At 43.4% G+C, this 108,353-nt stretch overlaps 2 protein-coding genes and 1 long non-coding RNA gene across 6 annotated transcripts; 2 read left to right on the top strand and 1 right to left on the bottom strand.

Annotated features, from left to right (window-relative positions):
- Nucleotides 1-10,115: 10,115 nt before the first annotated feature.
- Nucleotides 10,116-15,555, bottom strand: LOC105260579 (translation initiation factor IF-2-like). The gene is made up of 4 exons (XM_019831595.2): nucleotides 15,511-15,555; nucleotides 13,236-13,314; nucleotides 11,947-12,703; nucleotides 10,116-11,271 (listed from the first exon to the last, which is right to left on the bottom strand). The coding sequence occupies exons 1-4, from the start codon at nucleotides 15,553-15,555 to the stop codon at nucleotides 11,040-11,042; spliced, it is 1,113 nt and encodes a 370-aa protein (XP_019687154.2). The 3' UTR covers nucleotides 10,116-11,039.
- On the top strand, nucleotides 11,482-86,384 carry ELOVL5 (ELOVL fatty acid elongase 5). 3 transcript variants are annotated; one of them, XM_019830732.3, is made up of 9 exons: nucleotides 11,482-11,648; nucleotides 27,691-27,807; nucleotides 59,058-59,123; nucleotides 62,166-62,353; nucleotides 76,982-77,059; nucleotides 77,799-77,970; nucleotides 79,737-79,861; nucleotides 83,247-83,381; nucleotides 84,502-86,384. In XM_019830732.3, exons 3-9 carry the CDS (start codon nucleotides 59,066-59,068, stop codon nucleotides 84,643-84,645), a joined length of 900 nt encoding a protein of 299 aa, XP_019686291.1. In that variant the 5' UTR covers nucleotides 11,482-11,648; nucleotides 27,691-27,807; nucleotides 59,058-59,065; the 3' UTR covers nucleotides 84,646-86,384. The 3 variants fall into 3 exon arrangements, with proteins under 3 accessions (XP_019686291.1, XP_003986292.1, XP_011280728.1); XM_003986243.6 differs by lacking the exon at nucleotides 27,691-27,807 and having other exon boundaries at nucleotides 11,487-11,648; XM_011282426.4 differs by lacking the exons at nucleotides 11,482-11,648; nucleotides 27,691-27,807; nucleotides 59,058-59,123 and adding an exon at nucleotides 59,600-59,720.
- A 920-nt stretch (nucleotides 86,385-87,304) lies between these two features.
- Nucleotides 87,305-104,810, top strand: LOC109499708. Of its 2 annotated transcripts, none has more exons than XR_006597836.1 (4): nucleotides 87,305-87,946; nucleotides 90,946-91,021; nucleotides 92,799-92,894; nucleotides 104,491-104,810. It is a non-coding gene; the product is annotated as an uncharacterized LOC109499708 (long non-coding RNA). The 2 variants fall into 2 exon arrangements; XR_002157148.3 differs by lacking the exon at nucleotides 104,491-104,810 and adding an exon at nucleotides 93,635-94,769.
- Nucleotides 104,811-108,353: the final 3,543 nt, after the last annotated feature.

Here is a 108,353-nt window from a genome sequence, read left to right as displayed (position 1 = left end):
AAATAAATATATGTTATAAATTGTTATAAGCCCTATGAGGAAAAAATGGTTCCATGACAGTACAGGCAGATATCAAAGAGATAATCACACAAATAACAATATATTACAAATTTTGATAAGTGCACTGGCCAAAAAGATCTGATGAGAGTTATAACAGTGGGCTTTATTTAGAAGGGGAACTTCTCAGAGGAAGCAACTTGAAGCTGAGATGGAAGAACAGATGAGCTAGGGAAAGGGGTATAGACAGGGGACAGGGTAGTGAGGTGACCAGGCAGAGGGGACAGCATGTGTAAAAGGCCAGGGTAAGAAAAAGTCTCATCTCTGAGAAACAAGGAGATGAAGAGTATGGTACAAGTACAGACAGTGGTGTCCCAGGAGGATGGGCAGATAAGCAGGACCCAGTTCATGCAGGGCTTCACATCATGGTAAGGATTTGGGATTTAGTACCAAGTGCAATGGGAACACTATTAAAGAGTGCTTAATGATATTGGGTTGGCTTTTTTTTTTTTTTTTTTTTTTTAAGGCCATTCTGGCTGCTTGGTGAAGAAAGTCCTGACTCTTCAACTTGGAGCCTAAAGGGGCCTCCTTTCCTTCTGCATTTTGACCTGCACTGCTTGGTAAAAACTCATCCATAATTCTTGCCTTGTATTTAGCTATTGTCACTTTATGTGCTGCCTTCCTTTACTGTTATTCATACACTGGACTCAATAATACGCTTAAGCCAACGGTGATCCTTTCCAGCAGGCAGGAAGAGCTTCTCACTCATCTTTGTGTACCCACAGCATGCAGCATGGAGCAGATATACTCAGCCAATCTTTTAAATCAGATTGAGTTAAAAGTCTGATCATAGTTTGCTACTTTCTCCCCACAAAAAGCATTCTGTGACCTAATTAACTCTGTCTTTGATCCAACTTTTCTGTACTCTGCTTGTCACAAAAACTGAAGTCCCTGAACAAGACCTGGGCAGCCTTCCAGCATCCCCACTGGCAATACTTAATTACAAAAAGGAGTTTTGTTTCAGGTCAAGCTAGGGTTGCAAAAAGCACCGGCCCACATGTGACCCCGGTATTTCAGAACTTCAAGGAACTCTCCTTCCAGAACCCTTCAAAGTTCATAGAAAACTATGCACTCAACAGAGTTCTCAAGAAACACAAACCCATCTCCAAGAGGTGTTTGCACTTGGCTAGATGCACCATCTTTAGCTAAGGACTCTCAAAGCGTTGGATTCCTTTCCACCTTACACTTATTGTGGATTGAAACTTCATAACCTGGGGGAAGGAAATGTGGACAGGGACCAAACTCTAATTTACAAACTTGTGATCTTGGCCGGATTAATCTCTGAGCCTGTTCTGACATCTGAAAAGAGTGATAATACCTATTCCTACAGACTGGTTAGCAGAATTAAAAAGAGAAGTGAAAATATCTAGCCAGCAGTTTGCGATCAAACTGCTTTCTGCGCCTTTAAGTGTTTCGGGGGTGGGGGTGGGGGGCAGTGAGGGAGTGACCTTTGCCGCCAATAGAAAAGCCACTAGGTTTCCTCTTTTCCTTCCCGGTGAATAAGACGTTATGGAAGATAAATCAGACGGCGGCGGAGGGAGCGCATTTATGAAATAATCCAAGAGAAATATTTTCAATATCTCAATTTATGAGGATACAACAATTAAATACAATTTTAACCTCGACAGAAGCAGCCTTTTGTTATACCTCTCTCACGGCAGAGGACACACGTTAACGAAGTCTATACAGCACAAGGCTAATTCACAGATTATTAAAAAATGACCAAAAGATGAGTAACGATTTAAAGCTTCTCTCTAGAGGCTTTTCCCAGCACCAGCCTTGGGCTGAGCTGCCCAGACACACATTTTTTTTTTTTTTTTTTTTTTTGCTGCCTCATCTCCCCCTTTTATCCCGCCCACGTAGTTGCACCCAGTCGCGCGTCTCAGGACTGAGAACGTAATACGCGCCCATCTGGAAGCTCTGGGCTGGATGTGAGGGGCGTGGGGACCCCTGGAGTCAAAGCCACTTTCCATTCTTCTCCCAACGCCCGGGCCACCCTCCGATCTCTCCGATCTCGGCAGTCCAGACCGCACAACTCTCCGCTCCTCCGCTCAGCGCCTCCCCCACCCTAAGTCCCCGGCCGGGTCAGTGCTGGGACGAGGCCGGTCAATGCCCGGGAATAACCCAGCCCGGGCGCGAGCTCGGGGCGGGGCAGGGGCGAGCGCGCGCCTGGCGAGGCCCCGCCCTATCGCCAGATGCGGCGCCGTTAGTGCGCGGTGATTGGCGGGTGCGGCCGCGGGATGAATGGGGTGACCGCGGTGGGGGAGCGGGGCGGGGACGCGGACAGCGCCGGGCGGGGGAGAGCGGTCGAGGGGCGCGCGCCGAAGGCGGCACCGCCCTTGTGCCGCGGGCGGCTAACGGTCCCCAAAGCGTGCGAGTGGAGGAGGGGACCCGCTGGGCGGGTTCTGGTCCCCGGGCTGGGCCTGCGAGTGGGGGCTCGGGAGCGATGGGGGCCCCAGAGGAGCTGCGGTTCTGATTAGGAGTGTGGGGGTGGGGAAAGGAGAAGCCGCGCCTGCTGCTCAGGCCACTGGCAAAGGGCGTCCCCGCCCCTGAGAATCCCTCCCGGGTGCTCGAAGCACCTTGTGCAAAAGAGGGCCTCGCTCACCGGAGTAAGAGCTATGATTGGAATCCATGTCTGGACATCCCTGTCTGGACACGCAGCTTTTTTCCATTCCTACACCGGTACCCTTTTTTGACTTCATATTTTACATTCGGTCACTCAACAAGTATCTATTGTGTGCATACTTTATGCTTGGCACACCCCAGTAGGCAAGGTAGACTTGTTTCGCACATCCTGAAGTTTAAAGGCTAATTAGTAAGGTAGTGATAAAAATAACCAGAACAATTACGGATTGTGCAAAGTGCTAAGAACTAAGTATTGACTAGTGGCCAAGAAAGCCGAAATGAAAAGAGGTGACTCCTTTCACCCGGGGTAATAGGAAAGACCTACCTGAAAAGGCGACTTCTAAGTCGAGCAGTTTTAAGGAGAGAGAGCGTAGCCTTCCCAAAGGCCTTGCTGCTTCACTCCCTTTTTCTCGTCTTCTGCAACATCTGAATTTTCATGGCACTTTTTCTGCACTTCTTAAGATGCATCACTTTTCACCAAGTATTGTGGTTTCGTTATCTCAATTCCTGGCACATACCAGGTCCCCAAAGAATATTCAGTAAATATATACTCAGCATCCACTGATTCCAGATATGCTGTGAGGTGAGGTGCCCAAAGTAATTTAAAAAGTGGACTGAGCATTCATAACTGCTTCCTGAATATTAATTTTGTATTTTTATACCTGTCCTGTACATCCACCGTGGCACCCTTTATCCTTGGCCTTTGGGATTTTTCTTGATTACTTAACCACAAATTTACCAGGCTTTCACACTTTCAGAGCTTAATTGGCTCATCCAATAAACTAATTAGGCCTATCTATTAGTGAATGAAAGTACAGTGGATCATTCTTCTTATAGAATGTGTTTGTTTTCCTGTTTGTGTTTTATTAGTAACCTGCAATGCCTTAACTCAAAGTAATAAATGAAAATTTAAAGCACTTGACTAGCCCCCTGCATTCAGAAGTGTTTACTGACGTTGGGCTGGGAATGTAGGTCCCTTCACCGTAAGCCCTCTTCTTTGGCGCAGTCAGTACCTTGATTTGTTTCCAAAGTGGCCTGCCTTGATCTCTACTTCCTTCTACTGCAATTTGGCAACCTATTGCCATATGTGTAAATGTTCTTCTGAGATAGGAGAAAAACCATATTGGGAAAGGCAAATTTCTTGTAACTAAAATATTGACATAGTTATCAAAATACTAGGCATTCCTTGACTGTTCTGACATGTAGATAAACTTTACTGCAATTATTCTGTCTCTGATTCTGTTTTAAAAAGTAAAACCATTGATTTTCTTTGCATCAGTTATCTATTGCTTTGTAACAAATTATCCCAAAACAGTGGCTTAAAACAACATTCTTTTCTCTCAAAGTTTCTGTAGGTGAAGAATTTGGGCATTGCTTACTTAGCTGGGTTTTATGTTTCAGGGTTTCTCACAGACTGCAGTCAAGATCTCCACTGGGCCTGTAGTCATCTTAAGGCTTTGATGAGGAGGCACTTCCAAGTTCACTCATGTGGTCATTGGCAGGATTCAGTTCCTTGTGTGCTGTCATACTGAGGACCTCTGTTCCTAGCCAGAAGCCATACTTAGTTTCTTGTCCTGTGAGCATCTCCAATGTGGCACCTTGCTTCACCAAAGTATGCAATCCAGGAGCGCCTGGGTGGCTCAGTCAGTCAAGTGTCTACCTTCGTCTCAGGTCACCATCTCATGGTTGGTGGGTTTGAGCCCAAGGTGGGGCTCTGTGCTGACAGATCAGAGCCTGGAGTTTGCTTCAGATTCTGTCTCTCCCTCTCTCTCTCTGCCCCTTTCCCGCTCATACTCACGTGTTCTCTCTCTCAAAAATAAGTAAACATTTTTTTTAAGTATGTAATCCAAAAAACTAGATAGAGAATGCCAGTAAGATAGCAGTCAATTCTTTTCTAACCTAATCTTGAAAGGCCATTCCATCATTTTTGCCATGTTCTTTCTGTCTGTTAGGAGCAAGTAAGTCACTAGGTCCAGTCCATGGGCATGAAGATCAGGTGCCAAAGATCTTTGGGAGCACTTTCAGAAGTTGCTAATCATATTATCAGAGCACATTAAACTGATGATAGAAACTTGGGGCTCCAAAAGTCTTTCCTGTGTAATGTGAAACAGCTTACCATGTCTCATTTGCTGTTTTTATTATCAAGAATGCAAATGGTCTTTTGAGAATCTAGTTTAGTAAACATTTATTTTTTTTTTCAACATTTATTTTTGGGACAGAGAGAGACAGAGCATGAACGGGCGAGGGGCAGAGAGAGAGGGAGACACAGAATCGGAAACAGGCTCCAGGCTCTGAGCCATCAGCCCAGAGCCCGACGCGGGGCTCGAACTCACGGACCGCAAGATCGTGACCTGGCCGAAGTCGGACGCTTAACCGACTGTGCCACCCAGGCGCCCCAAGTTTAGTAAACATTTATTGAATGCCTGCTAAATATCTGGCATAGCACAAAACTAGAGGAACAAAGATGACACATGACACATTTTCTCACCTTGAGCTGGGGAAGAGAAGTATAAGCAAATAATCGTAATGTTAATATTATAAGTCATCAAAAGAAAAAAAAGGCCTGCATAGAGTGCACTGATTATGGGGAGAATCGGAAAGAAACATTCTGTTCCAGGTCACATTCAAGGAAGTAGAAAGAATAGGAGAGGTGGAGAAATGAAAATGGTAAAAAATGAAAAGATTACATATACTTTAAGAACTATGTAGAAGTTGGGGCACCTGGGTGGCTCAGTTAGGTGAGGGTCTGGCTCTTGGTTTTGGTTCAGGCCATGATCTCATGGTTTCATGAGGTCGAGCCCTGCATCAGGCTCTGTGCTGACAGCTCAGAGCCTGCTTGGGATTCTCTCTCTCCCTCTCTCTCTGCCCCTCCCCCATTCACCCTGTCTCTGTCTCTCTCAAAATAAATAAATAAACTTTTAAAAAAAGTTTAAGACTATGTAGAAGTTAATCTTACTGATCAGCAAAATGCAGAAGTAATGACATACTATCGTACCTTTTATTTCTAGACCTTAAATAGCTTAAAATTGCCTCAATGTTATGCATAGAGGGTATCTGACAGCTTTTTCAGTTTTATGCCTGAGTTTTATTCTATTGAGACACATCTGATAGATGCATATAGGGTATCTGACAGCTTTTTAAGTTTTATGCCTAAGTTTTATTCTATTGAGATACATCTGATAGAGTGCAGTGTGTCATTTAATCACTCGGATTAGAAGACAATCCTGCATGCTATTTAGCTGAAAGAGAATTGACTTAGTGAACCTAACATTAGGACATTCACATAAATTTGAAAAACAAAAATGTGCTTCACAATCAGATGCCAAGCAATAGTTTGCAAAAATAACTGAAGTGCAACACACACTTGTAGAATTTCATAACTTCACACACTTGCCACATTCACTCTTGGCAAACCGTGAATTTAAGATTGCAAAAAGAAATTGTACTACCGGTTTTGTGACATGTAAGAGCATGTCTAATATTGCAGGTGCACACAAGCCAGGTCTTTTATAGCGCATATAACTAAAATATAACATGACCTAATTATGGAGAATTTGTATCATAAATGATAGAAAAAGGCAAAGCATATGACTAATTATTGGAGAACTTGTTTCATAAATGATAGAAAAGAGCAAAGCATATTCCATTCTATATCACCAGCGCCAAAATCATATAGTGCACTTTCAGAACACACTGCTTTACCAGAACACTCTGCTTTACTAGACATACTCCTTAACAACAGACACCATATGGCTATTCTTTGCCAGCTGCACATAGTTTTTGGCTAGAAGTTTGGTTATTGTCTGGTTTTGGCTACTCCCTAAAAATCTTTAGCTCTTTAATATGTTATAGAATTTTAAAAAATCAATTATGAAAGTTATCTGTTGATAGCCAGCAAAGTAAAAGACATATTGAGAATCTGTCCTGGTTTAAAATCTTTAACACAGTTAAGCCTTTGAAAAAGTTGAGAACTGAAACTTGAATTCAATCTTAATAATAAAAATAAATCTATAGTATGTCAGATAGTGATAAGTGCTTCAGGAGACAAATTAAGCAGAGTGAAAGAGTTCCAGAAAATGGGAGGCAGGGAGGGAGATGTTGCAAATTTAGAGAGTTTAAGGAGAATTCTCTAAAATGACATTTATAGAGATCAGAATGAAGCAAGAATATAAGCCTTGGAGATTTCTGGGTGACATTATTCTAGGCATGGCAGAAGAGTATGTGTAAAGGCCCTGAGGCAAGTCTAGTGCCAAGGAGGCTTTTGTGGGTGAAGACAAAGTAGCATTAGGTCAGAGAAATGGCCTGGTGCTAAGTCATGAAGGACCAGATAAGCCATTGTAAGGGTTTTGATTTGTACTCTTACTGAGAGGAAAGGTTGATTGATGGTAAGCAGACAAGTAACATGATTTGGCTTTGGTTTAAGAGGATCCCTCAGGCTGTCGGGTTGAAAATAGACTGTAGGAGGCAACACCACAAGTAGAGGTCCAGGCTATTGCAAAATTCTGGGCATCAGTGTATAGTGACTCAAACCAGTGGTTGTGGTAAACATGGTGAAAAGTAGTAAGATTCTGGACATATTTTTTTTTTTCAACGTTTATTTATTTTTGGGACAGAGAGAGACAGAGCATGAACGGGGGAGGGGCAGAGAGAGAGGGAGACACAGAATCGGAAACAGGCTCCAGGCTCTGAGCCATCAGCCCAGAGCCTGACGCGGGGCTCGAACTCACGGACCGCGAGATCGTGACCTGGCTGAAGTCGGACGCTTAACCGACTGCGCCACCCAGGCGCCCCGATTCTGGATATATTTTGAAAACCGAGTAGACAGAATTTTGCCGATGCGTGGACGTAGGATGTGAGAGAAAGAGAGGAGCTAAACAGAATGCTAAGGTGTTTGGCTTGAGAAAACAAATGAATGGAATTGTCATTTATAAAGGAGGGATAGACCATGGATTTGAGGAAAAAATCAAGGGTTCATTTTTTATTATTTTCAGTTTGAGATGCCTTTTAGACACCCAAGAGGAGAAGTCATTAATAGGCAGTTTTGTATGTAGGTCTAGAATTCAGGGAAAAATACATTTGGGACAAACACATTTGGGAGTCAGCAGAGTATAGATAAAATCCAAAGCCATGAAAGAGGTGATAATAACACCTAGGAAGTAAATGTATATAGAGAGGACTGAGGATGCAGACCCCTTTTGTTGTCCACTCACTCCCGGATAGAGTACTAAAGAGTATAAAAGGAAGGGGAGAAGAAAGCTAGAGAATCCAGAAATAGTTCAAACTGTTCATTGACTCAACAGATATTTATGGACATACACTGTTTGCCAGAGGTTCTACTAGCCATTGGGAAAACAATATGGTACACCAGACCTGGACAGTGCCTTCAAGTAGTTCACATCTGTCAAGATGAACATGCAAGGACAGGAATAGAGATAAACCCCAGTACAGTGAAGACGAGTAGCAGCAAAGTAACAATGGAAGTCTAGAAATTACTCCTTGTTCTGGGGAGGAAAGGAAACTGCCTTTAGTCTCTATCTGCTTCCCACAAAGACAAGCCAGGCCAATGGGAACCCAAGATAACAGAAAATACAAATTAGAAGATAAGAAAAAAAGTAAGATCATAAAGAATAGGGAGAAAGAAACAGTAGGAGCCATCAGAGACTTCATAGCGATGTCCTTAACATAAACTAGCTTATACTTGGCCTATATTTTAGTCAACTGTCAAACATCCACAGGCAAACATTACTCAAAAGTCAGATATTATGTTATACAAATACCCCCTAAGTGATATAGTATTTCATCCTTACATGAAACACGTCTCATTCATTAGAATTGCATTCTAATGAAACTTTCAATTGTATTTCTTAATTCAACTACAGATGCTATAGTAACGGAACGTATTTTCCAGGATGTTAAATACTTTCTTTCTCAAGAGCAATATTGAAGTGACTTTCCCAGATGCTTGGAAGTGTGTGGTTGCAGGAGGTTTCAAACTGTTGATGAAAACTAAGAGCAGAAACTCTGCTACCAGAATTTAAAAATAAAGAAAAGCAGGAGGAGGAAGATTAAAAGGAATAAAATAATTCAGTAATCACTTCTTGGGGAGCTATCATATGGACATTGTAAAGGAAAAGGCAAGAGCTACGGTTTTCTTGTTTGTTTTTTTACTGCACCCTATGTGGGCTTACTTTGGATATGTTGGTTATAAGGACTGGGATGGCTCCAGCAGTGTCTAGAACCTGGATGGCCAAGAATATGATTCTGACTCTAACTAAAACACCTTTCTTGAATGCTGGCATTGAATCCTAGGCATTCTTTTGATTTATTTTGAAAAAAAAAAAAAAAACCCACAGTTAAGTTGGGGATTCATTTCAGTTCTACTGCTTTCCTTGAAGCTTCATCCATGAATGTGATGGTGCTGCAATCTACAGTAATTTGTGCTGTGGTCATGGTAGTTTACACTGTAGGGTGTAAGATGAGGTGTGGTTGGGGGGGGGGTGGAAACTCTCCTTAAATCATATATGTATCCAGAACCCTAAGTCTCTGGCTGGAGGAAGAAAGAGAACATGACTTCACTCATTTAGGATTAAGAGGAATCAATAGTCGTGGGACATGACTATGGGGGGGGGGGGTTGGAATTCTAGAACAGAAAATGGAAGCACCAGGGGGATGATGGTGAGGATGAGAGGGAGTAAGAATTCACTCATTCACTCACTCAAAACATATTTATTAAGCTTATATACCAGGGACTGTATTAAGATCAGCAGATAAACAATGAGCAAAATTCAACATGTTTCCCCTTCTAATGGAATTTACAACCTAAAGCAGTGATCTTTAAAGTGGGGGTACAAGCATCCCATGGATTGAGCAAGATGGTAGTCAGAAAGCAACATGCATAAAATAGTATCACTTTATATTTACCTTTACCTTAAAATAAGAAAAAAGTTTAATATTTCATGTATGACTTGACAGTTACATGAGTCCATAATTTAAAAATAAACACAAATATTTTGGTAGTATAGGCTTAAAATACTTTATTGATAAGTGAGCACAATAAAAGCAACTGTAGTGTAAAACTTGAGATTTTTGGAATACTAAGTTAAATTTGAAACTTTTAAAACCTGGAAAGACAGGACTTGGATAGGGTAATAGAGAGCTGAACAAGTTCTGGCCTTGGGCTGATAGCAGAAGTGACAAACAGGGGTGCCGGCGTGGCTCAGTCAGTTGAGCATCAGACTTTGGTTCAGGTCATGATCTCATGGTTGGTGAGGGCGAGCCCCAAGACAGGCTCTGCTCTTTACTGACAGCTCAGAGCCTGCAGCCTACTTTGGATTCTGTGTCTCCCTCTCTCTCTGCCTCTTCCCCATCTAGTGCTCTCTTTTTCAAATAAATAAACATTTACTGACAGCTCAGAGCCTGGAGCCTGCTTCGGATTCTATGTCTCCATCTCTCTCTCTGCCCCTCCCCTGCTCATGCTCTGTCTCTCCTGTCAAAAATAAATAAACATTAAAAAAATAAATAAATAAATATTTAAAAACAAAAAGAAAAAGAGTGAAGAACAGAGGAAATTCCTTCACTAAACTCTTTGAGGCTTTTCACAGGTCCTTTATCAGAAATCTCTTAATCTGTGTATCTTGGTTTCCACTGTAGCATTTACCACTGCACAGTAGTTGTTTCCTGACTGTATCACTTTACAGGCACCAGGGGTCCTTTAAGTTTTTTATTCCTAAAACCTAGGGTTGTATCTAACAAACTGAAACCATTCAGTGTTTATGTAGTTGAATGACAATTGACTATCAAAAATCTCAATTATTTGTGTATGTTTAAATTACCTAATTTGTATACAGTTTGTACACCTGTATTCTTAGTGCAATGGCCCAGTGCCTGGAACAACACAGCTGGCACAGGATAAACATTACATTGTAATTATGTAAAAGAATAAATTTGCCTACATTAACTGGTTGACTATGTTGAGACAATGGGCTTGGATTAATAAGAGGGCACAAAGAGAGAGACATAATTTCTGGGGCTTGATATGGGGAAAGTGTGGGATATTAGGATGATGAAGGCCCAAAGTTATCCAATATCAATGAAAAACAGCAAGGATCTTCTATTCGTGCCTTGACCACAACGCACTGTCTTAAAAGTACTTACATTTGTCTAGCTGAAAAAGGCGTTGCTTACTTCATCTTTCCTCCTTTTAAACGCCTTTGGAATAATCTCTGGAGCAGACATAAAGTTGGCAGTGACCTCTAAGAAAAAGTATGAATCCTTAATAAAAATCACATTAAGTCTATCATAAGGGAGTGAAGCTGTAACATCAATTTTGAGTGCTTTTCGCTGTTGCCTTATCTTGTTCAACAGCAGACTTTCGCTCCAGTGGTCTCCCGTATGCATTTAACCCTTTCAGCTAAAACCGAGGAGAACTGATCCCTTTCCACAATTGTAAAGGAGATGGCTCCGAGAGTGGGCTTCTGCGGTCCAAAACGCGGCAACTCAACCTTGCCCTGCCTGGCTTGGAGAGATTCAGAGTTCAGGGCATCAGGAACTTCACGGCAGCTATTGCGCAGGCTCTGCGTTCCGCGCAGCCTTGTTAGGAAGAAAAGGGATAAAACTGCCAGGACACATGTAAACCCGAGGGCACCAACCCCGGCCTTGGCTCCCCACTGCAACGGGTTCTGGAATTTACAATCACGAAAGTTCTATTGTCTCGCTATTGGCTCCAGGGCCGCATGACATCATAGCGCTTGATTCATCCCTCGGGCCCCGATTGGCTGGCCGCGCCATTGTGACGTCACGGTCAGCCCACGTTCTGATTGTAGATACCCGGCGCCTTCCTCTTCCCATCGCCGCGGTTCCTCGCTACCGGTGCCTCCCTCCCACATCTTCCTTCGCTCCGCTGGTCGCGGGCGCTCCTGGCCGCCGCGCCGCCTCTCAAAGCTACCGCTGCCCTCTCGGACTACGAGGTAAGCCGTCAGCTCCTGGAAACTTCGCCTGGGGCCGCCGCTCGGCCATGACACCGGCGCGAGCGCGCGGCCGGGACGCGACGGCTGCGAACCGCCGTTAGGACCAGACCCAGTGCCGAGTTACAGCCCCCCGCGCGGCCCGCGCGCCGCCCGCGTGGCGGACAAGCCTGTCGGGCCCCAGCCCGGCTCCCCGGGCACGGACGGCGGGCGCGGGAGCTCCGGGCGGGCGCGAGGCGGCTCGCCGGCCGCCAGGGAGAAGCTGGGCGTCTCGGGAGTTCCCACCGCGCCGCAGTCTCACCTGTTCGGCGGAGGAAGCAGCAGGCGGGCGGGTTTGCACGCTGACAGGCGCCGCGGGGCCGCACGCTGTGCCCTGAGCGCGGGCGGCAGGGATGGGTCTGTAAGCTCGGGTCCGCCCGCCCTGTCGGGACGAACTCGCGGATGGGAGGTCCAGGGAAGCGCCGTCTGGGAGAGCGAGTGCTTTCTTCGGGCAGAACAAAACCTGAGTTCAGAGAGCCTCTGCGGGGTCGCGGGGCGGGTCGGCACCGAGAGCCGGGGCGCGCCCGCCCTCGCCCCACGCGGAGCTCTGGGAGGGCGGTGAGGGGACCCTCCGGCCTTTCCTTTTTTCCCTTCCTCTCCCCGCCTCTGCCTCCAGGAGGAAAGCCCGCTAGCTCGGGGCCACTCGGGTTTTATTAAAACCAGAGAACTGCAGCCCAGCGGTACTCCGGGAGGGATAAGGCCGACGGGGAAGCGGGGGGCGGGGACTCGAGGGCGACCTGGGCGGCCCTTTGGGGAATCCGGGCGCGGGAGCGGCGGACTGGGAGGGAGGCGCGCGGCGCGGGAGCGGCTCCGGGCCGGGGAAGCCTTAGGGTCGCGGCTGTTGGGGGTTGTAAGGAAAAGTGCCCTTGTACAGTCTCCACGCCAATAAGACCTGCCCCTCTCTGCCGCGTCTGCCCGCCTGCGTCCGGGTGGGGGAGGTCGTGCCTGGAGCAAGAGTTCTTTTAAACTGTCTCTTGCAACCGTTCCGTGCTCGTGCACTTTAAGGGTGTTGGTTTCCTCTTCTCACAACTGTAGTTAAGCTCATTTCCCGGCTTCTTGATTGCAGATTTGGAGAGCGTATTAGGCCAATTTTGGAGTGGGGGTAGGGGTCCTGTGTGAAAGAATTCAGTGCTTGACTTATTAGCTGGGCTGGGAAACCAGGATGTTCGGGCGAGGAGGTAATTGCGGCGAGCGAGCAGCCTTAATTCTTTAAGAACGGACCCTTGGCAGGAAGTGCTTTTTAGAGGTGTACGGAGGAGCTAAGGTTGCTTGTTAGGTTTTGTAACGTGTTCCCCTAACCACTTAGGTAGATAACCTGTTGGTTTGCACTTGTTTTGCTTGCATGTCTCAGCCAACAACATTTGGTGCAGAATCTGCAGATACCGACGTAGCGAGTTTTGCATTCGATGGCTGTGGACAAACACTTTAACTTTACATCTTCGGTTAGGACACAAGTGAATCACTTTTTTAGCTCAGATGCTGCCTGGGATTCTCCCAGAAAGCCCCGCACTTGAAAGAGAAATGTAACTCATGTCCCTTTTAGGTTCTTACCCCCAAAGTTGTAACTTCTCATTGCCAGGAGCTTTTCCTGTATTGTTCTCTCTTTTTGCATTTTCTTTTCCATTTCTAACTGAAGACAAAAAGGCAAATGTTATTGATGGCTACAGATGGCTAATTTTACAGAATATAGAATTTTGCTGAAAAGTGAAAGTGGAAAGCGTATTAAAACTCGTCAGATTTTTCAAGAAAAGTACCTCATAACTTCAAACGCTGACCTCATTCCCTTGACTCAGTTTCCTTGTGTATACGTGGGTGTTTTCTGATGCAGAATTTTTTTTTAATTTTTTTAACGTTTATTCATTTTTTGATAGAGACAGAGCGTGAGTGGGGGAGGGGTGGAGAGAGAGGGAGACACAGAATCTGAAGCAGGCTCCAGGCTCTGAACTGACAGCACAGGGCCAGACATGGGACTCAAACTCACCGACAGTGAGATCATGACCTGAGCTGAAGTCCGAAGCCCAACCGACTGAGCCACCCAGGTGCCCCTCTGATGCAGAATTTTTATGGATTTCAGGAGATGGATACAAATGAAAGCCCGTCTTGGGGTCCACCAAATAGTGGTTTAGTAAATGCTTCCTTATTCTTGGGGAAGAGGAACTGAGATGTATAGGATGTGGCCAAGAATAAAGCTCAAGAATTTTAAATAAATGGGAAAATATTCAAAACTTTAGATTTTTTACACTTATTCCTGTATGCCTATGAAGTCACTTTTGAAGATGAGCTAAGTTATTCCCTTGGATCAGCAGAGCCTCTTTTTTTTTTTTTTTTTTTTTTTTTTTATTCCCTGGTTAGAGACCTTAATTTTGGAGATTGCAAGGATCTTTTTTTCACTACCTTTTCTTTTACTCTCAGCATAGTTATTGATTGTCCTCTTCTAGAGGTGAGTCTCAGTCCTTGGGCGTCTTATTTCCAACATGAATTATACAAATCAAGGCAAAACTGTTAACTTCGTTTAGGATAACTTTGGTGCTCAAGTAGATAATAGAGTGTGAGCGACAGTTTTACTTTTTTATTTGGCCACATTCTTCCTCTCCCCTAAGAAATGTTGTTTTTTAATTCCTCATCTGAGCTACTAACTCTTCTGTTACTGATGGGATGATCTTTCCATTAGTTATCCATAAACATGTCTTTTTTGTGTGTGCATTCAGTTTCAGATATTGCTGATGTGAGCACCTTTCAATTAATAGTTGTTTGCCATATATAATTCTTATAACATCCTTATCCCCTGCCTCCTTTTTTTAATGAATTGAGACCTGGGGTCCCTGGGTTGCTCAGTCAGTTAAGAGCCCTACTTTTGATCTCAGCTCAGGTCATGGGTTCAAGCTCCGCATTGGACTCCGCGCAGGGTATGAAGCCTACTTTAAAAAAACAACAAAAAAAATTGAGACCTGAGTCCTAGAGATGTCAAGTGACTTTTCCAAATTCACAAAGCTCTGTCTCCAGTATCGTACTGCTCCTTCTTCTATCCTTGTACTGCCAGGATTTGTTCAGTCAGCTGTGTGCCATTTGTGAAATCCTGTTACTCTGTAACTTAAAAACCTAAGGTAGTCAACCCAAGATTAACAGTTTGTCATCTTTCCGATCTACCTGAAATCTGTTCCCATCCTTTTTTTCCTTAATGCACTTTTTACAAATCCATTGGCTTGTCAGTTAATTGAATGTGTAGTGTGTGTGTGTGTGTGTGTGTGTGTGTGTGTTGGGAGAGGTTTATATACGAAGTTTAATGACATTGTTCTGACTCCAAAGGTCTTCCTGCATTAGTTTACACTTTAATCCTTTCATACCCATACTGAATCTATACCTTGGACTGAAGAGGGTTCAGAAGCAGATTTCTGGGAGACTTGTGTAACTGTGTCTGGGTAAGCTTTCTGTGGCAGAGCTATCCACATGAGACATATCAGTGCCTACCACTGCAAGATTGGTTAGGATGCTTTCAGTACAGGAAACTGGAAACCCAACTCGGATGGGCTTAAATGACCACCTGAAAGGTCCTGAGGGCAAAACTTTCTATCAGTTTCTCTGTGGTCCTTTTAGGTGTCACGTCCACAGGCTGATTTTGCAAGATGACTGCCAGCAACAGTCTGGACCCCCGTTAACATATTCTCATATGGGACCTTCACTTCCCACCACCTTCCAAAGAGGGCCCTTGGCGTTGAGGTGATTAACTTTGGCCTGGTCACTTGAACTAGTAACTAGAACAATGGAAATCTGACAACCTGGGGGCCCCATCTCAGAACTGAAGAAGTCGGTTTAAATCCCACCTCACCTGTTTGGCCGCTGCCATACCTTCAGTAAGGGCCAGTGTGGACATGGCAGAAGTCAGCCACTATGGGGACTGTAAAGGCCTCCAAGGATGCCAGTTCTAAAGAGATGAATAGATTAAAGTAAGTAGAACTGAATCAACATTTGAATGTAGCCTTACATCTCATAGAGGAATCTTACTGATTTGGAGAGAGAAGACAGGCATTCTAGGAGAGGAGGAGTTTGGAGAACAATGTGGAATCATTGGGCAAAAAGCAAGTACCCCAGCCCAGCTGGCTGAAGTTGACAGTGCAGAAGTGGAACAAAAAGTTAGAAAGGCAAGTTGTTGATGATAATAGTAATGGCTATCTTTTATTGAGCTCTTATGTGTCAAACCCTGCAGTGGACACTTTATATGGATTTATCGCAATTACTACTTTTTATTTTATTAAAAAGAATTAATGTTTATTCATTTTTTTTATTTAAACAACTTTTTTTAATGTTTATTTTTGAGAGAGAGAGACAGAGACAGAGCGTGAGCAGGGGAGGGGCAGAGAGAGGGAGACACAGAATTCAAAGCAGGCTCCAGGCTCCAAGCTGTCAGCACAGAGCCTAATGCAGGGCTCCAACCCATGAACCATGAGATCATGACCTGAGCCAAAGTTGTACGTTTAACTGACTGAGCCACCCAGGCGCCCCTGTCTCAGTTACTATTAATTGGTACTTTGAGCATTCCCCATTTACAGGTAAAGAAATGGAGGCTCAGAGAAGTTTAGATACTTGGCCAAGGTCACAAAACATTCCAGCCCAGATCATCTTGATCCCCTAGCCTGCCCTCTCTCCTGAGGTAACAGTAACACTGAAGCTTTTGAACTGTTATGAATGCTGTACTCCAGGAATATGGCTCTTATCAGAATGTGTAAGATGGATTGGCCTGGACAGAGGCTAAGAATGTAAAGAGGGGTTGGGAAGCTGTTAGAGGTAGCCTAGGAGAACAATAAAGCCCCACCGGGAACTACAGCCATGAGCACAGACTGGAGAGCACTAATCAATTGTACAAGATTATTTCTAGGTTAAGATCTATGAGACCTGGAGACCAGTTGGATTTGAGGGCCAACAAGACAAAGAACACTTGTAAGACTGGGTGGTAGAAGAAACATGGTGTTACAAAGAGAGAAGGAGGAAGCTTTACAATCAGGTGTAATATCCAAACGGCCCAGACACGTATCTGGACAGGTTGCTTCTTCCCCCAGTCTTTGCAGCCACTTTTTTTTGTTGCCCGTCTACAAGTATGTGTTTCCATGTTTCATCCGTTTTCAGACAGTTTTTCGTATTTTAACATATCTTGGTAGAGATGCAGCTTATAATCAGTGGCATCGTAAAATCACTGCAGGTACTTCTCCACATTTTATCCGACTGCCTCCCAACTTTTAATCAAATGTCATTGGTGAGAGAAGGAAAATCCTGTATTGGTAAATCTTGTGCAGCCGATTGCTTGGCAGAGCCAGGAAGAAGAACCATGACTTCTGGGCTCCATCCATCAGCTGAGTTTCCTCAGTTTATATGACAGATATTAAAATCAGTGTTGCCTCATGATACAGGATTGTAGTAAAACATATGCATATTTCTTTATTACAACTGAAATAATTTGAGAAGATGGGAAGGCATAGTTTAAGTAGGGTGCCTCATCCTTGTATAGAACCTGGCTGCCATGATTCCTTGTCCTAATTTGCCACCAACCGTGAGCAGATCAACTCTGGGCATTGGTTTCTTTCTTTAAAAGATTAAACTGAGGTGCTTTCCAAGTCCCTTTCAGAACTAAAATTTTTTATTTTCACTTTTGCCAAGAGCAAACCCTTTGTTTCTGTTTGACTAGGAACAGAGAGGGAAAGTTGAAATCATTTAGGTCTTAGGCAACATCAGGATCCGTGATGGAAGTTAGTTGTTAACCATAACTACTGGACATGTTCTGGCCTAGCAAAGTGAATTATATTTAGGAAGATAACCTGACCTAATTTTGAGTTTGTGTAATAGAACCTCTCCTTCCCCTGACACACATCCCCGACCCCTATTTGAACTCATAAATGTTATCATTTCCAAACTGTTTGGTTCCCACTGGGTTCCTGCTGGCATATTTTCTCAATGGGAACTTTTTTTTTTTTTTTTGGTCTCATGTGTATTTCCTTTTAGAATTGTATGGTCCCTGGATATAAATTATTTGTACTTGCTGAATGTTCAGAAAGACTAAATTCCCACCCTTCCTTCTCCTTAGCCCCTGCCAGTTGTATTTGAAGTAAAGTGGTATGTAACCTTTCTTAAATTAGACTTTTGTACCTTTTGTTTGATGTCTTTGCTGACAGGGATTTAGGAAATCTTTTCTTTTTTAAAAAATATTTTTAGTCCTGGTACAGTCATGTTTTCTCTAGTTAGGAAAATAACCATTTTCTTGAAACGCCTGTGATTTCTAACTATAATCCTAATACTTGGTTAGAACCCTCCTGCTAGCACATTCTGGTTAAAGTTTCCATCTCTGTGAAGTTCTCCCTTTGCCCTTTCCTATCCCCATTGTCACAGTTTCACCCAGTCAGAACAAATCTTTATAAGCCCATACTAAAAAGACCTAATTAAAGCCACGCTGGAGAATTGGCCATTCAGGTCTCTACTGAATCTGTTAATGCTAAACCCCAGAGTATCTATTCTCCTCTTGTCTTGGAATAGCAAATACTACCACAGAGTAATCGTTAGGAATTTCTCTTTCCCCAAAGAACAGTTCTCATGATACCAAATTCAATAATATTCATTTACTTCTCTGGGAGTTTGGCAGTGTGGTGTGCATCCTTAGGGGATAGTGTTCAGGGTACCTCTGCTTCGGCCTTTGGCAGAAGAAATAAATTACTGATATTTACAAAAGTTGTTGACACCTCCATCTGCTATATTTGTGAGCTGATATGCACCTCTGAAAATTTGAATTTTACTTCTTTCAGAACTTGTAGATATTTACTGTGGATCTGAGGTGCATTTATAAGAGAAACTATCATTTTTTTTTAAGTAAGCAAAGCTGTAGGAAGCAGATTGAAGAAGATGCCTTGTAGGTTAGCAGCCACACATCTTGGATGGGGTTCCAACTCTGCCACTTAGGATTGGGTAGGCTATGGTAGGTAAGTCATTTCCTCTCTTTGAGACTCGTATGTAGAACTTGGAGGTGATAATACAGGTGCCTACTTTGGAAGGGTGTTCAAACCATCAATGTTAAACATGAAAGTTAAGTAGGGGACTGAATTTAATGATTATGGTAAAAAGATCTCTCTATTGTACAGAATGTCCATTGAAGCATTGTTTATAATGACAAAAGATTGAAAGATACAATAAATGCCTTTCAGAAGAATAAATTACAGCTGGCCAATGGAATATACTTTGCAACTTGTAAAAAGAATGAACCTCTTCTGTATATACTGAATGTAGCTGCTCAATAGCATATATTCAACACTTTTCTTCTTTTTTTTAAATTTATTTATTGTTTAATTTACATCCAAGTTAGTTAGCATATGGTGCAACAATGATTTCAGGAGTAGATTCCTTAATGCCACTTGCCCATTTAGACCATTCCCCCTCGCACAACCCCTCCAGCAACCCTCTATTCTTTCTCTCCCTGTTTTTATATTATATTTGCTTCCCTTCCCTTGTGTTCATGTTTTCTATCTTAAAGTTCTCATACGAGTGAAGTCATATGATATTTGTCTTTATCTAATTTCACTTAGCATAATACTCTCCAATTCCATCCACTTAGTTGCAAATGCAAGATTTCATTCTTTTTGATTGCCAAGTAATACTCCGTTGTACTTATATACCACATCTTTATTCACTCATCTGTCAATGGACATTTGGGCTCTTTCCATACTTTGGCTATTGTTGATAGTGCTGCTATAAACATTGGGGTGCACGTGCCCCTTCGAAACAGCATACCTGTGTCCTTTGGATAAATACCTAGTAGTGCAATTGCTGGGTCATAGGGAAATTCTATTTTTAATTTTTTGAAGAACCTCCATATGTTTTCCAGAGTGGCTGCACCAGTTTGCATTCCCACCAGTAGTGCAAAAGAGATCTCTTTCTCTGCATCCTCACCAACATCTGTTGTTGCCTGAGTTGTTAAGGGTAGCCATTCTGACACCTGTTGGCAGGTGTGAGGTGGTATCTCATTGTGGTTTTGATTTGTATTTCCCTGTTGATGAGTGATGTTGAGCATTTTTTCATGTGTCTGTTCGCTATCTGGATGTCTTCTTTGGAGAAGTGTACTGGACACTTTTCTAAGGTGCTCTACATACATTGATTTATTTTGGCTTCACAAAACCCCACAAGGTAGGTACTCCAATTTTACAGATGAGAAAATTAAGGCACAGAAAGGTTAAGTGACTTGTTCAAGGCTCCACAGCCAGTAGCTGGCAGAGCCAGGATTTGAACCCAGGCAGTCCAGCTGCAGTCACCTTAGCTACCCTGCTACGCTGTATGCTTATTAGACCCTAAGTAGTCATCTTTGCATTTGCAGTTCTACCCATAGAACTAGAAGAAACAAAGTTGAGTTTCTTCATCATTACATTCTGAGAGGTTAACAGCATAACCAATATAGGACTTTTGACAGTAACTAAAGTTTTTAGAAAGAAAGCTAAAAGAATAATACTTATGATTAGTCCTTGAAAGAGTAACCTTTTGTTTATTCTGAGTCTTTTTTTCAAAATTCTGCACTGAAGCATTCTCTTCTTGGGTGTAATCAGAAGCATAGATCACAGAAGAGCTCTATAATTATTTGGTGTAAAAAAAAAAAAAATCAGTGATCAAAAGCCCAGTTGCCAGTAGGCTGAACCAGTGTGACTGGCCAAGGACATCCAGCATCAGTTTCCTTACCTGGCCTTCGTTCTACCTGGGTTTGATTTACAAGGTGTATAAGACCTGAGAGGTGTGAGCTGGGAGGGGAGGGCACCCAAATCCTCTAGGGGGCCTCTGTCTCCAGATTGTCTGATTTCCCTTGGACGGAGGTGTAAGTCATGTGTATTTTGAAAACATCTACTAGGTCATTCTGACACAGGCCCCGTTAATGGCCACCTGTTCAGGCTCAAGATAGATACGTTTATCACCATCCTTAGTTCTCTTGGGATTATTAGACTCTCTTAGAACTTCATTTTCTTTCTGGGTTTGGGTCAGTAGATCTGACAACATTATGATGATTATGAGTACCATGGTTCCTCAAATAAGAGAATCACAAAATTCCCAGAGTGGCCTACATAGTAACATGAAATGTGACCAGGTGATAACTGTTGACTTTGGAGACACTCTTTAGAAGAGATGAATAAATGATTACTAGATTGTGTTTGCTCTTTAAAGTGCCACATTGTAGCAAGCTGTTTTTTTTTTTAACATTTTAACTCTGCTTCTCCCCATTCACCTCCTTACCCAATAACCTTTGTAAAATGTGGGTGTTTAGATTCAGTTTAAACAAAGAAATGTGTTCTCATGTCACATGCCTTATGTATGTTACACAGGTTTGAATTTAAATCTTTCAAGACCTTTTCTCTTGGGGGTTGCATAACTTATCTTTGTTAATTATGTTTTTCCACCCTCTTTTAATTTCAGCTGAGGCTGTGATGCTGCCTTTGTGTATTTGTACAAATTAGCTTGAAGAACATGATAATTTATTTTGAATATTCAAGTAATCACATCACTTAAGAGACTGCAATCAGATAAGAATTATAAGTAGTTGCTCGTGGCAGAAAATGTTGCTTAAAGGCCCCCTTGTCTCCCAGTTATTTGCAATTGGCAGTCTCAGACGTTTAGGAATATGAAGCATTTCTCAGCCTCTTTAAGCTTAGTCTTTAAAGCAACCATTAGAGGCATGCAGAAGGTCTTGATGGCCAAGATCTGCTTTGGCCATTGATTTTCTTGAATCATGCTTGTAGAGGAGACGGTGGTTGCTCTGTGAAGCAGGTTGGAGCTTCTCCAGATGAACCCCTTAAATACTGCACTCACTTCCTCTTCAGAGCAGCTCCTTTTTGTTGACTTGGCAAGGAGTGTAAGGTCTGGAATAGGCTCAGTGACCCCAAAGGAAGACGGCTGTGACTGCAGTGTGCCGTGAGATAGGTGCTTCTCACTGAGCATTGATAGAGATAGAGCCTCATGCTTCAGTTCATCATCTTTGAGAAACGGGACTGGCATATGTTAAAGGACTTCCCCAAATTCAAGATTTAGGTGAGTAGTTGCAAAGTATCGTTGGAAGACCGATCTCGGTGGGTGTTCTCCTTGTCCATAGACTTGAGTATCCACCCACTGTCCATTTTATTTCTAATCCCCGTCTGGGCTGCAGACTGAACCTCTCATCAGCTAGTTTTCCCCTAGATGTCCTACTAACTGCTCTGTCCTGTTGGCCAGCATGGTGAAGAGCACTACCATCTACCAGTTTGCCCAAGCCTTCAAGCTGGCAGCAGTGTTTGAGTCCTTCTCTCTCATCAGCCATGTCCTTCCTTCTACTCCAGCTGTCAGTCACCAAGTATTGTCCATTCAGGCTCCTCTCTGTCCCTCTCCACGGCCCCTTTCCCTCCTAGGGCCCAACCCTTGCAGCGCGTGAGTTTTTGGATAACTGAACAACTACAGTTTCTCCCTGGCTCCTTCTGGTCTTCCCTGTGGTCCGGTTCCTACTCTGTTGCCACAGTGGTCTCCTGACACGTTAATAGGATCATTTCACTTCATCCTAAAAATTTCATTTTCCCCCTCTTCTGGGCCATCCTTCATCCAACTTCATTTCCTGCCACTTTCCTGCCTGCACTTATCACTCTGTACACACCACAGACTTCATTTCTCCAAACGTGCCTGGTCTAGGGGTGTCTGGGTGGCTCATTTGGTTAAGCGTCTGACTCTTGTTTTCAACTCAGGTCATGATCTCACAGTTCATGGGTTCAAGCTCCACATTGGGCTCTGTGCTGGCAGTGTGGAGCCTGGCTCAGGATTCTCTTTCTCTTCCTCTCTCTCTCCCAAAATAAATAAACTTCAAAAAATTTTAAATAAAAGAAAAAATAGAACAAATGTCCCATTTCTACTCCACATAGGCTGTATTTGGATGCCTCCTCATCGGTTGTTCCCCACCAAAAAAACGAACACAAGAGCAAAGTAAATTTAATGGCAAAAAAAAAGCCCTGTTTTTCATGAATTCTTCAAATCCTCACAGCATAGGGCTTTTGATCCTTTTGATGGAATCAAATGTTCTTGGTTCTGATACCAACCTTCATGTGCCTCAGTTTCCTCATTCTTAAAGTGAGAATAACTAGTGCTTTGCTTTTCTTTTTGCTCAGTGTCTGGCATGTTTATCTCTGTGTCCTCGGTACCTATATGCCATCAGCTATGTGGTAGCTGTCTAGAAATTATTTGCACGGATGAGTCCCTAAAGATGTAGCTTTCAAGGATCAATTCAGTACAGTACAGCACAGTAATCTGTGCTAATGGCTGTGTGAAGATGAGTGTACCTGGGTAGCCTGAGAATACATAATTCATGAATGAAGAGCCCACCTGGGCAGGAGACTCTGAAGGATGGGCTTCCCTGCCTGTAATGTTTCTATCCTCCCACTCTAAGCTGTGGGAGTAAAGCAGCAATAACCTCAGACCATACAAATTGCTAAATATCCACTCACCCAGGGGCAAAGGTGACACATGCTATTATTTTAAAGAGCTTTGCTTATTTGCATATTAACCTTGTTAAGCATTCAAGTAGAGCATGACAGTGATATACCACGCCAGTGGCACTGCGCCCAAGGAAGGAATAGTAAATTCTGGTGTCTTAGGCACCTGGCTATTCCATGAGAAAATAATGATGGAGACTAACCTTGTTTTGGTGGGCCACAACATCGATCTGAGGTTGAAGTAGACCATATAAGTTGGACAGAGCCTATCTGTGTTAGTAGCCCCATGGCCATTAGTTCATTGATCATTCACACTCCCCATTGAGGATTTTTGTGTGCTACCCTCTGCTAAGGACCGTAAATCCTGTAGTAACACATGACCATACACCCACTGGCAAAGAGATTGTAGTTCAGGAGAAGAGGTGAAGTATGTACTTGAGTCAACATAATTACTGGTATTGCAGATATGCCCTTTTTTTTTTTTTTGCAGTAAGGTTTGTCTGTAAGTGATGAAGCTTCCAAAATAATAGTGGAGTCAACAGTGGGATCTTAAAATAAAATGGAAATTCATTATCTCCCATAAAAGGTTGCTGAGGCAGTCCAGGGCTGGTTTAACCTTCCATAGACTCACTTCTAGCTCACTGTGCATCAGGCCTAGGTTGTGATCCCTGTCTTCCAACTAGCAGGATGAAGGAAGAGACCAAAGAAGGGACACAGGGGTCATCCAGGCCTTCTTTTATTTTATTATTATTTTTTAATATAACTTATTGTCAAGTTGGCTAACATACAGTGTGCCCTTGGTTTCGGGGGTAGATTCCCATGATTCATCGCTAACATATAACATCCAGTGCTCATCCCAACAAGTGCCCTCCTCAATGCCCATCCCCCATCCCCCCCCCCCCCCCCCGCGCCCCCTCCAATTAACCCTCAGTTTGTTCTCTGTATTTAAGAGTCTCTTATGGTTTGCCTCCTCCCTCTTTGTATTTTTTCCCCTTCCCTTCCCCCATGGTCTTCTGTTAAGTTTTTCAAGATCCACATATGCGTGAAAACATATGATGTCTGTCTTTCTCTGCCTGACTTATTTCACTTAGCATAATACCCTCCAGTTTCATCCATGTTGCTGCAAATGGCCAGATTTCATTCTTTCTCGTTGCCAAGTAGTATTCCATTGTTTATATGAACCACATCTTCTTTATCCATTCGTCAGTTGATGGACAGTTAGGCTCTTTCCATAATTTGGCTGTTGTTGAAAGTGCTGCTATAAACATTGGGGTACATGTGCCCCTTGAATCAACACTCCTGTATCCCTTGGATAAATTCCTAGTAGTGCTATTGCTGGATCATACGGTAATTCTCTTTTTAATTTTTTGAGGAACCTCCACACTGTTTTCCAGAGCGGCTGCAGCAGTTTGCATTCCCACCAACAGTGCAAGAGGGTTCCCATTTCTCCACATCCTTGCGAGCATCTGTTGTTTCTTGAGTTGTTAATTTTAGCAACTCTGACCGGTGTGAGGTGGTATCTCGGTGTGGTTTTGATTTGTATTGTGCCTTCTTTTAGGAGAAGTTCCCAGAAACTGCCCTTGGATAATTTTGCTTGTTTCCTTGGCCAGAACTTCAGCATGTGGCCACGTGAAGCTGGCAAAGTCTCATTTGATCCTGGCCATAGGCAGCCAGAAGTCTGCTACTCTATATACAGAAATTAGGCAATAACGCTCAGTCTGTACCACAGGTGGTTGATGAGATTGACAGTCCTGCCCATGTGAAATTTAGATTCAGGAGAAGATACTGACAGATGAACAGATACGAGTACTGCAGTGATGGGGACTATGTGACTTCATGTGAATGAGAACAAACAGGAAGGACACCTAATTAATACGGGATCAGGAAAGCTTGCCTGGAGAAGCAGGAATCTGTCTGATGGAAAGAGGAAATAGGCCAAATATTCTAGCAAAGGCTCTGAAGAGAGAGGGGCCGGTGGCTAGGGAAGGGAGGAACATGTGAGGAACTGAAAAAATCAGTAAGGAAAACCAGAGGAGGAAGCAGAGGCCTGATCACGTGAGCCCTGGGAACCACACTGAGGAGTTTGGACATTTTTCTGAAAACTTTTAACCGGTAGTGAGGAGGTGAGTAACCTAGAAAGATGTCTTTTGGGGGTGGGGAGCAGAATAAGCCTTGAGGCAGAGATGATCCATCAGGAGGGAGGGCATTACCAGAACAGTGGCTTTGGGGATAGAGAGAAGTGGATGGATACAACTCCTATCAGTTGCATGGAGTTTAAGAACTGGGAAAGAATTTAGAAATAACCATGGTCTGCTTTTTCACTTGAGAGATGATGAAAGCAAGGTTAAGCATTTAAATAGCTTGCTCAGGGTCACCCAGCTAGCTGTGGAGCAGCACCTGGAAACTTTCTCTGCCTGAACTCTTTCCCTTAGGTCACTGCTTGATATGCCAGTTTGGCAGAACAGGGCATTGTGGGCATTCAGAGAAGGCGGAGTTAAAGAGAAGCTAAGCCACTCTGGAACTGGGCCTTAAGAGATGAGAATAATGTGCACAGGAGAATGGACAGGGCCCTCTGGATAGAGCAGATTACCTGAGCCTGGGTGTGGAGCTCAGCTGTGTTTGGTGCTCCTGGGTTCTGCAGTGTGAGTACAGCTCTAGAAAACTTCAAGGAAGTAGTAGAAGATAATGGTGCAGAAGTATTTTGAAATCATGGAAGCCTTTAATATAAGACTAAGTGGATTAGACTTAATTCCTTAAGCAACAGGGGGCCAGTTAACACTTAGTATCAGAGGACTTAATGTCATCTTGACAGCAGCGTCTGCATTTTGTTTAACTTTTGCTTGTCTCCGTGCTTTTGCGGGTGGTTGCGGTCAGCGGAACAGCGGCCCCCCGAAGATGGCTGCATCCTAAGTCCCAGCACCTGTGAATATATTAGGTTACAGGCAAAGGACAATTAAGGTTGCAGATGGAATTAAGATTGTTGATCAGCTGACTGAAATAGCGAAACCAGCCCGGATTATCCAGGTGAGCTCAGTGTAATCACAGGTGTCCTAAAATGTGGAAGAAGGAGGCAGGAGAGAACCAGACCAGGGGCAGCACAGGGAGATTTGGCCCACTGTTGCTTGCTTTGAAGGTGGATGTAAGGACTGGGAACCAAGAAATGCAGGCAGGAAGAGGATTCTCCTATAGAGGCTTCAGAAAAGAGTGCAGCCCTCCTGCCACCTCTGATTTTAGTCTATTGAGACTCATTTGGGACTTCTGATCTCCTGAAATGTGAGAGAAAAATTGTGTTTTTTTTTTTTTTTTTTTAACATTTATTTATTTTTGAGACAGAGAGAGAGAGAGACAGAGAAAGACAGAGCATGAGTCAGGGAGGGGCAGAGAGAGAGGGAGACACAGAATTGGAAGCAGGCTCCAGGCTCTGAGCCATCAGCCCAGAGCCCAACACGGGGCTCGAACTCACGGACCACAAGATCATGACCTGAGCTGAAGTCAGACGCTTAACCGACTGAGCCACCCAGGTACCCCAAAATTGTGTTGTTTTAAGCTGCTTACTTTGTGGCAGTGTGTTACAGTAGCCATAGAAAACTAAAACAGTGGTCGGTATTTGTTTACCTAGTGAATGAGAGCTGTGCTTTAAGAAAGATCAATGGGACAGATTCACTTGTAACAGGGATTGGCAAGGAGGAGGTTCTGGGGGCCGAGTAGAAAACTGTTCTGGTAGAGAGGTGATGGGGTGAGACTGGAGGGGGAAGAGGTGGGGATGTGGGTGGGTGAAACTGCAGAACCTTTACAGGACTCAGACCCGAAGCCCTGGTGGCCCAGTATCCAGGGCAGGCGAGGAATGGAGCATACTTTGGGTGCTGGGCTCTGGGGAAGGTTCTGGGGCTAGTAACAGAAATAGGGGAATCGGAAGAGAAGGTTATACAAGTATAATGAATTCAGTTTCTGGCTTACTGACTCTGAAGTTCAGGAGCACCACACATGTGTAGGTGGAGAGAGATCAGAGGCAAACTGGCCCTTGATGTCTGGGATTGGGATGCAGGAATGGGCGTCATTGGTTGTGATTTTTATCTGTACTGTTTCTTGAAATTTCTCCAGTATAGAGACTTGGCAACCCTTTTTTAAAAATCCAGTTACATTATATTCCTTAAAATTAAGGAGTTTTTCCTAGTATTCTACCAAATTATTTTTGCTGCCATTCGAATTCCTTATACCCTGAAATTTTTTAATACAATTAAGGTAATACTAAGTAAATGACCAATACATTTAAATAAGCCAAATAAAAATAAGTATCAATTTGCTGTTGAACTATATGTACACTTAGTTTAGATGTGGTTACATCTGGAAAGTTATGGTTGCCAAATTTCTTGTTTCTTCATAAAGTGCTTGGTTGTAATGATTGAAATTACAGCCTATTTCTGAGAAATGGGAGAGAAACCATCTCATGGCAACTATGTAGAATGTGTTGAGATTACAAAATTTTTTTCTGTGTATCACATTGCCTTCTGACCTGTCTGTCATTGCTGTTTTATCTGTTTCATCAGCGTCCTTCCACTTGGTGGCATTTGCACCATGTAATCGAAGCTTAAAAGAAGAAAGATGTTTCAATGAAGACTGTGCTGAATACAACTTAAGTTTTTTTAAGCCTATAAAGATAGGAGGTATGACTAATAATGACTTCCATAAGCCACACGTGAAATTACTTTGATTTCAATGAGATACTTCTACTTCATTCTCCAGAAAAGGAAGTAAGATTGAAACAAGAGATCTCATTCATTGACCAACTAAACTTTCTGTTCTTTCTGCCCTTTGATTGGATTAAGATTTATGCATGCTAAATCGTGGGTTGTCATTTACATTAATCAGTATCTCTGTAAGACAGAGCTCCCGAAACATCCGGAGAGTAGGCACCAAGTGCACCACAGTTTGCAGCCCTGTTGAGAAGGGGGTGAGGGAGGAGGAAATGTTGATCCTGTGCTGCATGCTTTAACAGTTCAACTATACTCTCCACTGTAAACAAGGTCGTGTGGCTTTTCTCCCCCTTGAATTCTTGTTTCCCCTAATGAAACAGTCTGCTTGGCTTATAGGCCTTTCTCTGTAACATTTTCCAAACTAAGAAAGCAACTAGAGATAACATTTTGTAGAGAGAAACCTACAAATGACTGCTCTGTGGCTATGACCTGAAGGTGAATGTTCTGAGCTCTAGTTGAAAAGCATGATGGAGTCTTCATAACAGATGGGAGTATGTAATGTACTCCCAAGTAAGTGTTAAGCTTCACACAAGATTTGTTCTCTCATTGTCACTGCTCTTTTCAAATAAATATGCTTCAAACAGTGGAAGTCATGCTTGGAGAGGTGAAATGTCACTCTCAGATTCTTATTTTAGAGGAGAAGGGAGTGTCATGTAATTTTCCCCTTCTTTCAGTCATATTCATTCTCTGTCTCTCTGTGCTGACCTGCTTTTTCTTCCTTCGGCTGGGACTCTGCTTTGCTTCTGGTAATTATATTCCTGTACAATACCAGGGCCGTGCCTGCACCTGACACCCCATTTAGAGGAAGAAAGGAGGTGAGCCCACAGGCCAGCCAGTGATGCCGCCAGTAGATCGTGGCCATGCCACAGCCCGTGGGGGGGAGGCTTTCTGTCTGAGGAGGCGGCATTTTGAAGTTTTGAAAAGCCTCCTACTTGCTGGCTTGAACTGAATTGCTAAATGAGTCAAAGAAACCTGGGACCTGGTGAAAATTGGACAACTGAGGTGACAGCAGACAAAAGGAAAGTGTTTTTGTAAAAGGTGTTTTGCTGTGGCAAATCGAAGTCAGGAAAATGAATTTTTGACTTTCTAAGCTAGCATTTTCTCTTTTTATAAAAATGTATAAAGACATCAGCTTTTTATATAGTGGTTGATGAGTGAACATACTCTGTTTGCAGAACTGTCTGATGTGATTTAGCCACAGCAAATTTGGATCTCTCGCAATTTATGACTTAAAATTTTAGTTTTTGGTAAGAGTTTCCACAAGGAGTATCCTCATTTGAAAGGGAAGTTAGTATCACGCTTTGACTAAAGGAACTTTCAGAGTTTTTATGTCCACATAGTAACGTGAAAATCAGCTCATCCTGTTTGTGTTGGGTGTCTCAGGGTACCATATTATGTATAATGTGATGAGCTGGTGGAGAACCAGTAAGAATTTAATTATCTCATGGAGTATTTTAAAATCTGTTTATTATAAGGTTTATTCATTATTGTTAGCCTCCTTTCACAATAACTACATTTAAAAAAAATTTTTTTTAATGTTTATTCATTGAGAGACAAAGCATGAGCAGAGGAGAGGCAGAGAGAGGGAGACACAGAACAGGCTCCAGGCTCCGAGTTGTCAGCACAGAGCCCGATGTGGGGCTCGAACCCACGAACCATGAGATCATGACCTGAGCTGAAGTCAGACACTCAACTGATTGTATAATGACTTCTTAAACTTTGTACTCCGAAGTTAAATTTAACCCCTACTAAACTATAAAGACAAAATCTTTTTGAAGTGTATTTGGGATATTTGCTAAATTTATAATATAAATTTATATAAATTAATAATATTTTTTTAGAAATAAAACCTTATAGAGAAGGAAAGATTCTGTATGCAATTCTTAATACATTAGCTCTCAAACTTTTGGTCTTAGGACCTACACTTTTAATTTTTTTTTTTTCAGCGTTTATTTTTGAGACAAAGAGAGACAGAGCATGAACAGAGGAGGGGCAGAGAGAGAGGAAGACACAGAATCTGAAACAGGCTGCAGGCTCTGAGCGGTCAGCACAGAGCCCGATGCGGGGCTCGAACTCACGGGCCGTGAGATCATGAACTGAGCCGAAGTCGGACACAACCGACCAAGCCACCCAGGCGCCCCAGGACCTACACTTTTAAAAAGTATTGAGAAGTCAGAGCTGTTGTTTATGTGGGTTATATTTTACTATTTACTCTATCCGAAATTATTCTTAGATTGGTTTTAAGTAACGATTTGAATAATACATCTAAAAATAATGAGCCCATTACATGAAAACCTAAAAAAACTATATTTTCATGAAAAATATATTTTCCAAAACAAGAAAATTAGTGCAAACAGGCATTGTTTTGACATTTTTGCCAACATATTACACATCTGGCTTAAGGAAAGAGAGCTGGGTTCTTTTATCTGCTTCTACATTCAGTGTTTTGAGCTACCATACATCATGCAGTCTCTGAGACACTTTACAATGATGAGAGAGATGAGATGAAGCAAGTAATCTCTTGGTAATGTAACACAAATAGTTTTGGTCCTGTGGAACCCAAAAAAAGGGCCCAAGGACCCTTAGTGGTATCTGTGCTATACTTTGAGAACCTCTGTTCTAATCAGATCCTATTTATTTTATTTTAAATTTTTTAGCTCACAAGTGGGAGAGAGAGGCTGGGGGGCCGGGAGAGAGAGAGAAAGAGAGAGAATCTTAAGCAGGCTCTATGCTCTGCGTGGAGCCCAACACAGGGCTCATCCCACGGCCCTGGGATCATGACCTGAGCCAAAATCAAGAGTCGAATGCTCAACCGAGCCACCCAGGCACCCCTATTTTATTTTTAAATAAGGACTACTTTTCTACTTTGCTATGAAAACATTTTTTTTTCCTTATTTCAGCACTGATTACCTCCTGTTTCTCTCTGCCTGAGTAAATTTCTTGATTTATGCCACAGGATCTCTAAATGTCATCTTCATATTTGAACATCATTAGGTAGACTCGTTTTGGTCATTTTATCAAATAAATGTGTGGGGTACCCTGTTTAGGATAATATTTAAAAGTAAATCCATGTCCTCTAACAGTATTGGTCACTGTGTGGATGCTCATGAAACACTGTATTAGTCAGTTTTTTTTAATCCAAAGTAGAAAGGGGTAAATTCCAGGATTATAGTCTTGGGGCACCTGGGTGAGCATGCGACTTTGGCTCAGGTCTTGATCTCGTGGTTTGTGAGCTCAATCTCCACGTCAGGCTCGCTGCTGTCAGCACGGAGCCTGGAGCCTGTTTCAGATCCTCTGTCCCCTCCCCCCCCCCCGCCCCTCCCCTGCTTGCATTCTGTCTCTCAAAAATAAATAATGCTTAAAAAAGAAAAAGATTAAGGTCTCAATAGCATAAATAGAGCTTTGTAGATGTTCATTTTATTTTTTTATTTATCCTGTTTGCTATTTATGCATTATAGTATTTGGGCTTTCAGGTTGGCTGTCTTTTGGAATAGTTTTTAAAATAGGTGGTTTCTTTTTTTGTTCATGCCTATTTGATACTACTTTTTGTTGCTCTTGTTAACTGTTGATTTTGGACAGTGCTTTTGCTTTAATAAAAAATTGCTGCATCATGTCCCACTTCTCCATCTTGTTCTGTTTACCCATTTAACCTTAATAATTTCATGTGTTAAAGGTTTCTCTAGCCTTTTTTGTGTAATGTCTGATCATGTAGAGCTCTAGTTTGGGGACTAGTAAACCCTACATGTGCCTCTCCTTTATTTTACCCTAGCTGATTCTTTCAAAATGTTTATCTTCTCTAGTTCTATGTTGTCTACATCGGGTGCATATTGAGCTGCACTATTTCTATATACCAAGATTTTCTAAGGGATATATTTTGCACTGACCAATGTAATAGTCACTAATAGCCACAGGTAGTTATTGAGCACTTGAAATATCGCTAGGGCAACTGAGGAACTGAGTTTTGCCCTTAATTAATTTACATTCAGCCGCATGGGGCTCCTGTCCCTCTTATTGGGCAGTGCAGCTCCAGGGATGTCTGGATGTTTCTTTTTAATGACTCATGCCTGGCTCATTCCTGACCTCAGTTTCTTACAGGCTCATCTATTCATTTTTACAACCCTTTTTGTGTATCTTACCAATTTTAGAGCAGTTAAGTTTCACTATCTGTAGACTGCCTTATCACTGGAGAGGGAACTAGAGGGAGTATTGGAACTGAAGAAATGGAGGCTGTTGATGTTGGCTGCTTTTTATGAGGTGTTAAGATGCTTCTAGATGAGATTTAAGGGGAAAACAAAGTTAAGGGAAGGATTTTTAGGCTGGGAAGGCTTGAACAGATCTGTCAGCAGAAAAAGGGAATTTAAAGGTAAAAGGAAATGAAAGTTGGGGCACCTGGGTGGCTCATTCGGTTAAACGTCCAACTGTTGATTTCGGCTCAAATCATGATCTCGGTTCATGGGATCAAGCCCTGCATCACGCTCTTGTGCTGACAGCACAGAGCCTGCTTGGTATTCTGTCTCCCTGTCTCTCTGCCCCTCACCCACTCTCACTCTTTCTCTTTCAAAATAAATAAACATGAAAAAAAATGAGAGTTGAATAAATTCTTGAAAGAGGCAGGAAAAGATCCAGATTGCAAGTAGGAGGAAGGAGAGCCACTCTTTATGAATTTGAAGGTAAAGAATGATTTTTTTTTAAGTATTTGAATGTTTTTGAAATTCACATAATATTAACCATTTTAAAGTGGACAATTCAGTGGTGTTTAGTTGAACCACAATGTTGTGCTCCGTCACTTTTTTTTCTAATTTTTTTTTTAATGTTTATTTTTGAAGGAGAGAAACAGAGTGGGAGCAGGGGAGGGACAGATAGAGAGGGAGACACAGAATGCAAGGCAGGCTGCAGGCTCTGAGCTGTCAGCACAGAGCCTGATGCAGGGCTCAAATTCATGATCTGCGAGATCATGACTTGAGCCAAAGTCAGAAGCTTAACTGACTGAGCCACCCAGGCGCTCCTATGCTCCATCACTTCTGATTTCAGAACATTGTTATCCACCCCCAAAGGAGACCCTGTGCCCAATAGTGGTCACTCTGTTCTCCCCGCCCTGCAGCCTCTGAGCAACTGCTTATCTTTTTATCTTTCTGGATTTGCCTGTTCTGCATATTTAAGTAGAATCCTGCAATATGTAACCTTTTGTGGGTGGCTCAATCAGTTAAGCATCCAACTCTTGGCTTGGGGCAAAATCTTAACGATTGTGACATCGAGCCCCATGTTGGGCACTGCACTTGGCATGGAGCCTGCTTGGGATTCTCTCCCTCCATCTCCCTCTGCCCCTTCTCTGCTTGTGTGCTCTCAGTCATGCATGCTCTCTCTCAAAACAAAACAAAACAAAACAAAAACAAAAAACCCTTTAAAAAAAAATGTGACTTTTTGTATCTGGCCTCTTTGATTTAGCATAATGTTTTTGAGGTTCATCCAGGTAGCAGCATGTAAAAAGTGACATGACTTAAAGAGAAGGAGTTTTGGGGTGCCTGGGTGGCTCAATCGGTTGAGCATCCGACTTCGGCTCAGGTCATGATCTTGCGGTTTGTGAGTTCCAGCCCCACGTTGGGCTTTGTGCTGACAGCTCAGAGCCTGGAGCCTGCTTCAGATTCTGTGTCTCCGTCTCTCTCTGCCCATCCCCTGTTTGTGCTCTGTCTCTCAAAAATAATCAAATAAATGTAAAAAAAAAATTTTTTTTTTTACAAGAAGTGTTTAACATTAAAAAAAAAAAAAAAGGAGTTTTAAGGAGGTCATCTTGGCATCCCTGAGTCTCAGCAAAACCATCAGTTCATCCAGTTGGAGTTGATTAAGGCTCCACAGAGATAGATGAGGATCAAGAGCATTTATGGAGTGGCTGACCATGAGGTCCAGTCTGAGCAGAGAAATGCATTCCCAGGGGCCAGAGCAGGGGAGGTGGGGAGCCGAGGTCTGAATCTCCTGATGCTAATAACCAGGAGCAAAATGACTGCCATGGGGGAAATGGGAAGGAGTGGATAGGAAGGAACTTGCTTTAAGAGGGAACGGAATGTCCTGTTTCAAAATAGGGTAAATTTAGGGTCACAAGTTAGAGAATAGATGTGGAAATAGGAGCCCATGTAAAGTGGGGGTTAATGTCGTGTGTTCGTCACTCAGGGCCCCCCAGAACTGCTCACTGCGGCGAGTAGGTGGGCAGACCCAAGTTTCTAAGGAGGCAAGTCAGGTGGAAGGCCTCCCGGGTGGTGACGCAGAGCCTGGTGCTGTCAGGTCTGCTCACTCAGCTGGAAGCAGGGTGGTAGGAAGCGGACCTAGAGTTTCTTTGTGCTTCCTCTGATGAAGTCGAGTCAGCCGTTCTGGTTGGTGCTGAGATTAGTGATGGAGGCCAGTAGTGTTGACAGCAAGTCTACATTCCTGACTGTCTACAGAAGAAAGTTTTAAGGACTTACTGGCTTTACAGGACCTTCCCCCATTTTGTCCTGAGTCTGCTTTCCAGCCTCACGACCCAGCACACCACCCATTCCGCAGATAGACCATGGGTACCCCCTGTGTCTCAAGCACTGAGCTGTTGGGATCTGGTGTACCAGACCAGGCACAGCCCTCAAGCCTTAGATACTAATTAAATATTCATTTGCATTTGGGGTGGAGAGTAAACTGAAGGACCTAACCTAGCCTGGGGCTTTGAGGGAGGAGTCAGGGAAGATTTCTCTGGGGTAACTGATCTTTAATAGGAGGGTTGCAGACTAAATAAAGGGAAGTAAGAAGTGTTGCAGGCAGACAACGGCATTTCCATGCGCAGGATCTGCCAGAGTAAAGGCTGCAGTGGAGAAGAGAGAAGGAAGCAGGTGTGGTTGGGGTGCAGAGTGAAGGAGGGGAGGGCAGAAGCTGAGCTGGAAGCCGGGGTGAGCCAGTGCATGAAGAGGGCACTCATAAGCTAAGTGAGCGTTTGTACGTTACATCCAAGATCAAGGGACATAGTTGCATCCAAGATGGGGCAGGAGTGGCCTGATCAACTTTGGTGGTTTAAAAAGAATACTGTGGTACATTGTGGAGATGGATGGGCAGGGATGGGACTGGGTGCCTGGAATCCCGCTGGGGTCCATGTGAAAGACAATGGTGCCCTGGTCTGGAATTGTTGCACAGATGGGAAGCGGATGTGATAAGGATAGCAGGAGATGGTACCAGCAGTTGAGGAGATGACTCAAGTGCTCTGCTACCCTGCCCCTTCTTCCTACTGTATCTTTTCATGTCTCCATACCCCTTTTGGTGCTGTGCCTTCAGCTTGAAGTACGCATCAACACTTGGCCTCCTGGGCCTTCCACCTTGTAAAACCCTTCATAACCTGGTCACATACCACCTGTGTGTAGGCTTTCCCTGTGTCCTGTTCAGAAGCAGTCTACTTCACAAATATTTAGGGGGCTGTCACATGTTTCAAAGTGCTTTAACTCGTTGTTGACTTGATCTTCTAGTGAAGGCGGAGTGTTGTCACCTGCATATCAATTATTCAAGCTGCTTGATCAAGTTGAGGTAAAATCTGAAACATTCCTCAGGCCCGCCCAGTATTGTAGTTCTTCCCACAGTATGGCAGCCTGTTTATCCCTCCACCCCTTGGTATTTAGAATACCCTTCCCTCATTCCTTGTCCTGCCCACACCTACTAATCCTGTGTCAGGTCAAGCCATTGCTCTGGGCTCTCTTCATGTCCCAACACCAGATCTCTCTCTCTCTTCTTACCACAGCCCTCACCTCTTTGGCTCTCTTCTTACTGGTTGCTTTTGTGGTGTTGACTTTCCATGTATCCCAGTTACGGTAGATAATTACAGACTCTTTCAAAGTTTTCTCCATCCAAAAGAGTACCTGTAAATAGTTGGCATGTGCAACTATTTACACATGGCTTCTAGTCCTAGTAAATTCCCACAAGTGATAGATAAGATATGGGCTCTTCAAAAAATCAGCATTTGGATATAAATATCATACATTTGGCTTGTGACACGGTAATGGGTAGCCTAGAATTTGTGTTTCAGGTGATTAATGCCCAAATGATTCTACTTGCTGTTTCTTTCCATAAATTATTTTGTGCTGGGATAGAACATCTAAACATGTGAGAAGTTGGTCAGTAGTAAATTGAGTAGGAAACAAATGGAATTTTGGAAGAGAAGTTGGAAACTGACCTTCCTGAAAGAACTTAACTATGGGATAGGATTTTCACATTAGAAAGTAGACCTGGAGGGTGGGGCAAAATGGGGAGACTTTAACACAGTGCTCTCCTGCCTTTATTCAGGCTGTGTGGAATAGGGTTATCCGTGTCTGACAAAATCCTTGTCTTCAGGTGGATCTGTGCTCCCAGCCATTGAAGAGAGGTAGGATGTTACTTATGCAACATCCCCATGGGCCTGTTCTTTCATATGTCAAACCTACACAAATACTTTTATTTTCTTTGTAGATACATTTTGATTATTATTATTAAGAGGGAGAGTGAGGGGCGCCTGGGTGGCGCAGTCGGTTAAGCGTCCGACTTCAGCCAGGTCACGATCTCGCGGTCCGTGAGTTCGAGCCCCGTGTCAGGCTCTGGGCTGATGGCTCAGGGCCTGGAGCCTGTTTCCGATTCTGTGTCTCCCTCTCTCTCTGCCCCTCCCCCGTTCATGCTCTGTCTCTCTCTGTCCCAAAAATAAATAAACGTTGGAAAAAAAAAAAAAGAGGGAGAGTGAGCATGAACAGGGGTGGAGCAGAGAGACAGACAGAGAGAATCCCAAGCAGGCTCTAGGCTCCTACCTGTCAGCACAGAGCCCAACAGGGGACTCAAACTCACAAATTGTGAGATTAGGACCTGAGTGGAAGTCAGACATGCACCCGACTGAGCCACCTAGGTTCCTCCCCCACTCGTGCTCTGCCTCTCTTTCTCAAAAATAAACAAACATTAAAAAAAAAAAAATTAAAGAGCTCAAGTTGTAGAAGCAGGCGGCCAGGGTTTGAATCCCATAAACCAGGCACAGGCTAAGTGGTAGTGTGCAGTAACTTCTAGTGTGTAAGCCTCCATTTTCTTTTCTGTAAAGTGAGGAAATAACCCTTTACAGGGTTACTGAGAAAATTAAATAGTGCATGTGAAATGTGTGATATGATGCTTAGCAGTACTAAGTGTTCAGTGTTAGTTACAATTATGATTATCATTGTTGTGTTTTCTATTTTTAATGATGTTACCATCCCCAAGCCAGGGACTCTCTAAAGGAAGAATATTATGGTTTCATAATGAAATCCTCTTAACTCATTAGTGAGGCATTACAATCTAGAATGATGGGAGATTTGTTTGATGCTGGAACAAATTAGGCCAGAGTTAATGCCATTTCATCCTATTAAACCTTGGATAGCTTATCCTAGGGCCTGCCTGACATTTTGCTGATCAAGTTTTCCTTTCATTGTGACTTAATTCTTGGATAGTGTGCCTCTTGTCATCATGAGGATTTTTGTGACCCAAGTAGCAGGTGGTTCATTTCTAAATTGAAGCCATTGGGTCTTCTGCCACTTATTTATTCTGGTTGTGGTGACTGAGCTAAAAAGTGTGGGCAAGAGAGAGGACTCTTTGGGGTTTTTCATTTGCGTCCTGTGAAATGTGTACGAAATTCTCTGTGAGCAAGTCAAAATTTTTCTCTAATTGCCTAATCACTTCCTCCCTCATGGATTGAGAAAAATCAGGCTGTTTCATGATACTTTATTGACAACACTAGTAATGACATAAACTGAATTTGGCTGTTTCTGCTACCGATTAGCAAAAAATGACCTATCTTCTGCAAAATGTTATGTACACAGTTAAAAAACCCAACTGGTAGTCTTCTTACTTTGAGTTAGTAAATACATGAAACATTTGGGTGGGTTTTTTTGCTTCTTTTTAACATTTGCTTATTTTAAAGCTACTTTAATGACCCTCTCTTACTAGAATCAAATTTACTGTTGTTTTATAGGGCTCCTTTGTGGTTGGGTTATAGATAAAATTTTTAAAAAGAATAGTCCATGTGCCTAGACAAAATAGAAACTCAACAAATGCTTTATGATTTTTTTTTAATTTTTTTTTTTTTTTTGAAATTTACATCCAAATTAGTTAGCATATAGTGCAACAATGATTTCAGGAGTAGATTCCTTAGTGCCCCTTACCCCATTTTGCCCATCCCCCTTCCCACAACCCCTCCAGTAACCCTCAGTTTGTTCTCCATATTTATGTCTTTTCTGTTTTGTCCCCCTCCATGTTTTTATATTTTTGTTTACCTTCCCTTATGTTCATCTGTTTTGTCTCTTAAAGTCCTCATATGAGTGAAGTCATATGATTTTTGTCTTTCTCTAATTTCACTTAGCATAATACCCTCTAGTTCCATCCATGTAGTTGCAAATGGCAAGATTTCATTCTTTTTGATTGCCGAGTAATACTCCAGTGTGTGTGTGTGTGTGTGTGTGTGTGTGTGTGTGTGTGTGTGTGTGTGTGTGTATATACCACATCTTCTTTATCCATTCATCCATCGATGGACATTTGGGCTCTTTCCATACTTTGGCTATTGTTGTTAGTGCTGCTGTAAACACGGGGGTGCATGTGTCCCTTCGAAACAGCACACCTGTATCCCTTGGATAAATACCTAGTAGTGCAATTGCTGGGTCGTAAGGTACTTCTATTTTTAGTTTTTTGAGGAACCTCCATACTGTTTTCCAGAGTGGCTACACCAGCTTGCATTCCCATAACTATGCTTTTTAAAATCCATGCTTGTTGTAGCTAAAGTTTAGCATGCAGAAATGTTCATTGCAGTGTTATTTTAAAAGAGTAAAACTTAGGGGTGCCTGGGTGGCTCAGTGGGTTAAACATCTGACACTTGATTTCAGCTCAGACTGTGATCTCATGGTTTGCGAGTTTAAGCCCTGAGTCCCACGTTGGGCTCTAGGTTTACAGCATAGAGCCTGCTTGGGATACTCTTGTCTCTCTCTCTCTCTCCCCCTCCCCTGGTGGGGGGGAGCACAGGCACATTCTCTCTTTGTTTCTCGCTCTCTCTTGCCCTCTCACAAAAATGAACAAACTTAAAAAAAAAAAAAAAGGTGGGGACCACCTGGGTGGTTCAGTTCATTAAGCAGCCAAATCTTGACTTTAGCTCAGGTCATGATCTTATGGATGATGAGTTTGAGCCCCATGTCGGGCTCTGGGCTCGCAATGCAGAGCCTGCTTGGGATTCTCTCTCTCTGCCCCTCTCCCCACTTGTGTGCACTCTCTCTCTCTCAAATAAACGTTAGAAAACAAGAATAGTAAAAATTGAAAACAGATTGAATGACTAATAATAGAGGAATAATTAAAGCATTTATAGAAGTCTTGTTCCAGAACTCAAATTAGGTTCCTGAGGAAAATGATTGCTACAGTGTTGAAATGCAAGATTATAAGTATGGGCTTTTTTATTTTCTACTTATTTAAAAAAAAATTTTTTTAATGTTTATTTTGAGAGAGAGTGTGCTAGCAGGGGAGGGGCAGAGAGAGAGAGAGAGAGAGAGAGAGAGAGAGAAAGAATCCTAAGGAGGCTCCCTGGCAGCACAGAGCCTGACACAGGGCTGGAACCCACTAACTGTGAGATCATGACCTGAGCCAAAATCAAGAGGCAGATGCTTAACCGACTGAACCACCCAGACACCCCAGAATGGGCTTTCTTAAAGTACAGAAAAAAGTAGAAGAAATAGATTTGTATTTTAAATATTTATATGTACATTATAGAATATTAGCATAGCTCCTTGCTAAATGTTTTACATGAATCATCGCATCTGAAAGTATGATTTTTATTGCTAGTTGAAGGGAATATCCCAGATGAGGAGACTGAGGCTTTCAGAAGTTAACTTGTCCACCATCACTCTAATAAATGGTAGAAGGGAAATATGGATTCTGCTACATTCTTCGTTGCTTTTACTTTTTTTTTTATTTTTTAATGTTTATTTTTGAGAGAGAGGGAGAGACAGTGTGTGAGCAGGGGAAGGCAGAAAGTGAGGGAGACACAGAATCTGAAGCAGGCTCCAGGCTCTGAGCTGTCAGCACAGAGCCTGATGCGGGGCTTGAACTCACGGACTGCGAGATCATGACCTGAGCTGAAGTCAGATGCTTAACTAACTGAGCCACCCAGGTGCCCCTGTTTTTACTTTAAAATGATACAAAACAAACAAACAAACAAAAAACCCTTTGCTTTTCCAAATTTCCTGCAGTAAATATCTCTTTTTTTATTTTTATTGTAACATTGGAGGGGCAGTAGGTGTGGTAGTTAAGAGAGCAGGCCCTGGCGTTGGCCTGGATAAGTGGCTCAGCTGCTCTCTGCCTCAGTGTATTTATCTGTGCAAAGGGGATGTGTCAAAGAGTGATAGGAGAATTAAGTGAAATCATCCTTGGAAATTTATAGCAGAAAAACTACTGACTCATTGTAGGGACTGAGTATTAGTTGCTATTACGATCATTATGATCCTCAAAGAAATGGATTTGAAAATAAGAAAAAAATCACTTGAAATGGTGGGCTGGTTAGGTTCTCAGTGGTTATTAGCTTCGCATGGAGAGATGTTAATGTGATAGGAGAGTGGCTTGAGAAGCCACCTTGTAGCAGTGATTAGCAGACCATTTAGTAAAGGGAAATAGCAGCTTGCTAAAGAATTCAGCCTTGAAGTGTGTTCTAATTCATGTAGTAACATAGCGGGCTTAATGTCGTTTTTTTGGACAAGGGTGCGTGAATCCCTAAATAAAGGTATGGCGTAGGTCCCAGCATAAGCTTGAACTTCTTGTACTTAACGTCATGAACTCAGTGCACAGCTCATCTTCTAAATGTCTTCCCTGGAAGAGAACATGTCAGTGTAGTGAATTTTCAATAATTTGCACCCCAATAATTCAGCAGGCACATCTGAAACTGTATCATCGATCTGTAATTAACTAGACTAGTAGTAGAGCAGTACATTTCTAGATGGCCAGAACTTTCCCTGCTCCTTTCTTCCAGCCTGCTTGCCCCAGTGCTCCCTGACTCCTTTGAGTAGCAGCACCCCATCCAGGGTGCAGAGTGGGAAGCCAGAGCTTGGACTCCTTCTTCTCCCTCACCTGGCCCGCCCCTGGACATCTCTTCCCTCTGGCACCTTCATTCCCTCCCCGACATGGCCTTAGAGAGTCTTCTGTCCATGGCAGTAGTCTTCTAAGTGATGTGACCTTCATCTCCCCTTCTTTACAGCCTCCTGCACACCCCCACTCCTGCTCTCCCTCCCCAGCTTAAAATACTAGAGCCATTACCTGCTCTCCAGCATTTTTCACCCCTCTCCCCTCTATCCCATCCTCCACTGGCAAGCCTTAACCCAAGCATTACTCTGTGAAGCCTCACCTGACCCACTTGTGCCTACGTAAAATTGTTCTTTTTTTACTCTCCCATTTCCCCCTGTACGTCCTTTGTCAAGGCACCTCTGTCACTTTATTACAGTTATTTATCACTTCTCTCTCCCTTGCTAGACTCTGACCTCTCTGGAGGCAGAGTTATTGTCTTGTGGATTTCTCTGTCGTGATGCATTCAGTGTATGTTTGATGGATGTTTGCTGCTGATAATAAAAGAGCTGCGATGAATTGAGGGACTGTGCATTGTGCCAGGTGTTTTATATAATCTCATTTAATTCTCCCAACAACCCCATGAGGTATAAGCATTATTTTGCACATGTTTATAGATCAGGAAACTGAGGTCTATACAAGGTAGCAGCTTTCCAAGCCTTTTATGTTACAGAGTTGTGTCAGAGCACAGGATTATAATTCAGTTTATAAATATTACAGATTATATTTTCTTACGGGAATATTGAGACTCTGTAGTCCTGCAGGTGCCATTTCACCATCAGTTAGGTGATACAGGGCCGATCTGGAGATCTATCAACCGCTTACAGCTAGGGTTCTTATTTTGGTGACAGGGGGTCCCCTAGGATTTAGAAGACTCTAAATGGTAGTTTTATCATTTGGAGAGAGAGAGGAGGTCTCTTTTGCTTTAGTCAAATTTTTAATAACTACTGATACAACATTATTTCTATAGAAAATAGAATTTTCCAAAGACCAGAAGATTAGTTTACAAGTTAACATCTGGAACATAGCCTTTTCTTTCACCAAGATTATGTGTTTTGATAACTTAGATGAATGAAAATGACTCACCTCAGATATCAGGTGTTTTGTTGTTGTTGTTTTTTTAAGTATTTGTTTTTGGGGAACCTGGGTGGCTCAGTCAGTTAAGTGTCCCGACTCTTGATTTCAGCTCAGGTCATGATCTCGTGGTGGAATCGAGCCCTGTTTCAGGCTCTGTGCTGGGTGTGGCATTTGCTTAATATTCTCTCTCTCCCTCCTCTCCCTTTGCCTCTCCCCTGCTCTCACTGTCTCTCTCTCAAAAAAAAAAAAAAAAAGCCCTAATGAGAATTACTGTTTTACAGTGTCTAAAGAAAACTAAGCTACCTAGGTGCCTTGTTAGATCTTAAATGGCAAGTTGCCTCTCTGGTGTGGACTGAATGTGTGTATCCCTCCCCACCAAATTCATACGTGGAAGTTTTAACACCACCCCCCAGCCTGTCACCCCATCCCTACCCCCAGTGATTTGGTATTTGGAGGTGAGGCCTTTGGGAGGTAATTAGGGTTAGGGGAGGTCATGAGGATGCCCATGATAGGATTAGTACCCTTCTAAGAAGAGACCAGAGTGCTGTGTCCCCCACTTTGTGAGGAGACTGTTGGAAGGTGCCTGGCTGTCTGCAAGCCAGGAGGGGAGCACTCAACAGGAACTTTATCTGCTGGCACCTTATTTTGGATGTCTCAGCCTCCAGAATTGTGAGAAATAAATGGCCCTTATTGAAACCACCCGTCTGTGGGATTTTATTATAGCAGCCTGAGCTAGAACCCTCTCCCTTCCCTTCTCCTAGATGGTGCCCTGTATTGTTCTTGTCTGTGAAAAAAAATCACTGGAAAAAACCATAGTACATTTGTAAACATGTCACTGCTTCTGTGGTCACATTAATTTTCTTCAAGTAACTGTTTTCCTTTGATTCTTCATAGAAAATGTGATAGCTTTTCCAGATCAAAGCAGGATATTAAGTATCATTTTATATGTATCGCCCCCTCCCACCACCACCACTAACTAAATGTTCTTGCCTTTCAGAGATGGGGGGGGGGGGGCTGTTGAGCTGTTTTGCTGATTTGTGCTAAATTTGTGTTTTGAAGTGAACTGACAAACATGGATTCCAAAGCTAGATTTCTGAGCTTATGGGAAAGGACCATGTTCTCTTGTCTCTACCACCTACCGTAATCCCGTAAACATATCTAGTGTTCAGTAAAGGCACGTTGTTAAACAATGATATATGCCATTCTGCAACCTAAATTCTTTGCCTAAAATTTTCACCTGATCGACATCTCCCAGAAAGAATTTTTGATAAGTTCTGTGCACAAATAGGTGTTTGTTTTTTCCTCCTTAACTATGTTCTTAATTTTCATTTGGGGACTTGTTAGTGTCTCTCTCTTGGTGTTCTGGCTGTAGGTGAGCACCTAATTGACTCCATGTTAATTTGATCGCTGGCTTCCCTTTTTTTCATTTTGTTACAGCAAAAAATGGCTTTTATGACAGCTCAGAGTTGAATATTGGTACTTGGGGAGAATTGAAATGAAGGGGAAGTCTTGTTATTAGCCAGTCAGAATATTCAGTTACATTAATATGACTTGCTAAAATGCTTGCATTTCCACTAAAATGTAATCACCTTAGGGCCCAATTCTCAGCACTTCATCTTTAATGGTTGTCAAGGGGGGGTTTAAACACAGTGGTGCACCTGTTGAAAGTAACACTTGGTGAAAAGAAGCAAAGCATTGCTAGGAGGAGATGGAGATTTGTCAGAGAATTTCCAGAGAGCTACAGACGAGGCCATCTCAGCCTTTTCTGGAAAGCTGTCCTCCGGAGAGCCTCTGTGGATCACACGTGTGACCACTGCGTGCAGCTCATCCCACCGAACCGCGAAAGCATGTCACAAAAGTGCTTCATGTTATAAAAGTGCTTCTTTACCACTTTCCTTCTCAGTGCATTGACACGAAAATGACCCAAAAGGTAGACGAAAGCACAGTTTTGATCTTTCATAGTGCAGTAAACCTTTTATTAATATCTTTCATTATCATAAAACATCTAGAATCTGACCGCTCACAGCGATTGCTATCTAAAGTTTTCTGCATTCCGTTTATGAGGATGGAAAGTTGCAAGGGAACGACAGGTTGCAGGAACTTATTTAAACTATAGAGGCATAGTGTATTTACAGGTTTATCCCAGTTCTCCATGCCTGCTCATCTGCAGTCCAATAAAACGGGATTCGGCATTCATCATTCAGACTCTGAAACACTCAGATCACAAAATGCCTCAGAATTGTGAGAGATTAAATTTTATTTAGGAAGATTTTATTAGTTTTTGGTTGTTGTTTAAGCTCTACACCCACTGTGGGCCTTGAACTCATGACCCTGAGATCAAGGGTCACATGCTCTACTCACTGAGCCAGTTGAGTACCCCTAGGTAGATTTTATTTGATATATTTAGTCATTTTCTTATGCTATGAATACTGGCCCATGTAAGCTGTATGATCCCTCGAAGTGAATCAGAACATGAGGCTGATCCAAAAAGTATTCCCGGGGCACCTGGGTGGCTCAGTCAGTTGAATGTCCTGATTTGGGCCCAGGTCATGATCTTGGGGTTCGTGAGTTTGAGCCCCGCATCGGCCTCCCTGCTGTCAGCCTGTCAGCACAGAACCTACTTCGGATCCTCTCTCCACCACCCCCCACCCCTCCCCCATTTGCACTCTCTCAAAAAATAAGTAAAATATTTTTTAAAAAAAGTATTCCCCATTGCCTGGGTAGTCTGGATATAAATAAGCATTTACTGAGAAGTTCTGTTAGACTGTGAAAATAAAACTTAAGGTAAAATACCAGTATTTAGGTCAAGGGTTAATCTTTCATAAATGGAATCATATTTCACACAGTTCTTTCCCAGCACAAACCTTCCTTTACTATTACAGATGTCAGAAGGTCAGAGCCGTGTGTCATTGGATTGGGGAGGGGTTGTAGGGAATGGTGTTTTGAGTTTGTTTTTTTTTTAATCACAAAGCTTAGTCTTATTTATTGGTTTGTTTTCCTCACTTTTGTGGATCTTTCTTTTTTTAATTAAACTTTTTATTTTGAGATTATTCTAGATCCCCAAGCAGTTGTAAGAAATAATGAAAGATCCCAAGTACCCTTTTCCCAGTTTCCCTGCGGAACTGTAGTCTCGTGTCACAAGCAGGATACTGACATTGTCACAGTCAATATACAGACTTCTAGCCACATCTGCTTGTCTCCTGCCTTTGCACCATCTCTAACCCCAGGCAGCCGCCCATCTCTTCTTCATCTCTGTAAGTTTGTCATTTCAAAATTATCATATACATGGATTGGCATTTTTCACTCAGCATAATTCTCTGGAACTTCATCTAGGTTGTTAATGTGTATCAGTAGAGTGCTCTTTTTTTTTTTACTGCTGAGTAATGTTCATGGTATGATTTTTCCAGTTTGGGGCTATTATGAATAAAGCTGTGACCAGGTATAGGTTTTTGTGTGAACATAGGTTTTCATTTCTCTAAATGCCTGGTAATCTAGAAATGGGCTTGAGGTATAGAAAGGTTTGTGGTTTTTATTTTCATAGGGGACATTTCAAAATATATTTTGCAGGTCATGAGCTGACAAAATTATAGTTTTAAAATATACTTAAAACAAAATCAACTGCAGGGTGATCTGCAAAGAGCCCAAGATGTGAATATAGTAATCAACTCTTCTCAGTGTGCCTGGGACTTTCCAGGGTCTTTTTTCCCCACTTACTTTGTATCTCAGGAAACCCTGGAATTCCAATAACCAGGACAGTAGGCCACCCCTAGTTATAAAACCTACAGAGAGGCAACTGGGTGACCCCATCAGTTGGACATCCGACTTCGGCTCAGGTCATGATCTCACGGTTTGTGAGTTCGAGCCCAGCGTCAGGCTTTGTGCTGACAGCTTGGAGCCTGGAGCCTGCTTCATATTCTGTGTCTCCCTCTCTCTCTGTCCCTCCCCTGCTCACGTTCTCTCTCTCCCTCCCTCAGTCTCCCCCCCCCCCCGCTCTCAAAAATAAGTAAAGGTTTAAAAAAATTTTTTTTGAAACCTGCAGGTAAGTAAATGACTGTTGTTTGACCAAGTTACCTAAACTCTGAACTTTTAGTTTCCTCATCTAAAAAATAAGGATAATTCCTTACTGAGTCTTTGAAAAGCTGGGTATGCAGTTAATCAAAACAAAGTTAGCTTCCTTGTCTGTTAAGCCTCAGGCTAGTAACAAAAGTATTATGTTGTTTTCATAACCCAATTCTATACTTTAGATAACAAACCTTTTCATTTTCTTAGCAGTGCCAACTCAATCAGGATGAGGGGAGCATTTATTCTTAAGGGCTGTCCTGACAGTTGGTGCCTTGATCATGTGTCAATAAGCAACAGGAAAGCTAGCAAGGGAGAAAGGAGAGTAGATGTGGAAGAACCTCCCCTCCCAACCCCACTGACCTGTTAGTTTCTAAGCGTTGCTTGCATCTGTTGCTGAGTAACAAATTATTGTGAAGTTTAACAGGCTGAAGCCAGCAATGCTTTGTCTCCCTCAGTCTGTGGGGTTCAGGAATCCCACAGAGGCTTAGCCTAGTGGTTCTGGCTCAGGGTGTTTCAAGCAGCTAAAGGTGTGCTGCCCCCGTCTGAAGCCCCCTGGGGCCAGAGGTCTGCTGCCAGACTCACTCAGGTGGTCATCGGCAGAGGGCCTCAGTTCTTGCTATGCTGGCCTCCCCCATAGGACTGCTCACAGCATGTAGCTGGCTGTTTCCAGGGCTAGTGATCTGAAAAAGAGACAGAGAAACACAGGGACTGACAATTATGGAAGTCACGGTGATTTTAAAAGCCTAATCCAAGAAGGGTCATGCCATCCCTTTTGCTGTTTTCTGTTGGTCGTGCACAGAACCCTTGTTCACTGTGAGAGTGGATTGTTTGGGGGTGGACATCTTAAAGGCCACCCTTTCACAGATACCACATTCACTATAAGGAACCTTGACCATCTAAATTTGTTTTTTTTTTTTTAACATTCATTTATTGTTTTATTGTTGAGAGACAGAGAGAGACAGAGTACGAGCAGGGGAGGGGCAGAGAAAGACACAAAATCCAAAGCAGGCTCCAGGCTCTGAGCTGTCAGCACAGAGCATGACGTGGGGCTTGAACCCACAAACTGTAAGATCATGGCCTGAGCCGAAGTCGGATGCTTTACCAACTCAGGCACCCAGGAACCTTGACCATCTAATCCAGATAATGAAACCAGTAAGAAATGGCTCCGTTTCGGGGCACCTGGGTGGCTCAGTTGGTTAAGTGTCTGACTTCAGCTCAGGTCATGATCTTGCAGTTTGTGAGTTCAAGCCCCACATCAGGCTCTGTGCTGACAGCTCAGAGCCTGGAGCCTGCTTTGGATTCTGTGTCTCCCTCTCTCTCTCTCTCTCTCTCTCTCTCTCTCTGCCCCTCCACCATTCATGCTCTGTCTCTCTCTCTCTCTCAAAAATAAACAAACACTTAAAAAAAAAAAAAAAAGAAAAGAAATGGCTCAGTTTAGGACTGATGGTAACAGGGTCCAAGCCAGAGCCTACATACCAGCCAATGTCTACATTCTAACGATTGCCCACTTCGTCTCCTTCCAAGGAAGACACACAATTGGCTGTGGCCAAGTATGTACCATGATTTCTGGCGGTGGCACCCATTCAGTGGCATCCCACATTGCCTAGTCCAATCCAGTTAAACAAGTAGTTACTCAATTCCTTCTGTGTGCCAAGAACACCTGCTGGGGATTGTAGGGAGTGAGAGAGAAGTTTGCTGTCCTCATGGAGCTTTGCATACTTGGCCACCACTGATGCCTGGCTCAGGAGGTGGTGATAGGCATTAGGGTTCTCTCTTACTGACAGACATTCCAGAATGGGGAAAGAGAATTTAGAGTGATTTAATGCATGCTGGTTATATGTGATGTGTACTGTGTAACACAGTGTTTGAAAGATAAGAGAACTGATTTCTAACTTAATGGAGTTTTATTTCAGCTTGAGAGATGAGTTGAAATGATTTTTTGTTGTTGTGTTTTTCTGGTGGGTGGAGTTAGAGCAAACCGGGAATTGTAACAAAATTTGTTAGAATGAAAAATAGTTTGTCCTTGAGACCACAGTCCTTGTCTAGACTCTGTCGGTGTAATGCAATATATGGATACTGTCTGGGTGACAGAAGTTGAAGAACTACAGGGGATTTACTAGCGTTCGCAAGCCCAATTGATATATATATATATATATATATATATATATATATATATATATATATATATATATATATATATATATATATATATATATAGCAGTGGTTCCCAAAGAAGGCTGTTCATGTTAATTACCTCAGTAACTTTTCAAAAAGACAAATTTCTCAGTCTCTAGACTATTTCTAAGAGTGGGTGCCAGAAATTTCTAGGGGTGGGACCACAGCGTTGTATTTTTTAAAGCTCCTAGGTGATTCTCAGATGCACACGAATTTGAGAACTCTGGTAAGAAACTCTAAAAGGCAAGAGGCATTCATTCACTCATTCATTCATGGTTTCAACCAGTAATCAGCCATCTGTCGGGCATCGATCCAGGAGGCTCTTTGGAGATAACAAATGGGAACATCAGAAGGTTGCCCTTGAAGAGCTTAACGCTTAATTAGGATTGTGAACAAATGAACAGATAATCACAGTATAACTGATAATCACATCATTTAAAATATAAGCCTATAATTTTATCACTGATTGAGATATAGTGGAAGTGGTGATGGGCACATGAAAAGGAGGCAAGGAGGATTTTGCTGCTCTCTTTTCCATCATCTTCCCATCTAGGGAAGATGTCTGGGGCCTCTGTTACTAAGCATCATAGGTGAGGTTTTTTAACTTGATGTTGTTTAAAAGAAAGTTAATCGGGGTGCCTGGGTGGCTCAGTCAGTTAAGTGTCCCACTCATGAGTTCGAGCCCCACTTTTGGCTCTGCGCTGACAGCACAGAGCCTACTTGGGATTCTCTCTCTGACACTCCCCTGCACTTGTTCTTGTGAATGTGTGTTCTCTCTCTCTCTCTCTCTCTCAAAAATAAATAAAATTTTGAAAAAAACAAAAGTTAATTATCTCATGGATATGAACTCAGACAATCTTTATACATATTGTCACCATCCTTTTAATAAGCATATGAAAATGCTTCTGTGAAAGTTTACATGGGCTGTGTTAAGAGCAATAGATCATAGGGTAGGAAAACTGGCTTCACATTTTGTCTCCACCCAAGCCCTGTGACCTTTGTCAACTCAGCTACCTCCCCAGTTGTAATAAATGAATTACATAGGGCATCTTCCATATGCTAGTTGCTGGGAATACAAAAAAGGTGTCTCAGATACAGACGGCCTTTCACTCTGTACTAAAGATGGTATGAACTCCGATCTTCTCTTCCACTCACAGAGGAGTCTATGACCACATTCCCTTTACATTCCGGAGAGATTTACCTAGAGTCTCTTAAAAATCTCCATATTCATAAGTGTCATTATGGCATGGGATCCGTCCAAAATATAGAATATCAGAGCTGTGAGCTGTGGATATGAGCATGTTTCATTGCCCATGACCTTTGTGGGGAACTCCGATTATGACTTAGCAAAACTTTCATAAATATTGAGTGTGAAGTTGGCCAATGCCAAAGGCTTTTGTAATGATGATAATAACACATATATGTGCAACATGTATTGTGTGCCATGCACTCACTATTCCAAGTATTTGACATGTATTGATTTATTTAATCATATGAGGAATGTACTGTAATTATATTTATTTTACAAAGGCATGCGTGAAAGGGTGAGTCCCTTGCCCAAGCTCACATGGCTAGTAAATGGTAGAGCAGGGATTTGAACCCAGGTTGTGTGACTCCAGAGCATGTGCTCCTAACCACTGCTTCCCCAAAGTGATTGACTCAAGCTATCTAGTACTATACGTTTCAGGAAGATAGGGTCACGTCTGTATTGGTCACTGTTGCTTCAGTGTGCTGTGTGGCACATGGTAGGCATTTGTTAATTCAGATGACTGGTAGAGTGAAGAGCAGTCCTGTGAGAATTTTGGGGAGTGCAAAAATAAAACCAGTCACAGGGTTGACCCAATCCCTGCACTTGATCCTTTTTTGCCTTGGTCTCTCACTTGCAGCCTTATGGGGATTAATTATTTATTGTCAGCAAGACCGTGAGAGCAGAATTCTGAGCCATCTGCAGCCATCTGGCCTTCATCCACCTGCAAGGAGTATTCTCTGTGTACATTAGCCTGGTCTTTTTCCCAATGACTGTGCTTCACCCAAGTAGAAGTCATCACCAGTTCTTAATTTTGGTGTTAAGTGAGAATGAAGTTGTCATCTTTAAGGTAATAGAATTCTACAAGAGTAATTTTTTTTTTCAGTGAACCCCTCTCCAAACACTTGTTGGGTAAATGGGTTGGTTTGTGGGGCCCTTTCCTCCCCCTCCTGAGAACTGGGGGGGAAGACCTTTGAACTTGGTGGCACAGTCTTTTCTTTAGCTATGGATAAGAATTCCCCTAGAGAAAAGTTAGAAGGTTATGTTACTCTCCCTCTTCCCACTGCTGAAAAATGTATCTACATCTGAATTCTCAGATTGAGTATATTTTTGTATTGCCTTCCAAAATTAGAAAAACACATCTCTCTCTCTCTCTCTGAAGAAATTCCTTCTGCTGTTTAAGGGTGTGTGTGTTAATCGTTGTGGTATTTTGTTATTGTTTGTTTCACACCTTATGAGGAGAACATCTCTGTCAGAGCTCCACATCCCTAGCATGGAAGAGCTCTTCTCTGGGGAACACCTTCTACAACTAGGACTTAGTCCGTGTTTTAGGAAGCTGTTATTGTGGGTTAGTGTGTGCCACTGCTTGATGCTGTCTTCCCTCTGTTTTATTTTGTAATAGAAGGTTTATCTTCTCATTTAGGTATCCCCAATAGATAATCATTGCACACATAGAACAAACTGGCGTACTTGCCCTTTGAGGGATGTGGGCTTTACCTGAGGAAGTGCAGAGTATGTTCCATAATACCTGGAAACATAAGTATCCAAGCTGAAGTTTGCTGTTTGCTAAATGAGTTGTCAAGACAGCAAAGCTGTAAGAGGTCAAAGGGAGAGCCTTTGTAACACCTGATCTGGGCCTTAGAGAGGGGTTGGAAGTGAAGACCACGGAGAGCAGAGAGGAAAGATCCATAGGTGATTGATTCACTGGAGGGCAAAGCCACCAGAGTGACTCCGCTCCTTTGGAAGACTGTCCTTCTCCCACAGTGGCGAAAATAGTACCTCTTAAGTAACTAGTGACAACCAAGGATGGGGAGATGGGCACTTCTCTTTTAACCTGTCTGATCCTTAGTACCCATGTACTAAGGAAACCTGATTATTGCAATATTTAAAATCCACCCCTCCCGCAAATTAAACATACCAGAATGAAGCTGTTCAGCTTTCTTTAGCCATGCGGCTAACCTGAAGCAGTCCTTTGTAGTGCAGATTAGCGCCCGAATTTGGCAGTTATTTATCTGAAGCTCCAAATAGGACTGTGTTTTCTGTGCATGTATGATAAGACACATGCTTGTGTCAGAGTGTTAACAAGAGTTTCATATTTTATATTTTAATGTTAACATTTCTGAGCAAGGTATGGCTCATGTTCCTCCTCTCATTCTGGACCTGATTTTCTCCAACCTAGAGAAACCTTTTTACGTTCCGGAAACAGTGTTGTGACTACCAAATTAAAGCACTATTTGATTTTTCGTATTATTGGCAGCCAACCTGAAGAATGTTCCCATGCCTGCTTAATGCAGTTGACTGTTAAAGAGATGAATGGGTAGGAGAAGAAAAAATGGAGGGAAATTTCATCCTGAACCCTTACAGCTCATCAGCTCCAATGACTCATTTTTAGATGAACTGTGACAATTCAAAAAATAAATACAACAGGATATGATGGAAGTTATGCTAAACAGTAGTTAAACGTCTGCAGTAAACACATTTTTAAGCCAAAAACAATGTGACTCGAATGATACCATAGGAAAAGGAGTTTTCACAGCAAGCTGCCTGCTACCATTGCCTTAGCAGCAAGAAAAGCCAAGACTTGACTCTGAAGATCTTTCCTGCTGTGAGTTTAGGAAATTAACTTTCTTTACTATCATCATTTTTTTAAAAATCTTGTCTTTTAAAACCAATTTGCCCTAAGATCTTAGTACTTTACAGTTGCTGATCAGCCTTCCCGCTTCCTCCTGCTCCAGAGGTAAACAGCCAACATTATTCATGTTTGCATTCTCTTTTTTTTTTTTTTTAAACATTGATTTATTTTTCAGAGACAGAGCACGAGCAGGGGAGAGGCAGAGAGAGGGAGACACAGAATCTGAAGCAGGCTCCAGGCTCCAAGCTGTTAGCACAGAGCCCAGTGCAGGGCTTGAACTCACAAGCTGTGAGACCATGACCTGAGCCGAAGTCAGCTGCCTAACCAACCAAGCCACCCAGGCGCCCCAGCGTTTGCATTCTTATCAAAACCAAAAGTTCATCTTGAGAACTGTGATGGAAGCAACTTTCTACACTGTCTCTCATTTACCCCAGCACCCTTTTGTTGTCACACACACCTCCATTCTGTCACATTTTGTTGCCCCTCTTGGGACCCAAATAGAAAGAGAGAGGGGCACACTGATTTGCTTAAAAGCTTATTTTGATGTCTTTTTTCCCCCCCAAATAGGCCTCTAGCAAATTCTTTGATAATAGATCAAAGAGAACACTAATGCTTATTTAAACTCATGGGGGTGATTCACCTGGGCATAACCCCCTCATGGAGGGAGCTGACAGATGGATTTTCCACATAAGCAGGGCTCTCTTTGGAGGATGCCGTTTTTGCCCTTTTTTTTGTTCTGCTTTCGTCAGTACGTCCAGGTTTCTGCATTTTGTGCAGTGGTAGTTCCGATGTTTTCTCTTACATTCAGGCCTGAGGCTCACCTCAGTCCTAAAACTCTTAGTATATGTGGCGGGAACTTGCACCAGGACACAGAGTTAATACTCGATTCAGATGCAGGTATGCTAAACTCTCTCACACCCTCTTATAATCTAGTAATTTATGGAAAGTGACCAGCCTTGATTAATCAGTTTCCTTAGTGAGATCCTTACAGTGAGGCACAGTTATAATACAGTTGCATTGTTACCAAAGACATTCCAGAATTTGATAGTAGGAAGTGGCTTTCAACTCAGGGTGTCTTTTGGAAAATGTGCATAAAAGAGGAATAATTTAAAATCTATTCTAATTTACCTGCCTCTGTTTCCTACCCTTATCCCATTTTTATTGTCCTTATTATCTGTGTGTGGCCTATGAACTGGTGAACACTTTGAATACTGTTAAGATTGGAATTTATTTTTAACAGATCCTGTTCCTCCCTATCGTGACCTGTAATTCTGGGAAGCCTTGTAGTTTGAGTGGGCATCAGAGACTTAGGGTTACAGAGGATGGGGAAGTGATGCTTGGCTTGATTTCAGCATGATCTGGTTCCTGAGAGGTGCTGACCATGCCCTTTTCCTGTCTGTGTGGGGAACCAGCCAGACCAAAGAATGGCTTATTCTTTTGCTTCATTTAGGACCCAAGCTCCTCTTCCATGGGCCCAGTGCCTGGGCTTGGCCCCTGGTAGTACAATTGTACGGAACAGCTGTGTTCCCACTTGGCCCAGCTTGCCCAAGCTGCTGGTAGGATGATTCAGGTTATTGAGAAGTGATGTCTCTGGCCCGTGGGTGGCTTGGATGACAGGGGACAAGCCGCAGACCTGGCAGTACGTTTGAATGTCTTGTGCAAAGTGGGTCATGCCATTCCCAGGATTCCAGATCACTAGCAAAGTGTCGGGTTTTGCAGGGCCCTTTGCCCCTCCTGTTCCTTTAGAAAAGTGCAAGACTGTCGAGGTGGGCCCGCAGGCCACTCAGCAAGTGTCCAATTCACCCAGCAGGGTGCACCAGCCCAGCCTGGCAGTGAAGAATTCATTTGCTGAGACCTTTTGTACTGTTCCCGTGGCACGGCAGATAGGCTCAGCAAGGGAGATGAGGAGAAAAAGGGCATGGTGCTGGCAGGCAGGCTGCAGCCAGGAGGATGAGGGGACGGTGGCAGCGAGAGCAATTAAGGTTTGGCATCTTCTTTCTCCGCCTTTGGGGCACATGTTCTCTGCAAGTTGTACCATGTGGTTGCTTTCTGTGGACCAGCACTGAGTGAGCTCCGGGTGCCAGGCGTGGAGTGGGGGACAGAAGGCCTCCTTCACTGCTAACATCCACTACCCCTGGCCTAGCCTGGGGCCTCTGAGCATGCCAGGCACCCGCTGGCCTTGGAGCCATTGCATTCTCCTGTCACTCTAACTGGAATGCCCTGTGCTTTGATGCTGTGTCCACCCGGGTGCCTGCCTGCTCTCTTGTCACTTTCTCTAACTACGTTTTCCAAAGTAGTTCGTGCTCCATGGTCCCACCCTCTTTCCCCTGCTGTATGATGTTCTTGCTGATAGTCACTCTACATAACAGATTATCTGTACGTGTGTGTGTGTGTGTGTGTGTGTGTGTGTGTGTGTGTGTGTGTGTGTATTTCTCCGTCAGCCTGGAATTCTGTCTTGTTCCCTGCTCCATCCCTCAGGGCCTTCATGCCCGGCATGTAGTAGGCGCTTGGTAAGTGGACGGTGTGGGTGAGAAAGTGACTATATGGTGCCGGGGGATGCTGGATGCGTGGTTGGCTGGACAGAACCGGAGTGTATGCTGAGTCAACAATGAAAGTAAACCTTGGGTGACTGTCTCTTGGTAACCTGTGAAAATAACAAACAACCATGTCTATGGTATGTGTCCGGCTGTGGGCGTGGTGGGGGAGAGTTTGGGGGAAACATTTAACGCATCAAGAATCTAGCCCAGAGTTGGGCCCGTGGTTCACAGTCAGGACTCTGCTGACTGAGGACCTGTGTGCCAGGCGCCTCCTCTGCCCTTCCTTTCTCCCCCTTCACTGTAGACATTTCAGGAGTAATGCACCACTCTCTTGTTACTCTCCATGTGTGTCCTTTCAGAGAGGTTTGGCTGGCTGCTTCGTATGTTCCTAAATTTGACTGGGAGAAGTTCTGCCAACCTAAGACAAGAATTCCCAAGCTAAGAAGAAATGCAGTCTAAGAACAGATGTGCTGTTTGTGAGAAAATCACCTCTTGTGTGTGCTTTTGTAAGGATGTTTCGTCTTAGAAAGACAGAACAGTGCTCCTGTGCCTGCCAGCTTCTGAGGGGTTTCTGTGCAGCATGGGTTTAGCCTGGGATTACTCAGGACAGATGGCTTGTGACAGAATTCTTTAATATCTCCAAATACTAAATTTCACAGTTTCTTCTGGTAACCTGCTGCTGGCTTCCATATTCTTGGACTGAAACTTTACCTTATGTTTAGTCAAGCTGCTTTTCTGTTGCTGTGACAGTAGCCTGGATTGTCACATTGAACTATGTGCTAGGCATTGGTCTTAGGACGATAGGTCATTCTACCATTTTCTCCAAGACCGCTGATGTCCCCACCCCACACCCCACCCCCTGCCAACCCCTTCCCACGGATCTGTTTCCAATCGTTTTTAACATTTTTTCCTTCTTCCTTCTTATGTTGTTCTTGTATCCTTATGTTAAAAAAGGGTGGGGTGTGCCTGGGTGGCTCAGTGTCCGACTTTGGCTCAGGTCATGATCTCGCAGTCCATGAGTTCAAGCCCCACATCAGGCTCTGTGCTGACAGCTTAGAGCCTGGATCCTGCTTCAGATTCTGTGTCTCCTTCTCTCTCTGCCCCTCTCCCACTCATGCTGTGTCTGTCTGTCTCTCTCTCTCTCTCAAAAAATAAACATTAAAAAAGAAAAAGTGGTTACAGCCCCTCTGAAAGTCCTCTTGGTTAAAATTTAGAATGATTCCCTTATTGCTTTTGTCAGGTAGTTTCCTAATGTTAGATCCCAGAATACTGTTACTTGAGTGTTATTCTTCATGGCTTGCTATTAAGTATGCAGCTTGTTTTAGTATGTATTATTCTAACATCTACTCATTTGCCAGATGAGTTTTGGTCTTGGTTTATAGCATCTGGCTTCTTCCTGCACCACGAATGTCTAGTTTGTTCTGGGTGTCTAGGTATGCTCCTTTGTGTCTGTTCCTATCCCTCGTACATAGTAAGTGCTTGATAATTTGTGTATCTGATTAGTATGTTCATTTTAGCCTTGTCTTCCCTGTTCAGACAATGCCTCACACTGACCAGCTCCTCTCTCAGTGATGTTATCAACATACCCGCCTTCCATTGCTGTCCCCATAGGGGGTGTTAGGACTTGAAGGGGACATTGTGGGTGGGTTTCATGATGACTGGGGGCTCACTGATAGTATTGAGTACACAGGGGTCAGGGATGGAAGGCCAGCAGTGCCCCTCCTGAGAAGTGCCAATGGCCACAGATGGTTGGCAGTATTCATTATGGAGTTGAACCTATTGCAGACATACAGTAGGAGACCTTTATTGAGGGCTCACTGCATGCCTGGCACTGCTCTCAAGGTCTTACGTATATTAAGTCATTTGATTTTCTTAACCTTTGAGGCAATTACTTTACATTTCCCCCCATTTTATAGATAGAAGGTTAAATAACTTGTCCAAAGTCACATTGCTAATAGGTGGAAAAATGGGTTTCAAACCCAAACTGTGTGATGAAGAGCCCAGCACTGGGCCACCTAATCACCTGCTAACCTGTTATGCCTCTATACCTGCTCTCAGCCCCTTTGTGTTTAATACCTGAGTTTTATATGTGTAATGAGCTCCATTATAAGCTATATACCCATTAAGTAATAGCCGGATCTAGATTTCAAACTGTTGTGGAAGAGGTGGGTTTGTCCCCGGTGGGCAGCTTATCCATCAGTAATTCATCCAGTAGTCATGGTGTTCACCGCCTCGTTCCTCCTTGTGCTTGTTTGCTCTGATCGGAGGCAAAGGGGACGGTCCACGATCCATCACAGTTGAAGCTAACTGTATTAGAGTGATTTTGATTACACAAAAACATGATGTTTGTCTTCTAAAACTTACGTATTTTAGATGATTTCCAATAGATGATGAAAAATAATTGGATATGGTTAATTTATTTTTTAACTGCAGGACTTTTAATAGATAAAGCAATTATTTGTTTTTGAGAGAGAGAGAGAGAGCGCGCGCGCGCGCACAAGCGGGGGAGGGGCAGAGAGAGAGGGAGACACAGAATCCCAAGCAGGCTCCAGGCTCTGAGCTGTCAGCACAGAGCCCATGTGGAGCTCGAACTCATGAACTGTGAGATCATGACCTGAGCTGAAGTTGGATACTTGGCTGAAGGAGCCACCCAGCCACCCCTCTCAAGATTTTTTAGAATTATCTATCCCCCAAAGAGGTTCCGTCTGGGAGAGGAAGATGACTCAGGACCAGAATGGTCTTAGGAATATAGTATGTTAAAAAGCTGTCTAATTTCTGAGTTTCAGAAGGGACCTAGTACTGTGATTGTGTACTTATTAAGGGACCTAATTGTTGACACTCTGACATGTGGGAGTTGGTGGCTTCATGGTTTCCAGCTATGGGTTGAGAGAGTCAGTATGTTCCCTGCTCACCCTCACCCCCACCCTGGGGGGCAGGACAAATGGCAGAACAGAACCTGGTAACTACTACTTTTTAAGTGTTCTTGCTGGTTCCACCTGTCTCTTTCTCACTCCCGGCTGGATTCTCTGTCTCACTGCCGGCTGGACTGACTCAGTTGTAACTACTAGAGTCCATGGATAAATCATCAAAGAATATGTATACTTCAGTGCCATAAGCCAAAGAAGAGAAGTATCATTAAGTTATTGACAGCTTACTTAGTTAATAAAACCAATTTTGCCTTTGCCCTTTGCAGGTAAAATATTTGTGGTTATTTCTGTAAGAGTACTGACCAGGAAAATTGAAAATGTATGCCTTCTAACTTTAATATAGAAAATCTAGTCAATATACATGTGAAAAGATGCTTAGCTATACTATAAATGGAAATCTTAAATGGAGGGGTTGGAGGGAGCTATAAAGTCTTCGAAGATGAAGGTAGACGTGTAACTACTGGGAGGAGACAGTATCTCTAAGATGTTTCAAGTGAAGGCAAGCAGGTAGTATGTACTCCCCTTGATATAACATTGTTTTCCATTTAATTTTTTTTACTGTGACCTCCACAGCAAGAGTATATTTTATATTACAACAGAGTACATAGTACTTAGACATCATCATACTAATGTAATACAGTAACACTGAAGAGAGGAAAATGTTCGTTCTCACTAGGGGCAAAGCAGTCTTGGTTATTATTTTTATTATTACTAATAAAATTATTAATGCTAAGGTGACCTATCATCTATTAATGGATTGAAATCCACAGTTGTAAAAACACCCATTGGCATCACTCCTTTTGTGCTCAGAAGAGAAAAATCTCTAGAGGTATGTCCAAGAAAAGTTACCATTAGGGTCCTTTGAAAAGTGGGGCTTTGGGATTGTGGTTGGAGCAAAGCGATGAAATTTTTTTTACCATCTCTTTTCATTTTTAATATTTGAATTTTTTATCATGGACATGAAGTATTTTTAAATAATAATTGAGGCAAATAGCAAATCTCTGTACTGTGGCCTTCCTTTCCTAACATGGCTCTTCCTGTCTTGGCTACAGTCTTTCCTCAAGCTTTGGTTCTTGCCCAGATGGGATCGTCTCCCGTCTGCCACCTTTTTCAGCCCGGTTCCACTCTTCTCCCCACTGAGATTCCAGCTTCACGGGAAGCATTTTTATGGAACTGCGAAAAGAAGTTCAGAAAACTGGCACTTCATTTATAATGTGAATTCACGAGATTCTGTCTTTACTTTTGATTTCCAAATTAGACCTAGCACACAAGTTACTTTGGGAATTCAAAAAAAAAAAAAAAGTTTGAACATAACCTTGTCCATAGCACATCTTTGAAAAGAATTTGTTCTTGTTCTTTTATGAAAAAAAACACTGTATAAAAAGCATTTTGAGTAGAGATTAATCAATGTCTGTTTTTCTTAATAGGTTTTAAAATGGAAAATTTTGATGCATCACTTAGTACCTATTTCAAGGCATTGCTAGGCCCCCGAGGTAAGGTGGTTTTTGGTTTTGCTCCCCTCCCTTTAGAGACACTTATAAATATTGCATGAAGAGATTCTAGAAAACATTAGCGTCTTCTGTGATAAGACCAGTGCTTTGTCCTGGATAACAAGGGGCTTGGAGAAGTCCTGTGACACTCTTGAAGCAGTGCAGTGTCCCCTGTGACACAGCTGCTCTGACCCTCTGGTGACGTTAGCTGGAGATCATATTGTGCTGGAAAGCTTGTAGCCTGAGAATGCTGCACATTTCACCATTATTGGTGCTGGGTTTTCCTCAGTTCTTCTGCGTATCCAGCTAAAACTGGTTTCCAAAATGCACTGCTGTGGTGGTTTAAAACTCTTCCCCTTTTATAATTTTCAGGGCTTATTGTCCTTTCACGTTGTGTCACATCAGTGGGTAAATACATACACCTGATCTCACTTTTTATGCTTAATCGTTTTGTTTCCTTTTAGGAAGTAAATCGGCTCCATGTTGCTTTTTTTGAATGTCATCTGTCACGTCTCTTGATGTGTCTATAAAGAAGGAGCTTTATAGGTTCACAGAAAGAGTCATTAAAAAACTGCAAGAAGCTTTTAAACAAGTGAAAAGGTTGTCAGTTTCATTTACGATTTTTAAAGTACAAAAGAAAACAAAAGAAACTGCATTTCTTAGTATGGTAGAGATAAAACATGAGGGTGTGGAGAAACAGTCTAATTGATAAGACCTCTTTGGAGGGTAGTTGTGTCTTCCATTGAAATCAAAAAGCACATGCCTTTTGACTCTGCTATTTGACTCCTAAGACTTGATCCTATAGCTAATCTTGATCATTATTGCAAAGATGTGAATAAGGATACTCCTTTATAGCATTGCTTGTAAAGATTGGAAATAATCTACATGCCCATCAGTAGGGGAACTGATTCAGTAAGTTAGCATACAGCCAAATGAGCAAAACCAAATTAGATCATTTTTTATGTGTTCTTGGGTTGAGATAATGCCTTATTTCAGCTTCATAGAACAAAAAAAGTCCAACTTTAAATGGCTGAAACAGTAACAAAAATGATCCGTTTACATTATCAAGATTGAGCTACTCCTGAGTTATTTCAGGGACCCAGCACACTTGTTCTTGTCATTTTCTACTTCACATTCTCAGTATATCAGCAGTTCTGCCCTTGGAAACATCCCTCCACCTTTCATGGTTACTGGATGACCACAGCAGCTCCAGGCAGCACCTATGGAGGAGGGGAAAATCTGTTCATTTGCATGCCTTTAAGAAGGAAACTCTTCACCAGGGCCTTTCACCCAGCTGTCATCTCCTCAAAGCTCAGTGGCCACAATTGCTTCACATGCCGTTGTCTGAACAAGTCACCAGAGAGTGGGCGAGGACTGCCATGGTTGGCTAGATCCCTAAAGATTTACTGCCTGGGGACACCGTTGGGGCAGCCAGCCGCTCTGGCAGCACTTGGCAGTATGGATGGAGGCTGGATACTTGCAGATACGGCCTTACAAGATTTTAAAAGCAAGGTGTAAAAAAATAAAATAAGATGTAAGATAGAACATCAAATAAAAGGAAATGAGAGGGTTTTGTGTGTACATTTATTGTGTTTGTGATATGTATGTACACACAAGCATATGTAACTGTCTAATGTTAGTTGCTGTGTGGGAACTTGCTTTCTCACAGTTGACAACCAGGGCCTAGAGCTGAGAACAAAAGGTGCTACGAATCTCCTCCTTAAGTTCACTGTGGCCAGCCACCTCCCTGAAGGACTTCTAAGAACTACCAGTTCAGCAGACCTGTGGTAACCCCCTCTACCACCTTAGCATAAGTAGCGGGGAGAGGGTGGAGGGCATCTCCTCTTAAGCCAAGAGAGGAGCACTACAGAGAAACCCAGGGAGAATTTGGAATGTCTCTAAGAAAGGAGACTGACAATCCATTCCCCAAATGGATGGGTGCTTTTCCTGCAAGATCAAGAGAAAAAGCATTGGAGAATGTAGCAAGATGGTCCAGTCAGGAGGTCCAAGAAGGAACAGACTTTCCCCACTAGATGCTGCTTCTCTGAAGCTGCAGAAGGCGAAAACTGCACGCGCCTCTGAGCTCCAGAGTGGGTGGCCTTAGAGGGTAGATCAGATTGAGGAGCAATAGGTTTTGGGGGCTCATCAGAGTAGCATGCAGACGGGAACATGCTGCGGAAGGGGCTTCCTGGGAGTCAGCCACAGGCAGAAGTTGACTCTTGCAGGGGACAGGTTAACGCCTAGGGGGTCTGGCTGCCAGAGAGTTTCTCCCCATCCAAGGAGAGGGCTGTCAGATTGCTGCTGGCAACTCTGTGGAACTAATCTTCCTCCTCTCTGCCTAGGAAAAGGGTGGGGGAAGGGAGATCTGTCCTGCACCTGTAGCGCCCCCTCCCCTGCCTCGAGTCAGTGTAGGTCTTCCCTCGCAAGCTTCTGCTGCTCACATGGTTCCTTAAATAGTCACTTCACTGTCATTACTGCCTTGTCTTTTTTTTTTCTTTAAAATTATTGTCCTCTCTGCTGTTGACCATTGCACTCATAGCAGATGCTGCCTTTCTAATCAGTAATTGTTGCTAAGCTAGATAAATAGCATGTTTTCTCTGAGTCTGCACATGCTGGGCAGACTGGCAGACACTTGACTTAAGATGAGGACTTTGGAGTTCAAAGACTGCCATTTCTGGAGTTTCATTACCCTGTCTGTGCATCATTCAGCAGATCTGGTCCATAAATACAGTTAGTAGAAACTTTAGCTTTGTCCTTGCTTTCTTTAAGATGCTTTGGAAAGGATTTTTTTTAATGTTTTATTTTATGTAGAAGCCATGCATGATATACATGTTATTATTCAGAACATGTAACAAAGAGCTTCACCTTATATGACAAATATTGAAAACTCCTGCTTCCTCTTCCAACTGCTTTGCTGGCATTAGGAGCTTGAGTATTAGATGACTGTTACAAAATTATGGGGAAAGATTTTTAATGTTTGAAAAAAGTTGTGGTTTTTTATCTGCCTTATTAATCACTGTGTGTTTTCCTTTTATTATTTTCCAGATACCAGAGTAAAAGGATGGTTTCTTCTGGACAATTATATACCTACTTTTATCTGCTCTGTCATATACTTACTAATTGTATGGCTGGGACCAAAATACATGAAGAATAGGCAGCCATTCTCTTGCCGGAGAATTTTAGTGGTGTATAACCTTGGCCTCACATTGCTGTCTCTCTATATGTTCTGTGAGGTAGGTCTCTTCCTTAAATGCGTTCCAGTCGCCGTCCTGAATTGTGTTCCTAAATGAAGAAGGGCAGTGTGTCGGGGGTGGGATGGGTGCACCTGGAGGTCAAATACATGACTCCATTTTGAGTATGTTTTAAAATTGATTTTTCAAAATGCAAGAGTTGTACAAATATGCCTTTTAGAACATCTAAAATAGCCTTTGCTATCGATTCTTTGGTTATGTTTCATATTCAGAATTAAATATTTTCAGAAATACTTTTACGCAAGCAGAGCAAAGAATGGCAAATGAACAAAATGTGAAAAAACAGACCTGTGAACGTTTGATTGTTGAGCATTTAATAAATGCAGGGTTCTCATTTGGAGGTGGGGAGGAAGGAAGTGGGTGGCAGTTGTGTTCAGTGTGCTTTATGGTAAGTCAGCCTCTTGCCTGGTCTGATAACTGTAAATAGCTTTGAGATTTGACAAGTTATTTTTTTAGAAGCTAAGAAGAGAGGATAGTGAGATCTGCGTTTAGGATTTGAATGGTCTAAGTTGGGGCCAAGTTATTTTTTCTGTGTAACTGGGATGTTGAAAGCCATGTTTGATGATCTCAAAGACTAGCATTGTAGCTGAAGTAAAAAGGAAAGAAACTGGAATCAAAACTTAGGTCCTCCCTCTTTCCCGCAGTTATGTAACACAGCCTTCAAAGCCAAGCGGGGGAGGGAAGCTGCCCTCCAAGGGTAAGCACGGCCTCTGTACATTTTTAGGGGAGGGGACTTCACCTTTCAGGCTTGCAACACAAATGCCTCACCACACAAAAGTGTCGCTGAATCTCTGGGTGGGGAATAAAGCCATACATAAACATTTGCAAGCACTCTCATTTAGCTTTTTAACCTTTTATGGTGGCTTTAATTCTCCATGGGATAGTAAAGAAGAAATAGGGGAGGTGAGGGAGGGGAGAAACCAGGATGAATCTTGAAATTAGTGTTTAGAGGAAAGCATGAACCCCCCCCCCCCCCCCAACATCAGCCGCAGGCCTCTCCATCTCTGTCTGCATGTGGCCGTGTGCAAGAGCGTGTCTGGGTTCATACGCCGGTGTGAAACACTGTCTGATTGCAAGAGGTATTGATTGGACCTGGGCCAGGTCTGTGTCCTGTTCTCCCAGGTAGGTTTCAGAAGGCAGAAAAAGAGTTTACGATTAGAACGGTAGATGCTACTGTCATTACTTTTATGCTTGGTACTCTGTGAAATGCTTACAACCTCCCTTTTTGCTTTTTTCTGTCTTGTTCTAGAATGAAGGCAGTTTAATTAGCCTCCAAGGTGGATATTGCAGGACTGGAGGCAGGGACAGTGCGCAGGAGTGTCTCCCGGGCCCAGCACTGTGCACATCTCTGTGTTTAAGGAACAAAAGTGCAGCAGGTTGTCAGGTTTTTCAGAGTGAACTGTTTACTTTCCCACAATTGATGATACAGCCATTTCCTTAAGAAAGCTTTTATAGAGTTTATTATTATGCATAACAATATTCTAGACAAAAAAATATTTAAGATTATTAAATCTTCTAGTGGTTAAGGATCTGCCTTTTCTGTTTCCCAAACCCTGGAGACAGAGCTATAACCTCATCATTTCACCTCTCTCAAACAGATAATTCTTGGGTAAAGAGGGGAAGCAAAGTGTTGTATAAATTGCTGCTGTGTGCAGGTGACTGAACTTGGAAGGGTCGAGAAGCACCATAGTAGGAAATACAGATTTTCCCTGACAGTTTGGTGAGGACTAGAGAAGACGTTGAGCAGTCTCAGCACTGGATAAAGAGGCTTAAGAAATATACAGTCGGAAAACAATTTTAACTCCTGATTTAGAGTGAGTACATTAAACAATAATAATAATAATTCCTTGGGGTGCCTGGGTGGCTCAGTTGGTTAAGTGTCCAACTTCAGCTTTGATCATGATCTCACAGCTCATGAGTTCGAGCCCCGTATCGGGCTATGTGCTGACAGCTCAGAGCCTGGAGCCTGCTTGGGATTCTGTGTCTCCCTCTCTGTTTCCCTCCCCGCTCATGTTCTGTCTCTTTCTCTCAAAAATTAATAAATGTTAAAAAAGATTTTAAAAAGTGTTTCAAAAAAACAATTCCTTAAATCAAGTTTCTAAAAATAAACCCAAATCAGATCTGCCTGAGTTTAAAACAAGCCCTGGTACTTCCCAAGTTAGATAGTACTTACATTTGATGTTTGTGTGACTTTTTTTCTGTATTTACATAAACCCATCAATAATATCACTGTAACATAACCTTTGTCAATTTTTTCATTTCATTTTAGCTAGTGTTTTTCTTTAACTTAGCATTTATATTCCACTGAATATTAAAACATAGGAGGGTAGTCATGGGGTTTTATGACCAAACAAAGTGAGGAGGGGACAGATCCCAGTTGGGCCCCTCATCCCACAGAAAAGTTCCAAGAGCTGGAGCCATTTGTCTGCGGTCACACGGTTGGCAGGGTTGGCAGGGTCATGATTATTAGTCGTTATTTACCCTTCTGCTTATCTGTATACTTGGGTCCATAAGGAATTTAAAAAATAAATACGTAGTCATTGATATTTGTGTGTATTTAATCCTGTGGCATGAATTCACAGCTGCCTTGGCAAGTTCTAGGCTAATACAAATAAAATTAACTGTCACTCACAGGAGACAAAGAGAAATCTTGAAAGAAGGAAGGTAACAAGGAAGTAAAAGGGGGAGAGTCATTATAGCTTTAAAATTACCAGAAGAAGGAAAATAACAATGACTTTTAAAACTGTGAAACGGAGTTTAAAATGTAGAGAAAATTTAGACTTGTTTATAGTTAATGCATTTGATAGCAAGAAAATTGAAAGGAGAGACATGGCATTACTTCTTATTACCTCATGAGCTTGGTGTTTTATTTCTAAGAAAATGTTTCTGGATCCCCGATTTGAACAGTGGTATGTTTTAGATTGAAAGTCTAGGGCTTTATGGCAAGCCTTTCAACTTTTACGTATTAAATTAGGTGTTACCTAAAATCACAGTGACGAGGCTCAGAAATAAAATTTCAGTTAATAGAAAACAGCTTGGTTTGTGTCACTCACCATTGTAAATCTCTATCCTTAGTAGCAAATATAAAAATCTTATGTGCCTCTGAGAGGCAGGGCATATTTCATGCTTTATCGAAGCCCCACTGTTTCTCCAAACTATCTGTATGTCCCCGAGGTCCAGATTGAGAACCCCCAACCAGACAATGCCAGATGTGGCTTTTCCTCATCATGTGGTGTATGTCCAAGTTGGACTTGTTTCCACTGTCCCCTCTGGCAGGCTTTCTGAGCCACTTCTGACTCCTTTGTTAATGTGCCAAACATGGGAGTCCCACTCGGGCAGCTGCTGTATGCCAACCATTTTGGTATATCTGCTCTCCACCTGCCTCTGGCCTCTTGTCCCCCTAAGCTGAGAGAACCTCATTGCTTGGTTTGTTACAGTCCAAAAGGGAGCATCCCTGTTGATCAGCCTGGGTCTCGTGCACTCATCCTGGGACTCAGCAGTAGCTGCAGAGGAAGCAGGGTCAGTACTGCATGGTAGGCTTTGAACTTTAAGAACTTGTGGCCCCTTTCCTCAGGAGGAGACACTGATCTCTCAGCCTGCGCCTTCTGCTTAGCTCTACTCAAACCCCCCAATACCAGTGTCTTTCATTTTTCCCATCTACCCCCAAGAAACTTCCTTTCAGACCTAACCAAGCCCACCTCTATTTGACAGTCTCCATCTCATTCTTGAAAACTACTCAAGGATCAGTTCCCCTGTGAAGGCAGGAGGACACTGAGTCAGAAGACTCAAGCTCTAAAAGGCAGTGATTCTTTAGCCTCTCTTGTCTTCCTGCTATTCCCAACAAACATGACACATGGCTTTCCATTAAACCGCTCCGTGGGTGTGGCCTCTGCCTCCTGTCCCTCACACAGATGATGCACTTACAGGATGGCTGTAATCTCCGTGTCTCTTCCCTTTGTTAGTAGGGCTCCATCAAATGTATCCTGAGCATTGGGATAGAACAGTTGCAAATGCTAAAAGAAAAAAGAAAAGGCCTCAACCACCATTTTACTTTATTAACAACAAAAATCACAGATTACAAACAAGATTATTTTTTGAGTACTTATGTATCTGTATTCCCTTGCAGTTAGAACTGTCTCAAGCATTCAGAACATTTAATGTGTAATTTTAATACAACGATTGAGGGGCACCTGGGTGGCTCAGTCGTTTGCCTCTTACTTCAGCTCAGGTCAAGATCTCACAATTCGTGGGTTCGAGCCCCACATCGGGCTCGGTGCTGACAACAAGCCTGGAGCCTGCTTCAGATTCTGTGTCTCCCTTTCTCTCTGCCCCTCCCCTGCTCTCACTTTGTCTCTCTCTCTCTCTCTCTCTCTCTCTCTCTCTCTCTCTCTCAAAGATATACATACATAAATAAGCAAGCAATGATTGATAGCTGACTGAATAGATGGATCTGGATTGGCATAGATCTAAAACGTATTCTTTTTTACCCTCTGAATTTTTTATTTTAAATTGTAATTTCAGGGGTGCCTGGGTGGCTCAGTTGGTTAAGCATACGACTTCGGCTCAGGTCATGATCTCACGGTCCATGAGTTTGAGTCCCTCGTCAGGCTCTGTGCTGACAGCTCAGAGCTTGGAGCCCGTTTCAGATTCTGTGTCTCTCTCTCTCTCTGCCCCTCCCCTGTTCATGCTCTGTCTCTGTCTCAAAAATAAATAAACGTTAAAAATAAATAAATAAATAAATAAATAAATAAATAAATAAATAAATAAATTGTAATTTCAGAACTACTTCAGAATATGAAAAATAAAATCACATAAACAATATCTACCTCATAAATATTGATCTTTTAGTATCAGTTTGAATTGTTTACTTGAAAAAGAAAATATTACAAAAATGCATCTGAAGTACAGTCCCTTCCCAAATATAACTTCCTTCCAAAGTTCCTATGTTTCTTCTGTGGATATATTTTTATACTTTTCAATACATATGTATGTATACTTGATAGCACGTAATATATTGTGAGGAATTTTTTTAACTTATGTAAATGGTTTACTGTGTCTACTCTTTCAAATAGCCTCCTTTTAGTCATTGTATTTTGAGATGAATCCATGTTGAAACTTACAGATTTATGTAATTAATTTTAACTTCTTTATTATTTCAGTGTTACAATTTATCATACCATTTTGTGCAGTTCTCTTTGCATGGACATACAGGTTTCCAGTTGACAGTGTTATATTGAGTACTCTTAGTCTCCTTGTGCAAATGTCACTTGTTTTTGTTTGTTTTACCAGATATATACATAGGACTTTAATGACTGAATCTGATAGTCTCTTGTCTTTTAGTGGGGAAATTTAACCTATTTTCATTTAGTGTAGTGATTATTTTGGAATAATGTCTTTGACCTTTTTTGTGTGTGTACATTTCTTTTTTCATTTACTGATTTAAAAATCATTCCTTCTAATTGTATATTTTAGTGTTACCCATAAGTTTTGAATATGCCTTTATGATTTCATAAAGTCTAAAGTAAATTATTCTTTCTATCCTCCTGAGTAACACAGGACCTTAGAAGTTTCTGCTCTGATGCCATCTTCCATGTCTCGGTTGTCGTGTTGAGTCCCAGCGTGTTCCAAGGTCCTGAACAGTCATCATCTTTACACTCTGGGGTTGCTCTTCTCTGTGCTATTGACCTGTGAAATTCATTCTTGCCTTTGAGTCTCAGTTTTCTTCTTCTGGAGTAGTTCTTTCCTGTGAAGACTAAACTCTTAGTCTCCGTTTGAGCATCATTTTATTTGTCTCTAAGCTTGAATAGTATTTTAGTGGGGCATAGAATTCTAGATTATTTTTCTTCAGCACTTTGAAGATTTATTCCAGGGAGGTCAGCTGCAGTCTTGTTTTTGTTCATTTGTAGGTAATCTTTTTTGTTCCAGGTACTTGTTAAGTTGCATGAAAAACTGAAAACAGTTGCCTGGGTAGCCCTCTGCTTTCATGTAACTCATTCAGGACTTGTGAGCCTTCAGTCCAAAAGTTTACATATTCCATGAGTTGAGGAAAGTACTTTGCCATCGTTTGCTAGATTCTGGCCTCTCCTCCTCTCTCCGCTGTTAGACACATGCTAGATAGACCCAGACTCCACACATGCTGTCTTTTGAATATTTGTGCCTCTTTATCTCGGTCCTCTGCATTCTTCTGATTCACCCACATTTTCATTTGTGTCTCCTGTCTCATCCATCTATTGAGTTTTTAGTTCAAATGGCTGTATATCATTCATTTCTGAAAGTTTGCCACTTGTCTTTTGTTTCACTCCATAACGTAGGAGCATCGCGGGTCTTTTTTTCTCTGTGATCGAGATATGACAGTTCTCTCCAAACTTAACCATTTGTTTTCAGCCACATCTGTGAGGTCATACCTCTGGGCATAATTATTAAATCTTCGTGAAATCTCTTCTTTGAAAACAAAAAGAGTTTGGTGTTCTGGATAAGCATCCCAAACTAGTTGTGCTGGGTGGGGTTATCTCAGGTAATGTGTCTTCCCCAAGTCAAAGATTTTAAAAGGACTTCGATGTAGGCAAACTTCCTCCTTTCTGAATAACGCGTTGGGGAGGGGCCTCACCTTACAGTTAGGCATCAGAAGTGATGCACTTGTTTTGGAGGGTTCTGTGCAGCTTTTCTGTATATGAGTTTGTAGTGGGGGAGTGGGTTCTGTTTTTGTTCAGTTTGCTGCATTGCCAGAACCAGACGTCCGTACTTTTTTTTCCTTTGCATCTTCTTTTGAAGACTTCTGGTGCTTCTGATGCTTCTTTATTGGAAAGATGAAAGAAGTTTGCGAGATGGGTGTTCTGCTTGTGCCTTCTGACCTCTCTGTAATTGTGGGGTTGACACTGTTGAAGCAGCTAGGCAAGCACCTGACAGCCTGTTCCTCCCAGGGCTCTGGCTTTGAAGGTCCTGATAGAACCACAGAGCAGTTGCTTTGGAAACACTATATTCTAAACTGTCTTGTTTTTCTTTCCCTTCAGGCTTTCCTGAAATAGAAATATTATTGTGGGGAAATAAGATTTGGAAAAACACTGAAAAGACCTGGTAGTTGATCATTGAATTTTATTAAAAAAAAAAAAAAAAGATTTTGTTTACTAAAGTACTTTGAAAACAATATTTACTATTCTGCTTTTCTCATTTAACAGAGATATAGAGAAGTTCAATCATCTGGTGAGATTAATACTTCTCAGAAAGGCCTAATGATTGCCATAAAATAGTTCTCACTCTCGGTTCCCCTGCAACAGAAGCTCTTTGCTCAGAAGGAAACTTATCTCAGTGAGTGGAAACACCCCACGCAGTTATGCGCCCTCAGTTGATCTGGCACTGCCCTGAGAGAATGCCTTATATTGGGCAAATGGAGAAAAGGATGCAGCCTTCCCTTCACTTCCCACACCCAGCAGAAAGGGGAGGATTACCCCTGCCAGTTGAGAGCAAGCTTTGGAGTTGGTCCAAAGCCAGGCCTGACACCTCTAAACTGACCCCACAAGCCTTTGGTGTAACTTGGCCTGGCGGCCTGGTGGCATGAGAAAACACATTACTTTACAAATCCTCAACCAAAGCAGACTTAATCTGCAAAGCAAGAGTTGGTAGATGGAGAGATGGAGATCTCTCTTTAAATTATTCAAAGGATGCCCTGGCTGGGGCTTCTGTAACAGGAGGGGCAACACCACCTCAGGCCTGCTCATGGGCTTTCATGCTCTGGAAGCAGAAGGAGCAAACATCTGGCTAGAATCTTGGCAAAGATTTATATAGGTGCCTGCCTTACGCCAGGTAGTGGGCTAGCTCATTGACTGTTAATCACACTGCCACTGCCCTCTCTGTGGACGGAGACTTCCCAGGTAGGCCTGGGATTCAGGCCTGTGCCTTAAACCATTGTGCACCACTGTCTCAGGATGCTGTGTTTTAGCTTGAGGTCTTGCTCTCCCTAGCCACTAACATCCCCATGAAATATAAAATGAGCATTTCTGGCTGTATATGTGAAAGCAACTTAGTAGAAGCCACTCCTCAGGAGGCCTGAAAAGTGAGAGAAAAGGACTACCAGCCTAAGAGGGCAGGGTGTAGGGTTCAGGGAAAAATGCCAGACATACCTATTTTGGGTTTGGATGAGGACAAGCTGTTTCTTTGTGCTTTGTTCTGAAGACTTTTCTAGTGTATAGAGCCTGTCCTTATGACTTAAGAGTATTTCATTCAGCAGTAACCCAAGGGTGTTTCTGGTAATAAGGAAAAAAAACAAAACACTTTTGAAAGTTATGAGTGTGAATTATCTTAAGTGGGCATCCTTATAGTCCGGACATGAAAGATTTTAAATTCAAGGCCACATGCTTTGATCTGACCCTATTTCATAATAGCACAGCCAAGAGCGTCTAGCCAAACCCTGGAAGAAATAGGTACTTTGAATTTTGGAGTAGCTGGTGGTTAATTTCAAACCAAACCACTGCTGAAGTAAAGATGCAGGTAACAAGTCTGCTTTTCCAGAGAATTCTTCATGGGTAGAGCACCCCATCGTGCTCTTATTAAGGATTGAACTCCTGTTTGAGATTGCAAGTGAACTGAGAGCCAGAATTCTGGGTGCCTGGTGGTATCACCAAAAAGTTGTGTGACCTTGGGGCACCCATATCACTTCTCACCTTTGTTTCCCTATTGAAAACATGAACTTATACACAAATCTAAAAAAAACACACACTTGGACATTCACATGGAAACCATAAAAACTATGAACATGTCAACCACACACTTGGTGTTGCTTAGAAATGCCCTTTGGGTCCTATAGATGCAATTGAATTCCAGTAAGGACAGTCTCTAGTCTCATTGTCTTCTATTGGATGGATGTCTGCTTGGGGGTAATGGCCACACAGCTTACCAAACCCCTATCACTAAAAGCAGCCAGCCCTTTTGGAAAAGGGTTATCTTGTGGCTCTGACATCTTGGAATATTGGGGTGAATGGCTGATCATGGCCACCCAAGAAGACATTCTTCTGCTTATTCTTTAAATGTTAAATGACGTTGTTTCTTGAGATGCTTTGGTGGCATTCCAGAAAGTGCTCTGGAAGTGGTTATCACGCTAGAGGTTATGCCTCATTTGTGGCTAACTGTGGTGTTAGATGAGAAAAGTCACCTCTCTCAATATTAGAAATGATTAACTCCACGAAGTGAATCATCCAGACCTAACTGTGCTATTCACCTAACTTTTCTTCTTTAAATGAAAAGATGCACGAAACCACCTTTGGTTATTGAATTTGTCTCCTAAGAAGAAAAAGCTTCTAGCTCAGCTTTAATTATAGCTCTTTCCATGCTCCTGGCTTAATTAACGTTTGCCTTACTCCAAGGAAGGGGAAAGCACATATGGTTTGTAGTAGTGCTATTTGTATTTTGATTACTTGGGAAAAGCCAGGTAAATAACGCACACTGTTGCTCTTGGAGTAGCTGTACTGTGCGGGTAGTGGCAAGCTGTGCGTTGTGGCCGCTTTTTCATTGAGGTATAGTCCTGCCCTCTTTTGAGCTGATTCCCAGAAGCCCAAGACAGAGAGACCTACCCTTACTTTCAGTGCCTCACCTTTGTCCAGCCTCCTGGGCCCTCTCGCTTTGCAGTGTCTGCAGCAGTGTGTCAGATTTCTGGGGAACTGACCAAAGCAGCTCTCTGGAAAGAAGCCAGGCCTGAGCCCTGAAGGGAAGTGGTAGCTAAGGTGACTTTGACTAGAGCATTGTCTCCTCTGATATGTTCCTAGTGGAGCTGGAGGGAATAGCCTTGAAAACCCCATGCTGTTTCCCTCTGATGGGGGATGGAGGGAACAGAACCTTTTGGCACTGGCCCATTTTATGGAGAATTGCTGAGAGTCTTATGGAGAAACTTTAAGTCAGGTGCTTGGTCCTCGTGTGTTAAATTATTCTATCCCTTCGAAAGCAGAGGATACTTGAGAATTCAACTTTCCATATCCCCCCACTATGACATTTGATGGGGACTGGTTTTTCCATCTTGTGAACAGAAGAATTCAGACCAATATTGTCAAATTCAAGTTTCACTAAAATACTTTGTTTCAATTTCTCCATTTGCAAATGACATCTTTTGGGGTTTGGGGTTTTTTTGTTTTGGTGGGGGTTTTTTGGCTATGAATAACACATTAGGCCTCAATTTGAGGGGCAAAAAGCCATGGCTTGACCTCTTTATCATTAGTTTAGCAAATATTTATTCAGCACCTCTAGTGTACAAGTCCCTGGGCTGGGTTCTGTGGATGCAGGAGCCACAGTCCCCACCTCTGTGAGCTTACCAAAGGGAGCAAAACAGACCCTTTAACAAAGGGCTGAAAGGAGGAGCATATGAGCACATACCACAAGCTCACAAGGGTGAGCTTAGAGGAAGAAGGATAGGCTTCAGGCTGGAGTGCTCAAGCAAACGATCACGAAGAGAATTTTAACCAAGCTTTGAAGGTTAGATAGGATTTTTAGAGCTAGAGATGGGGGTACCTGGGTGCAGACAGCACTCGGGTTGAAAAGAATAAGTTCATGGTCACTGCTAACTTCATTGTGTTTGTCCCATGTGCCAGCTTGGGTAGGATAAGCATTTGTACACTCCATGCATCTCATTTATTTCTCAGGGCAGCCTGAAGAGGTGGGACTGCTATTTTTGTCCTGTTTGGGGAATGAAGAAACAGGTGTATAGAGATGGACATACTTTGTCTAAGGTCACCTAGCTAAAATGTGGGATGCTAGGATTTAACCTCCTCCTGGCTAGTGCCCAAACCTGTGCTCTGTGCCCTTGGCCATATCGAGGTGGGTGAGGAGTGGCATGCTTGGAGAAGGAAAGGGGGCCCGTCTGACTTTAGGTCAGGGAGCAGGGGAAGTCAGCTTGGGGGAGTGTGTGGAAGAACGTGAATGCTTTGCCTAGGGTTTGGGATTGGGTTCTGAAGGCACTGAGAGTCTGAAGGGTTTTAAACCCAGAATTCAGTGGTTTGGGAGACCCTGGGGCCCCAGTGGAAGTGCTGAGTGGCAGTGGTGAGAAAGGGAGAGATGCCTGGTTGGCAGGGAGTCTCTACTAGGAGATCAGGATGGCGGGCCCCGGGGCAGTTTGAAATGGCACTGGACGGATGAGAGCTTCTGGTTGGTGTACCTGCTTCACGTTGCAGTGCTGGGAAAGTTCATCCACCCAAGACCTGAAGTTCTTGAGCTTCTAGAGATGGTGGGTATTTTAGATAAGGATACTTTCCCCCATTTAAAGGAAAAGGGACAAATGGAATTCTAAGGTAATTAGTTTAAGGAGCAAGGCAATCCAACCTGGCTGCCTTCTGAAAGACATTTTGAAAGAAAGGCATGTGTCCCTTCTGCTGGAGTTAACAGACCCTTCCTCAGTCAAAGTGGCTGCAGGATTACAGGGAAGGATTAGTCCTCTTCTTCCTCAGAGAGAGAGCTCCCTTGCTTTTCCCCTCTACCACCAAGGCAGGCATTCATGGATGCAGCCATCTTTAATTTTGTGCACGCGCGCGCACACACACACACACACACACACACACACACACACACACACACATGCCCCATTCTGTTCTCAGGTTGGCAAAAGCAAGCCAACCCAGGGTATCTCAAGACACTATAAACCAAAATAGTAGCTGGAAAACAGTGATGGTAGGTCCTAGAATTTTAAATTATTAAGATGCTAAAATTTCAAAAATATGTCCTAGATACATGAGGACACTGTTTATAAATTTCAGTAAGGCTATCGTTGTAAATATCTTTTAAATGGCATAAATTTATCTTCATGAAGAACTTTGCTGTATTGTCCTTACTTTTTATCGTTTTCAGGAGTCCTGTGAAAGTCTCATCCAGAACCATTAGTTCCTTTCTGTGTCGTCCAGCCACAGAAGAGAATTCATTGGTTCTTTCAGGGGGTCAAAGGAAAGGCAGCAGCTCTTCTGAGGGCACACATGCCAACACCACTGACTCCCAACCCCTCTTGGGGTTCAGGCTTTGTGTCTTGATTCTTGGAACTTGAAATAAGGTCTGCATGTGGTGTGCTTCACTGGCTGTGACTTAAGAGGACAATAGACCTTATAAATTACCTTGTGGATGTTGGTTTTTCAAAGATAGTGCAGTGTAGGGGCACCTAGGTGGCTCATTCGGTAGGCATCCGACTTCAGCTTAGGTCATGATCTCTCATTCTGTGAGTTCGAGCCCCACATTGGGCTCTGTGCTGACAGCTCAGAGCCTGGAGCCTGCTTCAGATTCTATGTCCCCCTCTCTCTCTGCCCCTCCCCCAGTCACACTTGGTCTCTCTCTCTCAAAAATAAATAAACATTAAAAAATTTATTTAAAAGATAGTGCAGTGTAGTTTGTGTGTGGTTAATTTTTTTTAAGTCTTAACATAGAAATTGTAGAAAGAACAGAACCTTTAGAGATAATTTAGTCCAACCTCATCTTTTTACTTTAAAGTACCCAGAGCCTGAGGAACTCAGCGGGCTCGTCTCAGGTCCTGGGCCTTGGTGGATAGGATAGCAGCCTAGCTAGCCCAGCGCTCCAACCTTTCGCTTCCTAATGCAGACTCTTCATCACATAATGATGCCTCCCTCGTGTGTGCTCCACACCCCTGTGCTGGTCTTTGGCCATGAAGACCATGTTAATGCCTGATGCTTTTTTATGTATAGATGATGACAAAGCCAGAAAGCAAACCACAGAAAGGAAGTTAATAGGAAAAAAAGCAGTTTCTAAGCTGGGTGTCCAGTGAGAGTGCAGTGGCCACACCCACTACCGACATTTCTGAGGTCAGACTGGGTGGAAATTTAACCGTTTGTCTTCAGGCCCTTGTCATCCTTCGTGGCTCACCCACTGTGAAACCCGTGGTTTCCACTCCTAGTTGCATGTTGAAAGAGCTTGAGAGCTTTGTAAAAGGCCCCTCAAGATTCTGGTTTAATGATCTGGGGCGAGGCCAGGCATTAGTTTTTAGAAACTCCCCAGGTGATCCTGTTATGCAACTAGAATGGGAACCACAGCTTTGAGCCGGTGGTTCTCAAACTTTAGCTACATCAAAGTCACCTGTAAAACAGCCTGTTACCACACCGCCGGGCTTTGCACCCAGAAATTTCTGATTCAGTAGGTCTAGGGTGCGGCTTGTGGTTTTGTTTTTCTAACAAATTTCTGGCAGATACCGATGCTTCTAGGTTAGGGACCACACTTGATAAACCACAGTATTAGATTCTCCAAAGGTCTATGATCATGACTCTGAAGCCCTGTCTTGATGATCTGCCCCCAGAGTTTTGATTTTGAAGGTCCAGGGTAGGCTCAATAATTTCCATGTCTTGTAAGTTCCCATGGGATGTGAATGCAGCTGGACTGGGGAACACACTTTGAGACCCTAGGCCAGTTTTTTATGCTGGATACCAGATGAGATCAGGCATGAGGCAGGCCACCACATTTGTACCCATCTAGTGCCAGTTGGCCACCAGAGAGAAAGTCACCAGGAAAACTCAAGGTCACCATAGGCTTTGGGAGGAAGCAGTGAGCTACAGTTTACCTGGACAAGGAGTAGCACCCCGTAGGTGCTTGTTTAGAACATAGTGTGGGGGCACCTGGGTGGTTCAGTTGGTTGAGCGTCCAACTTCGGCTCAGGTCATGATCTCACAGTTCATGAGTTCAAGTTCCACTTTGGGATCTGTGATGACAGCTCAGAACCTGGAGCCTGCTGGGGATTCTGTGTCTCCCTCTCTCTGCTCCTCCCCTGCTCACACTCTGTCTTTCTCTCTCTCAAAAATAAACAAACTTAAAAAAAAAATACTGTGGACATGCACAGGTGTTCAAATTAAATCTCTTCTCTGGACATTACAGTGGATCCTTAAGTCTCATCTAGACCAGGTGTCCTCACTGTGTACAGATGAGGAAACTGAGGCCCTCATATTGAACTGGTGATACCTGGAGCTTGCAGCTCAGTTCTGGGGTCCTTTCTGTGACACTGTGGAGGTCTGCTTCATGGACCCAGGGGATGATACAGCAACAGGAAATAATGAAGGCGAGGCTTACTGAATGATCCTAGGTTTTACAGCACCGGTTCTGGGAGTGTGGTCTCTAGACCAGCACCATCCATATTGCCCGGGAACCTAGGAATTCTTGGACCCCACCCCAGGCCTACTGGATCAAAAACATTCCCCAGTGTTCCTGTTTTAACACACCCTTTCAGGGATTCTGATGCCCCAAAGTCAAGTTTGAGAAGCCCCTGGTTTAGGTTTAGGGAAGGGCTGAGGCTGCCTGGTGGGCAGGACCCAGAGGGCCTGCCACCAAGCTGGTGAGGCCTTGTGACAGCCTGGGGAATTGAAAATTGTGGAGAGAGCCAGCTTGGTAAGGCAGCACCCTGGAGTGACTCCCAGCTCACCCCTTGTGAAATTGAGACTTAGGTCATCTAAACTTCCCTTTGTCCACACTCCCTGTCATCCTGATTTTTGCTCAGGAGCAAAGAGCAGACTTGCCTCAGCCAGCCCAAGGTCAGTTGTCGCAAATTCAGAAACTAATTGAAGTTTAATTGAATAGGGCTTTATATGTTCTGATATTGTTGGTGATTGGCTTTTTCTGTTTTTTTTTTTTTTTTTTTTTTATTGTTTGTTTTAGTTACTGACAGGAGTATGGGAAGGCAGGTACAACTTCTTCTGTCAGGGCACACGCAGCGCAGGAGAAGCAGATATGAAGGTATGGTCTCTCTTTTTTTTAATAGTTTTTCTTTTTAACAAATTGTACAAAAAACAAAAAGTTCATGACTTCACTGCCCAAGGTAATTCCTACTGACATTTTTAAAAGAATTTTTTTTAACATACACATGGTATGAAAATTAGAACAACATGAAAGATTTAAGATAAAAACTACAGTTTCATTTAGTAAAATTGAGTGCTATTAATTTTAGTTTCCAGGTGGGGGGGAAACACATGCATTTCTCAGCATTTATATAAACAGGATCTTATGAATAATGCCTTCAATGCTATAATCATTCCTCAGAGTGCCCTGGGAGAGTGGTCTATTTGTACATTGTGACTTCCACTCTGAGTGTTTTACATAAAAGCTACTGCTATATGTTCAGCATGGCAGTCCTTCCGCTCCTTAAAACTATTTGATGGGGCACTTGGTGGCTCAGTTCGTTAAATGTCCAACTCTTCAGCTTGGGTCATCATCTCAACATGTCGTTTTTTTTGTTCATCTTGGAGGATGTCAGTGGTTCTTTTAAAATTTTTCCCTGTTGTCATTTCAAAGCTCCTCGCCCCCTGCCCCCACCCCCAGTATTCTTTAGTTAGCGATGCTCTCCAAATGACCAGAGCTCCTAGCTGCTGAACGACTTGAGCCAGTGGGGCTTTGAGTGAACCTGGGATTCTGAGATGTTAGTAAAACATGTCAGGGATGATATTCCAGAGAAACATTGATGACCTCTTTCTCTTAGATTATCCGTGTCCTCTGGTGGTACTATTTTTCCAAGCTCATCGAATTCATGGACACCTTCTTCTTCATCTTGCGGAAGAATAACCACCAGATCACGGTCCTTCACGTCTACCACCATGCCTCCATGCTGAACATCTGGTGGTTTGTGATGAACTGGGTCCCCTGTGGCCACTGTAAGTCTTACATTGAGGCGGGGTCTGGGAACAGGTGCGAGCAGAGGGGCTGAATTAAAACCAAGGCTTTTAGAGAAGGTGCTGCCTCTGTAGATTTCTAGGTCAAGCATTTGAACTTTGTGTCTGAGTTGCTTTCATGATAGTGTGGCTGTGCACTCATTGAGCTAATAGAACCTTTTTCTAGCTAATAAACCATCCTCTGCTAACTTGGCAAAGTGAGGGAAAGACCAGATTTCCAGCCTGGGGCATATTAATAAATAGGGACAGTGTCCTCTGTCATAGAGGGCAGCTGCTCCAGGTAATTTCTAGTCCTTGTTTCTCTACAGTGTGGAAGGTGTTTGACTGATACAGGCAGGCCAAGAAGACAGAAGCACACCCTTGAGAGAGTACCAGGGAGTAAGACTACTGGTGAAGCACAGATTTAGCTGAGGGGCACCTAAGAAGTCTTGCATATATGCTAATACAATGACCCTCCCAAAGCATCTTCAGGGGCAAGCACCAGCATTTGAAGTAAATGCTCAAAGAAGGATGGGTGTTGTTTTTAGAAAGCTTATGGTCTGAAGTCTCATAATTTTCAGAGATTAAATTGTCACCATTAGATTTAGCTTGGGAGTTCTAACAAATGTTCTGATCAAAATTTCTGCCATCCGGCACTGAGGAATTTGAGAACCTTTGGGTCTATTCATGTGTTTTTTCCTAGGATAGCACTGACCTTGATTAATTCGGCCCACCAAGGTTCACGCAGTCATAGAATTTTAAGACTAGAAAGGGAACTTGCCAAACTCAGCTCCCTTTGGGTTTGGGAGAAATGGAGATAGTAGAAGGTTTGGTAGAGCTCAGGTTCCAGGGCCCCCTCTCATGTTTTTTTTTTTCTTTTCCCCACCATCACATCTTATGGCTCGGGATTAATGACTTAACTTTCTAATAGAAACAGTGTCTCATTGCATTTGAAGAGTGGGTTACATTTTCAAAGAACTGGCAGGATGGTGGATTTTAACAAGCCCCGCTGGGCCCATGAGGAACAACCACAGGAACTGCACATGACTGGCCCAAGGTCACACAGCCACTTACTGTGCTAGCCAGGAGTAGAAATGCACTCCCTGATCCCAGTCTTGTGGACCGCGGCTCATGGGAAAGCTGGAGAGCTCTGTTGTGTTTCCTGCTGTGGAGGAGGAGGACAGTTTAAAAAAAGAATTGGTGATTCTACTGGAATTTAAAAATCGTGCGATAAAAGAGGAGTCTTTTGTCTCTAAGGAACTAGACTCTGGATTGTATTACTGAAAAAAAATATATGTATATATAAACACACATATATGTGTGTGTAGGCCTTCCAAGGCCTCTTCAAACCTAAGCACGTGTATCAGACAGCCAGCTGTGAACATACTGCTCATCGGCTTCCTTCCCCAGGCCTTCAGCACAGCAGTCTGAGGCACTTGGGCACGTAAAGAAAAGCAGCTAGGTGATAGGAGTCTGGCGACAAAACCATTTGGTGCCAGAATGGGGTGGCGGCCTCCTGACTCTTGTATTCAGTGCCTCCCTGGCAGCTCCAGCTGACCCTGGCCTTAAAGCATCCCAGCAGCTGCCTGCCCAAGTGCCAACTGAATTCTGAGTACAGGTCCGTGAAGTGCTTATTGCTGCAGTATCTGCCAGCCCCTATTCGAAAGCATCTTTTTTTGGGATTTGAAAAGAATTTTGGATTTTTTTTTAACTTGTTATGTGTAAAACACTGATGCATTCTCCTTCCCAAACCCCCTCTGTTCTTTCAGCTTATTTTGGTGCCACACTTAACAGCTTCATCCACGTCCTCATGTACTCGTACTACGGTCTGTCATCTGTCCCTTCCATGCGCCCATACCTCTGGTGGAAGAAGTACATCACTCAGGGCCAGCTGGTACGTAACTCTCCCTCCCAGGACTCTCCTCCCAGGACTCGGTGGCTCCTCCCACCTCTTCCTGGCTGTATTGTTATTTAATAGCCTCTAGGGGGCGCCTGCGTGGCTCATTCGGTTAAGCGTCCAACTTTGGCTCAGGTCATGATTTTGCAGTTTGTGGGTTCCAGCCCCACATCAGGCTCTGTGCTGACAGCTCAGAGCCTGGAGCCTGGAGCCTGCTTCGGTTTCTGTCTCCCTCTCTCTCTGCTCCTTCCCTGCTCATGCTCTGTCTGTCAAAAATAAATAAACGTTAAAAAAAAAATTAAAAATAGGGGCGCCTGGGTGGCTCAGTCGGTTAAGCATCCGATTTCGGCTCAGTTCATGAACTCGCGGTTTGTGAGTTGGAGCCCTGCGGCTGCCTCTGTGCTGACAGCTCAGAGCCTGGAGCCTGCTTCCGATTTGTGTGTGTGTCTCTCTCTCTCTCTCTCTCTCTCTCTCTCTCTCTCTTCCTCTCTTCCTCCCCTGCTTGCGTGCGCGCGCACTCTCTCTCTCTCTCTCTCTCTCTCTCTCTCTCTCTCAAAAGTAAATAAAGATTAAAAATTTAAAAAAATAAAAATAAAGTAATAGCATCTAACATGTGCCTCTCGCGCCCTTTCTTATTTGATCCAGTTAAACTACTTGCAGAGAGGAAAATTTTCTTAATTTTAATTGGTGAGGAAATCGTGCCTGTGGGCACACAGCTAATTGGGTTGTAGAATGAGAACTAGAATCTAATTTCCTGACTTCAAGTTAGGCCCTTTGTCCTTAGTTTGTGCACAAAGTGTGTGTGTGTGTGTGTGTGTGTGTGTGTTTCCAGGAGTTTTAGAAGGAGCTGGAGGGCGAGGTTGCAGGAGTCCCAGCTACTTGTAGCTGTTAGGCAGTGAGGATGTCTGTTAAGGCAGGTGCCAGGTGACCTCTCAGCCCCCGTGTAGCAAAGCACCTGTTGGTGAGAATGGCACCTGCTGTGCTTCAGATGACAGCCTCCTTCCTGAGATCCACCACACCAGGGCACCTGTTGCATTGGTGGTTTTGTCTCACCATCCATTGTTAAGCTTCCCCGAGCTGTCAGCATATTACAGACGCATACTTCTCTCCCCTTGTGAATTCTTTCGTGAACTAATTATTAATATTACTACTAATCTTAAACACTGACATTTGTTGAGTCTATGTAAGGAAGCAGTTTTACGTGGACTATTCCAATAGTCTCATTTCATGTTGTTATCCCCATCTTGTGGATGAGGACGCTGAGGCAATAGGCCAATGCTAGCTGATTGAGGGTTTAGACATTAAACCCTTAGCCCTAGCCCTGCCCTATCAACACATTTTTCTAAAGAAACCAAGCTGATTCCAATCTTTCCAAGTCAATTATGATTTTCCAATATTTAAAAATAATCTGGCAAAAAAAAAATCTGAGAAGATGGTCTGAACTACTTATGTGTTTGACATTTCATTATCACCTCTTTGCCAGCTGCTCTGCAGTCCTTGTTAATTTTTTCAGTCACCTGTGAGAAGGGATAATTGTTCTTTAACCTTCTTGTTACACTTGAGAAGTGATGCAGAAATTGATTTATACCACCCAGCCCTGGCTACGCAGAAGCAGCATTTAAAAGAACAGACTGGGAAAGTTGGTTCCCCATTTAAGCTCTGCCCTTTGAAGTAGAAGATTGCACTCAGTTTGCTTAGATTTAAGCACCACTCCTAGTTATTTTTTAGCCGGGAATACTTAACCTTAAAAAAGAGAAGAAGGGAAAAAAAAACAAAAAACAGTTCTACATAAAAACCCTGGGAGCTGGGATATGTGGTGAACAGAAACCTGCCCCCTGTTGTTATTCCTCTAGAAGACAACACCCTTCAGGAGCCACACCTCATTTTCACTCCTTTTCCCTGTTTCTCCAAGCAATTCCACATGCTTTTCAAGATTTATTCATCAGAAATTATCTATGGACTTAGCATTAAATCCCAATAGAAGTTCAGACCAGCCTTCTTCAAACCCAAATGGTACGTGGATAAGGAATCAGAAGAGTGTCCAGTGGGATTGCATATCCCACAGAGATAACACTGTTCTCTTTAAACATACACCCCCCACACCCTTCCTTTCTCCCTTAAAAAGGTAAAGCAAACAAAAAAATATCTTTCATCTCTATGAGGCACCTGGGTGGCTCAGTCAATTAAGCATCCAGCTCTGGATTTCTGTTCAGGTCATGATCTCGTAGTTCGTGGGTTCGAACTCTGCTTTGGGCTCTGCACTGACAGTGTGGAGCCTGCTTGGGATTCTCTCTCCCTCTCTCTTTTCTCTTTCTCTTTCTGCCCCTCCCCCACTTGCTCTCTCTCAAAAATAATAAGTAAACATTGTTTTTAAATACCTTGCATCTCTCTATACAGGGTCCCTAAAGTTTGTATGTGGAGGGGGGATTAAGTTTTCATTTCTTTACCCAGCTTCATTGAGATATAATAAGCTTGTAGCATTGTATGAAGTATATGGTATAATGATTGGATATATGTATGTATTGTGAGATGATTAGGACATTAAGTTCAATTAACCTCTAGAGTCATTATACATAGCTCCAGTTTTTTTCTTGCTGTGAGCACTTCTAAGATCTACTCTCTTTTAACAGCTTGCGTATGTACAATATGGTATTTTTAACTATTCTCTGCATTTTTTTAAATTTTACTTTAGAGAGAGAGCATGCTTATACATGTGCATGTGAGTGCAAGCAGGGGAGGGGCAGAGATTGAAGAAGAGAATCCCAAGCAGGCTGCATGCTGTCTGTGCAGAGTCCGACATGAGGCTTGAACCCATGAACCATGAGACCTTGACCTGAGCTGAAATCAAGAGTCCAACGCTTAACTGACTAAGCCACCCAGGCATCCCTATGTTCTGAATTAGAGAAAAGGTGATTGAAGTAGCCTGGAAGGGGAGAAGAATATATATAAGACAAACGCACAGGGTCCCTGGGTGGCTCAGTGAGTTAAGCTTCTGACTCTTGGTATTGGCTCAGGTAATGGTCTCACAGTTCATGGGTTCGAGCCCTACATCGGGCTCTGCACTGACAGCCTGAAGCCTGCTTGGGATTCTCTCTCTTCCTCTCTGTCTGCCCCCCCCCCCCCCCCAATAAATAAATAAATAAATAAATAAATAAATAAATAAATAAATAAATATTTTTTTTAAGACAAAGGCAAATATATAGTGTAGGATAAATTTATGTATAAATGTATGCATAGTGTTTATGAAGTGACTGACTTCTGCACCAGAAAGGCCTGTAAGTATTCATTCACAGACTGAGGAGTGCTGGATGGAGAGCCAGTCTGGGGTGGCACTGTGTCCATGGGCCATGGCTGATCAGCTGTATCCCCTCTCTCCCACCAGCTTCAGTTTGTGCTGACAATCATCCAGACCAGCTGCGGGGTCATCTGGCCGTGTTCGTTCCCTCTTGGGTGGCTGTACTTCCAGATCGGATACATGATCTCTCTGATTGCTTTCTTCACAAACTTCTACATTCAGGTAAATCTCACTCTTCTGTGGCCTTTGCTAAAAAGCCCCTCATCTGTTCATTTCAGGGGGCCATCACAACACGTGGGACCCTTGCTGTCACAGTGACAGGGCAGCCCCTGCCTACAGGAGGAGGACTCCTGCCAACATAGGAGATGCTGAAATCTGTCCCAAACCTCCAGAGGGCTCCATCTTTGGAAAGAGGGCTCGGGATTCACGTGGGAAAGCAGAGCTGTTGAATAAGCTCCGTGTTGGATTGCTCAGGGCCCCCTGCAGACACGTGATGGGTGATTTCAGTCAGTCTCACAGCCCTACTGCTCAGAACTTTGTGATGAAATTAAATGTCCAAAGAAATTTCCCTCACAGCTCTCAGCTGTAGATAGAAATCTGCCTCTTTGTCCCAGTTTTCTCACACGTCCACTGCTTGGGTTTGGGGGCTCATTTCATTCCCAAGTGCATGATGTGAGGTAAGTTTTACTCACAGAAGGGTCCATTTAGGGTAGATTGTCTCCTGTGGATCACTTGGTGGCTCTCTGCCACCCCTGGATGACGTGTGTTCCTGCTCCCGTGCAGTGCCTGGTTCTGGGCAGGCACCAGAGGTCGGGAGCAAGGGCAGAGGCCATGGATGTGGAGGCAGTAAAGCCCAGTCCGTCGACCAGCCATCTGGGGGCTCAGCCCCTTCCCTGTGCCCACAGGCACCTTTCTTCACACACCCCTGCACATGGTGTGTTTGAGTGAGCTCGTGAGCAGACCTTGAAGATAAGAGATGTGAGTGACGGGAGAGCTACTACTACAGAGAGGGAGAAGCTGGTGTGGCCTTGTAACCTCGATAACCTGCCATCCGGATACAGACAGGGCAAAGCCAAATAAAGCGCAAATTGAATTTTCTACTTAATTTTTAGAATAGCACTTATATCGCAGCCTATACCTCCCTGAACTTACCTCATGCTACGCCTCAAAAAAGAAAAAGTGATTAAAACCGGTGGCAAAAAATGTACCCAGGGTCGCCTGACTGCAGACCTCGTGGTATTGGATGCTAGCAGGAAACTAGGTTGGAGTTAGGGAAGCAGGGCACCCCCATCCACCAGCAGAGCACCCATTCACACGGCCTGTCTGCCCTTCTTCATTTCAGACTTACAACAAGAAGGGGGCCTCGCGGAGGAAAGAGCACCTGAAAGACCACCAGAATGGGTCCGTGGCTGCTGTGAACGGACACACCAACAGCTTTTCTTCCCTGGAAAACCATGTGAAGCCAAGGAAGCAGCGCAAGGATTGAAGCGGAAGAGTTGAAGACCTCCAAAACCCATCGTCTGATTGTAAGCACAGTATGAGTTGTGCCCGATGCTCGTTAACAGCTGCTGTAACTAGTCCGGCCTACAATAGTGTGACTCATGTAGGACCTCTTTCATCAGTTCAAAACCCCTAGAATACCTATACAGATTATACACGTAGGCATAAGATTTTTAACATTTCTGGGCTCTCACCGACCCTGCGCTAGACTGTGGAGGGCGTATTATTGTAGTATACGACACTGCTGTTGCCTTATTAGTTATAACATGATAGGTGCTGAATTGTGATTCACAATTTAAAAACACTGTAATCCAAACTTTTTTTTTTTTTTTTACTGTAGATCATGCATGTGACTGTAAATTTGTACAATGTTGTTACAGTAGAAAAACACACATGCCTTAAAATTTAAAAAGCAGGGCCCAAAGCTTATTAATTTAAATTAGGATATGTCTCAAGTTTTTATTCATTTTTAATAGCTCTGTTTAGAAAAATCAAAGACCATGATTTATTGAACTAGCGTGTGACACATAATGTCAAGTGACTTGTATATGTGAAATCAGAAATGGCACCTTCAGTTTTATAATATTGGCTTTAAATCAGGCAGGCTCAATTCTAGTGGAACAGTCAGTTTAACTTTTTAACAGATCTTATTTTTTTATTTTGAGTGCCACTATTAATAATGTAAAAAGGGAGGGGGGGCTCTAAAGCAGTTTTGATGAAACCTAAGTATATATTCTTTGTCTTCAAGATTTTAGGAAGTATGTAGGGCGAGTGGGACATTTAAAATATCTGAAGTGCTAAGTGTTTTTATACGGGAAACAACGCCCATTTTGCTTTCCACTCGTCAGAGGGAGGATGTACACTTTTCAAAAGAGATGATTGAATATTTACCATTTGACGGAATCCCATAGATGAACAATGGGGAACTAGTTGGCCAGGGTCCAAATTTGGATTGATTCCTGTGCTGCTGTCTGTTTTGACACAAACTTCTTTTAAAATGTGCCTAGCTTATTAAAATGAATAAACGGGGGGAAAAGGGACCTTAAAAAATTTTAAGGTAAAATTAAACAGATAGCTATAGCCTAAGAGAACTGGGGAATTGGATAGAGATAATTTGTTTAATGTAAATCTAATGGTATCTGTCATTTTTTTTTTCTGCTTAGAATCTAAAGATTTGTGTAGAACTGCTTATTTAAAAATAAGACTGCTTATCATAAAATCATGTCTATCACACTTGAGGCAGTGGTCAAACAAATAAGGACTATTGTGTGTGTCATTTTAAAGTGTTGAAATTTAGTCTCTGAATATCTTCTCCATTCGGGGAAAAAACAGTCATTGAACCACTCGTGACGCATCTGAGAAGGTCATCGACAATGTATAAACTAATTGTTGGTTTGATATTTATGTAAATATCAGTTTATCATGCTTTAATTTTGCACATTCATATTATAGGGAGCCGATTGGTTCTCTTCTTAGTCTTGTGGGTTTTCTGTTTGGAAGGAGTCACAGCATCTGTTTACATTTACCTTATCAAATCTAGAATGTGTATATTTGTAAATGTGTGTCTTCCTAGGTACTAGTTTGCGAATGTCTTTACATATTTCAATACAGAAACTATAACATTCAATAGTGTGCTGTCAAAGTGTGCTTTAGCTCACCTGGGTATATCCACACTGTTAAATAATGTCTGAACATTAATCATTAAAACATTTTTGATTACCTGTGCTCGCGTTTTACATTGTTTGTATGCTACCAATTCGGACACATTGGAGGAAAATCCACTTTCTTCACCTTGTAGGAACTCACCCAGGTAGATGTAAATAATTCAGTGGGAAAGGTTATCCTGTTGCTCAGCTCACATGCGGACAGATCCCCATGTAGTGAGGCATGGTGGTCAGTCCCCACTAATGGTTTCCTCTCGGCCTTTTTCTGATGTCCCAACCAAAGGTCCCAGCTTTCTAAGCACACCCTTTCCCCCTACCCCCTCCCCTCCATGCCCCCCTTCCCCCTTTCCTCCCATCCTCCATTCCACCCTTCTCCCCACTTTCACCTCTTCCCCTACCAAAATTCTCCTCTTCCCCCTTCCTCCCATCCTCTCTCCCTCCCCACACCTTCAGGCGATTAGTTACTTTCCTAGGTCTAGACCAGAGGTCTGCACATTTTTTCTGTAAAGAGCCAGAGAATACAAATTTTAGGTTTCGCAGTCCATACAGTCTCTGCCACGACTTTCTATGCCGTTGTGTAGAGCAAAAGCAGCCATAGACAATACGTGTATGGATGGGCGTGGCTGTGCTCCAATAAAGCTTTACTTGCAAAACACAAGACCTGCAGCCGTAATTTGCTGACCCCTTCTCTAGAGTAATGAGAGCCCACCTTAGTCCCAAAGCCCTATCGCTTTCTTTGCCAAAGACCATTTCGTGTCCCCCAGTCTGACCTACAGATCCAACCATGTACACAGAGCACTGACATGTTCCTTCCATCCCCTTCGTACCACATGGTCCCCAGTGTAGGCTGGAATCTTAGCTTTTTTTTTTTTTTTTATTTTTTTTTTTTAACGTTTATTTATTTTTGAGACAGAGACAGAGCATGAATGGGGGAGGGGCAGAGAGAGAGGGAGACACAGAATCCCAAGCAGGCTCCAGGCTCTGAGCCATCAGCCCAGAGCCCGATGCGGGGCTCGAACTCACAGACCGTGAGATCGTGACCTGAGCTGAAGTCGGACGCTTAACCGACTGAGCCACCCAGGCGCCCCTGGAATCTTAGCTTTTGAATGCCTTCCAGCTTGTCAATATCACCTTAAAAACGTCATGTGAGACTGCATTCAGTATTTGGGATATCGTCTGAAAAATACAGAGGGCTATGGGGGTTTGGTGGTGGTGATTAGTCCAATCCTTGCCCTTCCCCTCTAAATCCAGAACACTTTGAAAAAAACACAAGACCTAGAAATCAGATGAACGAAGATCAAAATAGTTCATCTCACTGGAAAGACTGGCTGGGTGAAGCTAAGATTACAATAGGGCTTACTTATTACCCTGGCCGATAACCCTACTGACGTAAACTTAGCAGGGCTGGCTCTAGCACACCAGTGGTTTGTGGTATTTGTTGGTCTGGTGATGAGGTCATTAAAATATTTTGCATTGACCAGTAATTGACCCACCTTAACTCCAAGCTCCCCTTGCAGCGTCGGATTCTGTCCTGGTGACGTTGCCGTGCTGAGAAAGTATGTTCAGTGTATCTCCCAATCTCGGCCGCCAGAGTCGCCCTCCTCCCCTCAGAGACGTAAGTGGGTAAGAGAGCAGAGCGAGGCCGCACCTGTTCCCATCCTTTTCTCTCTATATAGGGAATTGGGAGGGCAGGAGCGGGTGGGGGGGAGGGAGGATTCACATTTCCCTTCTTCTTAGCAGCCTTCCCATGTATGTGGAGGGGCAGTGCAGCCTCATGTGAGAAGCACAATGTAGAGGCCTAATTGCCTGGTTGTTGTTCTGCCTGTATGGCCGTGAGGCAAATACAACACAGAGCCCTTGGAACCACATCAAGCACAGAGTAAACTAAGTTGTTAGCTGTTACCTTCAAGATCCTGTTCACTCCACTCATCTCTTAAAACTACCACCTATTGGGGTGCCTGGGTGGCTCCATCGGTTAAGCATCCAACTCTTGATTTCGGCTCAGCTCATGATATCACAGTTGTGAGATCGAGCCCCGTGTCAGGCTTTGCACTGGGCACGGAGCCTGCTTGGGATTCTCTCTCTCTCTCTCTCTCTCTCTCTCTCTCTCTCTCTCTCTCTCTCTCTCTGCCTGCCCCCTACTCATGCCTTCTCTCTCTCAAAAAGAAAAAACTCATTTTGTCATTTTTAACATTTTTTTGAGCTTCCTTTTCTGAGGAATATGTGCCATAAATATGTTGAGTGCCAGCATATTCATGGCACTCACCCAAAGGGAGAAAGTTCCCAGGACTGATTTTTGCCATTGTTTTCATATAATGTCTGGACTCAGCTTGTGGTCTAAGGTTGTGCAGATGGCTCAGGCTCCGCGGTGGAAGTTGTAGGAGTAAGCCAACTGGAACCCAGTACCTGACAATATAGTGGTGGCAGAGAACCAATCACACGGTTGTCACTGAATGTCCCCTTTCCCAGATCATCCGGACTCATTGGGAGAGTGCTTGGTACAGAGGGCTGAGGGAGGTGTCCTGAGCAAACGGGGATCTGTGACATAATACTTCAGTTCCTAAAGAAGCCTTTGTTGGATCGGGATCAAACATGCACACAGATGATTTCACAGGGTGGTTTGTGGTGAGTGCCACGAGACGGATGTAAACCGACCACTGTAAAAGCCCGGGGAGGGGGCGCCTGGGTGGCGCAGTCGGTTAGGCGTCCGACTTCAGCCAGGTCACGATCTCGCGGTCCGTGAGTTCGAGCCCCGCGTCAGGCTCTGGGCTGATGGCTCAGAGCCTGGAGCCTGTTTCCGATTCTGTGTCTCTCTCTCTCTCTCTGCCCCTCCCCCGTTCATGCTCTGTCTCTCTCTGTCCCAAAAATAAATAAACGTTGAAAAAAAAAAATTAAAAAAAAAAAAAAAGCCCGGGGAGAGAGAACTTTTCTTTTTTTTTTTTTTTTTCAACGTTTATTTATTTTTGGGACAGAGAGAGACAGAGCATGAGCAGGGGAGGGGCAGAGAGAGAGGGAGACACAGGATCGGAAACAGGCTCCAGGCTCTGAGCCATCAGCCCAGAGCCTGATGCGGGGCTCGAACTCACGGACCGCGAGATCGTGACCTGGCTGAAGTTGGACGCTTAACCGACTGCGCCACCCAGGCGCCCCGAGAGAGAACTTTTCTAACAAGGTGGTTGAGAAGAGCTCTGTGAAGGTGGGGGCTTAATCTGAGCCTTTGCAGACCATCTGGATTTAGGTAGGTGGTGGCTGAGGTTGCCTGAGAGAGACTGCAGGAGCGAATGAACAGAAGGCTGAGCCAGTGAGGTGACACATGGCACCCAACTATTGATTGTGTGAGAGAAACTGCTTATTTTTTAAATAAGGTGAAGTGGGAAGAGGTTGGAATTTGGGTGTTCCCACTGATGACGTGTGCTCAGAGTTCCCAGGGGAAGTAGTAATTATGCCTCGAAAAGATTATCCCTAGCTATGCCTCCTGCCCAGACGCCCTCCTCCTGCTCCCTGTTACTAGCAGTGCTGAGGCAGGGCCTGGCGGTGGTTATGATAAGACTTGGGACTCTCCTGTTAGTTATTAACTGATGGGAGCCTGTCCGTTGAGCAGATGCAAAGGGGGCCTCAACCCTGGTGACAGTTCTTTCCAGCCAAAGACCTAGCACTTGAAGTCTAAAAACCTTGGGGCACCTGGAGGAAGGATCACAGGTGGGATTCCATGATGGCTTGTAAACAAATTCGTAAGCAACTATGTCAACACGTATTACTACTGGCATTCTGTGTTCAAATGATAAGCATAGATGTGGGTTTCCCTTGACTGATGAATTTGATCATGCTTTAACCGATCTAGCCCTTTTCAGCAATGTCCCCAGTGAAACAGGTACCTGTTTGTAGCAAACCGTCAGTACCAGGTTCCAACAGTCTCACACCCTCCTGTACTCCCTTATCGGTTGTCAGTTCTTTGTAAAACTTTGTGACCAAGGGTTGTCAAAGCCCCTCCTACCTGCTGATGGACTCATCCAGAGCTCATTTTACTGAGTAAAATGTATTAGAAGACCAAGGCCCAAAGTCATGCCATGCCCTTAACAAGAGAGCAGTCAGAATTCAAATATTAAGCTTTCCTAGGGGCTTCAGAAGAGAGAATTGTGGCCCCAACCTAGACCCTAAATTCCACCCTTATTTTAGAACTGAGTGCAATGGGATATAAGTCTTAGGGCACAAAAGGCACTCGTACCTGTTCTAGAAGGGGTCTATGTATCTTTGGAAGTGACACAGTGTACATGTTAGAATAAAGGCTTTGCCATTTACTGTGCGATTGCAAGCATTACCTCGCTCTTCTGAACCTCAGTTTCCCCAACTGTAAAGAGAGATATAGATACCTAGCATAGATAGCTGAACTTAAATACAGAGATGAGGGGTGCCTGGGTGGCTCAGTCAGTTAAGCATCTGACTCTTGATTTCGGCTCATGTCGTGATCTCATGACTTGTGAATTTGAGCCCTGAATCTGGCTGTGTACTGACAGTGTGGAGCCTGCTTGGGATTCTCTGTCTCCCTCTCTCTGCCCTTTCCCCACTCATTCTCTCTGCCTCAAAAATAAATAAATAAACATTAAAAAAAAATTTTATTGCAGAGATGAAATATTAAGTGTTTAGCACAGAGCCTTGCAGTAAAAGTCACTTATTATCAAGGATGAAAAGATCACATAGGTAAGTAAACAAGGAAGCATGCTGATCAATTCTGTATACAATTTTAAATCTGTTCAATACAAATTATTTGCACTAAGCTATCCTTGGTTGAAGCTCAGTTATTAATAGCTCTTGGTGGGGCATCTAGGTGGCTCAGGTCATGACTTCATGGTTTGTGAGTTCGAGCCCCACATGGACGGGGGTCTCTCTCTCTCTCTCTCTCTCTCTCTCAAAAGTAAATAAGCATTAAAAAAAAAAAAAAGCTCTTGGTAAGGGAACTCAAGTTTCTTAGGAAAATGGATGAATTGAACATCTTAAATTTAGTTGCCTCACAAAGTGATATTAAGTAGGATAATAGTCTAATCTTAAGTGGTCACTCAAAAGTTATCTATTTTAAAATTTTTTTTTTTAATGTTTTATTTATTTTTGAGACAGAGAGAGACAGAGCATGAACAGGGGAGGGTCAGCGAGAGGGAGGCACAGAATCTGAAACAGGCTCCAGGCTCTGAGCTGTCAGCACAGAGCCCGACGTGGGGCTCGAACTCACGGACCGCGAGATCATGACCTGAGCCGAAGTCGGACGCTTAACCGACTGAGCCACCCAGGCGCCCCTCAAAAGTTATCTATTAATAGCACCAACTGGCATGAAATTCTGGTAGGATATATCATGATTTGCTGGGTCTTTCATGAATAAACGAGGGGGTTGTAGGAGCATTCTGGTCCCTTCCCTCTTAAACATTGTGTGATTGCAAAGTAGGACTCCCGACAGCCCGAATTTGCTTATAGCTCCTTGCCTTGTCAGGACATTGACACGTAAGGCAGAACATACTTGCTGTTCATCTCCAAGGTGAGACTTTGAACACACAGAGCATGATACAAGGAATACTATTTGGCTCTGTGGGACCATAGACTGTAAAGCCTTCCCTATGTATCTCAACACTTCTTAAGAAAAGCAGCCTGGATTTAATATAGCAACATTTTGTTTGGGCTCTTTTATTTTTTTGTTTGTTTGTTTATTTTTGGGAGAGAGAGAGAGAGAGAGAGAATCCCAAGCAAGCTCCATGCTGTCAGCACAGATGCAGGGCTCGATCCTACAAACCACGAGAACATGACCTGAGCTGAAATCAAGAGTCAGACGCTCAAGCAACTGAGCCACCCAGGTGCCCCTTATTTGGGCTCTTTTAGATTAGTCCCCAGTGTTTGGAGAATTTAAGAGCTTTATATTTTTTACAGCGTGTTTTGCTGAAAATAACTCTTGATTTAAATGTGGCTCTTTATGAAATGAAGTCAAGGAATTCAGCAATTTCTCTGGCCCAAGGTCCAAGTGAGCATGGACTGTGTCCCTGGCCCTGTGGTAGGATTTGCAATGAGGTTTCTGTAGAAGCAGAGGCAGGAAAAGATTAGAAGAAAAGTACAAAGTTTGGATAAAAGGATTAAAAGTGAGCCGTCAGTGCAATAAAACCAGAGAAGGAGCACCTTTCTGAAGACAGCAGTTTTTATGATCTGAGCTAAATAGAAATGGTGTGCTCACAAGCCTTCCAGATCCCTGAAGGCATTCTGATTGGGTCAGGCGTCCCAGAAGGGAGTCAGGTGGGGACAGCGCCATGGTCTGAATGTGTGTCTCCCCCACCTCCTCCCCCACCAAATTCATACGTTGAAGCCTAATGCTCAGTGTTGACGGTACCTGGAAGCAGGGCTTTCGGGGGGTGATTATGTCATGAGGGACAGCCCCTGCGCTCGGGGTTACTGCCTGGTACAAGACTCCCCAGAGAGCTAGCTCCTCTGTTCTGCCATGTAGGTAACGGCGAGAAGATGACCACCTATGAGAAAGTAGACCCTCACCAGACACCGTATCTGCCAGCACCTTGATCTTGGACTCCCAGCCTCCAGAACGGTGAGCAATAAATGTGCACTGTTTATAAGCCACTCGGCCCGTGTGTTCCGTTAACGGCAGCCTGAATGAACCAGGACGCGTGCTTAGTACCAAGTGCCAACGGAGTGAGGCCAGAGGTGCTTTCCGCCCCGAGTCTAGCTGTGAGCGGCCATCCTCCCCATTTTACAGATGAAGCTAAATCCCACAGAGGGTACGTGCCCTGCCGTGACCGGCCGAGGAAAGCGTGGCCTCCAACGCTTTCCACCGAGCTGTTCTGTTCCCATGTTGATGCCTTTAGAGCTCACTGTGCAGGGAGTCGCCCCAACAGCAGCCCCTCAGACCAGCTCGTCTCAGGGCATTTACAGCTGCATGGACTGGAATCTTGCTGGCTACTTCCTTTCCAACCAGGGAGAGAATTTGCCCACGAGTTTTATATCCGTGCGATTTTATATATGTGAAAAATACCCATTATCAGTTAATGGATTAGAATGTTGGGAGAGTCACTCAAAGAGAACCCCAAATATTAAAATGTCTGATTTAAAGCTTTGGAATATTTAAAGGGCTTTAACTTCTTGCACGATTCCCTGCCTTCTGGGATGCCACTGGGTAAAAGAAACTGCCAAGTCATAAAAGCTAATACCAAATAATATCTGTAAATGTGATAAAAAATTTTTTCAGGAAAAAAAAAGTTCACAAGTCTTTTTTTAAAAAACTAACGGTAATCTATATTTAGACAACCACATAGCATTTATTTTTTTCAGCATCACAGTAAGACTTGAATTTAAGCTTCTCCCAGACACAGAAGAAAGACGATTCCAAACCGTTTTGGCCACAGGGAGGTTACACAGCATCTCAGCCACATGCCGCTTCCTCCAGCCCCCAGTTTTTGGTTCTTCCTCTGCACATGCCCACTCCGCTCCACGCATCTTGCCAGTTGCTGGGGAAGCAACGGTGAAAAAATCACTCAGTTGAGCTGCCGCAGCGTGACAAGTGGGCTTCGACATCGACAACTTGTCTTTCTAGCCCTGCATGATAGGCGGGGCTATCTTGCTGAAGATTTTTTCAAGTGACAGTTTACGATCCAAATTAAAGTGAAATCCAAGTATGAACAGGGAGTACCAATGTCAGCCAAGGACAAATGGCTCAATGGATGCTATTCATGAATGGCACAACCTGCCTGGCAGCTGGCAAGGTTCTTTAATGAGAAGAAGAAGACAAATCTCCATTTCAGGAAGTCTAAAATGGTTTGTGTGTTGGCCGTGGGGCATCTGTGTGTTACATGATCTCACTCCATTCTGGAAGATGAGGTATGGATTCCAGACAGCCCACTCTATTCTAAGACACTTGAGGGCAGGGACTGTCTTTTATTTGTATCTCCATCCCCAGGGCCCACCTAGTACAGCTCCAAACAGTACATGTTCCATAAATGTTGTGATGAAAGGAAGTACTCAGGAAAGATTAACCAGTGAGATAGATCGTTAAGAAAACAAAAAACAAAAAACAAAAACAGGTTTTCCAGCCAACTGGATCTGAATTTAGATCCCGTCACCACTTGATAACCATGTATCATGGACTGAATGTTTGCATCCCCACAAATTCATATGTTGAAACCCTGCCCCCCAATGTAATGGTAATGGGCTTTGGGAGGTAATTAGGAGTAGAGGAAGTCGAGGGTGGAGCCTTATTAATGGGATTAGTGTCCTTATAAGAGCCATAAGAGAGCTTGTTTCTCTCTGCTCTCTGCCACTTGAGGATACAATGAGACCTTGGCAGTCTGCAACCAAGAAGAGGGTCTCACCAGAACCTGACCTTGCTGGCACTCTGGTTCCAGACTTCCAGCCTCCAGAACTATAAGAAATAAATGTCTGGGGTGCCTGGGTGGCTCAGTCGGTAAAGCGTCCGGCTTTGGCTCAGGTCATGATCTTGCAGTTTGTGAGTTCAAGCCCTGCGTCGGGCTCTGTGCTGATGGCTCAGAGCCTGGAACCTGCTTCAAATTCTGTATCTCCCCCTCTCTCTGCCCCTCCCATGTTCATGCTCTGTCTCTCTCTCTCTCAATAATAAATAAATGTTAAAAAAAATTAAGAAAAAAAAAGAAAGAAAGTAATGTGTTTCTGAGGCACCTGGGTGACTCAGTCGGTTCAGCACCAGATTCTTGATTATGGCTGAGGTCATGATCTCACAATTCGTGAGATCGAACCCCACATTGGGCTCTGTGCTGACAGCTCCCACACTCACACTCTCCCTCTCTCTTTCAAAATAAATAAATAAACTTAAAAAAAGTAAATGTCTGTGGGGCACCTGGATGGCTTAATTGGTTAAGCATCCAACTTCTGATTTTGGCTTAGGTCATGCATGATCTCATGGTTCTTGAGGTCGAGCCCATGTCAGGCTCTGCATTGAAGGTGCGGAGCCTGCTTTGGATTCTCCCTCACCCTCTCTCTCCTCTTCCTCTGCTCAATCTCAAAATCAATAAATAGACATTTGAGAAGTAAATAAATGTCTGTCTGTAAGCCGCTTTGTGTATGGTACTTTGGTATTGAACTAAGACACAATGTGACCTTGTCAAGGGCTGGAGAAAATACATATGGATCACATGGTCTACCAGGGGGACTCAGAAGGAATTATCCCCACATAATAGTTGATGGTTATGCAAGGTGGTGGTGTAGCAGAAATAAAGTCCGCACTCCTTAAAAATCTCATCTGTTTCCGATAGACCTAGGATGCCAGAGCAGCTCATCTGAATTGTAAAACCCCCAAGTCAGTAAACGTGACAGTCATAGTGACCAAGACCCCAGAAACTCTCCCCCAAATCCCTAAATGCTTCCAGCTTGCTGGGACCCAAGGTGGTCACTGTTGGGTGCAGGGCCTGGGAGAGTCTGTAGCGAATCAGCACATTGGAAAGACCTGGTAGAGCAGACCAAGGGTCACTAGCTTCCCTCTGCCTCAGGGCCACCTCTAGACAATTGCTTCACAGAGAATCAAATGCTGAATCTTCCCATGGCCTATCCTCCCTGAGCTGGCCCCAGCCTCCTCAGATCACCCCGTGCCCTCCAATTGCATTCAGCTACCCTCAAGTTTTTGCTGGCTCTCTGGTGGAGCCTTTCCCATCTTGAGGTTCTTATTCTTGCTGCTCTTCCCCAGAGATTTCCAGGACTCGTCCCCGCACTTGCATGCCACATCCCCAAAGAGGCCCTTCTCAAACTACCAGATCTAAAATATCACCTTCCCCCCAACACACACACTCCATTCTCTTACTTGGCTTCATTTTCCTTTGTAACATATTCATTATGTTAAATACTTATTTTGTCTCCCTCCTGGAGGACAAGACCTTCTCTTGCCGGGCACCTAGGGAAAGTCTCACATACCTGAATAAATGAACTTGTGAATGAATGAATTTGAGATGATTAGTATAGATGTTGCCCACACCCTCCCATGGGTGGGGGCGGGGGGCGGCTTTAACCTTGTCTGGCACAAGAAGGGCACTGTGTTTTTAATAGCCCTGAGGTTATCAATAAGACATCTTAATCATCTCAGGAGAGCAGACCAGATATATTTCAGAATGGAGCACATGACAGTGAACAGTCAAATCCCACCAATGTTAAGAATTAATGAGCTGTCTGCTGTCTTACGAACTTAATGTATAAATTCTGCTGCTCTGTGCCATTCGGATTTAGAATGAAAGACTAAAATAATTGTGAAGGTGAAGGACACCATGGGAACTATTTTTAGGATCCGGCAACAAAGGTTTTGTGTGTGTGTGTGTGTGTGTGTGTGTGTTTTTAAGTTGAGCCTTATTTGATTTTATGACCTTTCTTAAGTGCTTCTCGAATTATAGGTTGGGAATTAATGATCATCCCAATTTTTCTGATTATTAGAACTCACAAAGTCTTAGTGCCTTGATGAGGAGAGAATGGAGTGATGGTAACTTCTTCCAGTGAAGAAATTAAAGAAATCCAGAGGTCACTCTATTGTTAATTTTCTTTGAGATTCTTACCGCTTCCCCAGTCAAGCATAAGTAGGTGGTGGGATGTATTCACAGGCAAAATGGTCCGTGTCATGGTCTGCCAAAGAGTTTTATAGGCATGACTTCAGATATTGTGTCGAGGATTCTTCATTCACTGCTCTTAGAAATAACTTTTCAGGAGCGCCTAGGTGGCTCATTCGGTTGAGCATCCAACTCTTGATACCAGCTCAGGTCATGATCCCAGGGTCATGGGATCAAGCCCCGAGGGGCTCCACACTGAGCGTGGGCCTGCTTGGGATTCTCTCTCTATATGAAATGAAATGAAATGAAATGAAATGAAATGAAATGAAATGAAATGAAATGAAATGAAATGAAATGAAGTGAAATAAATAGAAATAAATAGCAATAAATTTAAGACAGAGTCAAGACGCAGAAAACACTCACCAGCAGCTGGCGAGACCAGGGAGGCTCTGATGAGGTGGTTTCAAGCGTGGCGATGAGGACAGCAACAGCAGGGCGGAGAGAAAACAAAGGAGCTACGAGAAGTGGGGGTCATAAATACCATGACAGTTAAGTTGGAGAAAAGAATTAAGAGTGCAGGGGAGGGAAACAGCATTTACAGTGGGGGCACTTGAAATCCTGGCCTCCCTTTTCCCTGTGCTCCAAAAGACGGATGTAAATCAAGCTGACACCTGTCAACTTTCTCTGTTTCCTCTACCCAAACAACTGGGTACAAACATCACTGTATTTTTATAAGACCAAGCGTGCCCATTGCGATGGTGTTTATAACAACAACAACAACAAACATGGTGACAACCTGAAAGTCCAAATGGGTTGAGTAGATTAGGGACCTCATTTATAGGATGATCCAAGAAATTCATGATGTGAGAAAAAAATCGTGGAAGTATTATTAAATGAAAAAACAAGTTATCAATCAGTTTATACCACATTTTCTCCTAATTTGTTAAAATACAGCCGTATGTGGGGGCACCTGGGCAGTTCAGTTGGTTAAGCTCCTGACTTTGGCTCAGGTCATGATCTCACAGTTTGTGGGTTCCAGCCCTGCATCGGGCTGTGTGCTGACAGCTCAGAACCTGGAGCCTGTTTCAGATTCTGTGTCTCCCCCTCTCTCTGCTCCTCCCCAACTCAGGTTCTGTCTCTCTCTGTCTCTCATAAATGAATGTTAAAAAATTTTTTTAATATAATATGGCCATATGTGGCATGCCTAGGTGGCTCAGTTGGCTAAGCATCTGACTCTTGATTTCAGCTCAGGTCATGATCTCATGCTTCATAAGTTTGAGCCCTGCATTGGGCTCCACACTGACAGGGCAGAGCCTACTTGGGATTCTCTTTCTCCCTCACTGTCTGCCCCTCTTTTCTCTCTCTGTCTCTCAAAATAAACTTTAAAAAAAAATTTTTTTTAAATACAGTCTTATGTGTATGAAAAAAGACAGGAAGGATACATATCAAAATATCAACAGCAATTATATCTGAGTGGGAGGATTACAGGTGATATTTATTGTCTCTGTTTTTCTAACTTTTCAAAGTTTCTGAAGTAAACATTATGTGTATAATGGGGGAGTCATTACATTTTTTGGAAAGAATAAACCAGTCTACCACAGAGTGATTCAATCTATCTGAAGTAAATGCCTTTGTAAGAATGAGAGGACCCTCATTTCCCCTTGAAGATACTGTCTTGCTTTCTAGACCATGGTTTTCTACAGAAATGACATTTTTATTTTATTTTTAAGTTTTATTTATGTAACTAATCTCTACAGCCAACGTGGGGCTTGAACACACGGCCCTGAGATCAAGAGTCGCATGCTCTATCAACTGAGCCAGCCAGGCACCCCATTAAATAATTTTCAGGTGGACTGATGGCTCCTCGTGTGTGAGAAAAGACACAAGTCAGAAGTCCACACTCCTCCACTTGGACCTGGGACAAGACAGCCTCTTGGAGTTTCCCCATCTAGAAAATGGGGGCATTGCTGCTTTTCTGTTCACCTCACAAGATTCTTTGTGGGTCCCTAAAATGCATATTACATGGAAAGGAAGGTAGGTCTGTTCTCACAGAAATACAGTCCAGACTCCATTTTCGGCACAGGGCGTCTTTTACTAGAAGGCCAGAGAAGAGGCTGGTTGGGAGGGAGAAATCCCTGCAAGGAGCAAACTGCTGGAAATGAGCTGTGAGTCATTCAGTGAGTCCCTGAGGGAAATGGCAGAGGCGGCAGGAAGCATCCTCAGACTGGGGCCCACCAAGGTCTGCAGCAGGAATGCAAGTTCAGTCTTTACCCAAACAGTGTGGGCTTCACAGCTCAATATTTTGACTGCTCCGCCATCTGGCAGTAGTGGTTTGCAGCCAGCCTGGTTCTGAATATCTTTTCCACGAGAGATTCTTGGCCATCTAGATAGAGAGAGGTGGGGAGAGTTCGTTTTGAGTTCTACTTGGCCCCCACTCAAGGTCACAGCTAAGCAACTAGTCACACTGCCAGTGCCTGACATGAGCACCGTCAGATGCCTCTTTTTCATATTTTTGCCATCTTCCCTTGACTCCTGCTACGTGCTTTCCCATTCATCACCTTCAAAACACTTTAGAGTAGTCATTTACAGACTAGTAAGAATTTGAGTCCCTAAATCTCTTCTCCCAGTAGCATTTTAAGCTCATTCCTTATGGTATGATGAAAGGCTTTCTCCAGTGCTAGGAAAACTGAAGGCAGTAGTGAATGAGGAAGAAGGGTGAGGTCAGGGAAATTTAAGGGAGGCATTGCTCACTCTCTCCTCCCCTCCCCCCCAACGCAGAAGCACCTACTCTCTCATTCTAAACTCTGGTCTTAAAGCAATGTCAGTGATGCCTGCTTTGGGAAACTCAATACTCAACTGGAACATCATGGAAATAAGTAATTGCAGTGCTGAGGGCTTTCCTTAAAATTGCACAAATGAGAATAAAATCCAAACTTTTCACACGGGCCTGTGACCCCATGTGATCTGGCTCCTGCCCACATCTCTGGGGTCCCGCCCCCCGATCCCCCTGTTCCAACATGAGGCTTCCTGAACAAGCCAAGTTCATTTCTGCCTGGAAACGTTGGCCCTTCCTGTTTTCTCTCCTGAAACTCTCCCTCACCTCATTCACGGGGGTCTCAGAGGATAGGGTTAGTTACAAGATAAAATGCAGGATGCCCAGTTAAATATGAATTTCAGATAAATGACAAATATTTTTTTTAGTACTTGTATGTGCCAAATATTGCATGGGACATGCTTGTACTGAAAAAGTTGTCATCGCTTCTCGCAAACTCATTTAATTGGGTGTCCTGTATTTTTATTTGTTAAATCTGGAAACCTGACCTGGGAAGACTGACCAGTCACCTCATCTAAACACCCCTGCCCCAAGCAACTACCTTGCAGCTCTCCTATCTCCTCACCCTGTTTTGTCTTTTCAAGGCACTGACAACCACGTGAAATTATGTTAGCCTCACCCTGCTAGTTGGAGAGAAAGTTCCATCTCCCAGGTATAGAGAGACCATGTGTATCTTGTCCGTGGCTCGCTCTCTGCTACCTCTCTGATAGCAAATACCATTTCCTTTGAATGAATGAATGAAAGTATAAATGAGTGAGTTTTACATATATTTTCTTTCCTTGAAACTTTTACTTGAAAGAAAAAGAATACCTCCAGCATGAGTTTTCAGTTCCAGGTTTTCTGCTCTTTGCCTCCTTAGCTCCCACGGCTTCCTTCATTTACCGCTGGAGCCCTTTCTAGTGGCTGTCTTCCTCTCTGAAAATGCCTGTCCGGCTCTCACCCGAACCTTCCTGTGCATACCTTCCCAGTCCCCCAGAGCCAGTCGCATACCTCTTCCCTGACTGCCCTGACATCTGAAAAACACAGAGATCCCCTATTTTTTTTTAGGTTTGCAAAATGCAAGCTGCCCGTTCTTGGGGCACCTGGGGGCTCAGCTGTTTAAGCATCTGACTCCTGATTTCGGCTCAAGTCATGATCTCACAGTTCGTGAGTTCAAGCCCTACATCGTGCTCTGTGCTGTGGCAGGTGCAGGGACTGCTTGGGATTTCTCTCACCCTCTTTCTCTGCCCCTCCCCCACTCTCTCCCTCCCTCTCTCTCTCAATAAAAAAATAAACATTAAAAAAAAGAGTTTTTCCATTCTCCTTGATGCAAACAAATTTATCAGATTCTTCCCTGGAAGCAGGTATTTGGTGTAGAGAAATGAGAGAAGAGAGAAATTCCAGGCAGATTGTGTACAGGACCCTTGGCCAGAAAGAAGGGATCCAGAAAAGTGAGATCGGGAGCAACCTTCCAGCACCTTCTGTCTGCACTACCCCTTCCCAGCCCAGGCCACTGTGAGGACTGTCAGCTGCCTGGCACTCTTTCCCTTTCAACCATTAGCCCTTCAAGAGAGAACAGGAGTTTCAAACCTCTTAGCTAATGTTAGCACAGTGCAAGGCCATTTTTGTGAGAGAGGTCAGATTAGCATCTCTTGACCGCTCTAGAAATCAGGGTTTGGAAAGAACAATGACACAAAGTCATCTCTGGGCCTGGCTCTGGACTCAGACCCCCTTCTGCACAGCTTTGGGGGGCAGTGCCCTAACTGGAACATCAGGTGAATCCCAAGCAATGAAGCATCGCAGCGGCTGAAAAATGAGGCTTGAGTTCCCGTAATCAACCAAAATGCTCATGTCGGGCCTCCTCATTGATTTTGGTTTTCCTTGTGCGCAGCTTTGAATCTCTGTCTCATATTTGGGTCAGAGCAACGGGAGGGACACATGACTTGCTTTAAAATTAGCCTCAAAACTCATTGTATAACAGCTCTCGTTTTCACTAAATAGAATGGTTTCTTGAGGAGACAAGCATAGCATTTGTAATTAAGTCTGTCTGGTTGGATTAACTTGGAGTAAACCCTTTTGATTCAGCAAGACTCAATGTTTCCACCTGTAAAATGGGGTTAATTTTTGTTTGGAAGAAAAGAAATAAATGGTAACGAAATAAAAATAACCATGTCAACCAGACCTCCTTCCTCCAACTACCACCATCACACACACACACACACACACACACACACACACACACACACACAGTATATTTGGGTTTGTCAGCAGTTGGAGAACAGTCCCTTGTAGCTTAAGTGAGCTCAGAGTATATATTTTAAGTCTTAAGAACACAAACTTTTATTTCTAACTATTTCTCCTGGGACAGTTGAGATAGTCTTAACACACATTCAAAATCAGCAAAAAGAAAGTAACAAAACTCCACCCTGACTGCTGTCCTTCTCCAAGGACAAATAGTTTCCCCAGATTTCTGATTCATCTTGGCAACATCTACAAATAAACCCAAACGACCCAGAGGCTAAATAGATGTAAAAAAAAAAAAAAAACTATGAGTTTTTGTTTCTTTATGACACAGAAACACTGTTCCCGTGATCTACTGAGTTGGAAGAATAGTCAGTCCATTGTAACTTATATCTCATTTGCGAGGTGCTGGTAAAGAGCCCGGTGTTGGCAGAGGGCGTGCTGAAAGAATCATTCCCCCTTTTAAGCAGAGGGACAAAGACCACGTAGCACAGATGAAACCACCACGCGTGGGGTGTATCTCAGTTGCTGCGGGGTATATGACTCAGCAGGGAGGTTTCTGTGTGTGCTTAAAGGTCTTTGGAATTCGAGAGACCTGGGTTCCAATCCCAGCTTACCAACCGTGTGGCCTGGGGCAAGTTACTTGGCCCATTTGAGCCTCACTTTGCTCATCTATATAATCTCTTCTCCCCCCCCCCCCATTTGTCTCCTGTAAGGACACTCGTCATGGTACTTAGGACCCACCTGGATAATCCAGAATGATTTACCTTGAGATCCCTAATTTAACACGTCTGTTAAGACCCTTATTCCCTATGAGGTCCCAGTCAAAAAGTTCTAAGGATTAGGGTATAGTTGTATCTGTTGGGGGTCACCATTCAACCCTCCACAGTAATATCTAGTTGGTGACTTAGCAAGTAATACAGTGCTGGCCACAGACCTGGGCTGGGCGTTCCAGGGCCCATCACTATAAGAGGCCCTCTGTCACATGACTCTAAACAGTGGCTCAGCGCAACCTGTAATCCTGAACATCTGCTGGTGGCTGACACCATTCAGCTCCCAGGCAAACCTCTAACTTTTGCTCTGTTCCCCAAAGAATAGGTGAGCTCACGCAAACCTGCAAAAGTCTGTACAGTTCACTGCGGCTGACGTCAGAAACAGACGCTGTCGTGGAGAGTGGGGAGGACCCGGACAGAGGGAGCTCCTGGAGGGGAGGAAGGACAGCTTAGCTCTTCAGACCTTCCTCGTCCATGGAGTTTTGTTCCTCTTCATGTTCCAGTTTCTGGGTTCTAGAGGGTCTCCTGAATTAGCACAATATTCACACACAACTCACGTTACTCTTGAATGTGTGTGTATGTAGGTACCCACATAATATGCATGAAACGCGGTGTCAACTCTTTATATTATATGGATCCAGATTTGTTTTAAGATATTGTTCTAAAGGATTTGTTAAATCATGATATAAATTAATTTATAGGATGAAATTTCCAATATTCGTAATAGTGTGTGATAATGGCAATGGATCATGTGACCCCGTTACAAAGCTTGATATTTAAAATTAAGAATGTTATTGACGGGGTGCCTGGGTGGCTCAGTCAGTCGGGCGTCCGACTTTGGCTCAGGTCATGATCTCACGGTCCGTGAGTTCGAGCCCCGCGTCGGGCTCTGTGCTGACAGCTCAGAGCCTGGAGCCTGTTTCAGATTCTGTGTCTCCCTCTCTCTGACCCTCCCCCATTCATGCTTTGTCTCTCTCTGTCTCAAAAAAAAAAAAAAAAAAAAGAATGTTACTGATAATTTCAATCGTTGCTGCTTCTGCAGAGCAACATTTATCCAATTTGAAATGAAAAACAACCTAAGATTCAAGAAAGTTAATCTAGTTTGGTTTTACTATCAATATAACACAAATTATATGAAAATCTTAATCATAACAACATATTGATTTTGTTGAAATTAAAGCAAAAACATTAACTTATGGATAAATATATAGTTATACATGAATTGTGTGTCTTTATGGCTCATTTATTTTTTTATAATATTTTAATTTATTTTTGAAAGAGAGAGAGAGGAAGAGAGAGTGCCAGCAGGCAAGGGGCAGAGAGAGAGCAGGACAGAGGATCCAAAGCAGGCTCTGTGCTGACAGCAGTGAGCCCAATACAGGGCTCAAACTCACAAACCATGAGATCACGACCTGAGCCAAAGTCAGAAGCTTACCAACTGAGCCACCCAGTCGCCCTCTTTAGTGCTCATTTAAATGTGTTATAACAATACCCACAAGTGTGCAATAATCACAAACTCATCATTTTTTAAAATTTTTGCAAACTTTCAGTCAAATAAAACCCACAGATTTCACTTTTTTCCCCAATTTTGTTGCTATGAAGATATATTTGCCCATGTACATACAGGGTGGAACAAATTCTCTTAGACATCAGACCTGAGCTGTGTGGGTCTCCGCATGTATTCTTAGCCCAGGTCCTTGCAAATGGTAGCGGCTGGTCTGTGTTTCAGGGTCTTCATGCATAACATGGGAACGTCTGCATTTAATGCAGGTTTTCTTGATTTAGAATCTCTCTGCTCCTTGGCAGGATGACACCTAGGCCGTCCAGGAAGAGGGTCAACACCGCTGGTCTTCTGGGGTCATTGAAGGCAGTTCACAGGAAGGCAGGCAGTGGATCACGATTGCTCTGCGGAATGGTATCTCCTGAACCAGGGGCCTTGGGCCATCAGTGTTTGAAACTTAGGAGGGCTTTCAGAGGTCTGCCCTCACTCATAAAAGCACGGCTCCCTTATGAGGGGCACCTGGGTGGCTCAGTCGGTTAAGTGTCCGACTCCTGATTTCAGCTCCAACTCCGGTCATGATCTCATGGTTCGTGAGATGGAGCCCCACATAGGGCTCAGCGCTGACATCATGGAGCCTGCTTGGGATTCCCTCTCTCTCTGCCCCTCCCCTGCTCTCTCTCTCTCAAAATAAATAAACTTGGGGCACCTGGGTGGCTCAGTCGGGTAAGAATCTGACTTCAGCTCATGTCATGACCTCATGGTTTGTGAGTTCAAGCCCCAGGTCGGGCTCTGTGCTGACAGCTCAGAGTCTGGAGCCTGCTTCAGATTCTGTGTCTCTTGCTCTCTCTGCTCCTCCCCCACTCATGCTCCCTCAAAAATAAATAAATGTTAAAAAAAATTTAATAAACTTTTTAAAAAAGCACAGGTTCCTTATTTATCTCTGCATCTCCCTCATCACTTAGGTCCTATATTTTATGAATGAATAGTTCAGACACACAGAAGCAAATAGGTACAGCCTCCTCTAGCTATGCATTCTGCTTTCTTCTCCCTTAGACTATTCCTAAACCACCTCTCGCTCATTGCTTCATAATCTATTGCCTTTGTTCCTGACCATAGGTTGTAGGAAAATTCTATTTCTGATGGTAAAGAAGCATTAGGTTATCTCATAGCTAGAGCATCCCAATGTCATGTCTGAAACCAAGCTTCACACGTGTTTCCTGTGATATGTAAAACCCAGTGTGGGTCACAGAGCTTGACCTTTCAGCCCAAGAGCTCGGCACGTGCTTACCATGCAGGGTGCCATGCTGAGTGGGGCCAGGGCTACAGATCAGGTGCCATCCGCTCTCCTGGCCCCACTCTTGACCAGCCCAGAGGGACACCCTCTTTGAATTCATCCACAAGGGGTGCAACTTTTCTAGTTTGCATCAAATCATCGGTATAGGTTTGAGGTGGCCCGGCCTGCATCAGGAATCTCTCCACGACCATCCTTTTGTCCTTCTACAAATCAGGGATCCTGAGGACTGACAGTTAACCCAGATGAGCGAAACAAGATAATAGATCCCAAGCTGTTTATATTGCAAACAACATGTCACCTGCCCAGGTGAATTGTCTTTTAAAGGCTGTGCTTGCATAACAAATGGACAATAGCCAGAGTGCAACACCTGAACAAATTGTGCTTGAGCTCTTCTGACCTGGAGGCTGCCACAGTCATTAAGAGACCAATATGCAGCCAGCTGGATGCTCCTGGTGGCTCCCAGCCAGCCCACGAGGTCCAGCAAAAGGTCCTGGAGACCGTTCCCTTGGTTCATGTCCTGAAAAATCTCTCTAGGCTCTTGGGTTCCACCTACTGGCTCACTGCTTCTCCTCACCTGTTCTCCGTCTATACCAGTGGTTCTCAACTGAGGCAATTTTGTCCCTTCAGGGGGACAGTTGGCAACTCCTGGGAACATTTTTGGTTGTCACAACATGGGGAATGGGTGCTACTGGCATCAGATGAATAGAATCCAAAGATGTTGCTAACCTTCCTACAACATACAGGATAGTCCCCCACATCAAAGAATTATCTGGTCCAAAATGCCAGTAGTGTTGAGGCTGAGAAAACCATGGTGTACACCCTTCACTGGGATACTTTTACTTCAATTTAGTTCTTACCATCTGATTGACCTTTGGATGATGCTTTGGCCACCCCTTGGGCCCAGGCTCACTCACACCTTGAATGTAAATACTGTGTTTCTTTTTGTTCCACATCCCTGAAGCCACTACACAAAGGCAAGGCTGTCCTCACCTCACCAGGTTCCTAACAATTCTTTCAAACACTGTCTGGGGTTCTGTGATGACTTCAGACAATTCGTGGGGCTCCCTCCACCATCTTCCACCCGTGAAAGTCAAGCTAAACCATGCAGGACCAATTTCATTAAAGCTAACACAGGCTTGCTGTTTAAATGGTGTGAGTTTTAGGTTTTAAGTTCTGTTTTGTGAAGGTATGCTATATAACAGAAAAACAATCCCATGCTAAGCCTCCAATATTTGCTCTGGCTTTTTCACAGAGAATTAATGTGTATCTAACACTTAACTATTTTTGTTCCTACTGTAACTTACCTGCTTTCTTGGATTTTTTTTTTCATATCAGCTCTTTCTACTTCTTTTTACCCCATATATTATGAAGTCTAATTTCAATTTTTCATGTCAACACCTACACTTCTTTCTTCCTTTCTTTCTTCCTGTCTTTCTTTCTTTTCTTTTTTTAACTTTTTTTGGAAGTGAGAACAGTTTTATTAAAGATACAAAGGGGTGCCTGGGTGACTCAGTCAGTTGAGCATCCAACTTCAGCTCAGGTCGTGATCTCACAGTTCATAAGTTTGAGCCCCCCATCGGGCTCGCTGCTGTCAGCATGGAGCCCACTTTGGATTCTCTGTCTCCCTCTCCCTCTGCCGCTCCCCCACTTGTGCTTTCTCTAAAAAATAAACATTAAAAAAATCTTTTTAAGTTGCAGAGGAAGTACAGATATGGACAGAGCATCAGTGGGACTCAAAGGAAGAGTGAGTCTTCTCAACACCCACACTTCTTAAACACAAAATTTCATCCATATAGAAAACAAAATAATGCCCCCTCATCCCCCAAGGATGGGGGTTCTCAGAATATGTAGCCATGTTAACTTACATGGCAAAGGGGACTCTGCAGATGTCCTTGAGGGGGTAGTAATCCTGAGTTATCTGGGTGAGTTCAACCTAATCACAAGGTTCCTCAAAAGGGGACAATCCTCCTGGCTGGGGTCAGAGAGACAGATGTGACTAGGGAGAATGGTCAGTGAGATGCAATGTTGCTGGTTTTCAAGATGGAGGAAGGGAGCCAGAAGCCAATGAATGTGGGCGGCCTTCAGAAACCAGACAATGAACAGAGGTGAACCCCCTAGGGCCTCCAAGCAGGAGCACAGTCTTGCTGACACTTTGGCTGAGGCTGGAGTAAACCCATATTGGACCTCTGACCTCCAGAACTGATAAAAATTTGTTGTTCTTTTTAAGCCACCAAGCTTGTGGTACTACATTAAGGCAGCCATTGGAAACTAAATGCAATCTCACATTCTCCATCCCTCATATTCATTAAGGTATTTTCTCCCCATATCTATCCTTGACTTCTAAAAGACTTTTTAAAACTGTTTTCCTTACTTCCCATGTCTCCCATTAACAAACATTATTCAGCCATTCCTTTCCGATGTTTCTGGGAGCTGTGAGGTTGCAAAATATTAGTTTGTTGGGATGCAGCCTAATCTCCTACAGATCTTATTATGTAAATAAGAACAGGATACCTCTGAAAGGACAAAGGGCTTGTCAAGTTCACACAGGTACCACTCAGCAGACAGGCACCACACCCCATGTCCTGACTCACCAGCTGTTCCTATATTAATTTCCTTCCTCTTAAAAAAGACAGACTAGGGGCACCTGGGTGGCTCACTTGGTTAAACATTCAGCTCTTGATTTCAGCTCAGGTCATGGTCTCACGGTTGGTGGTATCGAGCCCCAAGTTGCACTCTGCACTGACAGCACAGAGCCTATTTGGGATTCTCCCTCTTTCTCTGCCCCTCCCCACACTCACACACTCTCTCTCTCTCAAAATAAATCAATAAACTTAAAAGAAAATAGATAGGACTATCCCACTGATCCAAGAAGAA

This window comes from Felis catus, chromosome B2 (assembly GCF_018350175.1).
Source record: "Felis catus isolate Fca126 chromosome B2, F.catus_Fca126_mat1.0, whole genome shotgun sequence".
Lineage (NCBI taxonomy): Eukaryota > Metazoa > Chordata > Mammalia > Carnivora > Felidae > Felis > Felis catus.
This window is presented reverse-complemented; position numbering and strand designations above follow the sequence as displayed.

Excerpts from the sequence above, each read along its gene's own strand:
- LOC105260579 (XM_019831595.2), bottom strand. The coding sequence starts at position 15,555 with ATGTCCACACTGGCCCTTACTGAAGGTATGGCAGCGGCCAAACAG. Across the intron at positions 13,315-15,510 it reads GTATGGCAGCGGCCAAACAG|TTAGAAATGGAAAAGAAAAT; the intron begins GTGAGGTGGGAT and ends TTTTGTCTTCAG. Across the intron at positions 12,704-13,235 it reads GAGAAGTTACAACTTTGGGG|AGGAAACCAACACCCTTAAA; the intron begins GTAAGAACCTAA and ends AGTTGTGAGAAG.
- ELOVL5 (XM_019830732.3), top strand. The coding sequence starts at position 59,066 with ATGGAAAATTTTGATGCATCACTTAGTACCTATTTCAAGGCATTGCTA. Across the intron at positions 62,354-76,981 it reads CTCTCTATATGTTCTGTGAG|TTACTGACAGGAGTATGGGA; the intron begins GTAGGTCTCTTC and ends TGTTTGTTTTAG. Across the intron at positions 77,971-79,736 it reads CTGGGTCCCCTGTGGCCACT|CTTATTTTGGTGCCACACTT; the intron begins GTAAGTCTTACA and ends CTGTTCTTTCAG.